The sequence below is a fragment of the Crotalus tigris genome, unplaced genomic scaffold (genome assembly GCF_016545835.1).
Source record: "Crotalus tigris isolate CLP2741 ecotype Arizona unplaced genomic scaffold, ASM1654583v1 scf7180000019917.140066, whole genome shotgun sequence".
Classification (NCBI taxonomy): Eukaryota; Metazoa; Chordata; class Lepidosauria; order Squamata; family Viperidae; genus Crotalus; species Crotalus tigris.
In genome coordinates this window covers 1-140,066 of record NW_024097770.1, presented here as the reverse complement: position 1 = coordinate 140,066, position 140,066 = coordinate 1, and the positions used below count along the sequence as shown (strand labels likewise).

Sequence of the window (140,066 nt, the reverse complement as noted above, 5' to 3'; positions counted from 1 at the left end):
GTCTCCTGGATGGGATGCCCAGATTCCCCACTAGTGTTGGGCTAATGAGGCAGCGGGTGCAGCCAGAGTCTATTAAGGCTTTCACCTTCACAGCTTCGGGCATGGGGGGGATTAATATAGTCACTGTTTTGAAGATGGGTGTGATGAGTCCACTTACCAGGGGTTCGCCTTCCGAGCTGTCATCTGAGGCATCCACCGTCCCTGTGGTGTAGGCTGGAGTTCTTTCCCCTTGGTGAGCAGAGGTGGGGGTTCTGCAATTTCCATCATTTTCATGGCTGTTTCTTTTGGCTTAGCTGAATACCCTCTGGGTTTGTTGATTGGGGATCTGTCTGGGTTGTGCTGGGGGGCCTTTGAGCAGCATTCTACAGCTCGATGCCCTTCTCTTCCGCACTTGAAACACCCCATCTGCTTCTGGGCTGTATCCGATGATTTCACCGGTTGGTGTGTCAGCTCAGGCGGGGGGCGGCTCCATTGTTTTCCTCGGCGATGCCTCTTCAATATGTCGATCTCTGCTTCCTCTGCCAAGACGTACCAGTCCTCAAGTCGATGTGGGTCTCCTCGGGGCAGGCAAGCATCATAGAGATCATAGTTTAGTCCGTCTTTGAAACGGCCAAGGAGGATGTCTTCTGGCCAATTCAGTTTGCTGGCAATGGCTCGGAATTCTTGTGTATACTCAGCCACTGGGCGTTTGCCATGCCTCATCGTTGTTATTCTTTCACGGGCTTTGCGATCAGCCAGGGGGTCTTCAAATCGTCTTCTCAAAGAGGACATGAAACGGTTGAAGTTACTGAGTTCTGGGGCATTGGAGTCATGCAAGTTCACTACCCAATCCGCAGCCTAGCAGTCCATCCAGGCAGATTGCACGATCCGGATGCGGCTTTGTCGTTCCTGGGGATGATCGCTGCCATATTCCTCATATTAGCTGATGGAATCTGGGTTAGGAAAACCCCAAGCGTGTTGGCTCCTCTTGAATTTCACCTCCATACGTGTGGATCGTCTTGAGAATGGATCGGAGGCCTCATTGTGGTGTGGTCAGTGTTTTACGTCCAGATTTCCACTCTGGGGGTTTTTTGGCGGTACGGTAGGGTGTCGAAGGAGGCGCCTGGATCAGTAATGATCCTGGGTGGTTGCAGGTTCCAGTCCCCCTCGGTGTCTTACCCTTTGGGACTCAGAATGGGGCGGGCGTAGGGCTCAGGAATCTCCTCTCCTAGGGAGCTGAGAGTTCTCTTCATCAGGTCAATAGCTCTCTCTAGGATCCAGTCTGAGTACGGCATACAGCTTCTTCCCTCTTCACTTGCGTGCAGGGATTTCTCCATCTCCTGCTTCCATTCTGGTTGCTTGGTCCCCCGTCTCAGGGTCACTTTACTTGATTCCTTTCCCCACTCGCTTTTCTTTCCAACGCCCATCGACCAGCGAGGCTTGTGGTCCTGTGTCTCCACCACTTCTTCTTCTGAGAAATCTGGCCTCTCGGATCCCAACATCTGGCAAGGTTCCAACTGGGTCAGCGGCTCTCTTTCCAGGGAGTTTTCTCCCTCTCTTGCTTCGTTGTCTGCCATGGTAAATTTTTGCAAAATCCCCCGGCAAGGGTCTACCTTCCAGGTGGATTAATTTTGCAAGTCCTGTCTAATGTAAGGACCCACCCCACTTGCATCTTAAGAAGACAGAACTCTTGGAATAGCTCTTCCAACAGGAATCCTTTATTAAGAGAAAATGGTTGCAGGCATGCTAGACAGGACTTGGGGTCCAAGCTCTCCCATTCAAGGTTTTAAGGGGTTCCCCAGTAGTCCCACCCAATCAACCCCCCTTCCAGTGAGAGTTTCAAGTATCACAATTCCACCTCCTTTCTTCTTTCTTCCGTCTGGATGGAGACTTCAGATACTACATGAAAGGCAATTACCCTTCTTTGATATGTTAACGCTTAGAGGTTACAATAAACACACATTCAGCTCTTTGAATTGTAAAGAAGGAAGTGAGGGCCATAAAGCCCCTTTGCTCTCCCCCTTCTCTCCCTCTTATGGCAGAATCCAGAGAAGGCAGAATTGGGAGTTTCTATATTTGATAATTTAAAGATGAAATATAATTGGATTCTGACAACTAGATTGTTGATGCAATCACAGCCTGCTTTTACAACCAATGTAGCAAAATCTGGCCAAGTTCATAGAAACCGAATAGTACTGATAATAATAACTGCACAAAGAACAAATCCGAATTGCCTGGATACTTTGTTAAAGAAGGAGTGATTAGATGGGCCCTTCTGTCCTCAGAAGATGCGGCACACATGGGCTATGGAGTCAGCAGATCCTACCCCACAAGGCCACAGTCTTAGAGATTTTTTCTACCTGCCCTCAAGAGCTGCTAGGACAGTGGTTCTCAACCTTTTTATATGGCGACCCTGGACATAAGCAGGTGGCGCGCATGCGTGGCGCCGCCCCCCTGCATGGCACGCATGCGTGGCGCTGCCCCTGCGCGGCACACATGCGCGGTGGTGCCCCCGCGTGGCACGCATGCGCGGCAGCGCCCCCATGCACCGCCCCCTGCGTAGCACGCATGTGCGGTGCCGCCCCATGCGCGGTGCACATGCGTGGCGCCGCCCCCATGCGCCGTCCCTGCACGTTGCGCATGTGCGGGGGCGGCCCCTGCGCCAGCTGATAAAAAATGGCGGACCACGTTGTTTGGCGACCCCCGTGAAATGGTCAATCGACCCCAAATGGGGTCACAACCCACAGGTTGAGAACCGCTGTGCTAGGAGGACACGAAAGCCCGCTGTGGCCGGTCCTCTCTGGAGTTTCTGATTGCTCAGAAAAATATTCCTGGATAGGAAAGATTGATCCATTTGGCCTTCCAAAAGATGGACATCTTGCTTAAGTGCAGTGAGTCCTTGGTCATAACACATCATGGAAAAGGCTTCCTGAGGAAAAGAAAATACCATATTGCAATTTAGGAGGTGGCGGCAAACAAAACAGCCATTGGAAGGAAGGCTGAGTCAACCTTGATCTGCTCAGGATAGAGTCAGCAAGAGAGACTCAAGAAAAGTAGATGCAGCTTTGCTTGGATCCAAGAAGGAAAATTTCACAGTCGTGGAAAGCCCAAAGCTCCACCTTCCTCTGCGCTGGGAAGCTGTGTGCCCTCAAAGTTCCCTGGGGGTCTGGGGGGGGAACCTTCCATCTTTTTGATGTGGAGTGAGTTCATTTGCACTTACCTGCTCTTTTGAAAATATGGGGGGGGGGAAATCATGGAAAGCAAATGCAAACAATTTAAAATAATAAATAAAAGAGCAAGTGAGTGGTTCTTTCTGTTTCGTGCTAAAGTAACTTTGGTCCCTGTGAGTGCTTGAATACTTTGTAAAGCTTGAGCAGCAGCAGATTGAAAATAACTTGGTCTGACTTAGAGGAACTGTTTGAATCAATCTCGTTTGACAGATCGCTCCAAATATTTAGTCCTTGCTTTCCTTTGGCGCTTTGCAAGAAAGCTCGCTGCTCAGCACAGATGTCTTGGCTGGCTCCAAGCTGATGAGAACATCAATTCCCACCGCAGAAAGCCAGAAAGCGTTTCCCTGAGACGGGGCGGCCTTCAAAGGGTCCGGCCATGTTAGCTTGTTACGGGAGAGACTCTGATTCACAGAGGCCAAGACCATTGCCTTTTCTTTTGTAATAGTTTTTATTAGAGTGTAAATGCAAAGATACAAACTAAGAAAAATAGAAAAATAGGAGTGCAAAGGGAGTAAAAAGAAAGAAAGGTGATTCCTCTATCCCGACATACAAGCATAAACAACTTCAGTAACTTAATGTCTTCTCTAATACTTGATTTAAAAAAATAACTTCCCATAACCATAATTAAATTTAAAAACACATTGCTCAGTTCTAATCAATAAACTACCAGAAACATTTTATATTCATTTTGTATTCCATTTCCACTTTCTCTAAGAAATACAGAAAAATAATTTTCTCCCCATTTGTAAGCAGATCCTAAAGCCCTTAGTCAAAATGGAATTCCATTAATAACTATCAGAAATCACAGGGTCCGTAAGATTATCTGGGACACTACACATCCTCTCCACGACCTGTTCTTGTTACATTCTGGGAGGAGGGGGCTTCGTGGTATCCGTAGCAGAACATCCAGATTCAGCCAGAGTTTCATCCCATACAGCATTAAGCTTGTGAACTCTCAAGCTTCCTCCTTCCGTTATATATTCAAGATGGACAGTATTTAATATTTATTGCTACGTATATGGGTCTATGCATATGTTGGGTCTACCATATGTTCATAGTATGTTTAGGTGTGCATCCTGTATGTGTTTCACTTTGAGAGCGGGCAACTAAATTTCATTTTTGATGTGTGCCATTGTGCCCACAGGTGATAGGAGTAACTGAATGGTCTTTAAAATTCAAAATTGTAAGAGGAAGTAGCTACAGGAGGAAATAGCTAATGTAAAGGTAAAACAAAATGAATTGTAAAGACAAAATGAATAACAGGAAAACTAAATGAACTGAATAACAGGAAAGAGCCTATTGTTCTAAGAATCCATAAAATAACCAGGAACTTGAAAACAAACTAAAAGAAGATGCTCAATATGCTTTTGAATATTATCTGACACACCTTGCATACATTGTCTCTCATTTAAATGCACATGCAATGTATGATTTAGTATGTTTGGGGAGGATAGCAGGAAATATGTAGAAGGAGGTCAGAGAGAATGTAACCTCAGCCAATGGAGACGAGGGATGAGCTGCCGGTGTAGTGAATGTATAAAGATGTTGATTTGAGTTGATGAACTTTGGAGAGAACCAAGCTTTGGTAGCTTCTCCCTGCTTATTGCAATAAATGAAACAAATGATCTTCACTGTGTCTTGGCTGGTTATTGGTCAGGCAGGTTTGCCACTGGCTGTGAAGGAAAGGCAAACTCTGCCCATAGCTAAGAGTTCGATACTAATGGGCTCAAGATTGACTCAGACTTCCATCCTTTCAAGGTTGATAAAAGGAGGACCCAGATTGTTGGGGGCAATTTGCTGACATTTATAAACTGCTCAAAGAGAGCAGTAAAGAAGGGGTACCCAACGCCTGGGCTGCAGCCCACTACTGGGCCTTGAGCCGTTCAGAACCGGGCCAGGTAAGTGGCGGGCGCATTCCAACTTGCGTGAACAATGGGCAAGCGTGGGTGCAGGCGCTCCATATGCATGAGCAGCGTGTGTGCATGCCCACCACTCACATAAATGGAGCTGTGCATGTGTGTACGCTTGCCCACCGCTCGCGCGTAACCATCTCCTCTCCCCCTCCCCCAAGCTGGTCCACAAAGCTGGAAAGGTTGGGGAACTCTAGTAAAGCACGGTCGAGTGGTATATAAGTCTGAGTGTTATTGCTATTGATCTCCCTACAATATATGAGAGGCCCCATCTCTGCTCACCTTTAGGAGAGCCATCTCTGTTGCTAAATTGTGAGGCTGCCCAGCTCAGACTCAACTGGCTTGCTAATCAGCACATCATGATTACTTTGTCTAATGCTGAAACCAAGATAGATTCCTGGCATTTCTGCAATCAATTAAGGAAGTTGCCCAATGAAAAAGTGAGATAAGATTACTCATGAGGGACTCGTTCCTGAGAAATTCATGTGGATATCTTGGAATTTACAATGTCTTCATAAAAGTACTTGCAGATGATCACTTTATGGGGGTTTTACCATTTTCTCAAGCGTTGATGCCACACTGACTGGACCACAACTCCCTGCATCCTTTGCCCTTCCGTTTGTCGGGTGCTTCTCCCATTTGCTTCTTTCTCTCTGCTGAACCAAATCCGAGCGTCAGCTTTTTCTCCAGGGTCTCTTATCTCCTGCTATTTCCAGTGCACAGCTGAGGGGTTCCTGCCTTTGGTCTTGAACCCCTCAGAGGCCTCATACTTTACTGTCCTTCCACAGGGTCTGCCCTTCTCCATCCCTGATACTTCTGCTCCAGAAGCCTCCCTCTAACCAGGCTCCTGCTGAACTGAAGGACTTGCATCATCTGCTGATTTGTTAGTGCCCCGACCTACTTGAGCCCGGGCATTCTCCAACCCTCAACTTTTAACGTACAATGAACCCTTTCCTCCTTTTGTAAGGAGCTTGGATTTCAGCAGGTGCTGGATCTGGCCTTGCTCGACTGACTCCTTGGCAGGGCAGGAAAGGCTGGGTCTCCAAGTCTGCAAGGCCAAGGAGGTGAAAAGCTTCAGGGTTTGAATATCGCTGCGCTTGACGGTGCTTCACGAGGAGAGCCCCATGCTTGTTTGCTTTGGAAACGTGGTCCACGCATAGGAAGAAAAAGAAGGGGGGGAGGGAGGGAGGGGGCATTTCTGTGCCAGCCTGAAGGAGAGGCCTCTTAGTCTAAAATCAAATCAGGAGGAAGCTGGTAGCACCGTTTCTGAGTACCGTATTTTATTAGAGGTGAGCTGCAGCTAACAAACACTTATGCCTTTTTTTGGGCAAAAAATCTTGGATATAATAATATACTGTTGGACCAATGGGAGAATATGTGGAGGAGAGGGTTAATATTCACACTGAATTACAACCTTAAAGATAATTTGTATAAAAGTGTCACTGGTATTTGACACTGGATAAACTGTCAGAAATGTATAACAGAAATTCAAATATTCCTTGGAAATCTAATCAGTCTGAAGTTTCTATTTTTCCATCTTTGGTGGCTGTGCAAGAAAGCTAGAAAATATTGGGATCAAATGTGTATTTTGATTCAGAACATTTTAAAGATAAATTTACAACTAAAATAAGGATTTTTCTTTTGGGATGAACAGACAAGCAGATTGAAAGATCTTATCAAACTTTGTTTTTATTTATGATAACAGTGGTGAGACTCCTATATGCACAAAAGTGGAAGGGCTTATAAATACTTACACGGGAAGAACAGCTGGCTAAACTGATTTTGACCAATTTTATTTTTATTTGGAAAATGTAGACTTTTGACACTAATGTGAGAAACTGAGAAATGACATTTTGATTTTGGGCTTTGATGATTAGAGATAGAAGTAAGACAGACTACATTTAATTTTAGAGTAAGAATTGGATGTATAGTATTTTTTTTTATCTATATCTGTACCAAAGAAAGTCAGAAGTCACTCTTTCTTTCTTTCTTTCTTTCTTTCTTTCTTTCTTTCTTTCTTTCTTTCTTTCTTTCTCTTTCTTTCTTTCTTTCTTTCTTTCTTTCTTTCTTTCTTTTTTCTTTCTTTTTTCTTTCTTTCTTTCTTCTTTTCTTCACATTTTTATCTCACTTTTTGTCTGATTCATTCTTTTCCACTTTCTTTTTTCTTCCTTGTTTATGTTTTATTCATGTTTTTGAAATTTAGTAAGATCATATTAAGAAAGCTTATGCCTTTTAATAGTCTCCCTTAGTCCTGATTTCCCCCCCCCCATAGAAGAAGGGGCTCCCCTCCCCAGAGACTGCTTGGCTCAGCCAGTGAAGGATGGGCGGTGAGCAGTTCAGAGCTGACACATGTAGAAACTACCACTGGTCACAATCACAATTAACAGGCAGGCCGAACAGGGGGCGAGACCTGGCTCTCAACACCTGTGTCTGTGAGAGGCATCTGGGAGTCCTAAGTGGACAATCACTGAAGTATGAGCCAGCCGGGTGTGGCAGCAGCCAAAAAGGCCAGCGCAGTCCTAGGCTGCATTAACAGAGAAACAGAATCAAGAGCATGTGACGTGCTAATACCACTTTATAATACCTCAATAAGACCACACTTGGACTTCAGTTTTGGTTGCTACAATATAAAAAAGATGTTGAGACTCTAGAAAGAGTGCAGAGAAGATTAGAGGGCTGGAGGCTAAAACATATAAAGAACGGTTGCTGGAATTGGGTATGTCTAGATCAGTGGTTCTCCACCTGTTGGTCGGGACCCTATCTGGGGTCAAACGACCATTTCACGGGGGTCGCCAAACAACGCAGTCCGCCATTTTTTCCCCCCTTTTCCTTAGCTGTGCTACTCCCTTTTATTCTATTGGCTTTTGAAAGCCAATAGAAGAGACTCTCTGGAATAGAGTCTAATTCTATTGGCTTTCAAAAGCCAATAGGAATTGTCCAGGCTGTCTCTGCCCTGCTGAGCCCGCCAAAAGTCCCATTCTGCAAACGGGGCTGCACCAGTTGAGTAATCCTCGACTTACGACCGGTTGGGGGTCGCGGCATTAAAAAGGTTGAGAACCACTGGTCTAGATTAATGAAGAGAAGGACTAGGGCTGACATGATAACAGTATTCCAATATCTCAGGGGCTGCCCCAGAGAAGAAGGGTTCAACCTATTCTCCAAAGCACCTGAAGGCAGGACAAGAAATAATGGATGGAAACTAAACAAGGAGAGAAGTAACCTAGAACTAAGAAGAACGACTTGTCTTAGAAATTGTGGATGTTCCAACACTAGTTTTAAGAGGAGACTGAACAGTCATTTGTCCAGGATGGTATAAGAAATCTGCCTTGGGCAGTGGGTTGGACTACTGAAGACCTCCAAGGTCCCTCTCCACCCATGATTCTGTTCTATTCTAACTTCAGCCCACACCTCACAAGGCCGTCTGGGAGAGGGGAAGAAGCGTCTCATGGGAATATGGCAGAATGAAGTGGCTGCCAGGGAAGGCCCTTCCTGGTGTTAAATGCAGGGGAAGGCCCTCCATCTGAAAACTGTGGGATGGCACCAAGCTAGAGAGCCACGTGACACAAGCAGCTAGCAAAAAAACTGCTGTATTCTACTTCTGCATAGCTTGCAGTTTGAGGTTTAGCAGGCACAGTGGCTGAGGCAGCAGAATTCTAAATACCCATCATTTGGTAAGTGCCTTCTCCATTACAAATAATTGGAATAACATGAAAATAAGAGATTGCGACATGCTGGAATAAGAAACAAACCTCTAAAATAAAAAAGGAGAGACTTCTGATAACCTTTTACACTCCTCGTATGAAACACAAACAGAGCCATCTGTGGTGGCTGCGTTTGGGCCAGAGGGGGGCACTTTTACAGCTGTTTTGTAGTGGTCAGTGGCTCCATGGGGGAATGGCTCTGCCCGGCAGATGGGCGAGCAAAGCCTGCCTTCCAGTCTCAACTCTGATGCCCTTCCAGATTCTGTCAGATGGTTTCACTCAGAGGTTTAGCTCAGCTGATGCAGCAGGAAGGCCAGCCATGCAACCCCCAAAGTGAGCAAGCAATCACAGCAGAGTGAATATGGATCCCCCCAGCCTTTGCAAAGAAGTCAGACCTTTGAAGTCAGACTTTTTCCTTCAAAGTCCCACAAAACAGTGTTCAGTAGACATTCCTTGTGGTCCAAAGCTTGTTGTCGTTCGTGTCCTTGTGCCGTTGGGCTGCACTGTCCAGAGCAGTGGTTCTCAACCTGTGGGTCGGGACCCCATTTGGGGTCAAATGACCATTTCACGGGGGTCGCCAAACAACGCAGTCCGCCATTTTTTTCCCCTTTTCCTTAGCTGTGCTACTCCCTTTTATTCTATTGGCTTTTGAAAGCCAATAGACTAGACTCTCTTGAATAGAGTCTAATTCTCTTGGCTTTCAAAAGCCAATAGGAATTGTCCAGGCTGTCTCTGCCCTGCTGAGCCCGCCAAAAGTCCCATTCTGCAAACAGTGCTGCACCAGTTGAGTAGTCCTCGACTTACGACCGGTTGGGGGTTGCGGCATTAAAAAGGTTGAGAACCACTGGTCCAGAGGGTTCAACTGTGAATCGATAAGGTAGGAAGGGAGATCCAAACTGGAACAAAGGAGACATTTCCTATCATTGAGAACAGTTAAAGAACAGAAGGGCTTGCCTCTCAGAGTGGTGCTCCATTGCTGGAGGTCTTCAAGAAAAGATTGGACAGAGGGTTGGACTAGAGGCCTACAAAGTCCCTTCCACCCCTATGACCCCACGATTCTAAGGGGCTTCAGATCTGTCTCACGTGTAATCTACATCTGCTTAACTGCCTCCCCCTTCTCTCCCTCCCTCCGCATCCCAATTTAATCAATCCACCTCAGCCAAGCCGCTCTGTGCAGCTGAGGAGAGGAGCTGCAGCCCACAAAAGTTTCTGTGCTCTGAACCACCTGGGATGCCAGGCCCACGACTGCCTTGGCACTGGTAGGAATGGAGAGTTCAGGTCATGGGAAATAAGTAAATAATTGTACTCTGCCAAGCCAGACCCAGTTTGGAGAATTATGCCCAGTTTTGAGCACCCCCTTAAAGTATAAAAAGGACAAAATCAGACTGAAGCAATCCAGAGAAGAGCTCCTGAAAACCAAGTTCTGTGAGTAATGTAAAGGATCTAGCCACGTTTAGAAAAGACAAGTGAGAAAAAGTACAATACTGATCTTCAAATACCTGATAAGTTGCCATAGAGAAGAAAAGGACTTATCTTCTGTTGCCCCAGGGGACAGCTCCAAGGAAGTTCAGGCTAAACTTGACAGCAGGAGCTATCACCAGGATCAGCCCCATGAAGCAACGGCCGGCCGTGTCACCAGAAGCTTCAAGCAAAGGCTGAAAGGCATCTGGATCACCAGCTCCATTCTCACAACACAAATGCAAGGAGGGAGCCTTTGAGATATTCTGGTCCTGGGGCAAGGAGGGCCATGGAGAGAGGAGAAATCCTCACCTTCAAGCAGATTCAGAAAGAAATTGGATGCTGCTGCTGGTGATATCTGGTTCCTGAAACAGAAGTCGGGAAAGTTTAGTCATCTCATTCAGCCCAATGCTCTTATTTCATTAAAAAGCAATGAAAAATTGATAAAAAAGAAGAAAGGGAAAATAAGGAAGAAACAAACAGTAGAAAAATGTGATAAAAGTATAACCAAAGATTGCATGCTATCAAGTTGTTTTCAACCCCTAACGTCTCATACTGTAAATTGGTTTTCTCCATCGTGATCTGTCACTAACCTGGTCCTCCTTGAGTCCACCCACCTTGCTGCTGGTCCTTCTTGTCTTCTCCTTCCTTGCACATTTCCCAGTATCAGAGCCTTCTCCACAGAGAATAATGTCTCTGAAGAAGGGCAATTTGATCCTGGTCATTTGTGCCTCATGTGAAATCTCTGGGTTGATGTGTTTGATGATCTATTGCTTTTTTTCCTTGGTGGTCCACAATATTTTCACAAATAGCTTTACACAAGAGTTTCTATAAACAATGACCATATTTTATTGTCTATATAAGATCTGTTTCTGTAATCAATGGATTGCAAGTAAACATTAGGTCTTCAATTTACTCAATAACTGAGCCCATAAATTTCTCTCACTAACATTTAAGGATTGGTTTCTTAAGAATAAGAGAGGATCCATTTTCTGAATCCATCTGATAATTTCTATCTAATATGCACATAGTTCAAACAAATATAAAGAGCCTTAAGGACAAATGCATACAAAGCTAGGACTGAGAAGACAGCAACAGACAGTAAGTGCTATCTCTGCAAAGAAGCTGAAGAAACAGTGGACCACCTGGTAAGCTGCTGCAAGAAAATTGCCCAGACTGACTACAAGCAGCGGTATGATAAAGTAGCAACAATGGTGCATTGGAAGATCTGCAAGAAATATCATTTGCCTAAGCGAGAATTGGTGGGATCATAAAATAGAGAAAATAATAGAAAATAAAGACATTAAAGTGTTTTGGTACTTCAGAATTCAAACAGGCAATGCTGACCACATGACATCTCAGACTTAACAATTGTCAATAATAAAGACAAAAAAGTCTGGATAGTGGACCTGGAGACAGCATAAGAGAAAGAACTGGAGAAGATAACAAAATACAAAGACCTGCAAATAGAAATAGAATGACTGCGCAAAAGAAAGCAAAGATAGTACCAATAGTCATAGGCACCGTGGGTGCAATCTGAAAACAACTGGAGCACCGCTTGAACGCCATCGGCATTGACAAATTTGCCATGAGTCAATTGCAAAAATTAGCTTTACTTGGAGCAGCTTCCATCCTGCGATGATATCTGTAACACTGTGAAACATCCCAGGTCCTTGGAAAGGACAAAAATGCCAAATCCAGTCTGAACATCTGGCTGACTGTGTGACGATCCAAAATATTCCGGCTACTTTCAGCTCTTCTGCCCAGAATTACAGCTCACCCAGAAATAGCAATGTTTATCTTTCCAAGGAGGGAAAGCAAGCATGGGGTGAACATATTATTTCATATCAATGACATAGTAACATATTAATCAATATTCAACTAGGGGAGATAATACTGTATATGTGTTGGGGCTTTTTTGAATGCAGCTTTTCTTTTTTAATGTCTTGATTGTTTTGTGTTTTTTCTTTTTTTTTGTCCTGTTTTGGACTTTTTTCTGAGTTTATCTTGAACAAGGCATTGAAAAGTTTATTTGATATTACAAGATATAAAAAAAGAGTGAGGGAAATTTTCATGGTGAAAAACTAATGTACTCTGTAAAGTTTCTAAATCTTTTATTATCTCTAATCTTTGTTTTTCTTAATGGGGGAAGGGGTATCCTTCCTGAACAAGTTGAGCCAATTTTGTGTTTGCTTATTTCTCCCATCTTGAGACTGAAATGCATGTAACTCTTGTGTTTATAGTCACAGAAAGAGGTTTCCATAAGGACATCTGCTTCTTTCATACATCCTGTCTCATCTATCATCTCTCTCTCTACCTCTCTCTTTCTCCCCCCTCCCCACATCCATGTTCCATCTATTCATTTATCAATCATTCTACCTATTCTATAGCAGCCCCCCCCCCAAATCTTTTGGGCACCAGGGACCAGTTCCGTGGACCGGAGGGGGGGGGGGCTGGTTTTGCATGCTGCCTGCATTGCACAGATGGGGCTTCACTTGTTTGCACTGCCCAGTTTCTGGCGGTTCACAGACTGGGGGTGGGCCCCCCTGTTCCATAGCCTTGAAGGCCAGACACACTTTCCAGAGGGGGCTTTCTGAAGAGGTTCTCATGGTGAGAAACTTAGCCAGTTCACGGGAGGGTTTTTTCTCCTGTGCGGCCCCCATACCAGGGATTCTCTCCCCAGGGACCCACTCTCTCGTGTAGGCAATCCTTGACTTATAGCAGTTCATTTAGTGACCGTTACAATGGCACTGAAGAGTGACTTATGATCATTTTTCACACATATGGCCTTTGCAGCATCCCCAAATTCAGACCACTGGCTCATATTTATGACCGCTGCAGCGTCCCAGTGTCACGTGATCCCCTTTTGTGACCTTCTGGCAAAGTCAATGGAAAAGTGTCATGGCCGACTGGCTGTACACTTGTGCTCGCAGCCAGACAACAGAAACCAGGGAGGGGGGAGGGGCATTGGTGTAAAATATGGGTGGCTAGGAGGGAATTGAGGAATTCACAGATGCCGTTGGGGGCCTGGGAGAATCTCAGCACCTCATGGTCGAAGGATGGGAGCCTCCTGAGCCGAGCAGACGGTTTCCCAAAACAAATGGACAGTGGGTGGCCGGGGGGGGGGGGGGAGGAGAAACGGGGGATTTCACCAGTGCAATTTTTCGTGTGAAAACTTCAGAACTGGCTTTGCTTCTATGGTGCCTATATGGATCTATCAGTAAAGTTATCCTCTTCATAAAATAATGTCCCAGGAGTTTTGCTGCATGTGCCAACGGGACAGTTGACTTAAGCCAGATTCACTTAACAACCGTGTTACTAACTTGACAACTGAAGTGATTCATTTATCAGCTGTAGCAAGAAAGGTCGTAAAATGGGGCAAAACTCACTTAACAAATGTCTTACTTAGCAACAGAAATTTGGGGCTCAGTTGTGGTCATAAGTCAAGGACTACCTGTACTCCATTTAGGAAAAAGCCAAAGTCCATCATGTTTCAATATGTGTTTACTAATTTGTCGAACTGAATTAGTCTTCCTTATGAATTTATGTTTTATAATTTGTACATTTAATTGTTGTGAGCCACAACGAAACCAGCAGAGCGATAGAAATTTAATGGATAAGCAGTAAATAAATTAGAGAAGCAGAGAAAGTATTGGCCTGGTTCACAAGAGGCAGCCGCCAAGGCCTGCGTCTGCTTCAATGAACTCCCCCCTCTTGTGGGATCGGAGGCCTCCAGCTGGCCTCTGTCTGGCCGGGCAGCCTTGGCCCCTGGGAGCCAGAGCTGTGGCTCCTGACTCATGGGTGCCCTTCTAGTGAGAGATTCTCAGTCTGCCTTTGCTGCTCCCCGTCTGGTTGAGCTCATATATTCCTTGGAAATGAAAGGCAGTTGCACTTCTGTGGTCGTCTACATTTTTCAAACATGTGCTGTCCAACTTCCCAAGAGATGAGAAAGAGGTTTCTTCTTTGAGGAAGTAAATGCTACTTTAGGTAGTCCTACATACTGTATAATCTTACTATTCTTAATTCATCCTGGAATGAATGAACTCAACTCCATGACTGTAATCAAACATTTCTCCTGTTTGCATCCCAGCATATTTTTGGGGTTTAGGTTTCCTCCCTGTGTGGAATACATAATCTGAAAATCAAATCATTACAATGGAGGACAGGATACAAGGGATATTTTTGGATGCATAATTGTGCTACTTTTATAAACTTTGAATTCCATTTTGATGGAAAAGGAATGTACTGTTTAACTGCTACTGTCTGCTATCTTGCAACCCCTTTCCTTTCCTTTCCTTTCCTTCCCTTTCCTTCCCTTCCCTTCCCTTTCCTCCCCAAATGTATATTTGACCACAAATGCCTTTAAGGCCACACTTGGAATACTGTGTTCAGTTTTGGTCCTTTCAATACAAACAACATGTTGAGACTCTAGAAAGAGTGCAGAGAAGAGCAACCGATGAGCAGAAGTCTGGAAGCTAAACCATACGATGAACAGTTGCAGGAACTGGGTCTACCTTGTCTAATGAAGGGAAGGACTAGGAGCCACATGATAACAGTCTTCCAATATTTGAGGGGCTGTCACAGAGAAGGGGTGCGTGACCTGTTCTTCAAAGCACCTGAGGGCAGGACAAGAAGCGACAGATGGAAGCTTAACAAAGAGACATCCAACCTCCAACTAAGGAGAAATTTCCTGAGAGTAAGCACAATCAATCAGCAGAAGGTCTTGCTGCTCCATCACTGGAAGTTTTGAAGAAGAGATTGGACAGCCACGTGTCTAGGATGGTATAGGGTCTCCCGTTGGAGCAGGGGATTGGACTAGAAGACCTCCAAGGTCCCTTCCGACTGTTATTCTGTATTCTGTAAATGCATGTGGGTGCATTCAAAAAGGACGACCTCTCTTTTACACTCTTACTCTCCTTTGGTTATTTAATGGTGCCTTTTTGATGCTAGAGACAGCAAATAGTCATTGAGGTTAGTTTCTTTTAAAAATGATCAATGTATTGACAATATCTATACAGTGCATCAAATGGCAACAAATTCCACAGTTCCTTTGCTTCAGGCAAACTTCATCACAAAAGTGTAGACCAAGATGCTGGGATCAGAATAACAGAATCTTAATAACAGAATCTCCCATAAACCAACTGTAGATATGGAGGAGCAACTTAAATTCCAGTTTTCGATAATTTGCACATTAAAAAAATGATTTCCATCAGTACCTCCAGGTGGTTGACTACACTCAAGAGGCAATCTAAGGGAAGGTGAGATGCCAGAAGCCTGGAAGGGGTGCGTCTCCTGAAGAGGCCACCACTTCATCCAGCTGGACTGGGCAATTTTTGCTCAGTCTCCCAATTTCACTTTTTGAGTGAAGGAAGAGTAACAGAGGATGTGAGAGGAAAGGGCTTGTCTAGATCTAGCCTAGAGCAAGCATTCAGACCTAGAGAACGTCCCACCAGCCAGATCAGAGAAGTTGGGGAAGCCAAAGGCTGTTAGAGATTGAATGGATAAAAACTAGCTTAGGTCAAATTCTAGCAAGTTTGTCTGCTGTTTAACCAAAAACATTTAGCCTCTGTGGAACGTGGGGCTGGTACATCATCATGGCCCTATCTGGTGATTTCTCTTATCAGAAGACAATCTCCAGACATCCTGACCTGGGGACCAGTTGTTTATCCTGAGGCTTAGGAATGTTAGAAGTTATCAATCAAACCATTAAAATCATTTAAAAAGAGAAAAAAAATAAGTCAAATTAAAACACAGAATAACTGTGCTAATTAGAAGTACAACAATACTACAAAGTCCATGCTGTTGGCATTACAAAGTCCATCTTGTGTTGCTCTCAGGACTTTGAAGGTCTTCTAGTTCAACCCCCTGCTTGAGGAGACCCCATACCACTCTGGACAAATGGCTGACCAATCTTTCTTTAAAAGCCTCCAGTGATGGAGCATCCACAACCTCTGAAGGCCAGCCGTTCCACTGCTTAATTGTTCTTACTGTCAGGAAATTTCTCCTTAATTCCAGGTTGCTTCTCCCTTTGATTAGGTTCCATCTGTACCTTCTTGTCTTGTCCTCTGGTGCTTTGGAGAATAGGTCACCCCCTCTTCTCTGCGACAGCTTTTCAAATACTGGAAAACTGCTATCATGTCACCCCTTGTCCTCCTTTTCTGTAGACTGGCCATAGCCAGTTCCTGCAACTGTTCATCTTCTGTTTTAACTTCCAAGACCCTTAAACATCTTTGTTGCTCTTTCTAGGGCCTCTGCATCTTTTTTGTATCATAGTGACCAGAACTGAATGCAGTAGTCCAAGCGTTTGTGTCTTCATGTGGCCTAAGCAGGTAAGATTTATCCTGGTTTGTTTTAACTGTTCCCATTGATTGAAACATCCAACAAAATGAGTTTCAATGTGGAGAAAAGCAAAGTTTTATATTTAGGCAGGAAAAACCAAAGGTTTAAGTACAGACTGGGCGAGACCTGGCTCAAAAACAGCAACTGTGAGAGGGACCTTGGAGTCCTAGTGGACGATCACTTAAATATGAGCCAGCAGTGTGTAGCCGCTGCCAAAAAAGCTAATACAATCCTGGGTTGTATAAACAGAGGCATAGAATCAAGATCACACAAAGCACTGGTACCACTTTTCAAAGTCCTAGTAAGACCACACTTGGAATACTGCAGCCAATTTTGGTCACTATATCACAAAAAAGATGTTGAGAGTTTGGAGAAAATTCAGAGAAGAGCAACTAAGATGATTAAAGGCCTGGAGACTAAAACATACAAAGAACAGCTACGGGACTTGGGTTTGGCTAGTCTAAAGAAAAGAAGAAATAGGGGAGACAGGATAGTAGTATTCCAGTATCTGAGGAGCTGCCACCAAGAAGAGGTGGACAAGAAACAATGGTTGGAAACTGATCAAAGAGAGAAGCAACCTGGAATTAAGGAGAAACTTCCTGACAGTGAAGACAATTAACCACTGGAACAGCTTGCCTCCAGAAACCACGGGCGCTCCATCACTGGAGGTTTTTAAGAAGAGACTGGACATTTACCCCTCTGAGATGATATAGGTTCTCCTGCTTGGACAGGGGGCTGGACTAGAAGACCTCCAAGGTCCCTTCCCATTCTATTCTATTCTATTCTATTCTATTCTATTCTATTCTATTCTATTCTATTCTATTCTATTCTATTCTATTCTATTCTTTTTTTCCATTCCATTCCATTCCATTCCATTCCATTCCATTCCATTCCATTCTATTCTATTCTATTCTATTCTATTCTATTCTATTCTATTCTATTCTATTCTATTCTATTCATGTCAGTTGGCTCTCTAAATGAAAGCCCAGCTGCTGCCAAGCAGGAAAAGCTGACTGGAGCCAGTCCTGTTGCAGTTAGAATCTAGATTAATTAGAATTCTAGATCACTAGAAGTTATGCCAAATCTGGAGGAAAAAACCAAACAAGAAAAGGAAATCTATTCTCACCCTCAGGACCGGGAATGGAATGCCCCCCCCTTTGAAATGCCACATGGCCCCCCTGGGACCGTCATAAGCCACAGCCGTCTGAGGTCAGACATCTGAACGGGGCAGTAAAATGCCACGTTGGAAAGAGACTTGCTCTTTGTGTGGGAGGGAAGCCGGCTGACCCAGGGAAGAGCCACCTGGAGGAATTCTCCTCCATGGACCCTGCATTTTTTCCCAATGAAGCTGCAAAGCCACTGGCAGCTCCTGAGGTCAGCTCCCTGCCCTTAAAAGGAAGAGCCCCATGGGGGAAGCTGAGTCATCTCCCAGGTGGCTGCTGCCGCCAGGCCTTGCTGCTGGCCTGGAGGGGCTCGGCCTGAGGCTGGCCAGCACTGGACTTTGGCTGGAGGCTGAGACATTTGACCGAGGATTTGTGTGTGTGAGAAAATTGTTCTGAAAAACATTGAACTTGACACCTTTCTGTGTTAAACAAAGAAAACAGTGTCATTTCCCAGTTACCCTGGCATCGTCAGAAGTCGAGGCGGTGCTCCTGAGCAGGAGGGGAGAGCTTGGCTCCGAAAAAAACTGGGGGACGTTGCGAGAAAAGAATGAAAGCCGACATTTTTTCCCTACCAGAACACCGGACTTCCCACCAGCTATTTCCTTCTATCACAACTCCGTGCCAAATTCTCCACAAGATCTTACGAACTGTATATATACTAACTATACTAATTACATTTATTTTCTTTCCCACCTGTCTCACTTCCAACATTAACCGGGTCTGGCTCTGTTTAGATTAAACTAACTCGTATTTTCCTCCTGGACCCCCTTGAGGGCTGAAAAGAGGGGGGGTCCTGGCCCTAGGGCAGTGGTGGTGAACCTATGGCACGGGTGCCAGAGGCGGCACTCGGAGCCCTCTCTGTGGGCACACATGCCGTTGCCCCAGCCTTGCCTCCGCCCACGACCCCCTCCTCACCAGCAGCCTCCCTGGAGGAGAGTCGCCCCCGAGTGTGGCCCACACGGAGCAGCGCAGCCAAGGACATGGCAGCCAGGCAGCGTAGACAAGACTCTGCCCTCACGCCCCAACGTGCACAGTTGATACTGCAGGGTGTGGCCGCCGTGGCGCTGCTGGGCTGCCTGGGCGATCTGCAGCGGGTCCTGGAGGCGGTGAGTGGCCCTGCAGGCAGGTAGGGTGGGGCAGTGTGGGTGGGGCAGGGGTGGGGCGGGGCCAGTTTTTGGGCACTCAGTCTCTAAAAGGTTCGCCATCACTGCCGTAGGGCTTCCTTCAGGTTGCCCACTCACTTGGCAGCAGAGAGACAAGGAACTGTGCAGGCCGTTGCCTTGCGTGCTCTGCTGCACTGGGCGCTGCCACCCCCCGCCTGCCAGCCCTTGGCCTCCTTCTGGTTCTGAGGAGAAAGTCCTCAGCAATGGCGGAGGGGTAAGGCTGCCCACACAGTGGCTCATGGAAGCCATTGGCTGGACCCAGGAAGCGACCTTTCTTCCACCCAGGACAGACCCACAGGCTTAGAGTCTTGGCTTAGAGTCCAGCAGGTCCTCCGAAGTGCTCCCGGCAACGGGGCAATTGGGCAGGTGCACCAAAGAGCAGGAGGACGGACTCCATCTCTTGTGGCGGTTGTCATTTATCCCAAACACTCCTCGAAAAGCAAACATTGGGAAACACAACTTGTGGTTGAGTAGCTCGAGGGAGCATTGAAGTACTCCGATAGCCATGCCAGTGTTTTCCCGAGAAACCGCAACATCAAACTATGCGGAGGCTGACAAACTAACTCCCCTCTTTGCTGGCTTCTAGCCATTTGAGAGTATGATCCAAGGCTGGTTCCACACATCCCTTCTAGATCTAGTGACAGCTGATTCCCTTGGGAGGAGGCAGCCCTGCAAATAGAATAGAATAGAATAGAATAGAGCTGGAAGGGACCTTGGAGGTCTTCTAGTCCAGCCCCCTGCTCAAGCAGGAGGAACGGCCCTGGGCTGTGCAGAGCTTCCTAGCTGATAACCTGCACCTTTAACTTCCCCCAGAAGTCTGTGGGGAGCCTGCAGCTCACAGGGCAGAGGTGTTACATGGGTACAACAAGGAATGCCCTCAATTTTTTCATATTCTGCTCAGAAAAACCTCATCAGAATTCTCTTCTTTGAAAGAAGTGTGGAAAGCCAAATCTCTCTCTCTCTCTCTCTCTCTCTCTCTCTCTCTCCTTGGAGTTTGTGTATATTTCAATTTTAGTTAATCTTCGTTTTATATTTTTATATTTTAAATGTTTGTTTTCATATGCATATACACACACACACATCATTTAGCTTAAAATAAACCTGAAAAGGAGCTGGACTGTATTTAATAAATTCACCAAAGAAAGAAAAAAATTATACCTGGAGAAGAACTAGACATAGTAGACCACTACGTATACCTTGGCAACGGATCCCAGTGGAAGGTGATGCAATAAAGGAAATTGAACGGCATGTTAAATATGGTTGGCAGGCATTTGGCAAGCTAGGCATAATCTTCAAGGACAACCTCCCCCTGTGCCCTAAAAGTTTTCGATCAGTTTATGCTACCTGCTCTAACATATGCTGGTGAAACATGGACATCAATTTACAATCTAGGACAGCGGTTCTCAACATTTGTGTGACGGCGACCCCCGTCACACAAACGTTATGCGCATGCGCGGCGCAGCGTGCATGGGGGCAGGGCCCCCCATGCACGGCGCACATGCGCAGCACCGCCCCCATGCACGGCACGCATGCATGGTGCCGCCCCCATGCGCGGCGCGCATGTGCGGCACCGCCCCCAGAGGGGAGAAAATGGCAGATCGCCGCCTTTGGCGACCCCCGAAAAGTGGTCGATCGACCCCAAATGGGGTCGTGACCCATAGGTTGAGAACCGCTGGTCTAGGAGCAAAGAGCCACGGAAAGATACAAGACAAGCCAGAAAGACCCGCATATGGATTGGAGAACAAACAAAAGTATACGGTAGCATCAAGAGAGTAAAAGAATAGAAATGGAAAATGGGAGGGGGGGCACCAGCAAGAAGAACCAAGGGCAGGTGGACCAAGGCAGTCCTAGAATGGATCCCACTTGATCAAAAGCATCCATGAAAGAGACCTAAAACAAGATGGATCAACGACATCAGCAAGTTGTGGACCCAACTGGCCAAAGAAAGCTCAGGATGCAAAGATTGGTTGGAAACCGGTGGAAGAGGCCTTCATCCTGCAGTGGATAGGCAAAGGCTAGAATGGTGATGATCACACACACACACACACACACACACACACACACACACACACACACACACACTTTTGTATTGATTTACTTCACCCAGAGTTGGCTTATATCCAGAGATGGCTGGATATAAAAATTTAATTAATAAATACATGAAATAAAATGAAATATTGGCTCTCCCACACTCGATAACTCATCCTTTCCTCCCTCTGAAGCAGTGTTTCTCAACCTTGACCATTGTAAGGCATGTGGACTTCAACTCCCAGAATTCCACAGCCAGCAATGCTGGCTGTGGAATTCTGGGAGTTGAAGTCCACATGCCTTACAATGGTCAAGGTTGAGAAACACTGCTGTGAAGGTTCTGCGTGTAGCACTCGCAACTTCTGCAACCCTTCCCGGCGTGCCTGGAGGCCCCCATCCGCTTCAATTGGGGCCGGCTGGATGGCCAGAAGGCCGGCAGCCTCCAAAGGGCGCCCTCTTCTCGCGGCCACTCGGGCAGCGTCCCTCGTCCCAAAGGCCAGGCGGGAGGGAGGGAGGGAGGGAGGGGGGAGGCCTCGGGAGAGGTTCCTGAGGCGACAGGTCACCTCCGTTCCCGGGGAGTCGTGGGCTGGGAGGACACGCGTCTCCCTTGCGCGTGTACTCGTGCGCACAGGCGCGCGTGAAGGGAATAAGTCACTGGGCTGTTTTCCCCTGACAAGCGGGGCCATTCGGGCGCCGGCCCGTCCCTTCCAGGAGGGCAGAGAGCTCCCCTCCCACCCGGCTCGGGGGACCGGCTCTTTTCCCAGAAGCGGGACGGTGCTGCCCGGGAGCTCCGCGGGCAACGGGCGGGCCTGGCCGGGGCGGGAGGCGAGCGAGCGAGCGGGGCCTCCGCGCTACCGTTGCTCACACGGCTGCTGACCCGGAGGGACGCCGTACGTTTTTTGGAAAGGAAGCCCTTCAGGACATTCCTCAGGAGCGAGTCAGGGATGGACGCCGGCCAGCCGAGCCCAGCCTCTCGCCCTCCCCTCCGGCGCTCAGCTCGCCCGCCCGGCTGCTCTCGGCAGGCGCGTCCCGGGCGACGGCGGAGGGCGATGCGTTGGCGAGCGCGGGGGGCACAGACACCGCCGCGGGCCTCTCCCCACGCCAGGCCCGGTCCTTGTGCCGCTCGCGCGATGCCCGAGGCGGGTTGCAGGAGTTCCCGAAATGGGCACCTTCCTCTCCGCCAGTTTTGCGACCCTTCCCCGGGGCCTGCACGAGGTGGTGGACCCGAGGCTTTGGTGCAGGAACAAGGGGGGGGGGGAATTGCCAGTCTAGAGAAAAGAAGGACCGGGCGGGGGGGGGGGACACACGATAGCAGCATTCCAGCATTTGAGGGGCTGCCACAAGAAGGAGGGGGTCACCTTATTCTCCAAAGCACCAGAAGGCAAGAGAAGAAACAACAGATGGAAACCTACCAAAGAGAGAAGCAATCTGGAATTAAGGAGAAACTTCCTGACAGTGAGGACAATTAACCTAGTTTAGTCTAGTTTAACGAAGAGAAGGACAAGGGGGGACATGATAGCCGTGTTCCAATATCTCAGGGGCTGCCATAAAGAAGAGGGAATCAAGCTATTCTCCAAAGCACCTGAAGGCAGGACAAGAAGCAACGGGTGGAAACTCATCAAGGAGAGAAGCAACCTAGAACTAAGGAGAAACTTCCTGACAGTGAGAACAATTAATCAGTGGAACAGCTTGCCTCCAGAAGCAGTAAATGCTCCAACACTGGAAGTTTTTAAGAAGAGACTGGACAGCCATTTGTCCGAAATGGTGTAGGGTTTCCTGCCCGAGCAGGGAGTTGGACTAGATGACCTCCAAGGTTCTTTCCAACTTTACTACTACTAACCGGTGGAACAGAAGTTGCCTTCAGAAATTGTGGGTGCTCCATCCCTGGAGGCTTTTAAAGGGACTAGACAGTCACTTGTCTGAAATGGTATAGGTTCTCCTGCTTGAACAGGGGGCTGGACTAGAAGACCTCCAAGGTCCCTTCCAGCTCTATTCTGGTTATGAAATCCCAGGCACAGCTGGAGCCAGGCTGGAGGGGGCAGGAGGAGGGAAGAGCGCACCTGGCCCACAGACTCTCCCTTTGGTGCCCAGCTGGTCCTGCAGCTCCTCTTCCCAGACCAGAATCAAGAAGCAACCACCCCTCCGCAACTCCCCCCAGTTCAGGGACAAAAGGGAATCCGCCAGGAGGATCCAGCTTTGTTCTGCCAGGAGATGTTCAGCTGTGGCTTTAGAAACCTTATCAGGTAGTTCTGATCAGAGCTTTCACTCCCTACAGCAGTGTTTCCCAAACTTGACAATTTTAAGGCATGAGGACTTCAACTCCCAGAATTCCACAGCCAGCAACGCTGGCTGTGGAATTCTGGGAGTTGAAGTCCACATGCCTTAAAATTGTCAAGTTTGGGAAACACTGCCCTACAGGACTGGTTGGGGAGGGTTGGGTTTGGGGAAGTGAAAGAACTGCTGTGCACTTTGTGCAGGACTTTCAGATCCTGCCTGATTTCTCCACACCCACTTTCTCTCAATAAAAGTCCTCTTGCTTAACCTCAATGGAGTCAAGAGTTTTGCTTTCCCAAGGGACCAGCTGGGGCAGGTCCTTACAGAATGACTGCAGGTGTTAGTAACACAGTTGTTAAGCGAACCCGGCCTCCCCTTTGACTTTACTTGTCAGAAGTTTACAAAAGGGGATCACATGAACCTGGGACACTGCAACCGTCATAAATATGAACCAATGGCCAAGCATCTGAATTTTTATCACATGACCATGGGGATGCTGTGATGGATATAAGTGAAAAAAGGTCATAAGTCAATTTTTTTCAATGCTGTTGTAACTTCAGTCAGTAAATGAACTAGCCCACTAGAAATTGTGATTCAGCTAAGTAAGTAAGTAAGTAAGTAAGTAAGTAAGTAAGTAAGTAAGAAAGGAAGGAAGGAAGGAAGGTGTCATGGTTCCAACAGATGAAACTCTTCAAAAGAACTTCGAGGCATTGTTTACCTTAAAGAATCTTTATTTTGAGTAGCATAACATCAATAGTGCATAATCGAAGCCAAAAACTGAATTCCCCTCCCCTGAGCACATAGTATCAAAGCACAATTCCCTCCTCCAATTAACAGTCATAAATCACATTCCCCAATTAGCTTGAAGCACGGGCCTCCCTCCAGCTCTCCAGCTGCCAATTGTTTATCAGCTCTGGTTACAATAACCTTGTTTCTCACATTAGGTTTGGTGTGTTATGTCTAGCTGGACTCTTGTTCACATCCCCCCTCCCAGCATCATCTAACTCTAAAAGCAAAAGGTAAAAGATGGCTACTTTTCCCTCTGTTGTCAATGCAAAAACATCCGACATGAGCAGCGTTGACGGAAGGAAGAAAAATGGCCATCACCTTCCTAGAATTAGAAGTGACAGGCATAGTGACTGTAGCCTTGAAATAAACATGTCTGCTGTGGGAAGAAAGATTAGTAAAAAAATTGTGACATTGATTCAAGGAAAATAAGACCTTGAACCATATGAAGAACTAAGAGTAGGGATAATCATTATTTCGCAACTACAGTTGGGACTGGCAACTCTGTCATTAAATGAAGCAGTCGCTAAATGAGATATCATTTGACTGCAAGAGTGCTTTCTTTTTACACAAATCCCAACCCCTTGGAATGGTCACCTTAATGCTGGGATAGTTAGCAAGAAGGGAATTAATGTATGTATTTACATTCACTGGAGAGGAAGGGATTTCAAGAGAGTAAGCAGCCATACAATGAGCAATACATATCAAATGCAATGTATTGTCCATGAGTGTGCATGAGCACACTAAACAAAGAGCCTGTGTATTCCACATTATGTGCCTTCTTCACTTGTAATCCTTTCCTCTCCAATTTCTCCACTCTGCAAAGTGGGGGGAGGGAGAGAGGAAAAAGCAAGCAATTTTTGTAGGCAATTTTTCCTATGCCCAACCCATTCATTTTTCTCCTGTCTCCCTCTTGCAGTGTGGAGAGATTGGAGAGGATGAGATACAACAGAATAAACAGGCATACAACAGGGAATATAGCAGGCTGTCTGTGTAGCATGTTTATGGCTCCCAGCTTTATCTTTTTGCTTGAGATAGTGAGTTGGGCGGTATATAAATTTAATAATGCAATAAATATTCCTCACTGTTCCCCTGGCTTAAGTCTCTTGTGATCCCTTTCTCGCCAATCTCTCTGCTCTGTGAGCAGAGGGAGAACACTCCACTCCCTCCCCTCCCCTCCTCCTCCCCTCCTTTCGTCTCCTCTTAAACATCTTAAACATAACTCTGGGCATCTCACAACTACAATAAAATCATAAAATCATAAAACAAAAACAAAAATCCCAATGCCTCAGCCATCCTATTGGAGTCTCCCCAAATCGCCCCCATGTCACCTCCAAAGAGGCTTTGACCAACCAGGAGGGGACTGGGTCCAGCAAAGAGGTGTCCTTGTTCACAGCCATGAGGATTCTGTCCACTTCCTTGAGATCAACCGGCTCAAATTCCTCCCAGGTAACAGGGTTCAGACGTGCCTCTGTCACCTACAAAGGATCTGCACAGCCAGAGACAAACTGAATGTATTTGAGCAACATTATCTGAGAGGAGTCAAGCATTTTCATCAGAGCAGCCCAGCCTTACCTGGGAGGGACCTGGTCACCTGAGGCAGGTGCCCTGGGTGTCTATGCATAAAGGTGGAGAAGGAGATGGGGTTCCCCACCCCTACTGTCACCAGTCAAGCCTTAATAGAGGCTTTTACTGGTGCTGGGTTGATAATCCTTTGCTTTGTCAATCACCGCACCTGTGCAACCCCAAGTCTTTCCAAATGGAGCCTTGGGTTGGCGAAGGGAACTCCCGTGCTGCCTACAAAAGAGTCTGTTGGTGGGTCTGCAGAGGTGGACAGATGTTCTTTGTGCTCAGGTAAAACTCGCAGGACGCTCTGCACCTTGAAACTTGCTTTGTTCTCTCACCCTCTTCTCACCTTTTGCAAACCTTCCAGAATCTGGGCAGCTTAAGAACCAAGGGAGGATGAAAGGAAAGGGGGCTCCAATGGGGCTCGTATGTTCCAGTTCCAAAACTAAATTCAAACTTTTGAAATCCTGAAATCCAGTGATGCCTAAAGGTTTACTCCAAACAAGAATTCGGTTAGCGAAGGGACTATGCTGATGGACAGAATATCATGTTAGCTGGGGGGACATTTGATTGGGGGACTTCCTGAGGAAGGGGCCATTTTCTCTTCTCTCCCCCACTGTGCGGGCTTCAGGACGGGTGTATAAATGCATTACCCCCTCCCCCACTCCAGCACACCTTGGTTGACCCTCTTCTCCACCACAGCTCCACCAGCAAGAGCCGAAGAAGCGCTGGGCTTCCCTGGAGGGACCAGGATGGGAAACATTACCCCCTCCCCATTTTTATGGGAACAAGATCTACCCCAAAAGAGGCCGTTGCAATGTATATGTCAATAAGAACCAAACCCAAGGAAATTAATTAACACGTCTAAAAGGCCATCTTAGGATAATGTTAGTTACAAATGATAGCTTTCAGCTTTCCAAAGGCTGCCAAACCGAACGGAGTGTGCTGGACCAGACTCTGCTCTGCTCAGGGTGCAGGCAGGGCTCCCCTCCCCCAATCAGCCCCGGGGAGGGCAGGTCCCCCTCCCCCTTTTGCTACTGGTAGGATTTTTTTTTTCTGGGGGAGCCAAAAGGAAAGAAATATTGGCTGCTGAGCAGGGGAGGGAGCTGCAAACGGGATCTCTGCCGCTGATCCTTTTGGGGAAGCAGCCTTGACCTCAATTGCTGGCTAACTTTCCCCACATAAATCAGACATGTTTGCGGCTTGATGAAGAAGCCCTGTTGCAGTTGACTCACTGTCCAAAAATGTGGTGGCTACAAAGATGTGGCCACATGGCGAATGTGCTCCAAAATGGGCAGAGTTGTGTCTGGCCGTGCAGGGGGGTGTCATCATGCACATACTCATGTTACAAACAGGCCCTGGCAGCAGCACTTTTCTGCAGTGTCCTCACAACCTATGGCCCAAATAAGACAAGGTAACACAGAGAAAGGATTTCCTTCTAATGGTGTCAGTGTCAAGTTATGGCCAAACAAGATACTGTATGTGAAATCAATTATATTTGCCCCACATTATCTCAGGAGATGAAGTCAGATGATCAGCAGTACGTAGGTCAATGAAAAGATTTACTACTGTAAGAATAAAATTGTATAGTAAGCTAAACTAGCCCCACACTGAAAGCATAAGATGTCCCCCCCCCCTTTCACCTCCCTCTCTTGCTAGTCCTGGAAATCTTGCCCCGGATATATCTATATTAATGGAGGCCTTTGTGGTTAAATCAATCCTTCCTTCCTTCCTTCCTTCCTTCCTTCCTCCTTCGTTCCTTCCTTATACAGAATAACAGAATTGGAAGGGACTTTACAGGTCTTCTAGTCCAAGCCCTGCTTAAGCAGGAGACCTATATTATTCCAGACAAAAGGCTCCCCCGTCTCTTCCTTCCTTCCTTCCTTCCTTCCTTCCTTCCTTCCTTCCTTCCTTCCTTCCTTCCTTCCTTCCTTCCTTCCTTCCTCCCAATTTCATTGCCTAGAATGAAGTCTTCTTCATTCTTATCCACTGGTTGGTGATCTCTCCTGGCTGACCCAGGAACTCTGCTCTAACCCTGAGCTGACCCAAAGGCTTTCACTGACCTCCCTTTGTAGCCTGAAGGGAGGGAAGGGCAGTTGACACCATGACACCATCCAGCAGAGGAATGGGCCTTGTGGTTTGGGGTGGCCATTCCTGGAAAAGAGAGAAGAACAGGAGCAGTGGTAAAATAAGTCAACCTTTAAAAATGGCACCGCTGATTTAAATGGCACACCACAAACCGGGCTGGCAGCAGGGGACTTTTAATCAATGGCAGCATTAATAGAAAGGAAGGAGCAACCCAGAAATAAAAGCAATGCTACAGCAAGGCCAACGGTTCTGTAACTGTCTCCAAATGTTGGCAGAGCAATGAAGATGGCTGCAGGGGAAAGGAAGGATTGCCTGGAGAAGCAGATCAAAGGTTGCCAAGAGTCCTGCTCAGTGTCCATCTGGCACCCAGACGGCCTCCGGGCAGCAGACTCTCTCCAAAAGCCCAGATGCTTTCAAAGTGGCCTGACGGGGCTGGGCATCCCAAACTGGGCTTAGACAGCCAGGATCTTTCTGCTTCCACTAGCAAAGCGATTAGATTTAGATGATTTAGATTTAGATTTAGATGATTTAGATTTAGATGATTTAGATTTAGATTTAAATGATTTAGATTTAGATTTAGATGATTTAGATTTAGATTTAGATGATTTAGATTTAGATGATTTAGATTTAGATGATTTAGATCAGTGGTTCTCAACCTTGCGCGCATGCGCGGCGGCGCCTCCTGAGGGGGAAAAATGGCGGGTCGCGTTGTTTGGCGACTCCCATAAAATGGTTGTTCGACCCCAAATGGGGTCGCGACCCATAGGTTGAGAACCGCTGATTTAGATTTAGATGATTTAGATTTAGATTTAGATTTATTGGCCAGCATTCCCCAACTTGACGGAGGCCTTTGCCGTGGGTTGGGGCTGGCGACTTCAGGTCAACTCCACCGTTGTCAGCCTTGTTGCCATCTGCTTTTCCGAGAGCCTTCAGCTCTCAGATGGTGGTCGATGCAGGACAGGACATCATGTTTTTAAGTTACAAAGAGGTCTCTCTTGCCTAGATATCAGGGGAGGGGGGGATTACCTTCCAAGAAGATGCTGGATGGAGATGTGTCGGTAGAATGGATTCCTGCCCTTAATAAGGGGTGGAGGAGGCCCCTTCCATTCGGAGGCTCCACAGGCACCCTGAACACTTTGGAAGCGTCATGTCTGCACTCCCCATCACAGCCTCCACCTTCCACAGCAGTGTTTTGCCCATAGTGAGGCATCCCCCAAAGTGCGCAGGGCCGGGTTATCTGTGGGGTGCCATTGCCTATCCTGCCAGGTCAGAAAGGGGGGGCACACTCCTCACCCTTTCCTTCAAACATGATAGGGCCACTGCTTGCTGCAGTGAAAGATTGAAAATATCTATAAGAACACAAGCCAACTCATCTGCACGTTCGCTAAGAACATGCCCAGGGATATTATCTGGGCCTGCTGCTTTCCGAATGTTATCTTTCCACAATGGTCTCTGGACAGAGGTAACATCAAGCATCAAACGTCAAGATGGGGCACAGCTTTCCTTGCAGGGGTACTATTTGATGCCTCGAATCTTTTACAAACCACACAGCATCACTGCAACACAGAGACTAACTAAATCCCTCCAAAACATCTTAAGTAAACCAAAAGTAATTCAAGAATTAAAATCAGGAGTCATCTACAACATACAGTGTCAGAACTGTAACAGCCACTGTGTAGGGCAGAGAGGCAGGGCACACCCATGAACAGAATACACAGTAAAAACTCCTTAATCTCGCAACACATAATTTCAGACCCATAGAAAGCAAGGATTTCAGGAAAAGCAAATCAAAAGCTCAGAGGGTGGAGCTCAGGGACACCCAAAAAGTGCATCTTCTTCACCCGCATCCAAAGAGAGGACCCCGGCCCACCATCTTGCCTCCTCCAGGGTTGGCTTGGACAACAGGAGGGCGAGGGTGAGCGTGATCTGAGCCTCTGTCAAAGCCATGAAGTGCTTTCTGTGGTCCCAGAACATGGATGCAGTATAAAATAATGGCTTCAAGTTACAGGAAGTCCACTTCCAATTCAGTTATTAAAAAAGCAACACTTGAATGAATTCGACAGTGGAGCTGATGCCCCAGAGAAGTTTCCCTTGAATTGGACGGGTTGAAGCCGAGATGGATGGCCATCTTCTGGAGGTTTCAGTTTGGACTCCTGCCCAGAAGGGGCACCCTTTGTGATCCAAGTGCTCCTCCCAATAATTCTATACATTTATAATTTTATAATCTCTCATTATGTTTGCTTGGTAGAATAGCTGCAGTTAAAATTACTATGCTTCCAACATTCCTGTTTTTATTTCTGGCATTCCCAATTCTCTTGCTGACTATTTGGGGTTTTTCCTTCATTTATAGAATAAAAAGTGTTCTAAAATGTAGAATTTTGCAAAATCTCACATTATAAACAAGACAGAGTGTTACCTCAAATTACAGGCACCTGGCTTTCAATGAATGCCAAATAATAGTCTGTGGGCAGGCAGTGAGTTGACCCAGAGCCGCACTTTCTCCCATATTAAGAAAATAAAACCCACGCTTTCCAAATCTTCTTTTTAAATTTCAACTTGTAAAGTGTTAACAGTTATTTTTTTAAAAGCTTAAGCAATATTTTCATTTGTATCCTTCCTTCTCTTCTCCAATTCCTTGATTGAGAAAATAAATATATTCTATTTAGAAACAGAAGCCTACAAAATGTTTATAATTAGTAAATACAAGCTTGTAATGTTACTCAATAAATTTTTCAAATGAAACAATTAGTGTCAGTTGGATTTTACATAAGTTCAATCATTCCTCCGTGAAATATCCACGTCTGGGAAACCAAAACTATTAACAACACAAGGAATCCTAATTTCATCGGCCATTTGGGATGAAGGGGTGGCTGTTAAAGCCAAACATCTGTTAAATCTTGAGTTGTGAAATTGGCATCATTTCTGTCCTTATTGATATTCTTACGTCATTTTTACCAAAGTGAAATAAATGGATGTGAATCTTATAAAATTGTCAATTATGGCATTACACAAATGAGGCCAATGGCATGATGGTGGAAATATATTTATTTCTTTGTTTCTACGATCCTTTTATACTGACTACTTCCGCGAATTCAGGGCAGTTTTCCTAAGCCTGTGGGGAAAAAATATTTCTATGTTAGTGACCGCATTCGTTCTGCCACCCACAGGAATCAAATGGCTCTTGGGAGTCTTCAGGACCACCCAACAAAGCCAAACAATCCTGGACAGAAATCGATGGGGGGGGGCATCTGCAGCCAGGGGGATCACTCAGAAAGTCCCAGCCCGTAAACTGGGGGCTCTCCGTGGTTGGTGTTGGAGTTGCCCCCCCCAGAAAGGGTCCACCACAAGGAAGCAGCCAGTGCAAGGATTCCGATGTCAAGGAAACTGGACAGTGGGGTTGCCTTGTTTTGAAGAAAAAGAAGGTCAGTAGGAAAGTAAAAGTAATCTTATTGTTAAATGATTCAAATTAAGTTTAAATGAATTATATTATACTCTGGGTCCCGCTGAAATCCATGTCCTTGTCTTGGTCCTCACACATTGGCCACTGCAGTCTGTAAAAAAGACTAGAAAGCTAAATGTGAGGCCTCTCCACTCCAAAAGATTGGTTGTCAATATACTGGATCAGTAAATGCCAACACGCAATTGCCAATAAGAATGCATTTTATTCAGAAAAAACATATCCCAATACTTTTGGAACACGCACACATACATACGAGAGGACTCTCAATGTTTGTTGGGCTATTGTCAACGTTGGTCTGTTTTGGGAAATCCAGGCTCTTACAAAAGGTCTGTGTCAACGCTGCAAATACTGTATATTTTTGCTTTGACAATATGCAGAACTGTCTGGTATTTTTAGAGTTAATGTAGAGCAGAAGAGGGAGGAGGGGAAAGCCTGGGAAAGAGAGAGGAAGGGAACCTTTGACCTTCACACTAATTGGATAACGTGATATATGACAGCTAATTTAGGGAGGAAACATGCTGATAATTTAATTGCTCAGGGGAAGAGAATTTAGATCTTAGCATACCTTTGTTATGCTGTACCGACATTTTGTAACATAGTAAATGACTTTTAGGAAAATCAATGCCTGGAAGTTCTTTGAAGTGTTTCCATTAGCCGGAACCATAACATCCTGCACAATGCAGAATCTGAGATGAGAAACCTCTGCTTGTGTCACATGTACTTGCCCTTTGCAGTGATGGATAGGTGTGTTCTGTTCAAGGCATTCATGAGAAGGATGGTCAGAAGATGACAGAATTCCCGTGACAAAGTTAGCCCCACCCCCATCAATGATTTGGTCATTTTCCTTGACCAAAGGATGGTCATCAGTGACCATGGTCATCAGTTGCCTTCAAACAATCTGTTTCTTTTATTAGATCAACCCATGCTTCAGCTTCACACAAGTACCTTAATTTCCTATGGACAAACTCCAATTGATCAATGTTATTCCTAAAATATGATGCCCAAAATCAGATAGAATATTCTGGTTATGGTCTGATCAAAGCCAAATAGGGAGGAAATAACAACAGCAACAGTAATGTCATAAACATTGGGCAAAATAGCCACATCTAAGCATTAAAACGCTGACATTTAGGGAGAATCAAGGCAATCTGATTACTCTCAGAAAGCGGTCCTAGTTGAAAATGCTTCATCCAGCCCAACATTTTGATCACTGAGAAGCCCGTGAAGTGACTTGGAGGTCATTCTCAGTGGTGCTGAAGAAGGGATGAGGGAGATGAAGTGGATAGAGAGAGGAAAGAACTCTCAATCTGCTCATTCTTTGCTCATCCCTTTCCCTTCAGTCAGGTTGCAGAGGAGCTGTTAGCTTTTATCAAAACACATGGGGTTTTTCCCCCCCTTTTTTTGTGGTTTTCCTATATATATTTCAACTGCCTATTTAATTGTCTGTGTTTGGCTTCCATTTTCTGGCAGGAATCTCTCCTGAAGCACAACCATTGATTCTGATCAGATGCCTAAAGTTTTCCATGCAAGTAGCCAAGCTGTAGAGGAAGAGTTTTCTTCTAGGGAAAAATGCAAAGATGCACGCATAGAATGAATTTGGGTCCCAGTTTTTTACTAGGCATTCTTTAGTTCAGATATTTTGTGGATAAATATAAACATTCGAACTGGAAGTTGACCGCAGGGAGCAAGTAGGAATCGGGGGAGGGTTTAACATGTTGGGGGAGGGGCAGAGTGTTTTCTTTCTTTTTATTTATTTTTAACCAATCCTTTTATAATTTTGTGCTTCCTTGAATGCAAGTTAAAGTGATGCCAACAGAAATTACAGTTCCCATCATACCCGACAGTTGTGGGATGGAATGGGAATAGTCATTTAAGATTTCTGGGAACAAACCTTGTCTCTGCTCTGCCTGCTAACAAGGATTCCCACAAACCAGGAACTCCAATGTTTCAGGTGAAAAGTCCATTTCCCAGGCTGGGAACCCTCTGGCCAAAGTGCCGAGTGCTGCTGCAAGCAACCCTTGTCAACAGCCCAGCTCAGGGTAGACTCGGTTTAAGGTGAGTTCCTGTCCACAGAGCACCAAGACCTCATGGGGGCTTTTCTATGGATGCAGGTCAGATGTTTTGGAGAGGTTGGGCCCGGCTGGCCTGGCTGAACGGGAAGCAGTCAGACCTGCCCAGTGTAGGACTATTCCTATGACGTTCTCCTGCACAAACTCATGCCAGTGAATGAAGGTTTGAACAATCTTCCTACAGAGCACCAAAAGAGGCAGCAGTCTTTTCTTCCCTGAAAGCTAGACAGGGGGTAGGGGGTGCTTTATTTGGATACCTGTACGAAGCAGGGATTGATGTGGAGGGTCTTCAGGGACCCTTCCAGCTTTAGGATTCTGCCATTCCATGAAATGGGAGCTGTGCCAGGACTTTGGCAAGAGAAATCTGGGAGCTGCTGCTTCTTTTATTTATGAGACTTATTTATGAGACTTATATACCGTTTTAAGTGCAAGCACTCTCTAAGCGGTGTATATATATATATTTACATTGCCCCCAACAATCTGGGTCCTCATTTTACCTACCCCGGAAGGATGGAAGACTGAGTCAACCTTGAGCCGGTGAGATTTGAACCACTGACCTGCTGAACACAGTCAGCTAAAGTAGCCTGCAGTACTTGGCGGCCAGTATCAAGCCCATCAAATGGGGTTAGTATTATAAGAATTTTGTACTGTAAATATTGTAGTTTGATTAGAACATAGACATAGAATTACAGGGCAGGAGGAGAGCACCTAGCCCAGTGATGGCGAACCTTTTAGAAACCAAGTTCCCAAACCGCAATCCAAAATCCACTTATTTATCGCAAAGTACCAGGGCCGCATCAGCATTGTGATGCCCTCGGGGGAGCATGGGGGCGTGGCCCACTGGGTGGGCGTGGTCAGCTCAATGTCACTCGCGTCGGGGGTGCCTGTGTGGGCCTGACGTGGATCTGAGGATCTCCGGCGGAGGGGGGGTGGGACAGGGGTGAGCACCTGGGCACAGTCCACTGGAGGAGCCTCACCATCCTTCTCAGGCCGTGCAGGGAGGCCCTGGATGGTGACATGGACTGCCTGGAGCCCTGGGCACTGGAGGTCAAGTGCCCAGCCCGGTCCTTGAGCCCCCACGTCACCTGGACCCCGCAGCCCTGCCTAGCCCAGCTGCACTTCCCCGAGGGGGCGCCCAGCTGTGCTTACCTCCTCCTTGAGGCTGCTGTGCTCGCTCTCCTTGGCCAGGTTGCTCATGGTGGGTGCAGGAGAGCAAAGTGCGTGGGTCAGAGGGAGGCCCACTCCCTCTCCGTGTGAGGAGACCTGGTTTTGTAACCAAAGCATCCTCAGCAATAGGATGGGAGACCACCAGGGGATGGCAAAAGGGCAGGACTTCCCTCAGGCCCTTCCTTCTTTCCTCCCTCCCTCCTTCCTTCCCTCCCTCCCTCTCTTTGTGCCCAGGTAGGGACGAGGGGAGGGGGAGAGGTTGGCAGCGCTTCTCTCAAAGAATAACCGAGTTGGAAGAGAACTTTGAGGTCTTCTAATCAAGCAGGAGAACCTATATCATCTCAGACAAGTGACTGTCCAGTCTCTTCTTAAAAACCTCCAGTGATGGAGCGCCCATGATTTCTGGTGGCAAGCTGTTCCACTGGTTAATTGTCCTCACTGTTAGGAAGTTTCTCCTTAATTCCAGGTTGCTTCTCTCTTTGATCAGTTTCCAATCATTGTTTCTTTTCCTGCCCTCTGGTGCTTTGGTGAATAACATGACCCCCTCTTCTTCTTTGAGGCAGCCCCTCAGATACGGGAACACTGCTATCATGTCTCCCCTATTTCTTCTTTTCTTTAGACTAGTCAAACCCAAGTCCTGCAGCCGTTCTTCATGTGTTTTAGTCTCCAGGCCTTTCATCATCTTAGTTGCTCTTCTCTGAATTTTCTCCAAACTCTTAACACCTTTTTTGTGATATGGTGACCAAAATTGGCCGCAGTATTCCAGGTGTGGCCTGACTAGGGCTTTATAAAGCGGTAATAGTACTTTTTGGGATCTTGATTCTGTGCCTCTATTTATGTAACCCAGGATTGTGTTAGCTTTTTTGGTTGCTGCTGCACACGGCTAGCTCATATTTAAGTGATCGTCCACTAGGACTCTAAGGTCCCTCTCACAGTTACTGTTTTTGAGCCAGGTCTCACCCAATCTGTACTTAAACCTTTGGTTTTTCCTGCCTAAATGTAAAACTTTGCTTTTCTCCACATTAAAACTCATTTTGTTGGATAGGGCCCATGCTCACTGTTAGGAGATTTCATCCAGTCATTTATGAAGGTGAAGAGCACCAGGCCTAAGACTATTGCTTCCCTCCATGTACCGTATATGCCGGCGTATTAGGCGACCCGGCGTATAAGATGACCCCTGTCTTTATCGCCGGGTCGCCTTCCTAGAATGTCGTCCTATACGCCGGAAACTACCAGTATTTCCAGCGTATAGGACGACTCGGCGTATAAGACGACCCCCGTTTTTGGTGCCGAGTTTAGCGCTTCCGGGAGTCGTCTTATACGCCGGCATATACGGTAGATGTATTTCCATTGAGGACTACACACTGGGTGCAGCTGGGACTGTAGTAGATTAATCCCATCCTTAATCAATGGTACTATGAATGTGTCACCTTTAAGCATAATCAATGTGTGTTATATCCCAAAAGGTTCCTCTTTTGGAAATGTGTACTTTTAGCTAAATATAATATATCCGTGTTCAGGCTCAAAGCAAAGGGGCAAGAAAGCCAAATGGGGGAATAAGTGGGGGGGGGAACATGAGATGTCCCATATGGCACTTCTGAGGGGAGGGCTTCTTGGCCGCAGGGAATCCGAGGTGCAGAATGAACTTGCTGGACAAACCTTTGGAGATTATCTCTGAGAAACGGTGGAGAACCGGTGAAGTCCAGATGGCCATTTTCCAAAGGAAGAGGAATGGAGGAAAAGTCAATCAGAATAGAGCCAGAAGGGACCTCGGAGGTCTTCTAGTCCACCCCCTCCGCCCTATACCATTTCAGATAGATAGCTATCCAGTCTTTTATGGGGGGGGGGACTCAGCAGTTAGGGCAATTCGAGGGAAAAAAATCAACCTGGAAGCAACGAATCTGTCAGAATCCAATTATATTTCATCCCTAGTTATCAACTATAGAAAACCCCATTTCTGCCCTCTCTGGATTCTGTCATACAATGAAGGGAAGGGGGTGAGCAAAGGGGCTTTATGGCCCTCACTTCCTTCGGTACACTTCAAAGCGACTGAATGTGGATATTGCCAAAAGAACTAACCATAACAATGGGGCTATTACCTTTCATGTACTCCTCTCTGAAGTCTCCCTCCAGCCGGCAGTAAGGAAAAGGGGGTGGGAGTGAAATGCCTGAGACTATCGCTGGAAGAGGGGGGTGATTGGGTGGGGCTACTGGGGAACCCCTTAAAACCTTGAATGGGAGAGCTTGGACCCCAAGTCCTGTCTAGAACGCCTGCAACCATTTTCTCTTAATAAAGGATGCCTGTTGGAAGAATTATTCCAAGAGTTCTGTCTTCTTAAGATGCAATGTGGGGTGGGTCCTTACAGAATCAAACCGAGGGAAGCAGCTTCAAGAGGCTTCACATGAGCCTTCATGGCGGTGAAGGGCTCTTTGCAGCTGCTTCCAGCCCCAGGGATGACTAGAAGTCAGCCTGAGTTTGCCAAGAATAAATGAGTTCATTATTTTGTTTGGACAGCATCCTTAGTAAATTATGGGGTTGATGTGGTGTGGATATAATATAACTTGACTTCAGCAATTAGAGAAAGTATCCCATGACATGCAAATTAGCAAGTTCCATACCGTAAGTGTTGAAGAGAACATGACAATTAAGGGGAAGCATAACTAGCTTGAAATTGGAGGGCCTGATTGGACGGGGGTTCTGAGTGGGGGCGGGGCATAACGTTCAGTCCTGGATCTGCTGCTCTTCAGTTCTTTTGTTAAAGAGTTACAGGAGGCAGAGAGACAAGCGCAAAAGTTCTTCATTTAGAAGACAGAAAATATTTGGCTTTCTACAAACTAGAAAACTATGAAAATGTAAACAATCCCAAAATATAAAGCAATATATGTAAAAATGTCAAAAATTAAACTGGAAAACTAACAAAAGAAACACACATACATGCACTGGAATAAAAGAAATGAGTGCAGAGAAGAGCAACAAAGATGATCAGGGGACTGGAGGCTAAAGCATATAAGGAACGGCTGCTGGAATTGGGTATGTCTAGTTTAACGAAGAGAAGGACGAGGGGGGACATGATAGCAGTGTTCCAATATCTCAAGGGCTGCCCCAAAGAAGAGGGAGTCAAGCTATTCTCCAAAGCACCTGAGGGCAGGACAAGAAGCCACGGATGGAAACTAATCAAGGAGAGAAGCAACCTAGAACTAAGGAGAAACTTTCTGACAGTGAGAACAATTAATCAGTGGAACTCCTTGCCTCCAGAAGCAGTGAATGCTCTAACACTAGAAGTTTTTAAGAAGAGACTGGACAGCCGTTTGTCCGAAATAGTGTAGGGTTTCCTGCCTGAGCAGGGGGTTGGACTCAATGACCTCCAAGGTCCCTTCCAATTTTATTATTATTATTAGCTACAGATATTTTAATAGAGATATAAGAGCAATCCAGTGTTTAAACAAATGTTCACATAGAATCATCGTGATCAGTTCTGCCACTTTATCAATAAATATTGTTAAAGAGAGATCCAAGCTAGAAATAAGGCACAGTTCCTGACTGTGAAAACAATTGGTGGAATAACTTGCTGCCAGAAGTTGCGGGTGCTCCATCACTGGTGAAATTTGTGCCAAGGACCTGTTGTGATTCCTTATATGGGGCATCCGTCTCTTTCAAGGTGGGAGCAGGAAGTCTGCTAGTTCCTTCTTATCTAATTGGTCCTGAAACAGCTCGACTTTGTCCGTGAATATTCATCAGGGGATTTAAACAGTGGTTTGGATGGTGTCAGGATAACCATGGCTCCAAGAATCTACCCATATAGGGCAAAATAGAACCCCATTTCCTTAATTTCCTCCCAGGGCTCCTGCAGCAAATGATATAGGCAGCTCTTTGATGTTTTGCTCCATCTGACTTGATGCTTTTATCAAAGGACGGCACCATCTTCAAAGAAAAAAACACTCACGGAATCAGCTAAGCAGGAAGTCCCAAAGGGTGAGATCAGATGCTCCAAACATATAGAATACAGAATACGGAATAATAGAGTTGGAAGGGACCTTGGAGGTCATCTAGTCCAACTCCCTGCTCAAGCAGGAGACCTTATTGCAGACATGTCAAACACAAGGCCTGGGGGGCCAGATGCAGCCCGGGAAGTGGTTTCATGTGGCCCGCAAAGCCATCCTGGAAACAGTGAGGGAACGGCTCCCACTGCCTTGGCCCAGGCCGGCTGGGAGCAAATGTACAGTTTTGTGGTGGCCATCTATGCTGAAATACATTCAATCTTAGCTCCACAAGGCCGTCTGGAAGCAGCAAGAAACCAGCCCCTGCTGCGTCGGCCCCGTCCCCTGGGTGCATGCTGGGGAGGTGTCACCCTTTGTGAGGAATGAAGAAATGCACCATCACCTGGAAGTGGCCAGCAAATGGCCCTCACTTACTTCACATATCTGGCTTGATAGGCTCCAGGGGAGGGGTTTCAGCAGGCAGCGGGGCACTCTCCTCACAGCGCTGAGAGGCTGAGCCAGGTGACACGAAACTGATGAGAAGTGCAATGCTGCCTAGCCTCCAGTCTGCCCAGTTTCAGCAGGCAGCAAGGTGCAAAGCTGGCAAGCTTCACACTTCCTGGCTCAACCTCTCCGCGCTGTGAGGAGAGCGCCTTACTGCCTGCCGAGACCAGGCAGGCTGGGAGCTGGACGGCACTGTGCAGGTAACATTGACTCTCATGCGGCTCATGGCATCCCCTCCCCCAGAGGCCACCAAGCCAGATATGTGGAGTAGGCGAGGGCCATGTGCTGGCCACTTCCAGGCGATGGTGCACTTCTTCATTCCTCACGAAGGGTGACCCCTCCCCAGCTGCCTTTCTTGCCTGTTTTTCTCCCTCCCTCATCTCAAATATTTTCCCACCACTCTGTACTTAGGAAGGAAAGAAGAAGGAGAGGGAGGGTCTGAGAGAAGTCCTGCCTTAGTCCTGACTGCTGCCCTTTCACCATTCCCTTGCCCCCTCCTCCTGGCCTATCCTGGGGGTCTCTCATCCTATTGCTAAGGAAGCTTTGGATACAAAGCCGGGTAATGTAATGTAATGGGCCTCTCTCTGACTCTGCCCTTGTACCCATCATGAGCAATCTGGGTAAGGAGAACAAGCACAGCAGCAGCAACCTTGAGGAGGGGAAGTGGGGCTGGGCTTGGTACTGCGGGTGCTCGAGGGCCAGGCTGGGCATTTGACCTCTGCTGCCCAGGGCTCCGAGCAGCCCGCACCACCATCCAGCCCCCCCGCGTGGCCTGAGAGGAACAGTGAGGCTCCTCCAGTGGACCATGTCTTGGCCCTTGCCCCGGTCCCACCCCCTTCTGCCAGAGACCCTCAGATCTGTCCCACTCCTGCCCAGGCCCCCACAGGCACCCTTGACGTGAATGATATAGAGCTGGCCACGCCCACCCAATAGGCCATACCCACTCTGTCCACACCCACCCAGTAGGCCACACCCACCTGGCTACACCCACTCGGCCTCCCGAGGGCAACCACAATGCTGATGCGGCCTTTAATGAAATTGAGTTAGACACCCCTGCTCTACAAGGTCCCTTCCAACTATGTTCTATTCTGTTCTAACCTAGAAATGAGGAGAAATTTTCTGACAGTGAGAACAATCAATCAATGAAACAGCTTGCCTTCAGAAGTTGTGAGTCTTTGTCACTGGAGGCTTCCAAGAAGAGACTGGACAGCCACTTGTCAGAAATGGTATAGAAAAGACATGAAACTACCTTTCCAGCTCGGATCCTATTTTCCCCAGGAGCACCCTGCCCTGACCATGGGCTATCCGTTTGTTTTCCCCTTCCTTTGAGAGCTTCTCCCCTTCTTGGCTCATCCATTCCTTTGAACCCACTACAGGGCAGCGCACAGAGAGCCTCGTCACGGGTGAGAGGAACAGGAAAGACAGTGCTTGCTCGGCTTCCAGTCCTCCACAAAGGAAATATAACCCTCCGAACAGCATGGCCTTTCTGTTCTCAGACAAAAATATTGCTGCATTTCTCCCCAACGTTCTTCTCCCCTGCGAATGTCTTCCCAATGATGGATGATTGACGGGATGGTTGCAGGTGGCGGGAAGAGCTGTGCCTCCAAGGTTCTGCTCCACCAAACATCCTTCCATCCTTCTGAAGCCTCCCTGGAAGAAGATGCTGCCCCCCAAGGGGTCTTTCCTGGGGTTTTGGCAGAAGCCAGGGAGAGCCAAGGGCCCAGAGAGAGGGTACCACGAATGACAAGACATCCCATAGTGAAATGGATGATGAGACCCCCCCCAGCTCCTGTGACGTTTTCTTTTACACGGCACCTGGCCGTAGGACACCTGAGAAGGGTCCTGGTGTCCAAATTGTGCACAGATCAAGCCCGAGGCAGCAGAGGCAGCAGCTGCACGCACGGATGCAGAGCGTCAGGATGGAGGGAAGTGAGAGTGCTGCACTGGTAGGGCCACTCTCACCACACAAGATGGCTGCTGGGAAGAGGGCAGAGAAGAGCAGCGAAGATGGCAGGGAGTTGGATCAGAGAACCTGCAAAGTCCCTTCCAGTTGTAGGATTCTTATTCTTATCCATCAAACTAAACAATTGTTTCTCCTTAAAAAACCAGAAAGAAGGAATGTTTTAGCACAGCACCGGCCGCACTCAGCGTGTGATCCTCAATGGAACTGCCTCTACATGGAGGGAAGTGTGTAGTGTGGTGCCCCAGGGCTCTGTTCTGGGCCCAGTGCTCTTCAATATCTTCATCAACAATTTGGACAAGGGGATAGATGGGGAACTCATCAAATTTGCAGACGACACCAAGCTGGCAGGAATAGCCAACAGTCCAGAAGACAGGCTTAAGATACAGGAGGACCTGGACAGACTTGAACACTGGGCGCTATCTAACAAAATGAAATTCAATGGTGAAAAAAGTAAGGTTCTACATTCAGGCAAGAAAAAATAAATGCACAGGTACAGTATAGGGGGTACCTTGCTCAATAGTAGTAACTGTGAGAGGGACCTCGGAGTCCTAGTGGACAATCACTTAAATATGAGCCAGCTGTGTGCTGCAGCTGCCAAAAAGCCCAACACAGTGCTAGGCTGCATTAACAGAGGGACAGAATCAAGATCACGTAAAGTGTTAGTACCACTTTACAGTGCCTTGGTAAGGTCACACTTGGAATACTGCATCCAGTTTTGGTCACCACAATGTAAAAAAGATGTTGAGATTCTAGAAAAAGTGCAGAGAAGAGCAACAAAGATGATTAGGGGACTGGAGGCTAAAACATATAAGGAATGGTTCCTGTAATTGGGTATGTCTAGTTCAGGGGTAGGCAACCTTGGCTCTTTTATGACTGGTGGACTTCAACTCCCAGAATCCTTGAGCCAGCACGGCTCAGCTTGGAAACTTCTCCCTTTCCCTTCAGCATGGCTGGCTCAGGAATGCTGGGAGTTGAAGTCCACGAGTCGTAAAAGAGCCAAGGTGGCCTACCTCTAGCCTAGGCCTAGGCCGTTTTATGACTGGTGGACTTCAACTCCCAGAATTCCTGAGCCAGCCTGGCTCAGCTTGGAAACCTCTCCCTTTCCCCTCAGCATGGCTGGCTCAGGAATTCTGGGAGTTGAAGTCCATCAGTCATAAAAGAGCCAAGGTTGTCTACCCCTGCCTTAGATGAAGGGAAGTGTATTCATATTCATTCCCATTAACTGAGAGAGATGTTTTGTGGATGCATAGACCACCAGATGGCAGACAAGAGACTTTTTTCCTATTTTCTCTGCTGCCATCTAGAGATTGCCCGGACCTTTGCAGCCAAGGTTACTCTTACGCCCTCTGTTATGAGCTTGGACAATAAAGACCCTTCATTTACATAACACATCATGCAAAGAATCCAGAACCATCCCCAAGAAGTGGTGAAGGTCAATCTGGTGTTATTGTTTTATTAAAATGTTAGAAATAAAATAAAAATTAGAAATGCTGTTATAAAAGTTGGTTTATTTAAAATAACAACAACAACAACAACAACAACATGGCAGTGCCTGGAGATAGCAGAATAGAAGAGAAAGAACTGGAGAAGATCACAAAACACAAAGACCTACAAATAGAAATAGAAAGACTGTGGCAAAAGCAAGCAAGGGTAGTACCAATAGTCATAGGCTCCTTGGGTGCAATCCCAAAACAACTGGAGCACCACTTGAACACCATTGGCATTGACAAATTCGCTATTAGTCAATTGCAAAAGGCGGCCTTACTAGGAACTGCTTCCATCCTGCGACGATATCTGTAATACCATCAAACATCCACATCTGCCTATCCCAGGTCCTGGGTAAGGACTCGATAGGTAGACAAAATGCCAAATCCAGTCTGAACATCTGGTTGACTGTGCGATGATCCATAATAATAAATAATTATTATTAATAATCAGGAATTCTGGGAGTTGAAGTCCACGAGTCATAAAAGAGCCAAGGTTGCCTACCCCTGGTCTAAGGTGAAGGGAGGGGTAGGATGGATAATTCCTCTATTCTTTTCGCGCTAGCACTGGGCATCCTTTTGCAAGCAATAGACTTTTGCAAAGTTGTATCACGTCGCCTTTTATCCTGCTCCCAAAGTTTAATCTCTTTTTATTGTTTTACAGTTGTGGGTTTCTTCACCTGATGTTAAAAGGACTTGAAATGCTCACCAGGGCCCTCTCCTGGAAGTCCATAGTTAAAGCAGAGAGAGTATTAATGGTCCTGAGTATTTCTGCTTTGTTTTCACCAAGAGTCCTGATCCTTAAGAAAGATCTGGTGGATGTTAGTTAGAACTGAGAACCGAGCAGATGGAAGCAAAACAGTCCGCCAAGCAAAGGCTTGGGGTGTTGAAGAAGACTTTGCCACCGTCCATCTCACTTTCCCTAGAGCAAAGTGTAAATTTAACTAATAGACTCCTGTTTCGTAGGAATCGCAAGATAAACTTAATCTATTTATTTTGGAAAGCGAAAGTTAAGTTCCTATTAAACTGTGTAGTAAGCAGATTTCTCTGCTGTTCAATTGGTATTTGGCCCCAAATCGTCTGTGAGCGCTGTGGTTGCAGAAGGATGTGGAGACGAATCTTTCCAGCCCTCTGACTGCATCATCCTGGCCTGGATTAACTCCGAGGTCTCCTCGCCACAAGATGCCTGATGGACAGGAGCTGACCTGGAGGAGACCAGACCTTTCCACAACTTTCCAGCAACACAGCAGAGCAGAACCTTTGCTACTGGGTGTAGCACCCACAAAACGCTCAGTGCAGGGAGGGAGAAGCAGAGCTTGTGGGGGACACTCAGATCTGAAAACGTCCCTTTGGCTGCTCCTTGATATGGACCAAGTAGACACTCAGCCTTACCCAGCAGCACATTCTTCACATTTCTTTGTGGGCTGTGTGTGTGGTTGTGGGTGTTAAAAACACAACACTTGGCAATGCAGCTGCAAGGAAAGAAAATACTGTATATATTTGGAGGTTGTTAGGAAAGAAAATCCCAAAGGATTCTTATTTCCAAGAGAAATTGATGCCTCGGGATAAATAATCCTAATTTGAAAACTGATGGTAAACTTTTTTTTTTTTTAAGTTTAGGGCCAAATAAACAGGGTGCTGTTGGCTCCATGTTAATCAGCCTTTCGAAACCTTTCCATCATTGCAGGATGATTTTGGGTCATCTGTTGGATAAAAGCATCTTTATGATTTGATCAGACATTCAAGCAGCATTATAAATATTATGAAGATGAACACTGGCAATCTATAAGACATTTGGAATAAGGAGTTGGAACATCCTTTTTCTTTCTTTTTTTTAGCAAATCAGTGAGTTACGATTGTAAAGAATATTAGCTGTATAGATCTCACCCTGCATTTAATTCTAACAAAACTTCAATTTCCTCAAAGGGGTTAGGCTTTGGCAGGCCTTTGGCCCTGGAGAACACCAGCTTCATCCAGATAAAACAATCTAAAAATCCAAATAAACCCCAAGCCCTCAAATGAGGAAGGGAGACGGGGGGGTCGCCCCAGGAGGCCTCTGGTGTGTGAAAGCCCTTGGTGTGTGAAAACTCCAGGCAGAGCCATTTCCAAGAGGTGGGATGGTGCTTCTTTGAACGGGCCCAACAAATAAGCCAATATTTGCAGGCATTTAATAAATCAGGAGTGCTGCTCTGAGCAGCTACAACTTAAAAATGGGATTTTAAAAATATATATTATTTAATTTACTGCCAAAGAGCTTTTTCTTTTTTGCCAGATCCAGTGGGGAAAGCCCTGTCCTTCCATACGGGTAGATTCTTATTGTTGGAATCTTCTGGAGAATGTATTAATATTTTAAGCAGTTCTGGGCAGTACATTTTAAGAAGAGTAATTCAGAGAACTGGGACCAATTCAGAAAAGGATAACAAGGATGAAAAATAATAGAATTAAGTAACCAGAAGGTAAATTCCAACTGAAAATTAGAAAAATCTTCCTAATGGTTGGAGCCCGTGGATGGTGGGAGCAATCACCCCAAGAGATGCTGGACTGCTTTGTACCGGAGATGCTCCAGGGGAGGCCAGAGTGCCCCTGAGGAGGGGCCCAAACCTGGACTTTTTCATCTCAAGTCAGGCTGGACTTCAGGGCCTCAATGTCTCTGCAGTCTGTGAGTGCTGTGGAAGAACAAACACCCCACGGACCCTTTCAAGTCCTACCCCTCCTTGCTGCCCACCTCCTGCTATAGTCCTCCCGCCCCAGAAGGTCCACGAGGCCTGCAGAGCCTCATCAGTGGTGGCATCGTTTCTCTTTGGGCCATGAAGGAATTGGAGGCTTCTTTGCGGTGCAGCATAGGAGGGAGACCCAAAGGTGCTTTTTCAAAAGGCAACTGGACTTTTCTGTTTTCCTTGAAAATGTTTGGCTTCTCATCCAAGCAGCTTCTTCAGTTCTAAATCTGGCTTCTAACGTTTTCAAGGGAAAAAACCCAAAAGAAGTCCAGTTCCCTTTTGAAAAAGCACCGTTGGGACAACCGGGACCTGGATGGTGGAGCATCTCCACGGACCCCGAGGGAGCTCTATTCAGAGAAACTGTCTCTCCCTCCCTTCCCCTCTGCAGAAAAATGGCCCTTACCCTTTCCAGTGTTGGATGCTGCTTTTCTTACAGTCCCTGCTATCCTTGTCTCAAATTATTCCATCCAATGAAGGACTCTGTTTACAGTAGCTGAGTTCACGCTGATCTCTTCTGGGATTAAGTAAGAGAATGCTGAAAACTGACTTGAGTTTGGCAGTGCCCAACTAATACTTACGATGAAATTTGCCCATATTTACTCCAGGGTTAAGCTTAAGAAAAAGCCAAGTAATTTTTTAAGTGGTCAGGGGAAGGGAGGGAGGGAGGGAGGGAGGAAGGAAGGAAGGGAGGGAGGGAGGGAGGGAGGGAGGGAAGAAGGAAGGAAGGGAGGGAGGGAGGGAGGAAGAAAGGAATGAAGGAGAGGGAGCGGAGGAAGGAAGGATGGAGGGAGGGGAGGGAGGAAGAAAGGGAAGGGAGGGAGGGAGGGAGGAAGGAAGGGAGGGAGGGAGTGAGGGATGAAGGAAGGAAGGGAGGGAGGAAGGAAGGAAGGAAGGGAGGGAGGGAGGGAGGGAGGGAGGGAGGAAGAAAGGAAAGAAGGAAGGGAGGGAGGGAGGAAGGGAGGGAGGAAGAAAGGAAGGAAGGAAGGAAGGAAGGAAGGAAGGAAGGAAGGAAGGAAGGAAGGAAGGAAGGAAGGGGTTTACATTCAAATTTAGTTCATGATCCACATTTATTAAAATTTGTCTGAAACTAAGTTCGATGCTTCTGAACAGCACATCTGCTATCCCACTAATTAGTTTGCACGGACAGGAATAAGCCCCACTTTCTGCTTTACAAAAGTCATCCAAAGTGGCACACACACATCCGCTCAGTAAGAAACAAGCCAGGCAACAAGACTACACCCTAAGCATCCATAGCAATAAAACACACGACACAACAGAAACAGATGTTCCAAAGTATGTTAAAGTAGCAAGAACACATCCTATTAAGAAGCCGTGGGAAGCCCTGGGACAGCAGCCGGGAAAGGCAGGTCAAGGTGCGGCTGGAGCCCCTCTGGGAATGGCCCCACGAGGTGGACACAAAATAAATCCAAAGGAACTTTCTCTCCTGCACCAGAAAGCTTTTGCAAACTCCACATGAAGATCTGTCAAGACCCATCTGGGTTGGGGAGATGCATGAGCAGAGGTTCTGAGGGCCGGCTATATTCCCTGGAAAAAAAGCAGGCGGCAGGCTCCACCCTTTCTGAAGTAGTTACTCCTCTGTGAAGCAGCTCTTCCTCTTCTCCCCTCTCATGTCCAGCCTAACTCCACGTCCTTTGTTGGGTCTGGGTTCTGGGCTCTCGGCTGCTTTGGCTGAATGGGAAGCTTGGCCCGTCTGCTTTTGATACTCTCAGCGGGACGAGACGTCTCTCTGAATGGGTTGCATGGCATTGGAGCCATTGCACTGCCTGCTGAAGGAATGCTGAGATTCGAATTTGGCCTTCTGAGTTGTTTCTAGGGGTGGTTTTATTTCCACTGAATCAGCCACATCATCCTGAGGTGGCGGGAGGGGGGCTGAAGTGCAAATAAGAGGTCTCCCCCTGGCCTGGGCTTTTTGCAGTTCCTCACTTTGGTCCAGACTCAAAAGCAACTGGCTGGCTTTGTAGCACGGTCTTGCCTGCTGGGCATTTTCTTTTTCTTTTTTATTAAAAAGTTTTTTATTTATAATACAATTAAAACAAAAATGGACAAGCGTGACATTCCAGAGTAAGTATTCCTAACAGTTTGTTTCTTGTGGTACAAAAACTTAATACATCATTCTTAACCTCTATATAAGCCTCATCCTTCTATGTAATACAATTAAATATACAATTATATGTACAGTTATATATATATATTTCAATCCTATCATTAACTTGAGATCCGAGCAGTTCTCCTTAATTCATACCAATGGTAAAATTTGTCCTAGATTTCGAAGTATTGGACTTCTGTCTTGTCCTTCATAATGATTGTAAGCCTGTCCATCTCAGCACGTGAAAGGATTTTATACAGAATTTCTTCTTCCGTTGGAATTCCTTTATTCCTCCAATTTTGAGCAAAAACCAGTCTGGAAGCCGTTAGAATGTGTAACATTAAATAAAGTACGCCTTTGTCGTACTTTTGCGTGGTTATACCTAATAGGAAAAGTTCTGGTTTTGGCTCTACCGCTCGCTCTAATATTTCTTCCAACCATTCTTTGATCCTATTCCAAAAATCACGAGCTCGCGTGCGCTCCCACCACATATGATAGTATGTTCCAATTGTCAGATTACATTTCCAACATTTAGAGGAGACATTGGGACACATTTTAGCTAATCTTATGGGTGGGAGATGCCATCTATAGAACATTTTGTAGAGGTTTTCTTTGTAAGAGATGGCCAAAGTAAGCTTCTTGTTTCTTGCCCATAGTTCTTGCCAGATGTGCAGATCAAAATTAAGAACAGAATCCTTGCTCCATTTTAACATAGTCACTTTTACTTGTTCCGCTCATCTCAAATGTATGCCACAGAAACAGAAATGCTTGTGCCACTGGATTTTAGTACAACTAGTTTAACCTAAAAGTATTGATCCCACCTGAAACATTCAAGTGCAAACTTGCACCCAGTAGGGTTGCCTTTTCCTTCCTTCCTTCCTTCCTTCCTTCCTTCCTTCCTTCCTTCCTTCCTTCCTTCCTTCCTTCCTTCCTTCCTTTCTTCCTTCCTTCCTTCCTTCCTCTCTCCCACTGCATCCCACTGGCTGAGACAGGTTGCCTTGACGGGCAGTCTGGGAGGTGGAAGGCCAGCAAACGAGGCCTTCGTGGCACCAAGAAGGACCCAGCTGGAACTTACGACAGGCAGATGTGTAAAAGGCCTTGAAAAATGGGCATTATCCATACCAGTAAATTGTTTTCACTGCTGTTAAAGGTTCTTGCAGACACCCGAACAGAAGATGTGAAAGACTCTTCGGCTTCTTTGGGATTTCCTACCGTCAAAAGTGGGAAGGGGTGGTGGTGTTTCCTAGCAGTGTCAGAGTTTCCATCTTGGAAGATATTTACTTACTTACTTACTTACTGTGTGGAGGACATTTACAGTTCCAGAAGAAGCTCCTTGCTGTCTTCTCCAGAAGTTTCCCAGGCGGCCAGAAACGTGGAAAGTAAATAGAGGGAAGTGAAATAAGTCTTGGTTCATCTGTTTTTTGAAGGTAGCTTGTTGGAAACACTGAACAGACAGAAATAGCAATTAGCCACATTGGGGAACCCTCGGAAATTGGACGGTTTGTGCAGCAGTGACTCAGTTGCCTTCGAGAAACCCTCATTTTGCTGGCCTTTGTGTCTCCTTGGCACGCCGCCTGTGCCCCACAAGGGCTGCCCTGAGGAGCTGAGTGCTTGGAGACCGAGCAGTGCTCTTCGCGCCTTCTCCGTGGCATTAGCATCACCAGGCCCAGAGGGGGCGAGGAGGAATTCTAAAAGCCACGTCAAAATGAGAGGGTTTGCAGCATCGCCCTGTTTAGGAGAAGCAAAAACTGTAATCTCAGAGGATCAAAGCTTCGGTATGTACTAATATCTTCATGTTCTGCGCTGCTTCGGCGGCAAAAAGAGAATGATGCAAAGTGGACAGCCCAGTTGTGGCCAGCTGGGGCCAAATCTTGTCACTCATCTCGGAGGAATAAATTAAAAGCAGCATTTCATAGAATCATTCTGAACATCCCTGGATGCTTGTTAGATGCTCATCTAAAGCAACATTTGAAATAAATTACTCACTTTTTCATAGTTTTTACCATCTACCTAAGAAAATATTATTCTGATTTAGATATAAATCATCCTCATTTAGTAACCACAGTTGTTAAGCAAAACGGTTGCTAAATCAAATCATAACTGCTTATGATCTTACTTTAGCTTTCCTTTGCTTTACAGACCAGCAAAGATAATTAGAATAGAATAGAATAGAATAGAATAGAATAGAATAGAATAGGAGCTGGAAGGGACCTTGGAGGTCTTCTAGTCCAGCCCCCTGCTCAAGCAGGAGAACCTATATCATTTCAGACAAACAACGGTCTAGTCTCTTCTCAGAAACCTCCAGTGATGGAGTGCCCACGATTTCTGAAGACAACTTCTCTTCCACTGGTTATGTGTAAATACACAAATTATTTTGGCCTTCCAACTGAATGATAACAAATATCCCTTTGAAACAAAGAAAACCTTGTGGTGAGGGCATTTATTTTATCTGGTGTTTTTGTCAACAAAGATAACCCACAGAGGAAGATGAACTCTTCCTAGCTTTAATAGCTCTATTTCTTGATTCTTATTTAAATATTGACAGTTGTAAAATAACTTTAGCTCTAATGTAGTCTGCCAATTACACTTAAGATCATGTTTGAATATTTGAAATCTAACTATTCTCTATTTTATTTTTATTGTTTTTAGCTATGTAAACAGTGTGATGCTGTTTGGTGAGTGGAAGACTTTAGAAGACTACTAAAACTAAATAATATATAAACATAAAATATCAAGCATGAGCAACAAGACCCAGATGTGAAGAGGTCTAGTTAACTACTTCATTGCTTATGCCTATTTCACAGGAAACCTTCCCAACTGACAGTTTGCATATGAGCCAGACTAGATTAGGCTCAACAGCTTTGCTTTCTTATGCCTGTGTAAGGATTCCAGACTAATTCCTTGCTTGACTCCTCCCCCCCCCAGCTCAGCCAGTCTCTCTCTGACACGTACATACTGTAATTGCCATTTAGCTCAAAAATGCCCTTAACTTTTTATATGTTTTCTGGGTGGAAATAAATTTTGATTATTTGAAGAGAGAAAGTAGGGAATTTGTTTAAAATGAAAGATTCAGATGGGTGTAACAGATACAATTTGTAATTTATATTGTTGTATCTGATAACCCTTACTTGATTTTTATTCTTTAATAGGGAGAGATGAGATTTTAGAAAAGGTTTATAGAAATTGGGGTGAGATATGAAATGAAGGGATTTTTCCTTTATTTTACGAGAGTGATAAATTTTTAATGTTGCTTATACTTGCTGGGGACGAAGGGGGTGGTTCCTTTTTCTATTTTTATCTTTTTCTTCTTTTTTCTGCACTTTTTTATTTTTTAAGTTCTTTTCTTGTATTTCTTTATTCTGTAGTTGTAGAAGTTTTACTTGTATAATATAATCTTTAATAAAAATTATTAGGAAAAAAAGAGAAATACCCTGAACTTTGCCAATTTAGGACTTCTCATGCAAAATATCTGCAGAATTCCAGGAAGACTTTTTTAAAAATGCAAGCAATGTATTTCTTAGCTGTGCTTTGCAGATTTGCTAGTGAAGAGGAGGGGATGGTTTGGTGGCTGGTTTGGGAGTTCCACCTGTGAGTAGATGCCAAAAGCAACTCCAATCATTAAGGAAGATATTTTTTTTAACCAGTTCTGGTCTACCATAATCCTTCACTGGAGGAAAATGTTTTCTCAGGATTATTGGGATAGAATTAAGAGTAACAACTTCCTAAATGTATGCTATTGTACTTGTCAAATACATTTTTGAATTGTGACTTAAAGCCAAAAATTAATTGCAGAGCGATCCAAGCCAGTCTCCGTGAATGCTGCTGAAGGTCACCAAAGAATGCAAGAACTCAGTGACCGAACTTCTTGATTGCAGAAATCAGCCGTGTCTTTTGCACGATGCAAATCAAGAATGGGCTCCATGTTTTATGGATACCTAGGAGAACTAAGTCCAGTGAATGGGGAGGAACTGCTACAGAGACCTGCAGGCCAAGGTATTGGAGTCAAATCCTGGATCGGGCGGGGGGAGCACTTTATTAATCCATACTAGCAGCAGCTGACATGTTCTGAACTCGCCTCTGAGAGAGCAGCTTGTGTCGGGCCCCTTTCCAGGATGGGAAGGAGGCCACTTGCTGCACAAAATTGTCCCAAGCTGCCCCTGTGCATCGTCAACCCTCCTTGTGCGTTGTCATTCCTACACGGGAAACAACCAAGCGGAGAAACAGTCCGGCCAGCCTCTTGACATCTGGAGTCCTTTTCATTCATCTTTGCGAGGCAACCCTCGGAAAGGGCTTTGCAAATGACTTTTCCAGCTTAATTTGGAGCCATTTTTAATCTTTGACAGATGTGGCTGGATTTCTCCTCTCCCCATCCTCTCTTCGGTTTCAGTGGAAAGGATGACGTCGTCGCTGTTCCACAAGGATCTCACTCTGCCAAGTCCCAGTTGCTCTTCGGGCCTTGAGGAGAAGCCAAGGGAGTTTGTTTGTCTATTTATTTAAAACATTTATGTAGCCGCCCATCTTGTATTGAACTCGGGGCAGCTTCCAATCAAGGCTTAGAACAACATTAATAATAAGACATCATAATAAATGGATCTAATAAAACCATAAGCATTGAAAACCTGGCACGCAAATAAAGCTTCTACATTAGGCAGAAGCTAATCTATCGGTCCCGCATAAGGTCCTCTTGTCCCCCTCACCCTAACTCAGGGCTTGGGGGGAAACCAGGCCTCCAGGGCTTTTGGGGGGGCAGGAGGAGGGTAGGGGCCCACCAAATGTCAAGAGGGAGGCTGTTCCACGCGTCGGGTATGCCACGGAAATGTTACATTTCCTAGATCTCAAAAGATGTGTGTGCCCACCCTTTCTGACCTGGCAGGATGGGCAATGGCACCCCGCAGATAACCCAGCCCCGCACACTTTGGGGGATGCCTCACCACGGGCGAAACACTGCTGTGGAGGGTGGAGGCTGTGATGGGGAGTGTGGACGCAACACTTCCAAAGTGTTCAGGGTGCCTGTGGAGCCTCCAAATGGAAGGAGCCTCCTCCACCCCTTGTTCAGGGCAGGAATCCATTCTATCTACCGCATCTCCATCCAGCCTCTACTTCAGCACCTTCTGGGAAGGCGATCCCCCCCTCCCTGATATCTAGGCAAGAGAGACTTCCTTGCAATTTAAAAACATGATGTCCTGTCCTGCATCTACCACCATCTGAACAATTCAGCACCTGCAAACAACTCACTCTTCCCCGACAGCCTTAATGCCCACTGCAGGACATCACTCAGAATTCAATTTAGGAAACCAATGAAATGAAATAAAGCAGGGTTTTGTGGGTTGTCCGAACACCCACCCACATTAGTACTCAGGACACCTGACTAGGCCTACTCTAACTTCCACACAGATATCCTTGCCCTTCCCATCCCATTTATACAGAATACCTTTCCATGGCAAAAAGCCATCCGTCGTTGGGCTTCCACCCTCTCAAATTGGCTAATAAGCACATATCTTGGCAAAGCACCAGTTCTTTCTATCACTCCTTAGGGCAGTGGTTCTCAACCTGTGGGCCGGGACCCCATTTGGGGTCGAAGGACCATTTCACGGGGGTCGCCAAACAATGCAGTCCGCCATTTTTTCCCCCCTTTTCCTTAGCTGTGCTACTCCCTTTTATTCTATTGCAGTGTTTCTCAACCTTGACAATTTTAAGGCATGTGGACTTCAACTCCCAGAATTCCACAGCCAGCAATGCTGGCTGTGGAATTCTGGGAGTTGAAGTCCACATGCCTTAAAATTGTCAAGGCTGAGAAACACTGTTCTATTGGCTTTTGAAAGCCAATAGAATAGACTCTCTTGAATAGCGTCTAATTCTATTGGCTTTCAAAAGCCAATAGGAATTGTCAAGGCTGTCTCTGCCCTGCTGAGCCCGCCAAAAGTCCCATTCTGCAAACGGTGCTGCACCAGTTGAGTAGTCCTCGACTTACGACCAGTTGAGTGGTCCTCGACTTACAACCAGTTGGGGGTCGCGGCATTAAAAAGGTTGAGAACCACTGCCTTAGTGGGTTTCATGAAGACACCCAATTCAGAACAAGAATTTCAAATTATAAATGAATTATAATTTAAAAACAAAATGAAAAAAAATCCTATCACAATGACATTTGCAAAAGGGCAAAAGTTGAGGATGGGCAAATATTTAATGGAACAATTTAAAAACTTCAGATGTATTGCATCCACATGTTTCTGCTCCTGGAGAAAACATTGGAAAAAGTTCTGCCTAGAAGTATGTTATTGGCCATTGCTAAATTCTTTTATATTCTGTTGCATATAATTTGACTTGAAAATCATTTCAGATGACACTTATGGCTCTATTATTTCATGTATTCCAATGATATAATGCATAAAATATTTAAGCCTTTAGAAAGGATGCTATCTGAATTGCTAAGAAACTTCTTAGCATCCCATAATCTGTCCTGGATGCAGATCTTGATGAAATGAGGATTGATGATGATGGTAATAATTTTAATTTAGTATGGTTGCTCACTCTAAACCATTCTGGGCAGCTTACACGTCAGAGCATACTGTACAATAAACAATTAAAAACGTAACAGCAAAACAATGCAGACCAAAAACAACCATACTAATAAAAGCACAACAGGGGCCACATGGCCCCAGGAAAGTGGGAGCTGCCTGGATCTCAGGGTGGGGGTGGAGGTGGGGGGAAATAATTCCACAGGACAGGCATCATGATGGAGAAGGCGCACCTCTGTGGTCCCACAAAATTACTACATTTCACTGAGGTGAATCGGAAGGCACCCAGATAGGACTGGAAATAGATGGTCCTGCAAATAACCAGGCTGGTGACAATCAGCACTTTGAATTGCACCGGGAAGCCATTGGAGTCAGCACAGCTGGTGTGGTAATAGGGGGAAGATGGCTGGGATGACGATGTGGGTGTTTTGCAATTGCAGATCAAACGATTCTTTCCCCGTGAGGTCTTCTGACACAGCAGGTGAAGCAAAATGGTGGAGAACCCCTTCAGGATCAAGCCCACCGGGACTGGATCCTGCAAAGGAAATTCTGGTCAGGCAAGAAGCCGACATGCAGATTAACAGAACTGGGGGTTAACTGAATCAAAGCCAAGAAAACTTTGGTTTCCTGGATCATGGACTGCATTTCCTAGGTCAGGGGTAGGCAACCTTGGCTCTTTTATGACTCGTGGACTTCAACTCCCAGAATTCCTGAGCCAGCATGGCTGGCTCAGGAATTCTGGGAGTTGAAGTCCACGAGTCATAAAAGAGCCAAGGTTGCCTACCCCTGTCCTAGGTGAAGGGATGGCAAGGGATGGGCTGCTCCTTACGAAAACAGGGAAAAATGTACTCGGAAAAAGACTGGCCCAACTCCTCAGGAGGACTTTAAACTAAAATCGAGGGGGAAGGGTGACCAATCTTTGGAACCAAAAACCAATCACAAATCCCAAGAAAACAAATCAAACAATGAGGTAGGCAGTGTTGACAAAAAAGAAAAACTCAAACAATCAGGAGATGTAGGAAACACTCCCATGGACAGGTGTAAAAGTCTTAAATGCTTATATACAAGTGCTCAATGCTTGGGGAACAAACAGGGCGAACTAGAAGCAATAGTACACAAGGGAGGGTATGACATAGTTGGCCTTTACAGAAACCTGGTGGGACGAAACCCACGAATGGAATGGACTGATGGATGGATACAAATTGTTCAAAAGAAACAGGTCTACAAAAAGAGGAGGGAGAGTTGCATAATATGTAAGAGAACACTACATATCTACGGAAATGCACATCAAAGATAAAATCTCTCCAGAATGTATATGGGTCAATATAAAAGAGAAAAAAGAGACATTGTCATAACTGTATATTACAGGCCACCCAACCAACCAGTAGAAATAGATGAACTCTTTGCCGACCATACATTAACAAATGTATGTAGGAAGCATATCACAGTAGTAATGGGAGACTTCAACTATTCATATATCAACTGGGAGACAAACTCTGCAGTGAGCGTGAGATCAAACAGATTCCTAACCAACCTAGCCAACAAATTTGTCACCCAAAAGGTGGAGGTGGGAACTAGATGTAAAGCTGTACTGGACTTAATCCTTACTAATAAAGAACTGACAGAGGGAATTGAAATTGCTGGAACTTTGGGTGAAAGTGACCATGTCATACTGGAATTAAATACAATGCAAACATTAGCAACAGAAAACAATCCAACCAATGTCTTAAACTTCAAAAGAGCTTTAACAAACTCAGAGAGAACCTAGGAAAGATCCCATGGATAAAAATCCTAAAGGGAAAACAACCCAAGAAGTGTGGGAAACTCTGAAAAATGCTATCATAAAAGCCCAGACCAACACAATACCACTGAAAAAGAAAAACAAGAAATTCAAGAAGAAACCAGCATGGCTGCACAAAGATCTCTCTGACAAACTGAAAGACAAAAACGACAAATACAAAAAATGGAAAGAAGAAAGAAGACAAACTCAGGATCAAAAAAGATCTTGATAAACTTGAACAATGGGCGGTATCCCAAAAATGAGTTTCAATGTGGAGAAAAGCAAAGTTTTATATTTAGGCAGGAAAAATCAAAGGTACAAGTACAGATTGGGGGAGATCTGGCTCCAAAACAGTAACTGTGAGAGTCCTAGTGGACAATCACTTGACTATGAGCCAGCAGTGTGCAGCAGCAATCAAAAAAGCTAATACAATCCTGGGATGTATAAACAGAGACATAGAATCAAGATCACATGATGTATTAGTACTGCTTTATAAAACCCTAGTAAGGCCACACCTGGAATACTGCAGCCAATTTTGGTCACCATATCACACACACACACACACACAAAACGTTGAGAGTTTGAAAAAAGTTCAGAGAAGAGCAACTAAGATGATCAAAGTCCTGGAGACTAAAACATATGAAGAATGGCTGCAGGACTTGGGTTTGGCTAGTCTAAAGAAAAGAAGAAATAGGGGAGACAGGATAGCAGTATTCCAGTATCTGAGGGGCTGCCTCAAAGAAGAGGGAGTCATGTTATTCACCAAAGCACCAGAAGAAACAATGGTTGGAGACTGATTGAAGAGAGAAGCAACCTGGACTTAAAGAGAAACTTCCTGACAGTGAGGACAATTAACCAGTGGAACAGCTTGCCTCCAGAAATCATGGGCGCTCCATCACTGGAGATTTTTAAAAAGAGACTAGACAGCCACTTGTTTGAGATGGTATAGGTCCTCCTGCTTAAGCAGGGGGATGGACTAGAAGACCTCCAAGGTCCCTTTATTTATGAGATTTATTTATTTATGAGACTTATATACCGCTTTAAGTGCAAGCACTCTCTAAGCGGTGTACACCAGTAAGCAATGTACATATATATATTTACATTGCCCCCAACAATCTGGGTCCTCATTTGACCTACCCCGGAAGGATGAAAGGCTGAGTCAACCTTGAGCCGGTGAGATTTGAACCGCTGACCTGCTGAACACAGTCAGCTAAAGTGGCCTGCAGTACTGCACTCTGACTGCTGCGCCACCTCGGTTCAATAATAATCTTCTAGCTCTACTCTACTCTAAATCAAAACGCATGAAGCCAGGCTGAAGGAACTGGGCTCCTGCTTTGGAGGGAGGAAAACTGAAGGGAGATAATAGTATTGGGGTTCGGGCAATAAGGCAGTGTCCTAGAAAAGATAGTCAGGAACTATTTTTCATTGGGTTAGGGGTAGGCATGAGTTGCAACAATACAGAATTTATTTCAACATCAGGAAAACCTTCTCTTCATCAGTGGAACTCCTGCAGAGGTCGTGTGTTCTCCATTTCTAGAGGAAATAATTTCACTATTTTCACTATTTTCCTTGCACTTTGCCGAGGATTCCAGTTTGGCTCCTGTGATTCTGTAACTCTAGGAAGAGTTTGACAGCCACCAGACAGTTTTGTAATTTTACATTTGGTAATCAAGGGACAACATTCACTTTGTTTTTTGGGGACAACCAGATCTGAGAATGCATCTTCCCATCCGCCCACAAGCTCCATTGAATCAAACCAATACCTTTTGGCTTGCCTGGGCCATACTGAGTGAACGGAAATTGTCTTGGGTTGCATATATATAATTTAGTATCAGTAAAAATATCACTAAAATCACACAATAATAACAGTTTATGATCTTATGGGGCTGCATAATTAGCTGTCCAGGATGACATGCAGCCCATAGGCTGGATATGCCTGCTTTATACATTACTTTATTTTAATTTTATAACTAACTCAAGGCAGCAAACACACCCAGTATTCCTTCTCCTCCTATTTTCCTTACAACAACAACCTTGTGAGGTGGGTAGGGCTGATGGAGAGTGATTGGCCCAAAGTCACCCAGCCTTCATTTATGCCTAAGGTGGGACTAGAAAGTGTCTCTTGCTATTATATGATTATTACCAATATTACAGAGACCTATGATTGGAAACTCTCAGATCTCTCTTAGTTAAGATAGCTGGAGGGATCCAGGATTATCTACACTTCTTTTTAGGAGATCAATACGCAGAACGAATAGAATACAATAAAGCTGGAAGGGACCTTGGAGGACATCTAGTCCAGCCCCCCCCCGCTTAAGCAGGAGAACCTATGCCATCTCAGACAAGTGCCTGTCTAGCCTCTTTTTAAAAACCCTTCAGTGATGGAGTGCGCACGATTTCTAGAGGCAAGCTGTTCCACTGGTTAATTGTCCTCACTGTCAGGAAGTTTCTCCTTAAGTCCAGGTTGCTTCTCTCCTTGGTCAGTTTCCCACCAGTGTTTCTCATCCTTCCCTCTGGTGTTTTGGTGAATAACCTGGCCCCCTCTGCCTTTGGCAGCCCCTCAGATACTGGATCACTGCTATCCTGCCTCCCCTATTTCCTCTTTTCTTTAGACTGGCCACACCCAAGTCCTGCAGCCGTTCTTCGTATGTTTTAGTCTCCAGGCCTTTGATCATCTTAGTTGCTTTTCTCTGAATTTCTTCCTAACTCTCAACATCTTTTTTTGTGATAGGGTGACCAAAATTGGCTGCGGTATTCCAGGTGTGGCCTTACTAGGGTTTTTATAAAGCCACTTAGCACATCAAGCAATTGTACACACTCAAACTCTGCAAACATTCACCATGTTTTCTGATCAACGATTACAATAAATTGGTACTCAGATATCAATAAGTTGGTACTCTGCCTTTACAGCTACCATTTTGCTTGAGACCAGTCCTGCTCAGAAATCTCCCACGATGGGTGACTTTGGGTTTCAATGTGAGGAAACGGCATGGAAACTGAATTGGCTTGTTTTAGGGGCATGCATATCCATGTTTTACCTAAAATGTATACATTCCCTTCTGGAACAAGATCCAGACCAAATATAGAAACATCCTGAATGTTTTTATCATTAGTTACGTTTTGGTTAGTTTCGAATTTCATCCTTCTCGATTGACATTCCATGCCTGAGGACCGCATTACTGCACCACTTGGACTTCTAAACCTAATTTCCGTCTGGCATATTTGTTAGTCCTTCCTGCAGAGATGAAAGCAAAAACAATGTTCACAAGAGCAACAACAGAAGGAAAGCATTCTAGGCTAGATTAAAAATTGTGCCCTGCCTCCGTCATTTCCGCCCAGGCTCCCTTCTGGTGCTCATCTGGCCTTGGAGATTTTGAACAGAATCGCCGTCCAGCCAACAGAAGCAGACTTGAGTGAACAACATCCAAGCAAATGTTGCGTTTCCACTGGAAGAGCAAGAAATGAGTGGGAATATTTTGGACAATCCTGTCAATCATCTCACGGATGCTCTCTCTTTCTCGCTTGCATTTGGGCCATGCAGGACCCTCTGCTGGGAGCCAGGTGGAGAGAGGGGTCTTCTCTGTGGCCCACCCGCCCTTTGGAAGAGCCTCTCCCAGGATTTGGGATTCAGCCGGCCTTCGCAAAGCACGGAGGGCTTGGCCCAGGGAAGGCTCCGATCCTTCTGGCTGAATCCCTCCCCCCCCCAATGTCTTTATTTCCCAAATTACTTGTTCATTATGTCATTTGATGTAGATGAATCTATTTCCTGGGCATTTTAAATGGCTGATTGGGAGGATCACATTTTATTTCTTCTATCGATTTTGGCCACTGAAGACCGAAGTATTTGCATCACTAGAGGGAAGAAGGCTTGCAGATTTGCTGTTTTTCACCATGGATATCTTTGTGTTTGGTTTTTTTTTTTTTAATTTAAATGGGTATCCGCTTTCTCTTCCTCCTTTGGGGGCAGAAGTTAGCAAGGAAACCATGTGGCCGTCTTTAGCCAGTGCGCTGCTCCCAGGGAGGCTTCCACACTCCTGTAGGAGATGATCAGCCTCCAAGAGTGCTCCCCCTCCGTCTCCAGCCCAGCCTCTGCTGCTCTCTCAATCTCTTCAGGGGGGGGGCAGTGCAGATGCTCCCTCTCCAAACAGACCCACTCAGCTGGTAGCTACTGCATGTCTGTCTCCCACAATTAGCCTTTTGGAAATCAGCTGAAACCCCCTTCAGGCACTCCTGCTTCAGGGGAGGAAGCTACCTCAGCCTCTGAGTGGTCTCAGCCGCTCTGCCCACTGACTGTCTTGCTTGGAGCAGTAAATGTAAGCCAGCGAAAGTTGTGGTTAACGTGAGTGGACCATTTTAGAAAAGATAGGCACCATTTAAAAAAAAACTAATTATTCCTCTCTTCTGAACAAAATTAAAACTGAAGTTAAATCATAGCAAAGTTCATTATCAATTCTATTTCTAAACCTTTCTAATTCTTGGTAGAATTATTATTTGAAATGAGTTGATACAAGTAGTCTGCTTTAGTTTCAAGCATTTTTAATTTCGTTGCATACTGCTTGGTCTAACAGCCAACATTGTCACATTGTTAAGTTGGGTGCCCATGGGATGTCAGCCTTGGCTCTTCCCTAACCCCAGATACTGGCCAAGATATGGGGAGATCCAGGTTCAAGTCCTCCCAGAGGTGTGGGAGACAGTGGTTTACCTTAGTCAACCCTCCACTTTGCCTTGTCAGCTGAAAACAAAATATTGTATCCTGTGCTAATAGCTTTGCTCTAGGAAGTGAGTTGAAGTAAGCACAGTGCAAAACAAGTGGACCTTGCAACCAAGCCAAACGAACGGCTATTTATTGCTCATTTCCTAAGGTGTATAAATCAACAAAACAGAAGCAATTGATTGCATTGGTCCGTGTGGATTTGTTATCACGGGATTCCAGCACATCAAAGATGCATTGGATCAGTGCTATTTAAAAAGGGGAGAAAATTCTCTGGTTGAAAAAGTAATATGAGAACAGGGAGCTCTGGAAGACCCACAAAAAGGTATAAATACATTAAGGCTGTGTGTGAAACATCAAAGCTTGAATTTGAGTTGTGAGTGAATCATGGCCTCAAGGGGAAGTGAACGGAAGACGCAACTCTGGAGCTCTTCAGAATCCTTGGCAGATTTCAGGGGTTGCCAGATACTTCTTGGGTGGTACAGATGGCATTGAATGTTACAACTTCTGTTCTCCATCTGGAGTTTAGTGAGTTGCACCTGATTATCTGGTCAATGAATTGGACCAAGTCTCTGCCAGGGCAGCCAAGCCTTGGAGCGTCCTGCTTGGGGTTCCTTTTGTGCAACGGACTCTGCTCCGTTGCAACTGGGAGTCAGATGGTCCCTTCAGGCTACAGAGCCCATCTCCATCCTCACTTTCTACCTGTGGTAAATGCCAATATTCTCCTCTTGGGTGAAGGTCTTCCATGTCCTTGCAAGGCACTCCAGGCTTTTAAAGGTTCTCTGCAACTCTGACATTTACCCCATGATAAAATTTCCATTGTCTCAAAGGCTCTTAACCTCTCCCCTGAATTGCTGCTGCTTTTTGCCTGGCCTTTCCCTGGATCACCCAATGCGATTCCATCCTTTGCTTCTTGCGGATCTGCCCACTGCCCCCTGGGGCAAAGGCTTGGCTGGTGAGGGGCTGGATCCCAGCGGCGCCTTCCAAGGCGTCTGTGGACTTTCCCTCTGCTGAGCTGAACCCCACCCAACCTCCCCAAAAGTTCATGATGCCCAACAATGACTTTAAGTGGCTCCTCTTCTGAAATCAAATGTGGTTGTGTCCTCAAATTCCCATTTGCACACATCCATCGTGGCTGGTTGCCCTGCGGTGACTACATGGAGAGTCTTATGGGCCACTAGGAGTTAAACTCTACTATCCCTTTTCTCCTGAGAGTTTGCATGGCTCCTTTGCCAGAGCAAACTCTGCAACAGTTTCTACTACGAATAGTTGTAAAAGTGGCTACTGGCAGCATTTCTTGAATGGTGCATTTCTCTTCAGGCTTGGGCAGTTCAAGGCACGTTTTGGCCAGGAAGGAGGGTCAGCGGTCAGTGAGAGTCTAGGGTCCCTTTAAGCCAGGGAGGGCATTCCCAGCCACCAAGCTTTTTAAGTCTCTGCCTGGCAAGGAGGCTCTGGGGGTCTCTCCAGGGGCCGGAGTGGCAGGTCGCCCATGCTGGGTGCACTAACTGCTCCCCTGGGGATTTGGGCACGGGGCTCCCGGCCTAGAGGAGGCCTGGCTGGCCAGTTGGGGGCCTGAGGCAGGAGGTCTGCCGCCTCTCTCCCCTCATCCTCTGCCCCACCGCCCCTCGTCAGCGGAGCCAGGTGGGGGCCGAGGACTCTTCCCAGTCAGCCAGCTCGTCTGTCTTCCACTCACTGGGCTGGAAGGGGAGGCTGGCCGGGGAACTCCCGTTGGGGGGGGGAGCAGAAATGAACCGAGGTGGTGCAGCAGTGAGAGTGCAGTACTGCAGGCCCCTTTAGCTGACTGTGTTCAGCAGGTCAGCAGTTCAAATCTCACCTGCTCAAGGTTGACTCAGCCGTCCATCCTTCGGGGGTAGGTCAAATGAGGACCCAGCTTGTTGGGGGCAATGTAAAAATATATATATATATATATATATATATATATATATATATATATATATACACACACACACACACACACACACACACACACACACACACACACACACACACACACACACACACACACGTACATTGCTTACTGGTGTACGCCGCTTAGAGAGTGCTTGCACTTAAAGCGGTAGATAAGTCTCATAAATAAATAAATAAATAAAGGGCGCCTTTCCGACTGGGGGGGGGCGGGAGGCGGGGGGGAGGGGACAGGCGGGCATCTCTCCCCAAATGCTGAGGGGGCAATTCATGCCCGGGGGGGGGGAGGAAGAGCCAGGGCGGCTCCCGAGGCAGCAAAGCCGAGATGCCCGGGAAGGAACTGCTGAAGGACCGGGCCGAGTTCAGACGATTCTAGGCCACCCGGAGCTTCTGGCTGCGGGAAGCTTCGGCGCCCGCAACTAAAGGGGGGGAAAGGGCCGCGGGGACCCCGCCTGCGAAGAGCCCCGGCGGGGCCCTGCTCGACCGTCCGGGCAGCAGGGCGCGCGGGACCGGCGCGGGTCCGGGGCGGCGCGCAGGCCTGCTCGGGGCTGGCGGCGGGGCGGGGACGGGAGGGGAGGGGAGCGCCGGCCGCCCCTGCCACACAGGCAAAGCTTCGTGGCGCCCGCCGCCCCCGCCTTCGGAGCGGAGGCGGGGCCGGGGGCTTCCCTCGCCGCCATTGGCCAGCCCCCCCCCCCCGGATTGGCAGCTCGGCCCCCTCGGCTGGTCGCGGGGGAGAGGGGGGCGGGCGAGGAGGGGACGCGAAAGTTTCGCGGGGCAGGGAAGCGGGGCGAGCGCACTTTGGCGAGCGGCGCCCCGGAAGAAGGTCGGGCGAGGGAGCCGGGCAGGAGGCGGGGAAAAAACGCCGAAGGGGGCAGCCGGACCTCCCCGCGCAAGCCGAGCCCCGAGCCTCTCCAGCCGCGCGCCGGGCCAGCAGGCTGCGCAGGGAGAGCCGCCGCCGCCGCCCCAGCCGCAGCCGATGGCCGCCTAGGAGACTCCTGCCGGGGGCGGAGGGGAAGGAGGCGTCCGCTTCTTAATCCGAAAGCCGCCCGCCGGGGTCGGGAGAAGCGCCGCCGTCCCGCTTTGCGCCTCGCCCGGACCAGCCGCGCGCCGCGGAGATGGACGCGCACACCCGGTGGAAACGGCGGGGCTGGCCGAGCCGGCCCGGGAGCCTGGCGCTGCTCCTGCTCGCCGCCCTCGCCCACAGCCGCGCAGGTAAGAGCGCCCAGCATCCCCGCCCGGGCTGGATGCCCGGGCACGTCGATGCAGGCGTCTTAGGCGACGGAGAAGGGGGGGGGGGCTGCAGAGGTTATTTAACCACGGAGACGCTTTGTTCCCCCCGCAACAGTCTCCGCACTTTGGAATGGCTTCTTGGCGGCGGGCAGCATCTGTGCAAACTTTTCCCCGAGGAGCAGCCTGAACTTTGCAAACGGGGTGCTGCCTCCGCGCCTCGGTGGGAACCGGCGCTGCCCTCCTCCTTGAGCGGAGGCGGCTCAGACGCCTGTCCCAAACGGGCTTTCATCGGGCCGCGCTGCCCTTCAAAGAAAACGGCTCCCAATATTCGTTTCGTATCTGCCCCCCCCCCCCCCCAGGAGGGGTGATCCCTGGCATTGCCTTCCCTTCTTGGGTTTGGGTCCAAGGTCTTTTTTTATTATTTATTTACATTTTCAAGCTCATGTAGTCATCTGAAAATGCTCACATTATATCACTGTTAACAGTGGTCCTTAAGATTCATGCCGTATTTTCTATATTAACATGGCAACATCGGGCCAAGCGTGACGTGTAGAATACCCAAGGGCTTAAAACAGAGAGAACCAACCTTAAAAAAAGGATGGACGTGGAAGTCAACTGGGGAAATACAGCACGTTTGCTCGTTTATTCTGAAGCTGGCGTTGAAACAAGTTTGGGGTTGAGATAACTGGGTGAAAAGTTGGGAATTAAACCAAGTTCTCCGCACTTTGTGGAAAATGAAGGACTGATACCAAGGGGAGGGGGGAGTTTCCCAAACCGGAACCTTCAAATTTTTTTCTGAGCAGCAAAGAGTTGAACCGCAGCCCCTGGGTCTTCTGGGCAGGAAGTTTGTATGTGCATCTCCGCTACCGTGGCACCAAAACTTTACCCAGCGTGCCAGGGAGAGATGCACGGGGCTCTGTGCCAGTGGAATCCCTGTTATGGCTCGCTCAAAGGTTGGCAATGACACTCAGCTTTGCAAGCAAAGGCAGCTGACCTCATACTGGCATCTCTGTCCCAAGAGCTGAGCAGTCGGGTTGTTTGCCATTGGTTGGCTCTCTCTTTGAAGATCCGACGCCAGAGAGTTTTTGCAAGGGTAAATGGCCAACTCTCCAGAGGGTCTCCAGAACTTTGCCATAAACTGTTGCAGTTAATACTTCTTTAATATAGACAGTTTCATCTGAATCAGAGTTTCCCTTCCAAGTGGGTTGTGTACAGATTCCATTAATTACTTAGAGTTGGAGATAAAAGAAATGCTTGCCGAGAAAAGGACCTCTTTCAAAGCAATTATGTGGTTTTATGCTGTTCTTTAAGCCAAGGACTGCCAGCTGCCAGCTTTCTGGAAGGCTAGGGACACAGTCACCATAACCATCTCCTCCCCCCCTCACCCCCCCATGGCTGCAAAGGCTTGGCTATTCTCTGCCTCCTCACAGTTAAGAGCCTCCAGGTGGCTTCAGGTGTGCCGCAGTTCAGGGAAATATGGAGATGCCAGCTAGTACCAAGGCCTCCGGTCTGAGCCTGCCCGGCGTGTCCCCCTGTGGTACCCTTTGGGGATCACAGGGTTATGGTGGGAGCATCGGCACCTCTTCTGCACCTGGTGGTATTGCGACTGCCCCCTTCAAAAGGAGGGAGGATTTGTGTGATTTTCCCCCATGACTTCTGAAGGGTTAATCACGCTCAAAGGTCTGAGCTCAGGTATCATCCTGCAAGAGCCTTTTTAAAAATTTGGGATCTCGTTCACGAACAGTCCTCGCCTTAAGATTGGGAAGCCCTCTTTTGTGGGGTTTTTGAGATCTTGGAATTCATTACCTTGCATGTCATGTGGATTTGGCTAATGGAATTTCACCCGGACGAGGGATGAATGTATTAATAGAATAGAATAGAGCTGGAAGGGACCCTGGAGGTCTTCTAGTCCAGCCTTGAGACCCTAGACCAGGAGTGTCAAATGCCGGCCCACGGGCCGGTTGCATCATGTGGGGGCCGCGCGCCCACCCCGGCTCCGGCAACGTGAAAAAAGTTGCGATACGTCACGTGACGCGGCGAGTTTGACACCCGTGCCCTAGAGGCCTGGACCATGTCAGATATCATCAGTCAGTCAGTGAAGCGACTACGATGAAGCGAGAAGGTGAGGCAACTGAGGCAGCAGCTCTTGATGCGCCTTTGCCCTGGCAGGAGGCAGACCAAGCTCTTGGGGATTGGGCTGGGCAGCAGGCCATCTTCCCTCTTGCCCTGGAGATGAACCACAGCTGCCTTCCAACGAGAGCCATGGGGAGTGTTTGATTTGCCAGGCCTTGTCCCGTCTTCCCTCCGAGAGGCGGAGTTCAGGAGGTTAGCGTTGGCTACGCCTGCGGCAGCCCAGGCAGCAAATGAGAGACAGTGATAGATTCCATCCTGGATCAGAGCTGGGCAAGGATCCCAGCTTCCAGGGCTGATGGCCTGGGAAGAGATCAGGCGATGATCTGGACGGGATGGGTGGGAAGAAGCTTTTCCTGCCCTGACATTCTTGCCCCTTGGCCTCCTTGGAGGCCTCGGGCTGGATCTGGAAAATCTTGGAGAAGGAATTTCATTCTGGAGTGGACGTCAGGATCATCCATTTTGCATTATACAACTCACACCAGAGATTTCAGAGCGCCAGAAGTTGTTTATTCTGGAGCGGGTGAGTGCTCTTTTGGAATGGATGAGCGGCCCCGCCCGGCCCCGGAGTGCCTGGCTCAAGGCCGTCCAGCAAGTCTCCCAGATGCGTTGGGGGTTGAGCCGGGGGGGGGGCTGCTTTGCTGCAAGAAGCCTGCCCCCCTCTCAGTGCAGCAGCTGGCTCCAGACCTTTCCCCGATCAAGCAAAATGTGTGATGTAATAGTTTTGCGATGACTTTCCATATTTCCATCAGTGAAGTCAGGTTGCATCATGGCTCTTTGTCTGCCAGATCCTGCAGGGGGGAAGAGAAGAAGCAGCTGCAGGAGAAGGCCCTTTGGCTTTGGGAAGGCAGTCAGGCAGCACTCTTTCTCCCCACACCACGGCTGCACGGTTCCAAATTCTGGAATTTTGCAGCGATTCTGGCCTGAGTCTCTATGGAGATTCTCAGTCATCCAGGTCATGGTTGTCCCAAAGGCGCTTTTTCACGAGGCAACTGGACTTCTTTTTTTTCTCTCTGAAGACGTTTCGCTTCTCATCCAAGAAGCTTCCTCAGTTCTGACTGGATTCCATTCTCCTCCATCCAGTCAGAGCTACAGAAGTTTCTTGGATGAGAAGCGAAACGTCTTCAGAGAGACAAAAAACAAAGCCCCTTTGGGACATTCCAGCCTGAGGTCCCAGGGGCTGCTGCAGTGATCCCCCCAGGGAGCCCCTCGGGCTGGTGGTTCTCCTGCAGGGGATGCGTTTGGAGGGCCCCACGCAAGCAGAGCTCCAGCATTCGCTGCCGTGAAGAGAGCGGTGCAGTAGTGCTTGATCCCAGGCAGACCACGGGCATCGGAAGTAGATTTAGTGGCATTCGCATAAACTGCCTTTGCAGCATTCAGGCCAGCTTGAGAAAGAAGTGGAACGAGGAGAAACAAGGCTGGTTTTCTTCTTTGTGCTCCTGCTGTGTGCCAGAAATCCAGATGTGGGAGATGAAAGGCTATGAGCAGGCGTGGACGTGACCTCATACTCAGGAGAGGCGATGTTGGCAGGATAGTTGCCATTATCCAAGGCCCCTTAGCTGCTTTGGCCTCAGGAGCATTGTACAGCAATAGTCAAGTGCGCGCAGCTTCCATGAAAAGCAGCTGGCCAAAATGTTTCCTAAGGTGGCTGCGGGAGAACGTGCAGTCCAAGATCTTGGTCAAGTTAAGCTTGCCTTTCTTAGATAAAAATGTTTGTGGGTGTGGGTGTCTGCGTGGGTGGGTGTCAGAAGAGCTTCTACAGTCACTGCCTTGAGGCTGTTGAAAGAGATACCTGGGAAACGGGGTCCTGTGAATGAAGTGCAGCAACGATTAGAGGCCGTGTTTGTCCACTTTCAGTCTAAGCTCTTCCAGGGAAGGCAGGTGGAGTCCCAAATTCAAAATGCTGAGCTGGAACATGAATTATAGCCGTACCTGGAAGTGATGCGATTAACTTTGAGAATACCACCGATGATGCTGTATTGGGGGTCAGCAGGCAGAATTCCCAGCAGCCTCTGCTTATTGTGCTTGTAGTTGCCAACCTCAGAGTGAGAAGAGGACTGGCTGGCACAAAGGGTGGAGCTGCTGGCACTCCTCAAGTGACTCTTCAGGAGATGCTTTATAAAGTCTGGGTGATTTTACAGGAGCACGAGCTGTGGGAGGGGGCTTCTGTCAGATGTGAAAGACCAGGTCCATGGGTGAAAGTTCAATTAACTGATTTATTACCACTCAGGCCTCTGCACAAGAATTCTACACTATTGGTCGGCACCTACTTAGAGTTAGATAAAGGTCTATGCACTCAAGGGAGGTTGGACCTGGTTCTCTTGTGGCTATGTAGGGATTTGAGGCTGATTCCTCTTTTGACTCCACCCTCCCAGGTTCTGCCACCCTTTCTTCTATAGCTTCCCAGGATGTGCATCCTGCCCTAACCCCAATGTAGACCTTATGTCAGAATCCAGTTATATTTCAATTTTAGCTACCGACTCTGAAAAAAGATCCATTTCTTACTCTTTGTGGATTCTGTCATCCTACGAAAGGGGAGGAGGGAGCAAGGGGGTTTATGACTCTCACTTCCTTCATTTAAACTACAAAGGACTGGAGGTGATTCTCATCAAGAGGACTGACCATAATAATATGGCTACAGCCTGGGATCGGACGGTGGGGTGGTGGCTGCTTGGGAACACTTAAAACATTGAATGGTAGGGGTTGGCCCCTCATATCCTGTCTAGAACGCCTGCAACCATCTTCTCTTAAGAAAGATGCCTGTTGGAAGAGATATTCCAAGAGTTCTGTCTTCTTAAGATGTAAAGTGGGGTGGCTCCTTATACCTTACCATGAATGGCATCTTAAATGCCGGGCAAAGCGGTTTTCTGTCCCGTGCTGTATTTGTAAACAGAAGTAGCTGAACTCTCTGTGACACTTGCTTTCAAGTAACAAGCCCGCTCACAGTTGCTTTCAGTGGGCATGCATGTACAGCTGTCAGTGCTGTTGGGCGGCCTCCACCAACTTGGCCTCTCCAGATGTGTTGGGAATCTGACTCACTGGCTTTGCAGTTGCTGTGCCATCTTACCTGGAGGACACCGGACAGTGGAAGGGGCTCTGGGCATTGCTTTTGCCGAGGAACTCTCAGAACGGAGTCTGGGCACCTGGGAAAGAAGCCTAGTGAACCTCCCAGGAAATTGATCACGTTCTGCAGAAAATTCGATCTGGCCCATAACAAGAGTGGACATTCTGAAAATAAGCCAAAACTTCTGAAACTGTTCATTCTTTTTTCTTGATATTCAACAGAATAGTTTTTTTCTGTCTTTAACGTTATGGAAAGGTTCATTTGCTTTTGACTGTTCCGCATCCAGACTGTGACATTTGGAACCAAACATTCCTGGCTAATTAGAATCGCAAAAGAGACTTTGCTGCTTTTCAGCTTTTGGCAAAGAGGGGCTGCGGCAATCTGTGAATTCCTCCACATTGGCATTTAGAAGCTATTTTAGCAAGCTTGGTGGGGCTGCCTGGCTGTCTTGTGAATCGGATCCTTAAGATAAAGAGGATGAGACCAGCTCCCTAATCTGACACCTGCAAAGGGACCGGAGGAGGAAGCGACGGCTGCATGCCAGAAGCCGTGTCTCCCGAACTCAGACCTTTTCAGCAAGGGCTCACCAATCTGAGTTCAGGTTCTTGACCAGGCTTTGCTCAGCCAGAGCCCCCGACCCGTCTGGAAAGATGCTTGGCAGAGGGTCACTGTCCTAAGTTGTGACCAAGTCTGAGAGTCCCTGGGCTTTTCATTACATACGCTCTCTGCCCCTTCTTAGCTTAAGTCAGTGGTTCTTAACCTTTTTAATGCCGCGACCCCCAACCGGTCGTAAGTCGAGGACTACTCAACCGGTCGTAAGTCGAGGACTACTCAACTGATGCAGCCCCGTTTGCAGAATGGGACTTTTGGCGGGCTCAGCAGGGCAGAGACAGCCTGGACAATTCCTATTGGCTTTTGAAAGCCAATAGAATTAGACTCTATTCAAGAGAGTCTGTTCTGTTGGCTTTCAAAAGCCAATAGAATAAAAGGGAGTAGCACAGCTAAGGAAAAGGGGAAAAAAATGGCGGACTGCGTTGTTTGGCGACCCCAGTGAAATGGTTGTTCGACCCCAAATGGGGTCCCGACCCACAGGTTGAGAACCACTGGCTTAAGTGAAAGCCCACGGTGAGTCTGAAGCTCAGCCTGAACCCAGGTCCCGACTGTTTAAATTTGTTAAATACATAAATAAGACAATACAGATTGCATATATTTATTTGTATGTTTTCTCCTTGGTGCTGCCCAACTCCAGCCTGACTCACAATATAAAAATACAAATAAATAAATAGAAATTCAGTGAGGGGAAAATAGCACTTACCAAGCCAAACAGAAGATATCAAGAATCTAGGAAAAGATTAAATAAATCTGTGGGCATAAGGTAGATAATCTAAATGGAGCATCCGAATAGAAGAGAGCCAGAATATCTCTGAATTCCAGATGCTGGGATTAAGGCATCGGGAATATATGTGGTGTTCCACGTGAGCTGCCTTGTGGCAAGCAGATGTTCTCAAGGTCACCCTTCCATAGCCTAAGCCCCTCCAGCTGCTTTGGATTCCCTCTCCCATCATCCTTTATCAAGGGTGGTTGCAGTTAATAGGTGCCGACATCCATAACCAAATGGAGAGAGCAAGGTTGGGAAACCTTTAGCATTCTGACCCAGCTGGGCCATTCTTACATGCAGGTTTTCTTGACCCTAATTTGGTTGAGCGGGAGACGGTGTTGATGGTGGTGGACAGAATAGGTATCTCTCGGTGTTACTCTGAAATCTTCAAGACTCTTCAGGCTGATAGATGCAAAGCCAGGAATAGAACTTCGTCATTTTTCAGTCTTTGAGGACACTTGAGAAGAGCAGCATCCATTTGAAATAAGTAGAGATAGTCCTTGATTTACAACCACAATTGAGCCCCAAATCTCTGTTATTAAGCGAGACAGTTGTTACGTGAATTTTGCGTCATTTGACTACTTTTCTTGCCACGTTCAGTGAACCACTGCAGTTGTTAGTAACATGGTTGATAAGTGAATTTGGCTTCCCCATTGACTTTGCTTATCAGAAGGGGATCTCACACATTCTCCCGGTCACTGCGACCGTCATAAATGGGAGTCAGTTGCCAACCGCCTGGATTTTGATCACGTGACCATGGGGATGCTGCAGGGGTTGTAAAGTATGAAAAACGGTCATAAGTCCTTTTTTCAGAACTGTTGTAACTTTGAACAGTCACTAAATGAACTGTTGTAAGTGGAGGACCACCTACACAGGGCAACCAGCAGCAAGGCAGGCCTCACTGCAGCTCTCACCACTTTTGGGGGGGACAGAACTTGCGTTCTGCGTTCACGGGCTAAACTCTGGAGCCCAACGGGATGTGAAGGTGAAGTGAGTTTGGGAAGACGCTACTTTTTTGCCTGAAGCACAGAAAAGCCTGCATGAAATCCTAAGGGACACGCAGGCATGTCTGGATGCTTTGGAGGCTGATTCGTTACCCTCCGACCACGTGGAAGCGAGGCCTTCCTTCTCCAGACCGAACGGGACAGAGGGGAGAGGCCTTCTGCATCTGTCATTCAGTGAATGGAAGTTTGTCTGCCTGAGCAACTTCCCCAGAGATCAGGAGAGGCATGGGCAGTGTGGTTGTGTGGGTGTTTTGGGGGGTGTGTGTGTTAATGTTAAGGGAGCAGCCCTGTAAGACGCTGCTCCGTGATTCGGCTGAGTGCCCCAACCCCAGTGACAAGGGCCAGGGGAAGAAAAGCATTGGGACAATAGGGCTTCTTCCCCCACCACTGCTGGCCTCAACAGCCCAGGGCGATGGCCGGGGGTGGGTGGGTGATGGGATTCGGGCAGGCCGTGAGGAATCAAAGGAGCTTCTTTTGGAGGCGGCGTCTGCTCTGATTGAATGAATCCTGTCCAGATGCTTTGTATTTGGCTTGTCCTGCCCTGGAGGGGTGGACGATGGGTGCTTCTGCTGCACCTCTGCAGTTGGCTGGCCAGGGCGCTTCTGCTCTTGAGGTTCCATGCAACTGCAGAAATGTAAGCTTTCTTCTAAAACAGTATTGGCGGACCTATGGCACGGGTGCCAGAGGCGGCACTCTTAGCCCTCTCTGTGGGCACACGTGCCGTTGCCCCACGTGCTGGTCATGGATGGAGGGCAAACTCCAACCCCATCTGGAATCAATGGAAACCCACTGATTCTGAAGGTGCCCAGGGGAGGGGGCTGCACCTGCACGGCCATGTCTTCCGATTCTAATGAAAAGCTGAGCTGAAAGGCAATTCCAAAGCAGCTGCTGACCTGATGGGATCCCCCATGAACCAGGCAATCAATATCCAGGTCCAAATCAAAGCTGAGCACCTGGTCCCAAGAGTGCCTGCCCCTGCACATCCCAAGACAGTGATGGCGAACCTATGGCACGGGTGCAAGAGGCGGCACTCTTAGCCCTCTCTGTGGGCACACGTGCCGTTGCCCCAGCCTCGCCTCCCCCCACAACCCCCTCCTCTCCAGCAGCCCCTCTGAAGAAGACTTGCCCTTGAGCGTGGTCCACACGGAGCAGCGCAGCCAAGGACACGGCAGCCAGGCAGCGTAGACAAGACTCTGCCCTCACGCCCCATCCCGCACAGTTGATGCTGTGGGGCGGGGGCAGAGGGCATGGCTGCCCTGGTGCTGCTGGACTGCCTGGGCGATCGGTGGGCCCTGGAGGCGGTGAGTGGCCCTGGGGCAGTGTTTCTCAATCTTGACAATTTTAAGGCATGTGGACTTCAACTCCCAGAATTCCACAGCCAGCATTGCTGGCTGTGGAATTCTGGGAGTTGAAGTCCACATGCCTTAAAATTGTCAAGGTTGAGAAACACTACCCTGCGGGCAGGCGGGGCAGGAGATGGGGGGCAGGGGCGGGGCAGGGGGTGGAGCGGGCTCGGGGCAAGTTTTTGGGCACTCGGTCTCTAAAAAGTTCGCCATCACTGTTCTAGAAACTCCACTCCCAAGGATGGGCCACCTCCAGATGCTGAAAAAGCCCCTTTTTTGGTATAACAGTGATCAGGAATGGAAATCCGCACGTAAACAAAGTTCCTCAAAATATCCTCCTCCCAAATCACTTTGGTTTTTTACTTTGGCCCAAGGAGAGCCACACCTGAGAATGCCCCCCCCGGGGAAGGTTCCCCCTGGCCTGGAGACTTCTGTTGGTGGTTACAACTGCACTGAACCGCTGGGCTGTGTCCTGACGTTGTGGTTGTAGTCAGATGCAATCTTTCAGATTTCTGGGTTTCTTTTGGGGATTTGTCTGGTTGGTTTGAGAAGCCCCACAGTTGCCCAGTTGGATGACTGCCTTAGAAACAGGAGTCACTTGGAGAACAAGAACCCTGGATGCCCGTGCTCCAGTCAGGGTGTGGGTTCCTACAATGCCATCTTTATTTATTGACGAGATTAGCTTCCCCCCCCCCGCCTTTAAAAATAACTCAAAGTAGCAAACATGCATAGTACTCCTTCCTCTTCCTATTTCCCTACAACAGCCCTGTGAGGTAGGCCGGGCTGAAAGAGAGTCACCCAGCTGGCTTTCATATGTAAGGCGAACTCACAACCTCCTGCTCCCCAGCCTGCTGCCTTTACCACTAAACCAAACTGGCGCTCTTTGTGTTTGGCTGCATTTTTCATTTCTTCCTTAACCAACGTGCTAGTGTCGCAATGTGCATTTATGGTGATCTCATAACTGAGGCATCCTTTAATAAGGATGGGGAAATCTGTACAACTTGGCAACTTTAATTTATTGCTTTGGTTACCGGCTGAAATTTGATTTGTTGGATTTGAGATTTTTAACAGTTTGCACTGAAAATTATATTCATTTTGGTGCACTTACCTTTAAATGCATTTTTCTTGACAATTTTGTCTACCATGTGTAACGTTTGCAAACATTTTCTCATAATGCGATTCATTTTGCGCCATTTGTTCAGAATATATGTACTTTTTGGATGGATAGTTCCTGAATATACATTACAAAGATGCATAACGAATTTTGGACAACACCAATTGAGAATTAAGTTTTGATTTGTGTGCTAGGGTTTTTTTTTAAATGTGAAATTAAATGCTTGCTTTTGGTCTCCTATCATTAATCTGCAGTGAGGGTGAATATATTTTGTGGTTGTGGTCCATCAAAAGCTTCCATCAGCATCCAGGACAAAGCCAGATTTTATAGTCGGACTGGGCTTCTAAATAAATGTGGGACTTGGCTTAAGTGCTGAGATAAAACTATCTGGACCTGTTTGCTGGGCCAGGGCCTGGCTGCTGGGAATCCAGCTTGGTGCAGATGTAAGATCATGAATGGCAAAAGAAAATGGGCCATCTTTGGATTTTGCTGGCTATCCCTCCCAGTAGTTGAGAGTGGCTCAGATCTGGCTAAGCCATCCTCTGGTCTCATCCAGGTAGAAATCAGGGCTTGAAGCCACCTCTCCCTGCCCATGGAATGTCAGAAGAGGTTGGTGGGGCCCTTGAGACCTCTTCCTCTTCTTTCCTGTGGAACACAGAAGTGCTTTCCTACCTATATAGAATGCTTCCGTGGGCCACAGCCCATGGGCTGTGGAAGCTTGGGCTTGGAAGCTGAGCAGTCAGACCTGCTGAGCAGATCAGTGGCAATCAGAGATCGACCCGATGTCTGTAGGCAGAATGGGAAGCTGAAAAAAAAAAATCATCTCAGAACAAGGCCTGGCAACCCTCTTCCACACTGTTTAAAGAAAACTGCCACCTGTCTGAAATGGTCTAGCGCAGAGGGAGGCAACCTTGGCTCTTTTATGACTTGTGGACTTCGACTCCCAGAATTCCTGAGTCAGCATGGCTGGTTCAGGAATTCTGGGTATTGGAGTCCACAAGTCATAAAAGAGCCAAGGTTGCCTACCCCTGGTCTAGGGTCTCCTGCTTGAGCAGGGGGTTGGACTAGAAGACCTCTGAGATCCCTTCCAGCTCTATTCTAATTGATTGATTGATGTTTCCATGGAGTCACCAGGAGATTTCATACATGGTGCAGTGGCTGAGATTATAATACAGTTTAAACCTAGCAAGAAACATCAACTAGGTTTAAACTGTACAGCAGTGTGTTTTATAAACCCAACTCCTGCGCCATATATGCATTAATTATTATGTTGATATAAGATACTCCGCCTAAACCCATTAACCACATTCTGATGTAAGTCATTGACCTGGCTTAGTAACACACCGAACCACAAATTTTTGAACTCCATTTTAATGTGCAGTTATGAACCCAGCATCCCTCTTTAGATTAGGTGTAAATGAGGTGCTGGTCCCTCTGCATTTGGGCAGCATTGAAACTGGGCTTAGTTTTCACTTGAATGAATAGTGTCCAAACTAAGCTTTGATATTTACCTCTCTCCAAGTATTATGATACAATTCTCCAATAAAAATTTGCAGACAAAAGTCTACCTACGAGAGACTCATTTAAAAACGTTAAATATATTCATTAAAATAATACAGAATTAAACATGAATTTTATCGCTTGCAGAAGTGGTTACACGATGAGGGAAGGCATGTATTCCTTAGGAAGAATCTTCATAAAGGGTATACATTTGGTTTAAAAACACGGCAAGCCAAAGAGGGCCAAAAATCTGTCTCAGGATAGAAAAAAAAGGTGAAACCTGAGAGAAATGTCAGTGGTGTCCCTTGCTTTTCCTGATCTGTCTCCTGTCTTTGTGAGAGATAGTGTTCAACGGCTTCTTTCAGAGAGGGCTGTGATGATGCACATCTTGCAATCCTATGCATGGGTTTATTGCTGAGAGGGGGCTGTGTTCTTAACCTGCTTTGACCTGGTCCTGCTGCTTCCTGCCCCCCAACTTCTTAGGACAGTGATGGCGAACCTTTTAGAGACCGAATGCCCAAAACCTGGCCCCGCCCTGCTTCACCCCCTGCCCCGCCCCCACTCCGCCTCCCCACTTACCCGCAGGGCCACTCACCACCTCCAGGGCCCACCGATCACCCAGGTAGTCCAGCAGTGCCAGGGCAGCCATGCCCTCTGCCCCCGCCCCACAGCATCAGCTGTGCGGGATGGGGCATGAAGGCAGAGTCTTGTCTACGCTGCCTGGCTGCCATGTCCTTGGCTGCGCTGCTCCGTATGGACCACGCTCAAGGGCAAGTCTTCTTCAGAGGGGCTGCTGGAGAGGAGGGGGTTGTGGGGGGAGGCGAGGCTGGGGCAACGGCACGTGTGCCCACAGAGAGGGCTAAGAGTGCCACCTCTTGCACCCATGCCATAGGTTCGCCATCACTGTCTTGGGATGTGCAGGGGCAGGCACTCTTGGGACCAGGTGCTCAGCTTTCATCTGGACCGGGATGTTGATTGCCTGGTTCATGGGGGATCCCATCAGGTCAGCAGCTGCTTTGGAATTGCCTTTCAGCTCAGCTTTTCATTAGAATCGGAAGACATGGCCGTGCAGGTGCAGCCCCCTCCCCTGGGCACCTTCAGAATCAGTGGGTTTCCATTGATTCCAGATGGGGTTGGAGTTTGCCCTCCCTCCATGCCCAGCATTCTGCCTCTGACTCGCTGGCTGAATTCAGAGTCAAAGTCTGGGAAGAAAAGAGGGCTGAGGACTCAGGCAGGGCAGCCCGAGAATGCGGCCACGGGTTGTAGTAGGGATGGAGTAGGGATGGAGAGAAGGAAGCAAGAAGTGAGGTTGAGGGTCCTGGGGAGTGAACTCTGACTCTGAAGGGACCGGGGCCCCAGAGGTTGTTCCTCCTTGAATTGGGTGTTGTGAGTAGCGCAAGATAAATAGAATTGTGTTACTGGGTTCAGTGAGATTTCTTTCCCAATAAACCTAATTAGATTGTACAAGAAAGATACACTTTCACATAAATTTTGTTGGCAGTAAATCCGTTGGAACTTACAGGACTTACAAAAATAAATTCCATGAGAGCATGTACAGAAGGTTCTTTTTAATGTTTCAACTGAAAATTGAAAAGAGATGTAAGTGAAATTTATTCCCATGGATTCTTTTCCAGAAAGAGCATGGCTACGTTTTATTTTATGAGGGAAATGCTGTACCTAAGATGTTTCAGTTAGACTTGAGGATAAAAGCAATGGTTTCGACATCACAGGAAAAAGTTTCAAGACAGAGTGTGTTATTCTCCAAAATAAATAAATAAATAAATAAATAACATGACATTTTTGTGGCAAGATATAGAGCAACAAAATATAGCTTAATAATTGGAAACAGCTCTTCCTTGAATATGTCAGGAGCCCGCCTTCTCCAAAACTATGCAGGAGCTGAGAGAGGAACCTGCGTGACCAGAGACCAGGAGAAGCACAGTTAATAAAACCTAAGGGTTCAAGTCTATCTGGTTTGGTTAAAAAGTGGCAATAACATCACCCTCTGGTTTTATTTACATCCTGTTTTTCTAATGTATCTTGTGCCAATCAACAACGGCACAAATATTATTTTGGATTTTGGCCTTGGTCTGAATTAGAGATCCCTGATTACATCCAGATTCAACTTCGATGTTTTCTTGAAGTGCCAAACCTAGTTGAACCAAATCCTGCAATGTGGAAACACAGTGCTAGGCTGCATTAACAGAGGGATAGAATCAAGATCACGTGAAGTATTAATACCACTCTACAATGCCTTGGTAAGGCCACACTTGGAATACGGCATCCAGTTTTGGTCACCACGATGTAAAAAAGATGTTGAGATTCTAGAAAGAGTGCAGAGAAGAGCAACAAAGATGATTAGGGGACTGGAGGCTAAAACATATAAGGAACGGTTGCTGGAATTGGGTATGTCTAGTTTAACGAAGAGAAGGACAAGGGGGGGGGGCATGATAGCAGTATTCCAATATCTCAGGGGCTGCCATAAAGAAGAGGGAATCAAGCTATTTTCCAAAGCACCTGAAGACAGGACAAGAAGCAACGGATGGAAACTAATCGAGGAGAGAAGCAACCTAGAACTAAGGAGAAACTTCCTGACAGTGAGAACAATTAATCAGTGGAACAGCCTGCCTCCAGAAGCAGTAAATGCTCCAACACTGGAAGTTTTTAAGAAGAGACTGGACAGCCATTGGTCCGAGATGGTGTAGGGTTTCCTGCCTGAGCAGGGGGTTGGACTAGATGACCTCCAAGGTCCCTTCCAACTTTACTACTATTACTATTACATTTTATTCGTCCTGATGGCCTCAAAGCAGGTCACAGAACATAGACTAACAGGGTTGGAAGGGATCTTGGAGGTCTTCTAGTCCTACCCCCTGCTCAAGCAGCAGACCCAGTTCCATTCCAGACAAGTGACTGTCCTGTCTCTTCTTGAAAACCTCCAGTGGTGGAGCACCCCAACCTCTGGAACAAGCTGTTCCACGGGTTAATTGCTCTCACTGTCAGGAAATTCCTCCTTAGTTCTAAGTTGGATCTCTCCTTGATAAGTTTCCCTCAATTAGTACTTCTTGTCCTGCTCTCAGGTGCTTTGGAGAATAGATTGACCTCCTCTTCTCTGTGAGAGCTCCTCAAGTAGCAGAAGACAGTTATCATGTCCACCTTAATTCTTCTTTTCAATAGGCTAGACAAACCTACGGTAACTCTCTCAACCATTCCTCATGTGGTTTAGCCTTCAGACCTTTTATCACAGTGGTTCTCAACCTGTGGGTTGGGACCCCATTTGGGGTCGAACGACCATTTCACAGGGGTCGCCAAACAACGCAGTCCGACATTTTCCCCCTCTTTTCCTTAGCTGTGCTCCTCCCTTTTATTCTGTTGGCTTTTGAAAGCCAATAGAATAGACTCTCTTGAATAGAGCCTAATTCTATTGGCTTTCAAAAGCCAATAGGAATTGTCCAGGCTGTCTCTGCCCTGCTGAGCCCGCCAAAAGTCCCATTCTGCAAACGGTGCTGCACCAGTTGAGTAATCCTCAACTTACGATCGATTGAGTAGTCCTTGACTTACGACTGGTTGGGGGTCGCAGCATTAAAAAGGTTGAGAACCACTGTTTTATCATCTTTGTTGCTCTTCTCGCACACTTTTAGGATCTCAGCATATATTTTTTTTGTACTGTGGTGACCTAAAATGTATGCAGTATTCCACGTGTGGCCTCACTAGGGTGGTATAAACTGGTATTATCACTTCTTGTGATCTTGATGCTATCCCTTTGTTGATGCAGCCCACGACTGCATTGCCTTTTCTGGCAGCTACAGCACACTGCTGGCTTATAGGTAAGTGGTTGTGCACTAGGATCCCTCTTACAGTTATTATTGTTGGTCCAGGTACTGCCTCTTGTGTACCTGTGCATTTGGTTTTTCCTCTTTAGGTGCAGGACTTGCACCTTGTTGGATAGGGCCTAATGCTCAAGTCTGTCAAGTTCCTTCTGAATCTTAAGTCTATCTTCCAAAGTGTCAACAATTACAGCTCTTCCCCCCATGTCATCTACAAATTTGACAAGTTCCCCATCTGTCTCCTCACCTAGATCATTAATAAATATATTGAAGAGTACTGGCCTTAAGACAAAACCTTGGAGTTCCCCACTGTCTGCTTCCCTCCATGTGGATGGAGTTTCTTTGAGGACTACACTTTTGAGTGTGGTTGTTCGGATAGTTACAAATCCATCTGGTGGTGATGCTGTCTATGCCACATTTTTCTATCTTATCAAGAAGAAGGTTGTGGTCTACTTTGTCAAATGCCTTACTGAAACCCAAGTATATTATGTCCACAGCATTTTGCTAGTCCACTAATTTAGTCATTTTGTCAAAGAAGCCAGTAAGTTTTGTCTGGCATGACCTGTTTTTAACAAACCCATGCTGTCTCCTCATAATCATCTTGTTCATTTCTAGGTGCTCACAAATGCACTGCTTGACGATCTTTTCCAGGATTTTCGCAGTTTTTGATATCAAGTTGATTGGCCAATAATTTCCTGGATCCATTTTGGGTTTTTTTTTATGTAGATTGGGATCACTCAACTTCTCTCCAGTCCTCTGGTCATTCCCCCGTGTTACAGGAGCTGTGAAAGCCCACATTCAGTGGCTCCTTGATTATGCCTGCCAGCTATAGGAAGGATTCTGCTCAGAGGTAGAGATGGAAAGTCTGGTGGGCAGGGTTGTCTGTTTTTCCAGCTTCTTCTGTTCAGGAGATGTGCTAAGAGAGGAAACTATTTATTGTTGTGGGTTGAACTACGCAGTCCTTGGTGCTCTCTGAGCTTAGTTGTTTTCTTGCAGACATTTTATTACCCAATTAGGTAACATCATCAGTGCACTTGTGTATGTTACCTAGTTGGGTACCAAAACATCTGCAAAAAAAACCAACCAAACTTAAGAGAGCATTAAGAACCTCACAGATATTGTCCTCCTGAGTTCAGAAGTCATCAGCAAGGCATGGCAGCCTACAGATAGACAGAGATGTGGAAAGAATTGTAGCTTCAACAACATTGCATCGTGTGGAATTCATCTCAGACTTCCTGGAGAAGTAGGAATTGAACGTGGACCTTTGGCAGGGAAAGCTGAGGGAGGGGAAGTCTTCATCAGTGGTCTCAAAACACTGAAGTAAGTGAACCCCAACCTCTTGGTGAACTTATGATTTGGATCCTCGCTTCCTAGGATAGTTTTCCAGATAGTCTTCAAGAACTGCACCCAAAGCAAGAGGGGGATGTAGCTTGGCTATGGCGAAGCAATCCTTGGGATCCGATGGCAATTTTTCTTCCGATAAAGAAGAGAGAAAGAGAGGGAAGGGCCCCCGGGGACTCTGGAGTAGGGAAAGGCAAAAGACTAGGCAGTGTGAGTTTGTCACAAAAAATCCACAAATGGGGAGCAACCTGGCAGAAAAGTCTACCGCTGAGGGTGGGACTGTTCATTTTTTTTTTTTTTTGGCTGCAGCATCCTCAGTTCAAATCTGAGGCCTCCCCCCCCCCAAGAGATAGTCCCCCAAAGGCAGCTTTGCTTGGTGAATGGCTCATTCCACCAAAAATGGGGAGGGGAACAAGTCGGTCCCAGCGAGGAGCCCAGTGGCACTTTCTGTGGACAAGCCATGCAAAACTGTCCAAGAAGTATCTTTTAAAAACTGGGCATCTGTTAGATTCCTCTGAGCTGCAGGATTCTCAAATGTGGCTGGAGCTGCGTTTGGGTTTTATGCAGAGCACATCTGGCAGTCATTTCAGAAACGCTGAGTCAGCAGAAGGCTTCGCGCTGGCACAGCTGCGCCCACCCTTCTGTTTGTTTTGAACGTTAGTGGAGGCGAGATGGTAAGTTTAGTTTTCAGATCTCCTCCCGAGGGGTCTCCAACGCAGGAAGCTGGAAATTAAAAGCGGACTTGGGATGGACTTTGCTGCCTCAGCTGTGGACAGAACCGGGCCTCTTCCAGGTGGCAGGAAGAGCTGTTGTGGACCCACGGTTGTGGTCACTGGTTCATTTTGTCCAGCGTGAAAAATAGCCATCCACATCTAGTTGGGCTTCTCAGAAAGTTATGCTTTTCAGCCTGAAAAAGGAAAAGGAGGGACACTGGTATCGTGTTGACTCTTGTTCCCTTCCATGACAAGGAAAAATATTTTGGGGTGACATCATGCTGCACCCCTGAGGCAGCCTCTTCTGTGCAGTCCTGGGCACACCAAACTGCTTTGAGATGGTGGAGGCTTTTCCAGGGACAGAAATACTTTGAGGCAACGTCTTGCCAATTTTCACTGAGGAAAAAGGCAAATACATTTATTAGGTCATCCAGGAGAGAGCAATGGCCGCAGCATTCAAGAGAGTCTTTCTGAGCCTGCTGGGCCCGTGGTCCCAGCCAGGACTCTTCTCTGCACCCTTCCTGAGCCATGGGAAGCCACCTTTGCCCCAGGAGGACGGAACCGGCTGGAGCAGGCCTTCCAAAAGGCTTTGCTAGGGGTTTCCCCCCCCATTCACCCACAGAGCAAGGAGGTGATGGGCAGCACGGAGAAAATACTTAATTCAGTCTCTGCATCTGTCTTTACACAAAAGGAAAAAATAGTCCAACTTATTAAAAGCAACACCATAGAAGACAGAATAGAAATGCAAATCAAAACAGGAAGAAAATAGAAAGAGAACACCTATCCACTGTGGACAAGTTCAACTTGCTAGGACCAGATTAGGTAGATGTACAGTAATTCCACTGAGGACAGGCTGGGTGCAGTTGGTTGGTCAATTGGGAATCCATCTGGTAGTGTCGCTCTCCACCACACATTTTTTTTTTTATCTTATCAAGAAGTAAGCTGTGCTCTACTTTGTCAAATGCCCAAAAAGCCGATGCAGTCCTAGGCTGCATCAACAGAAGCGATCAGCCAGCCTTTCCAGTATTTTAGGGGCTACCACAAAAATCAGAGGGTCAACTTATTTTCCAGAGGGCAGGACAAGATACAATGAATGGAAACTATTTTCAACTTATTTTTCAGAGGGTAGGACAAGATACATGAATGGAAACTAATCAAGAAGAGAAGCAACCTCAAATTAAGGAGAAACTTCCTGACAGTGAGGACAATCAACCAACGAAACAGAAGTTGCCTCCAGAAGTTGAGGATGCTTCACCACTGGAGCCTTTTAAGAAAAGACTGGACAGGCATTTATCTGGAATGGTCTAGGCAGGGGGTTGGACTAGAAGATCTCCAAGGCCCCTTCCAGCTCTGTTCTGAATTTGAATGTATGTTTTAGCCTGCAGTCCCCTTGGTTGCTCTTCTCGGCGTTCTTTCCAGAGTCTCAACACCTTTTTTTTTCTATCGTGGTGGTCAAAACTTTTTCAAAACTATTCTCCAAAGGGAGTGGAAGCTTCAGATAGAGACCCAATCTGGAAGGAAGAAGCAATTTCCTGATGGTGAGAATCCCCCCCCCCCACAGAGTTGTGGATCCTCTGTCACTGGAGGTTGTCAAGAAGAGGTTGGACAGCTATTTGTCTGGGATAGTATAAGAGCTCCTGTTTTGGGGAAGGAAGGCCTCTGATTTTATGAGAATCGGTGGGTTTTTTTTTTCCTGATATTAAATCCTCCTGGCTGGGGGTGTAGACTCTGTAGCCCATCTTGTGGTTGTGTTGTGAGTCTTTGGACGGGGCAGAATCAGTTTTTCCATTTTAGTGAAGAGCTGGTGACAGCAGTGAGATGGACACAGCCAGGTAGTTTGCATCTGCTTCATGTCAGTCAGCACATGATTAAATCAGGCCTGACTGGCTGCAAAACCACTGCAGAAATCCTGGGAAGGAGAAAGAAGGAGAGGAAAGGCAGAAAGTTCAGCCATTGATTTCCATCTCCTGCTCCGTCTCCCCCCAGGTTGAACTGCAAGCAGCCCACATGTCCTCTTCCCCTGAGCCCCTGAGCAGCCAGGCCTTTTGTCATGGACGAACAGCTTAGAGTGCTCTGACGTTGTTTTGGCTAACTAATCGGTCAAGTTGCACGAACAGCTCAAATGTTGGAATGCGGCTGGGTTGGACTGGACCGCTTGCAAAAAACCTTCTTGTGAATGGCGCCCTTTCAGCGTGCACTTAGAGGCGACACCAGCAGCCTCTATTGGGCTGCTCAGATTCACAATAGCCAGACCAGGAGGAGCATCCTTAACGGCCGTTGTGAGGAAGGATAGTCTGCCCACCTCAAGGGCACTTCCCTGAGCTTTCTCTTTGGAAGGAATGGGAAGCCCACAGAAGTGTGTCGGGCTGTCCCCTGTGGTGTCAAAAGAGGGACAACAGACCACGATTGTGGTGGTGCTGAGGAGGTGGCCGCCAAGGCCAGGGGTCCTAACCATCCAGGCAGGGGCCAGGGCCAGAGGCAGCTCCCTGAAAAAGACCAGATGTGCCTCTCTTTGCAGATTCAGGCAAGGATTAATTACATCCTAAGTTAAATCTCAAACTTTTGTTATTCTTGGATGCATAACAAGCTCTGACTTTGATACAGCACACTATTCAACCAAGATTGTTTATGAGTCAGTTTGTGTTTTTGGCACATTTGTGGTTGGCATTCACACTCAGTCCACAGAACCGTTTTCCATTAACTGTTTGATTACTCTTGTTCCGGGCCTGGAAGCGCATCGCGAGTCTTGTTGCAACAAGCAAGCAATTCTGGGTCTGTGGCTTGGGCTGAATGTGGACTCATATTCTTTGAGTCTCCGTGTAAGCAGCCGAGGGAAGGAGACGCTTGGTGGGATGGAGACGCCTCGAGGAACAGGTTAGAAGAGGACTAATCCTGCGTGGAAGGCCTTAACAATAGTTACTCGTGCCCTTTTCAACTGACCTGGGCTACACCGGCCACATGGTGCCCTTCCGGCCCACTTCAGGGTCCTGTCAAGCTCTTTGGGTCTCAGGGCCAGCATAACTGCAACTGCCTGTCCAGCCAGAATCTGCCCAGCTGTTGCCTGCAGATGGAGGGCATGCTGCAAAACCCTCCCCCTCCCCAGGAGAGGATAAAGGGTGTGAATCTGGAAGAAGGACCTGGGGCTGGCACTCGCATCCGGGGCTCGCAGCGTTCTTTCTGTTCCCCAAAATGGCGAACGAGACCTTTGGGATAAGCCTCGGAGCCAGTGAATTAATGGATGCGTCTGGTACTTATTGGTAAGTTAGTCACCTAAAGTTATTTATGAGCTTTTAAAAAATCCCACATTTATTATTTTTATAAATAACTCAAGGCGGTGAACATATCTAATATTCCTTCTTCATATTTTCCCACAACAACCTTGTGAGGTAGGTTGGGCTGAGAGAGAGGTACTAACGTAAAGTCACCTAGCCCAAGGCAGGACTAGAACTCACTGTCTTCTAGTTTCTAGTCTCGGACCAAACTGGCTCTCAAGATGTCATGCAAATGCACTTAAATAAACAAATACATGCCCAATGATACTTGGATGTTGCAGCTGGACAGAAAAATGGAGGAGGCCGCCAAATTCAAGTGGCACAAAGCAAGCAAATGAGGATTTATTCTACTCTGCCCGGGGCCGTGCCTTCTTGTGCCATCAAAGTTGTCGTGACACTAAAGTCAACGACTTGTTTGTTTTGAGCATCTTAACCACAGCTCTTTTTGCCAGTTTCATTTCCTTACCCAGTCCCTTCCAAGCGTCTTGGCCCGTTTTAAGGCTGGATTTGCCCCCGGAGAAGGTCTCTTCCAGCTCTATTCTGATTGGCTGGTTGACTCAGTCTGGATATGGAGACGAGAGAGGAGAGAAACTCTCAGGATATGTGCTGAACGGTGCGCTTCCAGTATTTCGCTGGATTGCTATCCTAGGAGTGCATCTAATTCTACTTTGATTGATGATTTCTGGTTTTTGTACTGTTCCACTGTTGTCACTATGCGTTGTTGGGAACTGCCCAGAGTTCTATGGGATAGAGATAAATTGCTCTTATTTTAAACAAACCAACAATTAAATTAATGACTTCTCCTTTTCTCTTCACTTTCTGGTTTCCCAGCTGCAAGGTACATTATTCAGAATCGTGATTTAAAATCTTTCATCAATAAAACCACCAAAATTTGTAACTTTTCTTTAATGAACATTCATAGGATCTGTTGGTTTATTTATTTATTTATGAGACTTATATACCGCTTTAAGTGCAAGCACTCTCTAACCGGTGTACACCAGTAAGCAATGTATATATATGTTTACATTGCCCCCAACAATCTGGGTCCTCATTTTACCTACCCCGGAAGGATGGAAGGCTGAGTCAACCTTGAGCCGGTGAGATTTGAACCGCTGACCTGCTGAACACAGTCAGCTAAAGTGGCCTGCAGTACTTGCACTCTCACTGCTGCAAGGCAGCAATGCAGCAGGTTCGTGCCCTGATTGTATCACATGCAAATTCTCTCAATAGCTGGTTGCCAATAACTTTCTCCACCTGCTGATCTGAGTCCAAAGCGTGCTGTTCAAATACTATGGCCCTCACCCAAACTCCCCCCCCCCCCGTCTCTCACCAGTTCCTACACTGGTGGAATAGACACTAAGAGTGCCAGCTTGTTAGTGTAGACCTGTGGCCCTTCCACGCCTAATTATTTGAAAAGCTTGCTTGAAAGACATGTGTTTGTGCACCCAGCTTCATGGTTTAATCTGCCCTGCCTTTGTGTGGACATGGCCACATCACGGTTGAGAGAAACGTTCCCCATCCAGCGCCAGTTCTCGGGAACAAATGCCCACCAGAATTACTCCTGCAGCTGATTGCTCAAACTTTGAAGAGGTGCTAAAGCGTTTCCCTTTCGTGGGCCTTTGAAATTGGCCTACGCAGGACCTCATAGTTGTTCAGATACAGGCGGGGGCTGACTGTAGGCGCTTCGGACCGTTTGGGCCTTTGAGTATTTATTTTTGAAGATGTGACCTCCAGGAGGAACGTGGGGAGTCGCTTCTAGGGCCCAATAGTGCCAACACTTTTAGGCTCACGTCACCTGAAAAAGCCCAGAGCCATGGTGAGTCTGTGGCATACAAAATAAATACATAAATGCTTACCGTAACTTCTCTCTTTCCCAGCCCTGGTTGTCCAGTTGGTTGCCCAAGCCAGTTGACAGCCATTCATTAAGCAACTGTTGGAAGTTACAGTGGCACTTAAAGACATGACTTACAACCAGTCCTCACAGTTACGACTGCCACAGCATCCCCAGGGTAAAAGCTCGGGCACTGGGTGACCGGCCTGGACGTACAGCTCTGACAGCGTCCTTGGTGACCGCCACAGGCGACCTTCCCACGGGCTTCCAACAAGCAAAGTCAGTGAGGGAAGCTGGATTCATTTAGCAGCTGCAAAAAAGAAGTCAAACCAGGCATGGCTCACTTAACAGCTCCCCAGCTTAGCAACAGAAATTCAGTAAGTCAGGCACTTCCTGTGTAATAAGCAAATGGCGGTTTGCACAGTTGCTCTGTTAAGATTTCATAGAAGGGACCTTGGAGGTCTTCTAGTCCAACCCCCAAGCCACAACTCTGGGAGGCCAGCCCTTCTGTTGGTTAATTGTTCTCCCTCTCAAGAGGTTTCTCCTTAATTCCAGGCAGGGCCTCCCTTGAACTCAAACGTCCAGCCGTTGCTTCTTTTCCTAGCCCCAGAAGCTTTAGAGAATTAGCCGGCCTCGTCCTCTCTCTGACAGCTGCTGCTCAAATACCGGAAGACACCCATTGTGCCGCCCCTACTCCTTCTCTGCACTAGACTAGGCATACCTGCTTCCCTTAACCATTCATCATTTCATTGCCTGCTGTTGGAAAAAGTGAAAAGAGCTGTTTGAGTCCCATGCACACAGGTTGATTCGGTGTTTTTGTTTATCGTGCTCTGTAAGTGTGTAATTGTACTTTCTGCCTGCTTGTTTCCAGTGCTGAAGAGCCTTTTTGCTCCCTGTGCTGATTTTTCTATGGATCTCCCACAGATTTAATTTTCCTTTTCCTCTCTGACCCCCTCCCCCCCATATCTGCATACTCTCCAACTCACTGAAGGAGGAGAAAGAGAGCAGAGTGGCCCTGATGTGCACATCGCTGTTAGTATCTGTTTCCTCTCGAGGCTTTCCCCTTGCTAGCATCTGTAACTGGTTATATGATTTAAAGGCAGAAGTGCTCATCTTCTTTGAGTTAAGATATGATTTACTCATCGCTTATCATGTCTAGCAGCTCAGAGTTATCAGTGTTTGCATAAAAGAGAATCCCATACCACTTTTGCACAGCTGTTTGTACATCGGAATCTGGGTGCTTTCCTTAATCCACTTGGCAATCCACTTTCATTCCTAAATGGGGAGTTGGATCTAGGGGCACAGCGGTGTTATTTTTATTTATTTATCAAATTCAGACTCCTCTTATCTCATTGTCTAAGTGGGAGAAGTGGATCTGGCATCTTCCCAAGGGCAGAATGGAAATAATTAAACAGGAATGATATGAATCGAACAGAATAGGAACAGAATGGAATAGGACAGGACAGACAAGACAGAACAGAATAGAATTCTTTCTTGGCCAAGTGTGATTGGACATACAAGGATTTGTCTCTTGCATAAGCTCTCGATGTAAAGACCTGCCCCAGCTGATTCTCTCAGGAAAGCACGACTCTTGACACTATGAGGTTAATCAAAGGAACTTTTACTGAGAGAAAGTGGTTGCAGTAAAGACAGGTGGACTCTAATGGTCCTACACAAAGCACCAAGCTCTTCTTCCCATTTCGAATTCCCCCCCACTAGACCACAGCACCAATACAGTGTCGCAAGGTTATTATGAGAGCGCTGAGGTGCAGGACAAATAACAGGTCATCCTCAGAGTGCAGTGACCTTGGAGTCAGGCTGGAACAGGCTGAGAAGGAGTCTATCTCATCTCCAAAGACAAACCCCCTCCCTAATTCCCATGCGGTTACAGCAAAAGTGAAAGCATGCAAAGAATGCTCCTTTTCAGAGCCTCCTCCTCCTCCCCCCACCAACAGAATGGCGGGGCACCCAAAAGAGGACCTGACATACTGCCATCCCAAAAGAAAGGGATTAAACCTGCAGAACAAAACACAACAAAAGGGGAGAGAAAAGAGACCATTAAAGAAATCATTTAGGCTTGTCAGGATATTGATTATGAAAATGTTTCATTAATTTAGGGTTTCTAACATGCCAATGATCAACCCACTCATTCTGGGCACTAGGGAAATCTAAATATTGAAGATTCCCCCAATGCGTGTGAGAGTCCAAAATCTCTCTGACCTCAAAATCTTGTTCCCCCCCTCTGTCATTAAGGGTCCAGGGATGGCGAGGGATTGGTCAAAGGGGTGAGAGATTTCAGGTTTCAATAAACTGCAGTGGAAAACTGGTGGACCCGGTGGAGGGATTTTGGCAAGTCTAATTCTACTTTGACTGGGTTAATAATATGTTTGATGAGGAAAGGCCCACAAACCTAGGTCCCACTTTCTTGGAAGGTTGAAGTGATTGTAAATAGAACAGAATAGGAATAGAATAGAATAGAATAGAATAGAATAGAATAGAATGGAATGGAGTGGAGTGGAGTGGAGTGGAGTGGAGTGGAGTGGAGTGGAGTGGAGTGGAGTGGAATGGAATGGAATGGAATTAGAATAGAATAGAATAGAATAGAATAGAATAGAATAGAGCTGGAAGGGATCTTGGAGGTCTTCTAGTCCAACCTCCTGCTCAAGCAGGAGAACCTATACCATCCCAGACAGGTGAATGTCCAGTCTCTTCTTGAAAAACTCCAGTGATGGAGCTCCCACGATTTCTGGGGATAAGCTGTTCCACTGGTTGATTGTCCTCACTATCAGGAAGTTTCTCATTAATTCCAGGTTGCTTTTCTCTTGATCAGTTTCCAACCATTGTTTCTCGTCCTTCCCTATGTTGCTCTGGCCTCCTCTGCCTTGTGGCAGCCCCTCAGATACTGGAACACTGCTATCCTGTCTCCCCTATTTCTTCTTTTCTTTAGACTAGCCAAACCCAAGTCCCATAGTCGTTCTTCATATGTTTTAGTCTCCAGGCCTTTGATCATCTTAGTTGCTGTTCTCTGAATTTTTTCCAAACTCTCAACATCTTTTTTCTGATATGGTGACCAAAATTGGCTGTAGTGTTCCAGGTGTAGTCTTACTAGGGTTTTATAAAGCGGTACTAATACTTTGCGTGATCTTGATTCTATGCCTCTATTAATACAACCCAGGATTGTATTAAGTTTTTTGGGTTGCTGCTGCACACTGCTGGCTCATAGTCAAGTGGTCATCCACTAGGACTCCAAGGTCCCTCTCACAGTTGCTGTTTTTGAGTCAAGTCTCGCCCAATCTGTACTTGTACCTTTGGTTTTTCCTGCCTAAATGTAAGACTTTGAAATTCATGTTGTATAGGGCTCATTGTTCAAGTTTGTCAAGATCTTTTTGGATCCTGATTTTGTCTTCTGGGGTGTTGTCTACTCCTGCCAGTTTGGTATCATCTGCAAATTTGATGAGTTCCCCTTTAATTCCCTCATCTAAGTCATTGATGAAGATATTGAAGAGTACTGGGCCTAAGATGGAACCTTGTGGTACCCCACTGCTTATTTCTCTCTGTAGTGCCATTGAGGACATAGTATGTGGAAACGTAAACTCGGTCTCCAACAATGAAAGGCTTAGGCTCAGTTCTTTTCTTGTCAGTTTGAGCTTTATATGCATCCCCAGCTTCTGCAAGAGCCTTCCGTATAATAGGCCAGGTACGTTGTAGTTGGTTGACCCACTCTTTCAATGATGGCATTGTAGGGTCGTTTGCAGGGAGTTCAGGCCTAGGGTTGAAGTCTTGACCAGTGGCCTCCTGGAAAGGGGTGTAACCTGTGCTGCTGTGCACAGAATTATTGTATGCCACTCCTGCAAATGGCAAAAGATCAGTTCAGTTATCTTGTTGATAATTAATATAGCATCTAAGGTATTGTTCCAACCCTGAGTTTGCGCGTTCATACCCCCCATTCGTTTGGGGGTGGTGATTGGAAGTGAGTCCCTGGTCAGTACCAAATAGGTCCAGAAAAGCCCTCCAAAACTTACAGGTAATTTGTATTGAGGAGTTCCATGTAATCGATAAATGTGATGCAGAAATAATTTCGCAAGCCCCCATGCAGATAGGATCTTCTAACATGCATCTGCTTGGAAAACAAATCAGTCACCACCCAGATTACAGTATTTCCCATGCTTTTGGGGAGTTCCACAATAAAGTCCATCTCTCTCCAAGGTCCTGATATCTTTGCTTGGCTGAAGCGGACACAGGGCAACTGGCCACATATTTTTCAATGTCTTTTTTGAGGGATGGCCACCAAAACTGCCTTTTCACTAAGTGTAGTGTTTTCACAAAACCAAAATGTCCCACTGTTTTGGAATCATGGCAGTTTCCTAGGATCATGAGTCTCTGATTGGCTGGTACATAAAGCTTCACCCCCACCCAAGCTAGTCCATTTCGGATTGAGCAAATGTTACTATGAGTTTGGAACCATTTATCATCTATTAGTGCAGCTTTAAGAGTGGAAGTCACATCACTGTCTGTTGAAGGTTTTCTTTTTGTCTGCACTTGGGTGGTTACTTGGGCCACCAGCTGATGGAATGGGAGCACTGGCTTGATTACCTCTGCTTTGAAGCAATTGTATTGCAGCATGCATGGCAGTGCATCAGCTAGGAAATTCTTCCCCCCTGGGAGATGGTGAAATCAAAATGGTTGAAGTACTGTGCCCATTGCGTTTATTTAAGAGAGAGCTTACGAGGGATTTTCAGGCCTCCAGATTCTTGAGATCAGTCCATACTTCAAAAGGTATCTTAATCTCCTCTAAGAAGTGTCTCCAGGATAGGAGTGCCCATCTCACTGCATAAGCCTCTTTCCCACACAGCCCATCTCACTGCATAAGCCTCTTTCCCACACAGCCCATTGAGTCTCAGAAAGCTTTGTGGAGGTGTAAGTGCAGAATTGCAGCTGCCCAATTTTGTTTTCCTACAGTAAAACAGTTCCCACAGCTACATTGCTCGCATCTGCTTGTATAACAAATGGTTTTGTTGGTCAGAGTGCTTTAGAATTGGTTCAGCTGCAAACAAGTGCTTGAGATTCTCAAATATGGCTTGAGATTCCACTGACCATTTTAAAGATTGACTAGGTTTAGGTTTGTTCCCTTCTGTAGTTTTTAACAAGTTCATAATGGGGAGGGCTATTTGGACAAACGAAGGAATGAATTGCCTGTAAAAATTCACGGACCCTAGGAAGCTTTGCAGTTCCTTCCTGGTGCAGGGTGGTGCCCATTCTAGCACTGCTCTGACCTTTTTGGGGTCCATTTCAATCCGCTCATGCGAGATGCAGTAACCTAGGTAGTCTATCTTGCTATAGTGCAATTCTCATTTAGAGAATTTGGCGTACAATTTGGCAGCACGTAGTTTCTGGAGAAGTGCCATCACTAGTTTCACATCTCTGTCAGCCCCTGGCTGTCATCTGGTGGGGCTGGCATTCCCTCAGCCTTTTTGGGTGATGGGGTGAACTCCACAACCTCCACTCCTTTTAGCACCATTTCTCTGGCTCATGGCTGTGCCTGGGAGGTTTTCCCTGCAGGGGTTGGACTTTTTTTGCAGTTCTAACTTACAGTAACTACCATGTCACTAACTGAAGAATTTTAGTGATTCACAACAACTGTGGTAAGGCAGGCTGTAAAATGGGGCAAAACTCACTTTATAAGTGTTTCACTTAGCAACAGAAATTTTGGGCTCAATTGTGGTTGTAAGTCGATGATTACCTGTATATTAACAATTTGTGTTTCAGTGTTGAACTGGTAGAAGTGTGTATTTTTTTTTTAAATGTTAAAATTCATGCAAGTGTTTCTGCTTTTTTTCCAATAAAATAATTGGCACAGGGGTTCAGAAACCAAAATGTAAATGAACTCAAACCTCTCTCATTCTCTGGACGGGAGATTGGCTGTTGCATCCGTCCAAAGTAGACGCATTTCATCCAGGCTGCCTCTTACCTTGGGGGGTGGGGAATAAGAATTAAAGAAACTGAAGTTGCCACAATCTGCAGAAAAGATAAGAGCAAGGAAAAAAAAGATAGTATAGAAAAACGCAGACTTCCCAGTAAATATCCACTTTCTTTGGCAGAGAGTTTAAATGCATCTTTCCAAAACAAGTCTCTACATTTTGGTTACGATATCCAGAATCCCTACCTCGAATTGTGTTATGTTGTGCAACACAAGAAGGATTCCAGGTGGGTGAAAAAAACATGCACAATTTACCGTGTAGTGTATGAAGCGTAGTGCACGTTTACATTCTTGGACGCTCTGCATTTGACAGAAAGCCAAGAATCCAGTCTGAAGATGGAAGCATAAACTCTAACATGATTATGACTTCTAAGGCTAGCAATGAGGCACAGAGGTCACGTGCCCTCTTGTCTTTTCTGCAAAAACAAAACAGCTGTTTTGTAGCTGTGTGGCCTCCCCTACAAATCCATCCCTCCAGCATAGTCCTGGTGTGCAGCAGAAGGAAACTGGGGGTCCAGCGAGGCTTGGGGGGTAGGGAGGGGGGAGGAGCCAGAGGTTCCTCTGTGCTGGGAGGCTTGCTGGAGCTGCGCTGGGAAGAATGCAGGGTGCCAGGGAGCCCCAGAGCCCCCAAAATAGACTGGGGACATTTAAATGTTTTTAATCTATATTTTATTTTTTAAAATGTTTTTTTAATTTTATTTTTATATACATACCTATTTAAGATTGCACAAGGTGACCTGCTGCCTGAAAGGGCTGCTAATTCCAGGAAATAACGGGGTCGCTTTTCTTGATAAACTGGAAGGCCGCTGCCGTTGCTTCTTTGCTTCAGCCCTGGCTTTATTGGTTAAACTCAAAGTATCCTTGAGTCCATCTAAGGATCTACTTCCACGTCCTCTCCTGTGGGAACGTTCTCTCTGGAGAGAAATGAAATGCTCCAGGACTGTCTTTTCATTTTCATTCCCTTCCATCCAAATCCATCTCTTGCTCGATCAGCCAGAAATGTTTATTTCACTCTTTCATGCTGTGCCAAATAGCACCATCCCCCACTTCCTCCTTTTCTTTTTGTTCTTGCCATGTGCGTTGCCTGTTGAGCACAGCGGCACCAGATGTGCCTGAATGTCTTCCGAGGGATCTCCAGATGTGGTAGATCGACCATTGGCCAATAAGCCCAGACAACGGTGGCGGCCATTTTTTTTCTGGCAGCTTCTTCATCCATCCATCCACCCACCCACCCATCCATCCATCCATCCATCTATCCATCCATACGTACGTATGTCCATCTATCCATCCATCCGTCCATCCATCCGTCCGTCCGTCTGTGCGTCCGTCTGTCCATCCATCCATAAGAATGAGAGACGGAACACTTTCTGTGAAAGCCAAACACAAATTGCACTATTACTAGGGAGTTTTCTGTACACAATTTGTTGGTTAAGCATAGAGTTCACTTGGTGGCTGCTGGACCAGCTCTAGAAAGAAGGAAAGGAAATATGTTGTGGTTGTTGGGGTCTAAAAAGATAGAGTGGCCCTACCGGACTCTTGACACGGAGGCTGGAGGGACAGGCTGACTTGACAGCTTATAACGAAGCATTGAGAGACTTGGTGAAGGCGAATGAGGCCTTCTGAATGCCAGGCTGACTGGCTTTGATAGCGTCAAGGGTTTTGAGAGAAAATAGGCACAAAAGAAAAAAAAAGACCATCTCCCATTGGAATGAATGGGACTTGTATGAAAAAGTATGTGGAACCTGTTGGGAAAATATTGGAAATAAAGATTAGGAAGTCACAGTCACGAGAAAGGTGAAAAAGGATGCTTGGTGGAGTCAAAGAGGCTGCGACTGAGAAAACAAAAAGCACTGGAGAATGATGGCTGCAAAAAAGATGATAACAGGAGGATGTTACGGAGGGTTGTAGTGCAGATGTAGAGGCTGGAACTGGGGCAGTGCTAAGAGATGAATGTGATTTGCTTGTGGGGGGAGGGGCGTGAGGCTTGCTTAGTAGCTGCGCCCAGGCGGCCTGTGTGTCTGGTGATGCGAATCCCGCTGTTGTTGCTTCTCTGGCAAAGAGCAAGAATGAATGCAGAAGCCACGGGGAGATTATTTGGGGAGTGAGCAAAATCTGGGAAGTTCCGGGAAGCTTCGTTTCCTGCAGAGAAAGTGCATACTTTCAAGATTTTTGCTCTTCAGGAAATCATTGAGAAGTTTGTGACTATGAAAGAGATAATTCGCTGCACTTTTGTTGATTTAGAGCAAGCGTAGAAAAAATGAGTAGGCCTGAAAATGCTTTGCATGAAGATGGATGGGGATGTTGTTGAATGCAGGAAACGGGAAGGAAACCATCTATGAAAATCAATGAAACTCTTAGCCAGCAAAAGAGAAAATAATGCATGTAATGGACGCCAGCACGAAACATGCGAGTGGCTACATCGGAAGTCTCTGGTCAGGGATGTGCCTGAGGTGCAACAACATAAATAGCTTATATGACAGAACATTGAAATTAACATATCAAGACAAATGCTTTACGTTTGATGGGGACAATTGAACAGTGTTACACATAGGTGGATGAAAAACTGAAGCGAACAGTGAACTGTAGAATAGAATAGAATAGAATAGAATAGAATAGAATAGAATAGAATAGAATAGAATAGAATAGAATAGAGCTGGAAGGGGCCTTGGAGGTCTTCTAGTCCAGCCCCTTGCTCGAGGAGAACCTTTACCATCTCAGACAAGTGACTGTCCAATCTCTTCTTAAAAACCTCCAGTGATGGAGCGCCCACAACATCTGAAGGCAACTTCTGTTCCACTGGTTAATTGTCCTCACTGTCAGGAAGTTTCTCCTTAATTCCAGGTTGCTTCTCTCTTTGATCAGTTTCCAACCATTGTTTCTCATCTTTCCCTCTGGTGCTTTGGAGAATAATGTGACCCCCCTCTTCCTTGTGGCAGCCCCTCAAATACTGGAATACTGCTATCATGTCTCCCCCATTTCTTCTTTTCTTTAGACTGGCCAAACCCAAGTCCTGCAGCCGTTCTCCGTATGTTTTAGTCTCCAGGCCTTGGATCAACTTAGCTGTTCTTCTCTGAACTTTTTCCAAAGTCTCAACATCTTTTTTGTAGTATGGTGACCAAAATTGGCTGCAGTATTCCAAGTGTGGTCTTACTAGGTTTTTATAAAGTAGTACTAATACTTTGCGTGATCTTGATTCTATGCCTCTGTTTATACAACCCAGGATTGTATTAGCTTTTATTTACTACAGATGGAAAAAAATGGATGGGGAAGTTTTAAACCCCTCAAATAATGGTAAAAAGGTATCGGGCAATATACGGTTTGTTATGGGGAATGACTGCTGGGAAAAGAAACGACTGCAATCAAGCACCAGAATGAGCTTTTCCTTACTTTGTTGCATGGAAATGAGAGTGGGTTTCTCAGTCTTTCCTCTTGTCTGCCTTCTGCATTATGTTGGTGAAACTTTTCCAGGAGTCTCAGAGCTACTTTCTGTTGGGGTGGCTGAGTGGCAGGGTGTGGGAAGAGGAGAAGAGACCCCAGGGGAACCATGGAAGATTTTGTACCTCTTTTACCCAGAGAAGATTTTCTTGCATTGTAATTGGCTGTGTCTGTGAGGCTGGTCTTCACATCTTTAACACTGACTAGTGGCACACGTAAGCATGGCAACAGCTGCGCCTCAGAGCCCATGGGGAAGCCAGGTTGCAAAAGGTCTTTGCAAGGTGAGCAGCTTTTGGAGTGTGCCCAGGAACCTTCTGGATTTTAGTGGAAGGGAAGATCGGGGATGGGTGGGGGCTCGGGGATGGGTGTGAATCGTCCATCTCTTGTTGAAAAAGGGAAGCCAAGTTCATTTGTTAACACATGTGTCAACAAGGACAGGAGTGCCTGATTAGATGTTCAGTGGTGCATCTGGGCACAATTTTGATGGTTACAGTAGCTTGTCCAGCTCCTGGTTGAGGGAGGGGCTTATTCCTCAAACTCAGGGGGAGGAGCCTTTCTCTCTATCATATGAGTGGGGCTCTCTGTGGTTGAACTCAAGACATTTTTGCTGTTGAATGTGTTTATGTCGAATTGAAAGTCACGTTTGTTGCATCCTCAGTGTATTTCCATGGTTTCATTGTTACCGTATTGTAGTATAATTTTATTTCAAGATTAGTGGCTTTCCTTGTTAGAAGCCACAGAAGAGTCCATAGGCATTGCACGAGTAAGAAAACAGCATTTCTTCTAGCGGTAGTTATCAATTAATTTGTGAAAGCAATGGATGGCAGTTGAGCTGATGGTTTCCATCTGAATTCTGAGCTGTCTGCTACCCTCTTTCCCACTAGTGTTTTCCGGTGTTGTGGGGAGGGTGTTAGAGAGTTGTTCCCTAGGCAGAGCTTGTACAATGGTTCTTCAGGCCAATGGGAGCTATCTCCACTTTCAGCAATTTCATCTGCTCCAGGTTCAGAGTGAAGTTGGAGGTACTTCTGTGAGTAAAATCCTGGAGAAATCTCAAAATATTTTTCTTTAAAAAATGACAGCAGTATCAACATATTGATCTAATGCAGGGGTTCTTTGCTGGCTGAGGATTCTGGGAGTTGAAGTCCACAAGTCTTAAAGTTGCCAAGGTTGAGAACCCCTGATCTAATGTAACAAGGTATGATTTTGATGGGGCAGAAGGTTTCCTGACCAAGGAAACAACTGATGAGACTGCACCCCACTTCTGGGTGCAGCTGTTCCCCTGAGTGGCATACAGTCCTTCATTTAGGTCCAGATCCAAAGCACCTGAGGGCGAAACAAGAAGGAAACTTATTAAGGAAAGATCCAACCTAGAACTAAGGAGAAATTTCCTGAGAACAATTAACCAGTGGAACGGCTTGCCTTTAGAAGTTTTGGGTGCTCCAACACTGGTTCTTTTTTTTAAAGAAGACACTGAACAGCCATTTGTTCAGAATGGTGTAAGGCAGGGGTCCCCAACCCCTGGTCTGTGGATCGGTACCGGTCCGCGGCATACCAGCAACCAGTCCGCACAAACAAGCAAAGCCCCATCTGTGGGATGCAGGCAGCACACAAAACCACACACTCTCCGGTCCGTGGAAAAACCTTTCTCCATGGAACTGGTCTCTGGTGCCCAAAAGGTTGGGGACCTCTGGTATAAGGTCTGCTGAGCAGGGGGTTGGACTAGAAGACCTTCCAAGGTCTCTTCCAACTCTATCATTCTCTTATTCATCCAAAGTCAGAGATCTGATTGAACTGGCCCCGTGATCAGTGATCTCAGAAATCAAGATAACAGAGTGCATGGTCATAGAACTGGTTACAGAGAAGTGTCTGATGGCTCCAAAAATTAGCTTACAAGATTAAGATGCTGCTAAACATGAGCATGGTTGCCTACCTGGAAACACACTGTAATTGCAGGCAGACTGATAAGATGTTGAGAGAAGGAAAGCTTGGGCAGAATTTATACGCCAATGTCATATGGATTCCCAGTGGTAAAGGATTTGAATTTCTGCGGCTACGTTTTTTAGAGCAGGGGCCCCCAAGCTATGGGCCGTGGCCCACTACCGGGCTGTGGCCTACTGGCCACCAGGCTGCGAGACACATGTGCACACTCACCCGCATTCACACTAGCGCCACTTCTACAAAAGGGTGCCGCGTGGCAAAATCAGGGCAGTGCTAGCGCCCGCGTGATACTCGCTAGCACCGCCCCGTTTGTGTTACGTGTGCTTGCAGCCCCATTTGTGTGTGTCCGTGCGTGCACATAAAGTGCTTCCCCCTCCCTTTCCCTCCGGTCCGCGGACTGAGAAAGGTTGGAGACCTCTGCTTTAGAGGGAGGCCAAAATTTCATGAGCTCTCTGAATTTTCTGAGGGATATTTCAACAATGATTCATCACCTCTCAAAGGCAACAATCTCTTCACAGAGACAAGAATCGCTCTGCTGCCAAATTTAGTCAAACCTTCCTGACTGCCCTGTTCCACTCAGCACAGCTGTCCACTTCTAGTTGATCGTCTTCTTTGTAATCTGCTCTGGACAGGGAGTTCTTCCCTTGCTTGCTGGGATCCAGCATTTCTTGTGGATCAGCAGGAAAAGAATGAACAAAAGGAGGAAAAGAAATCTTTAGGCTTGTTGGGGCTTTTGAAAATCATCTGGCTCTTCCCCTCTTCTCTGGCAACTGGACTTTGCCATCCACAATAGTGGACCTCTGAATTATTCTTTTTTGAAAAAAATAGCAAGCGTTTTGGCTCAGTCTGATGCTTGAAATCCACTCACTGGTGTGGGGTCTCTGAGCTTGCTTGTTTTCTTGCAGATGTTTCATTACCCTAACTAGTTAATATCCTCAGTACTAGTAAGCAATGTAGGTAATAAAAGGTCTGCAAGAAAACAAGCAAGCTCAGAGAGCACCAAGGACTCCTCATTTCAACCCTGAGCTACAAATATTCTCCTTCACCAGCTCTCTCCTGGACTCAGTCTTCTGTCTGCAGTTTGGAGATGTATGTATGTATGTATGCATGTATGTCCAAATTTCTTTTTCTGACAAAGAGTAAAGAATTAAATTGGGAGACTAAGATGGCCATTTCAAGCTCATTCTGCTCTCTTCAGTTAACCACACCCTATATGTTAATATATATATGTTATTATTAAGGATAATTAATCTGAGTGATGGAGAAATTCAGTTTGTGTGGATGTTAAAATGTGGGGTCATGGCTGCTTCACCAGAGACTGTCAGTTTCTTGGCAGTTATTATGGTGCAAGGTTTATTTGATAGAATTTAGCGGGAGCATTATTGATTATTTATGTGGAAGCTCAAGATGGCAAACTTGGAGGTCTCCTTCTGTTCTCTTTCTCCTCCTGTAACCCATCATATGAAACAAGTTGAGCTGAAAGTCATCCAGGAGGTTGCTTGTTTGATTTTTAGTTAATAACAAAAAAGAGAAAAAGAGCAAAACACAAAGATAATAGCGACGGAGATACATACAGAATAATAGAGTCGGAAGGGACCTTGGAGGTCATCTAGTCCAACCCCTTGCTCAGGCAGGAAACCCTATACCATTTCGGACAAATGGCTGTCCAGTTTCTTCTTAAAAACTTCCAGTGTTGGCGCATTCACCGCTTCTGGAGGCAGGTTGTTCCACCGATTAATTGTTCTCACTGCCAGGAAGTTTCTCCTTAGTTCTAGGTTGGTTCTCTCTTTAATAGTTGGGTCTCCCACCCGTTACTTCTTGCCCTACTCTCAGCTGTTTTGGAGAATAGATTGACTCCTTCTTTGTGACAGCCCTTAGATATTGGAAGATTGCTATCATGTTACTCCTTCTCTTCATTTATGTTCTGAGGAGAGTTGAAGCAGCAGCATCCATGGTGACTGCACACTGCACACTTTATTTGACCTGTATGGCTATATAATAACCCTCTGCTACCATTTCTACATAATGAAACAGAATTTCTAACACCACTGAAAGTAATCTTTTGAAGCTCCTGCAACACAGGGGATCTACTAGAGGATTGGAAAAAAGCTGATGTGGTATCACTGTACAAAATGGGAAGAAAAAATGGATCCAGGAAATTATAGGCCAATCAGTTTGACACCATTACCTGGAAAATCCTTTGAGTAACTCAGGGCAGTAGACAAGGGAAAGTAAAAACAAGCACTAACTAACAAAATGAAATTCAATGGTGAAAAAAGCAAGGTTCTACATTTAGGCAAGAAAAACCAAATGCACAAGTACAGCATAGGTGGCACCATGCTCAATAGTAGTAACTGTGAGAGGGACCTCGGAGTCCTAGTAGACAATCACCTAAATATGAGCCAGCAGTGTGCCTCAGCTGCCAAAAAGGCCAACACAGTGCTAGGCTGCATTAACAGAGGGATAGAATCAAGATCACGTGAAGTATTAGTACCACTCTTCAATGCCTTGGTAAGGCCACACTTGGAATACTGCATGCAGTTTTGGTCACCACGATGTAAAAAAGATGTTGAGACTCTAGAAAGAGGACAGAGAAGAGCAACAAAGATGATTAGGGGACTGGAGGCTAAAGCATATAAGGAAAGGCTGCTGGAATTGGGTCTGTCTAGTTTAATGAAGAGAAGAACAAGGGGGGACATGATAGCAGTGTTCCAATATCTCGGGGGCTGCCACAAAGAAGAGAGAGTGAAGCTATTTTCCAAAGCACCTGAAGGCAGGACAAGAAGCAACGGGTGGAAACTAATCAAGGAGAGAAGCAACCTAGAACTAAGGAGAATCTTCCTGACAGTGAGAACAATTAATCAGTGGAACAGCTTGCCTCCAGAAGCAGTAAATGCTCCAACACTGGAAGTTTTTAAGAAGAGACTGGACAGCCATTTGTCCGAAATGGTGTAGGGTTTCCTGCCTGAGCAGGGGGTTGGACTAGATGACCTCCAAGGTCCCTTCCAACTTTACTACTATTACTATGTCCTGGAAACAGGCCCTGGCTAACCACTTCCATATTGTCCCAGGGAATACTGAGGAGAATCCCCTGCAATCAGGACTCTGCTTGAGGGAGGCCTCTCTTTTAATCTCCATTATGGAGTTGCCTTCCAAGCAGGAACTTGGAAGCTGCCTTCCCCTTTGCTCCCGGCTGCTGGACCTTCACATTCAAAGGATGCTCACCCTGGATCCTGAATGAATGAATCCATTTCCTGTGTTTTGAATCAACCCCAGACTGGCCAAATAGGCAAACGGAGAGCCCTGCACAGCACTCCAAGCTGACAAAGAAAGTTTGTGGTATCCAAAGTTGTTGTTGTTGTTAATTGCGAAGTCGTGTCTGACCCATCGCGACCCCATGGACAACGTTCCTCCAGGTCTTCCTGTCCTCTTCCATCTTCTGGAGTCTATTCAAGCTCACGCCTCCTGCTTCAGTGACTCCATCCAGCCACCTCCTTCTCTGTCGTCCCCTTCTTCTCTTGCCCTCCATCTTTCCCAGCATCAGGCCCTTCTCCAGTGAGTCCTTCCTTCTCATTAGGTGGCCAAAGTATTTGAGTTTCAACTTCAGGATCTGGCCTTCTAAAGAGTAGTCGGGGTTGATCTCTTCTAGGACTGACCAAGGGACTCGCAGGAGTCTTCTCCAGCACTAGAGTTCAAACGCCTCAATTCTTTGTCGCTCAGCCTTTCTTATGGTCCAACTTTCACATACATTGCAACTGGGAAAACCATGGCCTTGACTATACGTACTTTTGTTGGCAGGGTTAGTTTGTCATATTTGCTAGGGACTTGATCAAGCCTCTTGCTTTTTTTCCAATTTCCTAGGAAGAATGCACAAGGCAGAAACTGCCTCTTCTACTGTCACCAGCTAATGTCATGCCACCTGTGTTAGCTCCCTGCTTCTGAAAAAGGCCTTGGAAACCAACAGTTTGGTTTTTTTGACAAACAGAAACTTCAGGGGTCTTGTGGAAATACTTAGTTGGTTTTCCAGAGAAAAAGACTCAATCAGGAGTGTTTGGGGAGAAAGCAGAAACTTGAAGTGGAACATTTCTGCTGGGGAAGAAATTCATTTTGGAGCTTCTGTGCTTTTGACCTTCCTCTTGGGTTAGATGAACTGACTTTGGCTGACTTTAACCATGTCAAAAAGGATTTAACTCCGGAGGAGGACTTGGCAGGACTTCTGGGTGGGAAGTGAGTGCCAGCACAAAATACAGATTCTTTTGTTAATGCGTCACCTTTAAACTGAAGGCCCCACTTCCGGTTGCGCTGGTCAATGGCAGTTTTAATTTGCAAGCTGCCTTCTCTTCTAGGTAGGAAACCAGGTGTTCCGATTGGCTATAGCCAGGTAATCTGGCAGTGAGTGTTCCGCCCATGTCCGTCTCATTCGATCCAAACCATCCAACTTCCACAAGAATCATCCATTAAAATTTTAAAAGGAATGAAAAGGTTTGCATTTGTGTCTATGGACTTAAATGCATTTGGGATGCATATTTACTAGAAACATCCATTTTTCAAAGCACTTTTCCCAAACATGTAAGGATTGTGTGTAACATTTATACACTTTGCTTCTCAAAGGGCATATTTTGTATGCAGTATTTTAGCTAAGAATCTTAAAAGTGACTAATCCATTTTAGCTGAGCCTGATGTGTTGAAGCAACTCTGTCTGGAACCTGTCCGTTTTTTAAAATTATTTTTTATTTATTAAATTTGTTTGCTGCCCATCTCCTTGCAAGGCAATATGTATATGTATATGTGTGGGAATATGCGTGTGTATATATATCGTCAGAGTTCTAGCCAGGACTGAGAATCACGTTCTTATAGTCTCTGTAACGCCAAGCGTTTGGCTAACGAGTCTTATTCCTTTTTACTGAATTTAAATATATATATATATATATATATATATATATATATATATATATATATATATATATATATATATATATATGTGTGTTTTCTGAGGTTTTCGCGGGTGTTTGTATGTGGGTCTTTGGTTGTTCGGGTTTTCTCCCGCGTAAAATTGGAAGTGTCTTGGCAACGTTTCGACGAAGTGTGTGTGTGTGTGTGTATGCATGTATATATATGTGTGTGTCATTTAACACATTGCAGAGTAACATAGCTAATGGGCCGATGAAGCGCTCGAGGAGCTGGGCGCAGAGACAGGCAGCTGGATATAGGCAAGCTCCCTAATCACCTAGCATTCTAACTCTGATGACGTCGGTAGTTTGGCTGATGAAAGCTCAGTAAGTAACTTTTTTACTCACAGGCTTGTTTATATTAAACGGTCCTGTTTATTTTTATCCTGGTGTTTGTTTTTCTTATATTTTTATATATATGTGTATATATGTATATGTATATGCATGTGAATATGCATGTGTGATGAGAGCTAAATAGCTTGATATAGCTATACTAGTCTCCCTTTAACTCTTTGCTGGCAAAATCTAAAAATTTACACACACACACACACACACACACACACACACACACACATATATATTGTCTCTAATTATACTAAAAATGCGAATCTCGGGTATATTCATGTTGAGAAAAGTAGTCGAACACCGGGATAAATATAAAAACAACTGTTTAATAAACTAACAACTGTTTGACAAACTTAGCTTTCATTGGCTAACTGCCGATGTCATCAGAGTGGAATGCTGGAGGTTCGAAAGCCTGCTTATAAGACTGGCAGTTTGTGCGCTCTGCTCATAGAACACATTACCGGTCTACCCGCCCCAGTTGACCGTATTGCTTCTAATAGTCTCGCATCCATCTGTATACTTGTAAGCTCACGGATCATCACCTCTCTTGTCACTCTCTTTGCCCGCTTTGGATGTATCTGCCCAGGATGTCACCAAGGGTGGCTGGTTACTGAAGGAGGCTTGGCTGTTGGATGAACACTCAATTAATCTCCACATAGTGCTTATCAGGGACCAAGGAAGTGGAAACAACAGCATAACAACGAGTGCAACGGGCGCAGCCTACGCAAGACCAGAACCGTTGTCTCATGCAACAACAGTAAAGAAATACGACTGGCAAAGGGGAGAAATCACCAGCATGATTTGTACAGGAGCCAATGATGGGAGGTGGGGTGCCACACTCACAAGGGGGTTGGCCACAGGACAGGAGGCACTGGGGGACCATCCTATAACAACATGTACCCAGATACATCCAAAGCGGGCAAAGAGAGCGACAACAAGAGAGGTGATGATCCCTGAGCTTACAGGTATACAGATGGATGTGAGACTATTAGAAGCAATATGGTCAACTGGGACGGGTAGACCAGTAATGCATTCTATGAGCAGAGTGCACAAACTGCTGGTCTCATAAGCAGGCTTTTGAACCTCCGGCATTCCACTGATGATGTTGGCAGTTAGCCGACAAAAGCTAAGTTTATCGAACAGTTGTTAGTTTATTAAACAGTTGTTTTTATATTTATCCCGGTGTTCAACTACTTTTCTCAATATATATATATATGTGTGTGTATGTGTGTGTGTGTGTGTGCGCGCGCGTGCGTGCGTGTGCACACTAAATTTTTTTGTATTTCTAACAAAGAGTTAAAGGGGGACTGGGATAGCTATTTTGAGCTAATTAGCTCTCATCAGCCAGACATACCCTTTTGAGATTCAAACCTGGGCTGCTTGCACATTACGCAGCTGTGTTGACCCCTAGGCCACAGGCTCTTTCTCACTTTGTCAGCTGTATCAGGGAGGGAAGAGACAGGGGAGGAGATATGTCTTGAGTGTTTTTTTGATGCACCCTGTCAGCCCAAATATGGGAGGAAGAAATCTTTTGCCTGTATCAGCCCAATCTAGGGCTAGCCACAGGCAGCAGTCGCTACTGCGACATCATTTGTGTGCTGACAGCCCAGGTTTGAGACACGTTGCGCAATGGGGTGAGCTCCTGTTCCTGCCCCAGCTTTGAAAGCATGCAAATGTGGGCAGTTTAATAGGTACCACTGTGGTGGGAAGACGACAGTGTTCCCTGCGCCTTTGGCATATAGACATGCTGGCTACATGACCATGGAAAATGTCTTCGGTCAATGCTGTCTCCCTCGGCCAAGAATTGGAGATGAGCGACTGATCTTCAGCTTCCGTGCATTTCCGGTTTTGTGAATTATTTGTTTGTCAGTAATGCAAAAAAGTTGGCAATTCTTGCTCCAGCCTGGAATGCGAATGCAGCATATGAAGAGGGGGTGATTCTACCTCTATTTTTAGTTAAGAAATGTATAATTATTTACATTCCTGGAAAGTGAACGGTGGGCTGGATAAGAAGATTGCCATTAAAATTGTCAGCTGACTTCCACTCCAATTAATACTCCGTGTTCATCAGTTGTCACCATCAGGCAATTCTGGCACCCGCACCAAGCTGAGAATATTTTGTAGAAGTTAGGAAAGGTGCAAAAAATGCCATTGGGCTGGTCAGGGGAGAAAGTGCCGGGGGACAGGCGGAGTCGGCCGAACTGAGAGTGGAGGTGACGGAGAAGATGCTGAGGATGGAGTCCTCTTTCGTTCCAGAGGGACGCAGAATTGTTACCGTGGATTTGAGTTGCAAGCAGGGAGCTTCTGGCTGGATGAGGGCTGCTCTGGTCTGGGTGCAGCTAAGATGCCCCTGGCAGTCCGTGTGGAGGAACGCAGCTGCCAGGCCGCTCATTGGACAGAGGCCTCGGGTGCCTGAAGGGAAGGTTTGCCTGTGGCTGGTTGGGTAGGAGGCCTTCCCTGACTTGCTGGGAATTTGATTCCCTGAAAAATGGTACGTGAATTGCCTGATATCCCCCGGGAATAAAAATTAGTGTTTTTATTGGGTTTGAAGTGTAATAATTAAGTGATACTTATTTCATTTTATTTATTTATCAAGTTGATGTAGCTGCCCGTCTCACAGAAAGTGACTCTGGGCAGTTCTGATGTGTTGTGTAACCCACTGAGGCTTGTACAGGCAAAGCTGTGAGCAAAGGTTCAGGTTCCAGCTCTCCTCCTCTCCTTGTGTGAAGTCAGCCAGCTTTCTTTTTCTAATTGTGACCCTCCCCTTGAATTGCTGACAACCCTGGGAGGTCCGGATGCCCCATCTGGGAAGTGCCGTAGAATTCCAGGCTTTGCAGCTAGGCGTATCTGGGGCTGCGGGGCTGTCCAGGGGGCCTCTTCTGCTGAGGCAGGACGCGAATGGTGGCTCCCGCTCAGCGCGGTGGGTGAGTCGAGCACCCTTGCAAGAGAGACAGGTTTGTTTCAGCTTTCGGGTTACGCCCTCCCCCTTTGAGGTGACCCAGGGTGGAAGAGGGCGATGCTCACACCTGACGAAAGAAGATTTGCTTTTGATCACACGTGGGAAAGGCACATGCGCGAGCAACTTCAAACAGAATGCCTCCCAGTGCACTTGGACTTCCTCCAAGTTTATTGCAGCTGTTAATTATCCCAATGATATTTTTGTCATTACCCCTCTGGCTGTGAAAATCCATGCCTACTTTGGCTTTATGGCAGGGGTGTCAAACTGCCAACCCGCAGGCCGGATGCATCATAGCGAAACCGTGCCCACCCCATTGCCGGCAATGGCAAAAAAGTCATGATACATCACGACATGTCACGTGACGTTGCAAGTTTGACATCCCTGCTTTATGGCCTAGTCAGGATTTGCATACCTGGAAGACAAAAGCAGCCCAGCATGAATATTGGTGCAAGTTGTACTGGGACCTGGAAGTTTGGGTGTCCTTGCCTCTGGAACACACACACACACACACACACACACACACACACACACACACACCATTGTGAGTAATTGTGCTCCTGCATATTAAGGAGGATTCTGGTTCATAGAAATGTGCTGGGTATCGAATCTTGCAGCATAAAAGCAAAGGCATTTGTGGGGCCACAGGTGCTGAGCATCACAGGGGAAAGTGGAAGCAAAGATGGGGGGGACAGAAGTTGGGCAGGGGAGGTGGAAGGGTGGAGTAGGGGGGGGGGATGGAAGGCGCGTGGGTGCGAGCGGTTGGCCGAGGAGGATGTGAGAGAGGGTTGAGGGTCCCAGCAGTCGCCCTGCGGGTTTCCCTTGTCAAGTCCAATGGCTTTACTTCTGCGAAGGCTGAGGCTGAGCAATAGTTTCCTTCCTAACAATCCTGTTTTACGCTTTTCTTCTGGGTGGTTTATTTGGGCCTGTGCTCAGATTTGCCTGATCAGGCTGACCTGAGCCTTGACCCACCAGTGCAAGACAGCTGGCCCTCAGCAGGCAGGAGAGGCCTCTGCCAGGGCTTGACCTGGACCTGCTCAGGGGTTGTCCTTGGTCTCCACTTATCCCGCGAGTTGGCGGTGGCAGAGCGCAGAGAATGGCAGTGCACAAGGTTCAGCCAGGCATCCTGCTGACTGCCGCACAAAAATCCCCATTTAAAGGATTAAATTTCCCTTCCGTGGGTTTAAAGGCGTGTTTTTTCTTTTCTCCCGATACAAGTCTTGCTTTATAAAAAACAACGGCGACTCACCCTTAGTGCTGGTAAAGGCATGGCCAGCGGGGATTCGAGATCCACCCAACTTCCACAGGCCACTTTCCTCTGCGGGGGGCATGGCCCTTTCCGTTGGTCCCTGGGCACTGCCCCCCAGGCCGCTTGGCTTGAACTGCGGAATCAACCGGCTCTTGGCTCACGGGTGTCTGGTGCTTTCTAGGGCAGCTAGTTAGGCTCCCTTTGAAAGTGCTCACTCAAAGTGTTGGTGCGAAAGGAAAGCAAGTTCTTACCCCTGCTGCTTTGGCTGTCTGTCAGAACTCACCTCCTTCCCAGTCTCTCTGCCCCGTCCTCTCCGACGACTAGTGGTGGCTGTTTTTCCCACTGTCTGGTGATGCTTGGTGGGACGGTGACCTAGACGGCGGACTGCCCTGTGTTAAGGACAGTCTTGCTTGGCCACGTCTCCCAGAAGAGGGCTTGGCTTTGGGGCAGGGCAGGGCAGGCCTTCTGCCACTGCAGCATCAGAGGAAAATATTTTGAGGGTCTCCAGGAAGACCCTTGTGCTTCTCAGCACTGCTTGCTCGGAAGACCTCAGCGCCCTCTTGGCTGTGACCCAGCTGCCTTTCTCCGTCGGCTGCTGCTCTTCAGGCCTCCTGCAGGAGGGAACATCCCAGGGCAGGGAAGGCGCGCTGGATTCAGGCCTCTTTCCTGCCATGAACTCGCCTGATGTTATCTTGCACATTTTTGAAATGGCTCCATGAGTGTCCTTTTCAGTCACGGGAAGGCGCTTTAATGTACCCTTTGTACTTTATTCTTAATTATCCTTTTTGAAATCTCTGTCTTGAGTGCCTTCCAAATCTTATGGGAGGTATAATGTCATTGGGAGTAGGCTCCTATTCCTCTTTGCCAGTTGCTTAAAAAAAATTGCTGCATGCCTACAGGACATCTTAGTTTCTGGCCTGTTAGAAGCTGGATTTCGTCGTGATGCGGTCGTACCTTTTAGGACACACCCCTTGCAAAATAACAGCTTTTTTCCTGATGTAGCAGAAGTTGAGATGCCTTTTGTTAATGAAAGTTAAAATAAAATTGCCTGCCTTTTCAGCTCTCCCTTCCTGGCTGGACTGAGCATGATCAGCTTCTGCTCTTGGTTCCCAGCATTTTCCTTGCAATTTAGAATAATGTGGAATAACAGGGTTGGAAGGGACCTTGCAGGTCCCCTAGAGACACTATGCCAGTGATGGCGAACCTTTTAGAGCAGTGGTTCTCAACCTTTTTAATGTTGCGACCCCCAACAGGTCGTAAGTCGAGGACTACTCAACCGGTCGTAAATCGAGGACTACTCAACTGGTGCAGCACCGTTTGCAGAATGGGACTTTTGGCGGTCTCAGCAGAGCAGAGACAGCCTGGACAATTCCAATTGGCTTTTGAAAGCCAATCGAATTAGACTCTATTCAAGACAGTCTATTCTATTGGCTTTCAAAAGCCAATGGAATGAAAGGGAGTAGCACAGCTAAGGAAAAGGGGGAAAAAATGGCGGACTGCGTTGTTTGGCGACCCCCGTGAAATGGTCGTTCGACCCCAAATGGGGTCCCGACCCACAGGTTGAGAACCACTGGTTTAGAGACCGAGTGCCCCCAAACTGGCCCCGCCCCGCTCCACCCCCTGCCCCGCCCCTGCCCCACCCTGCCTGCATGGCCACTCCCCGCCTTCAGGGCCCACCGCAAATCGCCCAGGCAGCCCAGCAGCACTTACCCAGAGACAAGCAGCCCCTATAGTGCAGCCGGGAGAAATAAGGCCGAGACCGAGCTTCATTTGAGCTCTTCTTTCTTTATTTCTGCAGCGAGGCTCCTGCTTAATCCTGAAAGAGCATTGGGGAAGCAGGCTGTCCTTCCTGCTGCGTAACTGGTCAGAATGGATTGACCCATTACGCCTGCCAGCCACAAGGAAGTGTGGACAGCATCCAGGTTGGGAGTTGAAGGAAAACAAAACTGGGAGCAGAAAGACGGATCCAGTGACAACAACTTTGAGAGGGCAGAATAGGTCCAGCCTGAGGAAGGGAACAGAAAGTGCAGAAAAATCAAATACTGGCTGTAAGAGGGGAGTGACCTTGTCTGGTGGAAGCAGCAGCACTTAGCCCATCTCATGTATTGTATTAACCCAGTTAATTCAGGTTTATTGAGGCATTTATCTGATTTCTGTTCTGGTGCTGCATCAGGAATTCAAGCTGGATGGCTTGGGATCTCTTCCATTGTATCCCCTTCACTTGAGGGTGACAGACTGACCTAAGTTGTCCACCAGGCTTCCATGCTGGAGGTTTCCCCAGCCTGTGAACCCTTGCATCACCACCTTTGAAGACTTGCTTTGGGGGAAAGTAAGAAAATGTGATCCACTGGAGAAGGAAATGGCAACCTACTCCAGTATCTTTGCCATGAAAACCCCATGGACAGTACCAAGAGGCAAAAAGATATGAGGCTGGAAGATGAGCCCCTCTGGTCGGAAGGTGTCCAATATGCTACTGGGGAAGAGCAGAGGGCTAGTACTAGTAGCGCCAGAAAGAGTGAAACAACTGGGCCAAAGTCAAAAGGACACTCAGCTGTGGATGCATCTGGTGGTGAAAGGAAAGTCCGATGCTGTAAAGATCTTTTCTCCATAGGAACCTGGAATGTAAGATCCATGAATCAAGACAAACTGGACGTGGTCAAACAAGAGATGACAAGACTGAACATCAACATCTTAGGAATCAGCGAACTAAAATGGACAGGAATGGGTGAATTTAATTCAGAGGACCATCAGGTATACTACTGGGGGCAAGAATCCCTCAGAAGAAATGGAGTAGCCTTCATAGCCAATAAAAGAGTAGGAAAAGCAATACTAGGATACAATCCCCCAAATGATAGAATGATCTCAGTGCGAATCCAAGGCAAACCGTTCAATATCAGAGTAGTCCAAGTCTATGCCCCAACCACTGGTGCTGAAGAGAATGAAATTGACCGGTTCTATGAAGCCCTACAACACCTTATAGAACCAACACCAAAAAATGATGTCCTTATCATCATGGGGGATTGGAATGCTAAAGTAGGAAGCCAAAAGATAACCAGAATAACAGGCAAGTTTGGTCTTAGAATACAAAATGAAGCAGGGCACAAGCTGATAGAATTTTGTCAAGAGAATACAATGGTCATAGCAAACACTCTTTTCCAACAACCCAAGAGCCAGCTCTACACATGGAAATCACCAGATGGTCAACACAGAAATCAGATTGACTATGTGTTCTGCAGCCAAAGATAGAGAAGCTCTATACAGTCAGTAAAAACAAGACCAGGAGCTGACTGTGGCTTAGATCATGAGCTTCTCGTTGCAAAATTTAGGCTAAAATTGAAGAAATTAGGGGAAAACACTAGGCCACTCAGGTATGAACTAAATCAAATCCCTGATGAATGTACTGTAGAGATGACAAATAGATTTAAGGAATTAGATATGATAGAGTGCCTGAAGAACTATGGATGGAGGTTCACAACATTGTACAAGAGGTAGTAACTAAAACCATCCCAAAGAAAAAGAAATGCAAGAAAGCAAAATGGCTGTCTGAGGAAGCTTTGCAAATAGCTGAGGAAAGAAGAGAAGCGAAAGGCAAAGGTGAAAGAGAAAGATACACCCAATTGAATGCAGAATTCCAGAGAACAGCTAGAAGAGATAAGAATGCCCTCTTAAATGAACAGTGCAAAGAAATAGAAGAAAACAACAGAATAGGGAGGACCAGAGATCTCTTCAAGAAAATTGGAGATATGAAGGGAATGTTTCATGCAAAGATGGGCATGATAAAGGACCAAAATGGCAGGGACCTAACAGAGGCAGAAGAGATTAAGAAGAGGTGGCAAAATTACACAGAAGAACTATACAAGAATGAGCTTAGCATCCCTGATAACCACAATGGGGTGGTCACTGACCTTGAGCCAGACATTCTAGAATATCAAAGTGAAATGGGCCTTAGGAAAGCTGAGCAACAACAAAGCTAGTGGAGATGACAGTATTCCAGATGAGCTATTCAAAATCTTAAAAGACGATGCAGTAAAAGTGCTACACTCAATTTGCCAGCAAATTTGGAAAAGTCAACAGTGGCCACAGGATTGGAAAAGGTCAGTTTACATTCCAATTCCAAAGAAAGGCAATGCCAAAGAATGTTCAAACTATCGCACCATTGCACTCAATTCACATGCTAGTAAAGTTATGCTTAAAATCCTACAAGCTAGACTCCAGCAGTATGTGGATCGAGAACTTCCAGAAGTACAGGCAGGATTTCGAAGAGGCAGAGGAACTAGAGATCAAATTGCCAACATACGCTGGATCATGGAAAAAGCTAGGGAGTTCCAGAAAAACATCTACTTCTGCTTCATTGACTATGCTAAAGCCTTTGATTGTGGGGATCACAACAAATTGTGGCAAGTTCTTAAAGAGATGGGAGTACCAGACCATCTTATTTGTCTCTTGAGAAACCTATATGTGGGTCAAGAAGCAACAGTGAGAACTGGACACGGAACCACTGATTGGTTCAAAATTGGGAAAGGAGTCCGGCAAGGCTGTATTCTGTTGCCCTGCCTATTTAACTTATATGCAGAGCACATCATGAGAAAGGCAGGGCTAGATGACTCAAAAGTTGGAATTAAGATTGCCGGGAGAAATATCAACAACCTAAGATATGCAGATGATACCACTCTAATGGCAGAAAGTGAAGAGGAACTAAAGAGCCTCGTGATGCGGGTGAAGAAGGAGAGTGCAAAAGTAGGCTTGAAACTCAACATTAAGAAAACCAAAATCATGGCATCCGGCCCTCTCAATTCCTGGCAAATAGATGGGGAAGAAATGGAGGTAGTGACAGGTTTTATTTTTCTGGGCTCCAAGATCACCTCAGATGGGGACGGCAGCCAAGAAATTAAAAGACGCTTGCTCCTGGGGAGGAAAGCTATGGCAAATCTAGACAGCATACTAAAAAGCAGAGACATCACCCTTCCAACAAAAGTGCGTATAGTCCAGGCCATGGTTTTCCCAGTTGCAATGTATGGCTGTGAAAGTTGGACCATAAGAAAGGCTGAGCGTCAAAGAATTGAGGCCTTTGAACTATGGTGCTGGAGAAGACTCCTGCGAGTCCCCTGGACTGCAAGGCGATCCAACCGGTCAGTCCTGGAGGAGATCAACCCCGACTGCTCTTTAGAAGGCCAGATCCTGAAGTTGAAACTCAAGTACTTTGGCCACCTAATGAGAAGGAAGGATTCACTGGAGAAGAGCCTAATGCTGGGAAAGATTGAGGGCAATAGAAGAAGGGGACGACAGAGAATGAGTTGGCTGGATGGAATCACTGAAGCAGTAGGTGTGAGCTTAAATGCACTCCAGAAAATGGTAGAGGACAGGAAGGCCTGGAGGAACATTGGGGTTGTGATGGATCGGACAACTAACAACAGCAACAACAAGCTCCAGATAACTCTGTTCTTGCTGGAGCCCACCTGGAGAACTGGCTTTCATTCTAGAACCTTTGCAATTAACAAGAATATAGACAATGTGGGTTAGATCCAGAAGAAGGCAGCAGAGATGGATGGGGGTGGGGAAAACAGGCTTCCTGACAGAACTGGGTCAGAGGAGATGGGAAGGCCGGCAAAAATTTGCTTGAAACACTTGGTGGTCTCTGTGGGAAATGAAAACAAGAAGAGTTGGCTTGGATTTATCCACAGGGGCCCAAGAGAACACAGCTAGATCTAGCAGGCTGAATTGGTCAAGGTAGAGGTCAGTTGACTGCTAGGAGCCCGTGACTTGCAGTTTGAATTTATTGTTGAATTAGGTTTTACTTCAGCTGCTTTCTTACATTTTCTAATATTTTGATGTCATTTCAACTGCGTCTTTATATGTTTGGTAGCCATCTGGAGTTGCTACGACAAGATGGGCAGCCCTATAAATTAAATAAATATTGTAAATACAGACACACTGGTTCGGCATCTGGGGGCATTCACAACTCGACTATGGGGAGCATGATGGGACTGACACCTTTTGGGCAGCCTTTTCCATACGGACTTGACCAGGCCACGTGAGGACCCAGCTTGATTAGTTTTAACCCTGGTTGGCTTGGGGGAGCTGTGTAGACCCAGGCCCATATTGCTGTGCTTGGTATTGGGCCAGCCCTGGCCTCTTCCCTGAAGCTCCAGTGCAGAATATTCTGGCTGGGATGTCTCTTGGTGCAGGATCACCCGATCTCTCCCAGACTGGAAGAGCCCCAAATGGGCCACTCCAGAGCCTCCTGCATGGATTGTTTCCACCTAGAAAACAGCCTTGTCACTAGGCCTGTTGCCTTGTCTGCAGTTATGTGGGGGGGGGAGCTCCTTTGTGACAATTCTCTATCTGCCGGCAGGGGCTGCACGAAGACCACAGGCCCTGTCTAATCAGCGAGAATTGGGTGGTGCCTTTCTGCAGGCCCTGAGGCCACCCCAGGCAGCTGGCCTTGCACATGCATTTATTAAACAGATTTAAACTGCCGCCGAACTCACAGATTCCAGGCAGCGCTTCACATTAAAAATCCAGTTTCAAACTCCAGCCCCACCCCCGCAGCAGTGGCAAGAGAAGCCCCTTGATTGGCTCCAAGGGGCTCCGCCCCCTTTCCCAAAAGTCGGTTCCCACCTCGGCCGCGGCGGCTCTCCGAGTATCTCGTGTGAAGCCGTTCTCCCAATGTGGAGCGGGACAACTCACCGTGGGACAGTTTAACAATTCAGTTTATTTTAATTTTTGCCCTTCCTATTTCATTCTGCCCCCTCCTTTTGCATCCTTTCTTTAACGATCCCACCATGTCCTTGATATTAGTGTAACTCTTGTTGGCTTTGGCGAGTTGGCCGAGACGGATCGTCATAGACCCCGAGTGCGGTTCCTGTTGTTCGGTTGGCTCACCTGGAATAGACCGTTACTGACCTCGTGCTGAAGGCACCAGACCAAAAACCGGGAGGTTGTGAATTCTAGTCCCGCCAGCTGAGGGGCTCTGAGCCAGCCACTCTCCCTCAGCCCTGGGAAGCAGGCAAGGGCAGCCCCTTCTGACAACGCTGCCAAGAGGGCTGAGGGACCAGTCCAGGCAGCCCCGGGAGTCGAGACTCGGAGAGACCCGAACCCTGGCAAAGAGCCCGGCTGGATAGGAGGCTGAATGCGGGTGGGCCGAGGTTCCTACCTACCCTCAGAATTTTACTTGTTTCTACGCATTGATTTGATTTCTGCCCATCTCAGTCAACGGCTCTGGCCGATGTCCACACGAAGGTGCTCCTCTGACATCTCTTGCTGCTTATTACTAGGCTCTGCCTTTTCATAATGGCTTCCTGAGGTTACGGTTAGGGTTGGTTTCATTAAAATAGGAAAAGACATTTTGTCAAAACCATCGACAGCTGTTTTTCTCTCCCCGGATTCCCACAGGGCTATTTTTTATTTGTTGTGCAGTGGCCCCATAAGAGCAGGGGGCAAAAGGCAGCCAGGCAGAGGGGACTCACCCTGAGCTGCCATTCCAGGTGGAGACGGACACCCCCTCCCCGCCCAGCTCCCTCGAGCAGCCAAGATGGCCGAAAGGAAAGATGCAGAACATCTTCTTGGCTTCTGAGGATCCTTGGCCATCTTTGAGACCCTGGGACAGGCAGTTGACTAGTCAACGAGGATCCATGTGGCTGGGCAAGTGTCCTTCTTGCCATGCAGTCCAGCCCCGGCTCTTGTGTGGCTCACCAAGGAAGGTTGGGAAGTGGCCGTCCAGCCTCTGTGGGAAGTCTCCAGTGGAGAAGAGCAGCAGGCATCTGAATGTGTTTCTTCCAGGGCTTCCTGACTTAGACCAGGGGTGTCAAACTCAATTTCATTGAGGGCCGCATCAGCATTGCAGTTGCCCTCAGGGGGCCAGGATGGATGTGGCCAGGGTGGTCTACTGGGTGGGCATGGATGGAGTGGGTGTGGCCTACTGGGTGGGCATGGCCAGCTCTACATCGTTCGCTTCAAGGTTGCCTGTGGGGGCCTGGGCAGGAGTGGGACAGATCTGAGGGTCTCTGGCAGAAGGGGGTGGGACTGGGGCAAGTGCCAAGGCATGGTCCATTGGAGGAGCCTCACTGTTCCTCTCAGACCATTGGAGGGGGATGGTGGTGCGGGCTGCCGAGAGCCCTGGGCAGCAGAGGTCAAATGCCCAGCCTGGCCCTTGAGCACCCGCGGTACCAAGCCCAGCCCCACTTCCCCAAGGGGGCGCCCAGCTGCACTTGCTTCCTCCTCAAGGCTGCTGCTGCTGTGCTTGTTCTCCTTATCCAGATTGCTCATGATGGGTACAAGGGCAGAGTCAGAGAGAGGCCCATTCCCTCTCCACGGGAGGAGACCCGGCTTTGTATCCAAAGCTTCCTTAGCAATAGGATGGGAGACCCCCAGGACAGGACAGGAGGAGGGGGCAAGGGGATGGTGAAAGGGCAGCAGTCAGGACTAAGGCAGGACTTCTCTCAGACCCTCCCTCTCCTTCTTCTTTCCTTCCTTTGTACAGAGTGGTGGGAAAATATTTGAGATGAGGGAGGGAGAAAAACAGGCAAGAAAGGCAGCTGGGGAGGTGTCACCCTTCGTGAGGAATGAAGAAGTGCACCATCGCCTGGAAGTGGCCAGCACATGGCCCTCACCTTCTTCACATATCTGACTTGGTGGGCTCTGGGGGAGGGGATGCCATGAGCCGCGTGAGAGTCAATGTTACCTGCACAGTACCGCCCAGCTCCCAGCCTGCCTGGTCTCGGCAGGCAGAGGGGCGCTCTCCTCACAGCGCGGAGAGGTTGAGCCGGGAAGTGTGAAGCTCGCCAGCTTTGCACCTTGCTGCCTGCTGAAACTGGGCAGACTGGGGGCTGGGCAGCATTGCATTTCTCATCAGTTTCGTGCCACCCAGCTCAGCCTCTCGGCGCTGTGAGGAGAGTGCCCACTGCCTGCCGAAACCCCTACCCGGAGCCCATCAAGCCGGATATGTGAAGTAGGTGAGGGCCATTTACTGGCCACTTCCAAGCAATGGTGCATTTCTTCATTCTTCACAAAGGGTGACGGCTCCCCAGCATGCTCCCAGGGGACGGGGCCAACGCGGCAGGGGCTGGTTCCTCGCTGTTTCCAGACGGCCTTGTGGAGCTAAGACTGAATGCGTTTCAGCATAGATGGCCATCGCAAAATTGTATATTGGCTCCCGGCCGGCCTGGGCCAAGGCAATGGGGGCCGTTCCCTTACTGTTTCCAGGATGGCTTTGCGGGCCACATGAAACCACTTAGCGGGCTGCATCCGGCCCCCAGGCCTTGTGTTTGACATGTCTGACTTAGAGGTTTCATTTTTATCAGTAGACATTGCCACCATCTTGCTTTTAGCTGCTTAGTAAAGTTGTCAGAGGTACCAAATGAGGAATAAAGAGAATGGAAAAATCTGTCAGAACATTTTATGTACGTTAAATGGATAAACTCAGGAAAAACTTTGTTTCCTTAAATGGAAATTTTTTTCCATAAAAGCAGCTGCAAACTGAAGGGCCTCTTCATTATATTGGCTGACCTGCACAGAGTGCTCCTCTCTGAAACTGATCCATTCTCCTTCCTTCCTTCCTTCCTTCCTTCCTTCCTTCCTTCCTTCCTTCCTTCCTTCCTTCCTTCCTTCCTTCCTTCCTTCCTTCCTTCCTTTGAAATAAAGCCGCTTTGGTGCTTCTGGTTATTGTTGGGCTGTGTGGTGGATTGAACCTAAAGGCTGGTTGCCAAGAGGTACAGCCAGGGGAACAGGCTGCCACATGAAGTGGTGCGCTCTCCTTCAAGGAGAGGCTGAAGGGTCATCTATTGACGGTGCTAAGCGGGGGGTTTAACTAAACCAGTGGTTCTCAACCTGGGGGTCGGGACCCCATTTGGGGTCGAGCGACCATTTCACGGGGGTCGCCAAACAAGGCTGTCCGCCATTTTTTCCCCTTTTCTTTGGCCACGCCCCTGGCACCCGGTGATGTATAAATGGTTGGGGGTCACCACAACATGGGGAACTGTTTTGTTTTTTTTTATTAAAAATTTTAAAATTTTATAATAAAATTCCCTTCCCCAAACCCTCCCAACCCACCCCAATACCTTCCCCCAATCTTCCCAGAGCTGAATACAGGCTTAATTAGAACTTTAAAAAATTTTTTTAAACACAAATAAACCATAAACAAATTTGATTACAATCATTAAACAAATTATAAAATACTTTAACACCAATATGTATAGAAAACAGAAAGAGGAAAAGAAAAGAAACAAGAAAAAAGAAAAAGATAAAAAAGATAAAAAAATTAAAATAAAATAAAAAAATAATAATAATTATACTTCTAATTATACTTAAACTTTAAATCAACTTTATATTTTAAACTTTAAATAAAAATTATTCAAAAACTAAATAGTATTTTTTATATCGTACTTATATTGTATAAAATTTATCCATCTTTTCCACATCAAGAGGTACTTCTTTTGCGATTGCTCTTTCAAGAAAGCCGAAATCTTTGCCATTTCCGCTAAGTAGGAAACTTTAAAAAACCATTCTTGCAAGGTAGGCAAAGATTCCTTCTTCCAACACTGCCCTATTAACAACCTGGCCGCTGTAATTAAATTTAACATTAATATAGTCTCTTTGTTATCACAATCCGAAACAATACCCAACAAAAACAGTTGTGGGGTAAATTTTATCCTTCTTTTAAACATGGGGAACTGTATTATGGGGTCGCGGCATTAGAAAGGTTGAGAACCACTGAACTAAATGATCTCAAGGATTCCTTTCACCTCTGAGATTCTGGGAGTCTGTAGTCCTAATGTTGGCTTATTTCTCTCTTTCAGCTGAGCCTGAAGATCTATTGAAGGTATTAGATTTCCATAATTTACCCGACGGCATCTCAAAAACGACAGGGTTCTGCACCAGCAGGCGGTCTTCCAAGGGAGCAGATGTGGCCTATCACGTGACCAAGGATGCCCAGCTGAGTGCCCCAACCAAGCAGCTTTTCCCAGGTAAGAGAATATTTGTGGCTCAGGGTGCAACTGTGGGGCCCTCGGTGCTCTCTGGGCTGGGTCCTTGGCTTGCAGATGTTCATTACCCAACTAGGGAACATCTCCAGCGCCAGCGACACCACTCCTGTTTCCCAGAAAGGATGGCACCCTTTCCCCTTCCTCGGATGCCCGTGTCCTGCTGACAGCCAGCCTGGGGCGCTTGACGGAGCCTGGCGCTTCCGCTCTTTCCTCTCCTGATTGGCCCAGGTGGATTCAGGTCCTGCTTGGCTGCGACGCAGAGGCCCTCCCAGCTGGACCTGTGGCAGGCGAGGCAGATGCTCGCTTTCTGAGCAAAGCCGCAGCAGGGCTATCTTCAGCCAGGGCAGCGCCTTCTTGGGGTGGATTTATTTATTTATTTATTTATTTATTTATTTATTTATGAGACTTATATACCGCTTTAAGTGCAAGCACTCTCTAAGCGGTGTACACCAGTAAGCAATGTATATATATATATTTACATTGCCCCCAACAATCTGGGTCCTCATTTGACCTACCCCGGAAGGATGGAAGGCTGAGTCAACCTTGAGCCGGTGAGATTTGAACCGCTGACCTGCTGAACACAGTCAGCTAAAGTGGCCTGCAGTACTGCACCCTAACCGCTGCGCCACCTCGGCTCGGAAGACCTCTTGCCAAAAGCCGGAGGAATGTGGAGAGAAGCAGCGGGTTGCTTTGATCTGACGGCCAAGATGCCAGGCCTTTTCTCAACATCATCTGGGGCTTGGCCCTGGCCAAGAAAAGGGGCCTGGGAATTGTGGGCAGGCGCAGAAGGGATTGGTGTGCAAAACTGAGGCAGCCTGGCCTTTGCTGCGCTTCCCACTCCTTTTGTTAATAACACCCCTCCTCTGAGTAACTAGATGTTAGTTCGGCTCCAAACAAGCAAATGAGGGGATGGCGAGAGAAAGACAACAGAGGTAATTGCAGAGCATGTCCAAAAGGAAATGCAGATTGGGGATTTGACATTAAAAGGGTCTTGAGGGAAGATGCAGTGACACGTAGCTACACAAAAGACTCTCCAGCCCAGGGCAGGCTGTAGTTGGGGCTAATTGGTAGTTTGCTTTCCTCAGCTGGTAGTTTGAGGATCTTGGTGTGTCGCTGCTCTCGCCGCTGCCAGCTGTGCAAAGCATCCAGTTGTTTGACCTGGAATGCTACCCTTCCTGGCGGGGGAGATTCCTTGGAGATCCTAAAGGATCCTAAGTCCAAATGGAGTTGTGCTGTGTGTGTGTGTCTGTGTGGACATGGAAGCATTTCCCAGTTTGGGATATCATTAATCACACTAACACTAGCAATAGCACTTAGACTTACATACCGCTTCCCAGTGCTTTACCGCAGGGGTCCCCAATCCCTGGGCTGTGGCCTATTCGGAACCAGGCCATGTGAGCAGCTGGCTGGTGTGCATGCACACAGTTTTGCAGCTTGACTTTTGCAAGTCGAGCTGCGTAGGCATGCATGTGCACGCTGGCCCGCTGCTTATGCTGCCCGGTTCCCCTCTCCCCCCCCCGCCAGGCTGCCAAACTGCAAAGGTCAGGGACCGCTACTTTATGGCCCTCTCTGAGCAGTTTAAAGAGTTGGCCTATTGCCCCTCCCAACAATCCAGGTCCTCATTTTACCGACCTCGGGAGGATGGAAGGCTGAATCAGCCTGGAGCCGATCAAGATTGAACTGCTGGCAGTCGGCAGAGTCAGCCTGCAAAACTGCACTCTAACCACTATGCCACCATAGCTACTAATACAGGTAGTCCTTAGTTTATGACCACAATGAGGACTGGAACTTCCACCAGGAAGTGATGCAGTTAAGTGGGTCACACCCAATTTTATGACCTTATGCCATGGTCATTAAGTGAATCTGGCTCCCCATTTGGCTTTGCTGGTCAGAAACTGGCCAGGCAGGTGGTGGAGGGTGGTCACAGCCCCCCCTGGACATGGTGACCTCCACCAAAACAGGCCAGCTGCCTGACTCCGTGACCGCAAGCTGCAGGGGCTGCCAGTGGCAGGACTGGTCGCAAGTCACTATTTCCAGCACTGTCGTTAAACAAATGGTCATAAGCCGAGGCCTAAAGTCTCAAAGCAGACCTTCCTCGTTCAGCTGGCTTTTCCAACCCAACCCTGCCATGGGGCTACAGAGCCAATGCTGGTGGTTCCTGGGGAGAGAAATTGATCCCGCCCTCCGCTCTGCTCCCTTTTCTGCTTCCAGTGTCTCCGTTTCCGGAGGATTTCTCGATCCTGACCACGGTGAAGGCCAAGAAGGGTGGCCAGTCTTTCCTGATCTCCATTTACAACGAGCAAGGCATCCAGCAGGTCGGGGTGGAGCTGGGGCGGTCCCCCGTTTTCCTGTATGAGGACCACATGGAGAAGCCGGGCCCCGAGAACTACCCTCTGTTCCGGGGCATCAACCTCTCGGATGGCAAGTGAGTGAGGGAAGGAAAGGGGGCTGGGTGGAGGGTCAGGTGGAGGAACTCCAGGTTCCCTTCCTTTGGGTGGTGGGCGGGACTCCTTGGGGAGATGATGGGGGCAGGAATGTTCAGGCTGTTCTGAAGCTCCAGAAACCGCTCTCCAAAAGTGGCCCCATGGGAGCCCCAAATAAACAAGCAAGAGGGTGGCTCATATGGCCGCCTACTTTGTCCAGTGGGGTAAGACAGTGGTTGAGTTCCCACCAGATGTTGAATCCAAGGTCAAGTTGGAGTTTGCAAACCCAAATCAACACACACACCGATGACTCTGGCTCCTTGTTGAATGTGTGACCCCTCCCTTCAAGAGCCGAACTTGCTACTTCTCTGCATCCAGCTGCAGCGACTGGCAGTGGATCCGAAGAGTGAAAGCGGCTTGGAGGGACAAGCAGGGGTTGGACTGCCCTCTCTCTGGGGTGATTCAGTTTGGCTTCTCCAGGGGCCTCTTGTAGCTCCAGAAGGCTCTGATCAGGAGACCTGCCTGAGAAAAGGCTAGCTCTCCATCTTCCTCCCTCCAAGCCATGGCAGACACGAGCCGAGAGGAAAAGGAATCCTGGGTCCATCCAGGGCAGGTTTTCTTTAAGTCAGAAGATTTTTGTTTCTGCCAAATGGGGCTGAAAGTGCTGTGGGGACGATCATCACCACTCCTTTGGCTGCTCATAAACTTTCAGATCCATCGACAGTCTTGGGCTCTAGAAACTTGCTAAAATAATCCAATCCAGCCAAGCAGAGATGCCCAGGCGCACGTTCTTTGCCTAGCTGACATGATTTGACTTTGGTTTTTTGCTTTCCCCTTTTTAGAAAACTTACTACTTGCTATATAGCTGTTTATTCGTTTTGTATTTTTCCTGGAAAATACTCTGTGTCTGATTTGACAAGGTATTTATGGCCTCTAATTCGTGAAACGAAGAGCAAAGACAGTTACATATAAAAATGCAAGTGGAATAATTTAATGAGACACAAATCCAATTACAGTGATAAGAAAGAAGCAGCAGCCGTGGAATTATAGGAAGAAGCCATCCAACAAATAACATTAATTAGACTTAAAGATATGTTGAAGATTAGCGTGTCTTTTTCCAGCGGAAAATAGGAATTTGTCTTGTTGCTGTCTTCAGTATCTAATTCACAGAGCATTTCACGCTCCACAGCTAATGCCTGGAGATCCTTTTTGCTAAGATATTACTTACAGGTTACTTACAAGACCGCATACTGCCGCATAGTTCCCAGAGACTGGTGAGGTCCCACAGATTGGGCCTCCTTCAGGTCCCGTCGGCCAGACAATGTCGGCTGGCGGGCCCTCGGGGAAGGGCCTTTTCTGTGGTGGCTCCGACCTGGTGGAATCAACTTCCCCCCGAGATTCGAAGTACTCCCACCTTGCTGGCCTTCAAGAAAGCTATTAAAACTCTCCTGTTCCGGCAGGCCTGGGGTTGATGTCCCCGGGGGGGGGGGGGCAGGATACGATTGGGACATGTTGTACGAATGCACTCATTTTATTGTTTTATTGTTATATTTATTGTTTTAATTTTGTACGCCGCCCTGAGTCCCTCGGGATTGGGCAGCATATAAATTTTATTAATAAATAAATATTTCCAGCTTTAAAAAAGATCCCACTCAGGGGTGTCCTCAGAAACGTTCAGGCCTCAGCTGGTGGCTTGAAGGCTGCTGTCTCTCGGGAGGAAGCAGGAATGCTGGGAAGGCAAATCAAGAAGGCTGGAGAGCACCCCCCATGAAGACGGACGGGGCTGCTGCAGGAGCGCCCTGAAAGTGGACATGGGATAAGCTATGAAGCCTTCTTTCCCCTTGCTCGGAAACTGCTGTCTCTTTGCTGTGGCCGCCACTTCCTGGAATACTATAAAGAAACAACTGCTGCCCCCATGTTCCTTCTTGTCTCTGTGGCCCCTGGGAGGAAGGAGACTCAACTGTCCAAAAACACTTTGAACATGGATTTTGCTTTCATGAGTCAATGTGGAATGAGAGCAAGCTTCTCTTAAGCTCCTCTCCCGTGTACCGAAAGAACGAGTGCTCTTGAGACCCAAAACTGGGGATGCCTCATTGCTTGGGCATTTGGCAGGCTTTTTTAATAACCACTTTTTCATTCTCAGTAAATTCCCTTATATTTACAGATAAGCAAAATAACCTGTTTATGGCTGGAACAGCTTATGAGAACGCAGGAGCCCACAATGGGTTTCAAATGAATTTAATTTCCTAAGTCCGTCTTATCAACTCTGCCTTCCAGAAGTTTTGGAACTGTCACACCCAGAATTCCCATGGTTGGCCAGCACATCTGGAGCTGCCTAAGCATGGAAAGTTGCCGTAAATCCGGAGTGGGCTGCATGCAGTGTGCCAACCCTCTTTTTATGACCTCACCTTCATCACAGTTCATTTTTGGCATGATAAGTTTCTGTTGCAATGATGTGTTAAATTATTGTTTGATTCCCTAAACCCTGCACAATAGGCAGAAAATCATGGAGGTGAGATAGGCTGTTTATTATAAGCTAAAAAAGGGACGTCCACGTATGAAAATTCCTGTTTCTTTTGCAGCTCTTCACTAAGGAAAGTCCAGGGGGAAAGTGAAAGTTTAGGCCAGTGGTTCTCAACCTGTGGGTCGGGACCCCATTTGGGGTCGAACGACAATTTCATGGGGGTCGCCAAGCAAGGCTGTCCGCCATTTTTTTCCCCTTTTCTTTGGCCACACCCCTGGCACCCGGTGATGTATAAGTGGATGGGGGTCACCACAACACAGGGAACTGTATTATGGGGTCGCGGCATTAGAAAGGTTGAGAACCACTGGTTTAGGCTAAAATGAGTGGCATGCCAGTCTGGTTTATATCAGACTGGCCAATGTGATTGATTAAACTAGGCTTAGCGTTTCATACTTCTTGAGAGCTGAGATAATGCCGGTGGTTTTTCCGTCCTGCAGCGAAAGAGGAAGCATCAGTGTAAATGTAATGACCAGTCAAGGGAAGACGCTTTCATGCTTGGCGGTTCTAGAAGCTTCCCTTTGGGCTGAGGTGGGCATGGGAAGCCCTGACCCTTGGACCTTCTTTTGACCTTCTGCTGGGCCTGCTCTTCCCCAGGTGGCATCGAGTTGCTTTCAGCGTCCATAAGAAGAATGTCACTCTGATTTTGGACTGTAAAAAAAAGGTCACCAAGTTCCTGGACCGAAGCGATCATCCCATCATTGACGTTAATGGCATCATTGTCTTTGGAACAAGGATCTTGGACGAGGAAGTGTTTGAGGTAAGCGTGCAAGAGAGACAGAACGGCCACGATGTCTGGAAGGCATCTCAATGCTGAGCATCGGAGGGTTTTGTTTCTTGGGATAAGAAGAACGTGTTCAGGATGAGAGAGAGAGAGAAAAGAAAAAGGGGGGAAGTTTGTCACGTCCTATTTGAGAAAGGACGCCTATCTATCAAAAACCACTACAGAACAGTCTCCATTGCAGAGCTTTGAAAGCGTAGCCGTGGCTCATAACGGAGCTCTCTTGGGTGACCCCAACACGAGAGAAAGACAGGTAGAAACCGGAAATTAATAAGCCATGGTCAAAGGCTCTCTGGTTACCCTTTGCTGCTCCCAAGTCAGCTTTAAGCCATCACCCTTGTTATGTCTGCTGCCAAGAAGCGAACTGGCTCCTGTCCAGTTTGGGGTTTCCATTATGCCGTTGACTTCTTGAGTGGTCAGCCTTGCGGGTCTGAAGAGCCCATCAGCTCCAGGCTCTGGGCTCTCTACAGGCTCACCCATTCTCCTGGCCCATCTTCATCCCTCTTCGCTGTCCTTTAATTACCTTCTCCATTTCTACCCAAAAGCTCTGGCTTTTTAAAATTACCGCGCTAAAGCCACGCTTCCATTTCCGTCAGGCTTCCTCCCCCCCCCCGATCTGGGGCTTCTGAATGCCATTTTGTGGGTGGCGTTCTTCACTGGGTTTGCAGCCTAGTGTTGACGTGTGTTGCCCTCTCTGCCTTCTCTTTGCCACAAGAGGGGATTCGCCTGATGTCGTTTCCAGGGGATTCTCGTGGATGGAGGAGAAGCTGGGGAGCTGCAGAGTTTGGGCAGAGTTAAAATGGGGACGCTTAATACGCACACCTGCTCGGTGGTTGTCTGAGGCCTAGAGTAAGATGAGACAAAGACCCTGGCACTTTGCCCAGAGAAGTTTATTGCATTTTTCTTATTTGAAAAAAAAAAAAAAAATCAAAAGGACATTTTATCATCAAATTGAATGGGAATTATTGAAAGAGGTTTCTGGGAAAAGGTTCTTGATGCAATCTGGAGTTAAAATCAAGAGCAGAGATGCTGGACAAGAGTCTGGCCAAGTGTTATTAGTGGGTGAGGAGGCTTTACAGGAACAGGTAGTCCACAACTTACAACCATTCATTTAGTGACCATTTGACGTTGCAAAAGCACTGGAAAAAAACAACGTACAATCGGCGCTCACACTCATACAACCCTCGCCGCTCCCCAAGGCCGCAGGACCGAAATCCCGGGACTTTCGGCAACTGGCCTGGATTCACAATGGTTGCAGCACCCCAGGATTACGTGACCGCCGTTTGGGGCCTTCCCAGCCAGCTTCCAACAATGGGGGAAGCGGATTGGCTTCATGACCATGTGATTCGTTTAACAACCACTTTGCTTAACAATGGAAATTCTGATCTTAATTGTGATCGTAAGTCAAGGACTACCTGTAGTTCTCGATGCATGGCCACAGTTTGGGCCAGAATTTCCACCACTAAGTGATTCGTGCCTGATTGGATGACTTTTTTTGCCGTGGTCGCTAAGCAAATCACTGCGCTTATTAGGCTGCTCATGGCGACCCCCTGACCCCGGGATGCTGCAACCGTCGTGGATCCATGTCAGTTTCCAAGCACCCGAATTGTGACCCCACGATCACAGGGACCCTGCGAAGGCCATAAATACAAGGATGGGTTACAAGTAATTTTTTTCAGCATGCTCTCAATTCTGAATGATCATTAAATGCATGGTCTCCAATGGCGGGCTGCCTGTATCCCCTTCTAAGATGAACGAGTGGGATTTTTGTTTGCTTCAATTTGTCATTCCATCTGTTATTCTGTTATTGTTATTATTACTCATTTTAAAATAAAAACTTTGCAAAGAACTTGAGAAAAAGAAACCAAAGGATTCATTGTACTTGGATAAAAACAGAGTGTTCAGCTAAGTCTCAAAAGAGGCAATCCATATTTTCTGCTTGGGTTTTATAAGAAGCCGTTTGGCTGAAGCAGAGAATGGAAAGCCTCACAGAGTTTCCTCACCTTAAAAAAAATCCTTTGTGAATATACTTTGACTTACTAATGATCCAACAAAGAGTTTCTCCCTGGCTTCTCCTACTGCAGTCTCCACATCTCCTAGTTTTAGGGGAGGCCCCAGGGGTCTGTGGAGCTGAAAGATGGGGGTTGATTTTGGCCACTAAATAGCACTCTAGTCAAACATTTTATCACCGTCCCAAAACTTTGACTTGTTTCTTCCAAACTGAGTGCGGTAAAGTCTCAGCCAGGCGCCTTTTTAACGCAGGCTTCTGCTTCAGACATTACTCGAAGCCAGAAAACTTTAGGTGGTGATGTAAAATCCCTTTTCTCCCAAGGAGGAAGATGCTGAATGAGCAAGAAAGAATGAAGTACAGTTTTCCATGTGCCTGTGGAGAGCAACTGGATCCTAACTAAAATGGCTTTAGGAATGGCTCTTTTGCTAGTATGTGGACATCACTGTAATCAGACTGCTTCTGCTCAGAAAGCTCTGTGAGGCTTCTGGCATTGGCTAGGCTGAAAGTCTGCGTTTCCTCTCCTCCCTTTCTAACAGCATCTCAGAAGCTGGATGCACTTAATCCAGTCAATTTGCATAATTAACATTCTGCTCAGGAGTGACAAGGGCAAATTCTGCTCTGATGCTCCTAATTTTGTAAAGGAATCCCATTAATTCCAACACTCTTGGAACGGGAGCCCCGAGAGACACTTCACCCGGTGCTTAGTGCAGGAATCCCAATGAAAGGATCCCTACTTGGCCAGTGTGAGCCTTCCCCCCCCTCTAGCTGCAGACCACACACTCTGATGGCATTCTAGAAGTCAGCAATAATTAAGGAGTGATGCCGAGACACATTTTTGTATTATTCGCTCTGATCTGATATTATTTTTGTTTAAATTCTGTTTTTCTGCCCTTATTGTTCCCAAACTCTACGAGTTCTTGTAGAACACAGTCCTCCATTTAATCCATTAGGTAGCCCAGAAATCCTTTAGTGCTTCCATCCTTGATCACATTTTCTTTGCCTGCTATGGGTAATCCCTCTTAAGAGCAGTTCCATCTGTTTGTTTCTGTGTTGACCTGTGCTTGAAAAAGGTAGGTAAGAAATTCGCATCACTGGGCCGTCGACTGTTCCTGTGGTGCTGGGCCAGGATGTGGACTGACTGTGACTCCAGGAGTATAATAGTATCTTGATTAGAGTCCTTGGTTGTCAGTTCATTTTGATGCTGCATCTGCTTTAACTACAGGTTTCAGTTCATCTCTATGCTACCCCAGGTAGTTCTGAGTTGAGCAGTAGGTCGAACCAATGGATGAGTGCACGAATGAAAATATTTTTAATAAAGATCCTAGAGAAAGAAGAAGTTGTTGACCAGAAAGTCAGATCACTTCCTGATGCGTGGACTTCTAAACCCAGTTTAATCCTGAGTTTTGGAGGTGAGGGTAGGGCTGTGACCTTTTAGAGACCGAATGCCCCAAAACTGCCGCTGCCCCCACTCCACCTGCCCACAAGACCACTCACAGCCTCCAGGGCCTGCCACAGATCGCCCAGGCAGCCCACCAGTGCTATGGCGGCCACACCCTCTACCCTCACCCTGCAGCATCAATTGCATGATGGGGTGTGAGGACAGAGTCTTGTCTACGCTGCCTGGCTGCCATGTCCTTGGCTGCGCTCTCCATGTGGGCCACGCTCGGGGGCGACTCTCCTTCAGGGGGGCTGCTGGTGAGGAGGGGGTCGCAGGGGGAGGCAAGGCTGGGGCAATGGCACGTGTGCCCACAGAGAGGGCTCCGAGTGCCGCCTCTGGCACCCGTGCCATAGGTTCACCACCACTGGAGTAGGGCATCCAGTGTGTCGACCACCCAGAGGAAGGGTGAGGCCTATCTCAGCATTTGAAGGAACTGGAGAGATCAGCTGTTGGGTCTCTCAGGGACTGAATTCCTTGAGCATCTCTTCATCCCCAAGGGACAGACCACCAGAGAAGAGACAGAGGTCTTCCTTTTTGTTTGCTTAGGCAGATCCAGCCCAGTAGCCCCTCTTTCTCCCACTGTGGTGAGTTCCCTGGCATGGGGCAATGTAGGGAGAGTCACCCACTGAACCGCCCATGGCAGATGCCAGAATGTGTCCCCACTGGTTTTAATTTCTGGCTGTGATGAGGATGGTAGAAGTTGGCCCGCTGCAGAGCGCAGAGCCAGCCTCTCTATCATATCACCCCCTACTCCTCATAGTTAGTCTAGACAAACCTAATTCTCTCAATAGTTCACTGTATGTTTTAGCCTCCAGCCCAACAAAATCATCTTTCTTGCTCTCCTCTGTACTCTTTCTAGGGCCTCGGCATCGTTTTGTATTGTGGTGACCAGAATTAGACACAGTATTATTCCAAGTGTGGTCTCACCAGTGCAGAATAAAGTGATGCTATCCACTTCACATGAGAATAGAATAGAGCTGGAAGGGACCTTGGAGGTCTTCTAGTCCAGCCCCCTGCTCAAGCAGGAGAACCTACACCATCTCAGACAAGTGGCTGTCTAGTCTTTCTTAAAAACTCCAGTGACGGGACACCCACAATTTCTGGAAGCAAGCTGTCTCACAGGTTAATTGTCCTCACTGTTAGGAAGTTTCTCCTTAATTGCAGGTTGCTTCTCTCTTTGGTCAGTTTCCCACCAGTGTTTCTTGTCTTGTCCTCTGGTGCTTTGGTGAATAACATGACCCCCTCTTCTTTGAGGCAACATCACAAATACTGGAAGACTGCTATCCTGTCTCCCCTATTTCTTCTTTTCTTTAGACTAGCCAAACCCAAGTCCCATAGCCGTTCTTTGTATGTTTTAGTCACCGGGCCTTGGATCATCTTAGTTGCTCTTCTCTGAATTTTTTCCAACATCTCAACATCTTTTTTTGTGATATGGTGACCAAAATTGGCTGCAGTATTCCAGGTGTGGCCTCACTAGGGTTTTATAAAAGCGGTATTAAGACTTCGCGTGTTCTTGATTCTATGCTTCTGTTTATACAACCTAGGATTGTATTAGCTTTTTGGGCAAGCTAAGCAAGCAAATCAATCAATAAATTTACAAAGTTATAGCCTTTCCCCTAAGAGCTCTGACTATATTCAAGCAAAATTTGGCTTCGCTATTTGCAGATATGTTCCATCCTTCCTATGAAGACAGCTGGAAAGAGCTGGGAATAGCTGGCCCGGAGATCTACACTGGATTTAGGGGACAGGAAGGCAGATCCCAGAAATGGGGGGGAAAGGGCCCTTCAAGGAGGAGCCTCCCCAGGGCGGAGGAGGGCTCCCGCTCATGGGGGGGGGGAAAGGAAACCCCTTGGGTGGGTCTTGCCCTTCCTCCCCTGATGCTTCTGGGATTCCCCAGGGAGCCTGGAGAGAGAGAAGCCCAAATTGGCCGCCATCAGGGGTGAATTTGTGTCCAGCAGCCGCCAGTCGGCGCAGAGTCAAAGAAGCCGCCTGAAGAGATGGCTCAGCGCAGCCAGGGCTTCCCAGGGGACCTTCCCCTCTTGGGCTTTAAAAAGGTGGGATGGGACGTGCCAAAGTCTAGCCCAGGGGTAGCTCATGACTTGTGGACTTTGGCTCTTTTATGACTCGTGGACTTCAACTCCCAGAATTCCTGAGCCAGCCTGGCTCAGCTTGGAAACCTCTCCCTTTCCCCTCAGCGTGGCTGGCTCAGGAATTCTGGGAGTTGAAGTCCACCAGTCTTAAAAGAGTCAAGGTTGCCTACCTCTGGCCTAGGCCTAGGTCGCTTTATGACTTGTGGACTTCAACTCCCAGAATTCCTGAGCCAGCTTGGCTCAGCTTGGAAACCTCTCCCTTTCCCCTCAGCATGGCTGGCTCAGGAATTCTGGGAGCTGAAGTCCACGAGTCATAAAAGAGCCAAGGCTGACTACCCCTGGCTGTCCGCTTTCCAAAGAGAGGCCCCTCGGGTGCTTCTCCACCAATGAAAAGAGGCTGTGATGATGATGTCACCCAGTCGTCCGTGTCCGACTCCTGGCCATTCTGTCGGGGGGCTCTCGCCCCCTCTTCCCCCTTTGCACGACTTCTGTGAGTTCTTCTCTTCTACATCTCAATTTTTTTAAAAAAAGGATAATGATATGCTCCACAGAAGAACGAACACATTGCAGAAGATTAAAAAAGGCAGATACTGTTTGGGTGGCTTTTAGCTGGCTTGACATCTGTCATTTGCTTTAGCTGCCGAACAAGAGGCCCTTAAATGGCTGAGGGTGCCCTCTATTGCAGTTAAATAGAACCAGTTAAAAAGGCATTAGTGATACAAAGGGGAACGTTCTAATTAATTTCGTCCCATATTCCCTGCGGATTATATTGAACCATTTATTTGCTTCCCCTCGTTTTCATGGAGTGCTAGAAAATGTAAACTTTCCAGGGCTGCTAGAGACTGAATTGGTCCTGGACATTGTGTGCTGAGCTCAGAAACAATCCAGCAAACTCCTGTCCCCTCTCCTCCTCCTCTCCTCTCTTCCTCCCCTCCCTCCCCTCCTCTCCTCCCTCTCCTCCTCTCTCCCTCCCCTCCCCTCCTCTTCTCCCTCTCCTCTCTCCCTCCCCTCCTCTCCTCCCTCTCCTCCTCTCTCCCTCTCCTCCTCTCCTCCCTCTCCTCCTCTCTCCCTCTCCTCCCTCTCCTCCCTCTCTCTCCTCCTCTCTCCCTCTCCTCCTCTCCTCCCTCTCCTCCTCTCTCCCTCTCCTCCTCTCCTCCCCTCCCTCCCCATTCTCTCTCCTCTCCTCTATCCCTCTCCTCTCTTCCCTCCTCCTCCTCCTCCTCCCGCCTCTCTCCTCCCCCTCCCCTCTCTCTTCCCTCCTCTCTTCCTTCTATCCTCCTTCCTCCAGTGATCCTCCCCCTTCTTCGCCCTCCCTCTTCTTCTCTTCCCCCTCCCTCCCCTGCTCTCCTTCTCTCCTCTCTCTCCTTAAAGGCATAGCCTTCTTCCTCCTCCCCCTCTATCTCTCCTCTCCTCCTTCTCCTCTTCTCCTCCTCCTCTCTGCCTCTCCGCCCCTCTCTCTACTCTCTCTCTTCTCTTCTCTCCTATCCTCCCCTAAAAACAAGACGGACCAAGTTGGTAGCTTAATTGCGGGTCTTCCTAGGTTCTTTCTTCTTGCCCCTCAGTTGTGGCTACTCTATAGCTGGAGTTTATTTAAAATATAGACTCAAGAACCATTTCTCCAGGATTGTATAAGGTTCCTGTCTTGAGCAGAGGGTTGAACTAGAAAAACTCTGAGGTCCTTTCCAGCTCTGTGGATCTATGTTGTAATGACTCAGGGAACTAAATGTGTTTTGGCTAACCAACAAGCTTAGGGAAAACACAATAGCCATCTTCCAACACGTGAAGGAAGAAGGGGGTGGGGGTCAATTTATTCTCCAAAGCACTTGAGAGCAGGACAAGAAGCTATGGATGGAAACTTGTCAGAAGTTGATCCAACCTGGAACTAAGGAGAAATTTCTGGACAGTCAGAATGATTGATCAGTCAAACATCTTGCTTTCTGCAGTTGCAGTTGCAGGTGCTCCATTCCTGGAGGTTTTTAAGGAAAGATTGAACAACCATTTGTCCAGGATAAGGACTCCTGCCTTGGAAAAGGGGTTGGGTTAGAAGACCCCCAAGGGCCCTTCCAACTCTATGATTCAATGTTTAAGCATAACCAGGGCTGTTGTTTTAGGATTAACTCTTGGGTAGGGTTGCTTGTTGACCAAGTGAACCATATGATATAACAGACCGAAGCATCCCAGGTCTTCTTGATTAAGCAGTGTGAACCTTTGCAACCCAGAATGCACACCTTCTGTCACCTGCCCTTTGGGATGAGGTGACATGCTAGGAATGTTCCAGAAGGCCTTAAAAGCCAGGCGGTGAAGAAGAGAGGGTAGGATGTGGTGTTTCCTATTTGCTTTGTTGCTTGGATTATCATCTTGTCATTATTTCCCTTATTGTTTTGGCTAGTATTTTTGTAGTTTGTTGTTTTTATGTGACTCTATTGTTGTGAGTTGCCTGGAGTTTCTAAGAGCTGGGTGGAATGAATGGGTGAATGAATGGGTGAATGAATGAATGAATGAGTGAATGAATGAATGAATGAATGAATGAATGAATGAATTCTGGATAGTCTCACAATCCTCTGGGTTCCTTACCTATTGGTGCAGGTAAACAAGTCGTGATACCAAGGCCGATGTCTATTTAAAAAGAGATTTTGGCAGTGGAAACATTAGAGAAAAAGAACTGCAGCCAGTTATTATACTATGGTAGTTGCGTTGCTGCTGAGATAATACACTAAACTGTGACTTCGTTAAGACTTGAAAGTGGGTTGAGAGTAGTTCTGCTTTCAAACATATTTAATTTGTTCTATTCTCTTCCAAGTCTTTCAGATTTTGCAAGCTTTGGAATAACTCAATATCCCCCCCCCCTCCACGCACTCCAAAAATCTAGTTTACCAGAGGCAGAATACAATGTTTCTTTGCCACAAGCATCAAAGCCTCTTCAAATTACTTTGAATAATGTAAAGAAGGAGAAAAAAAATAATCAGTTCACTACCACCTGTTTCACAGCTAGCAGCTTAACTCATGAATGTGGGTTAAATAAATTATAATACTTTGATAATATACCTGCAGCCGTGACGCTGGTAATTATAGCTGTGGGATATACAAGGAAAGCAGAGACTTCTCTTTAGGGCGAACGGCTTTCTCCGTATAATATCTGAGCTTGCACAAGTCTGTCACAGCCTTCTTAAATGCTTAGAACTCACAATTAAGATGATGGCTTTGAACAGAGCCAGATGCCACTGTAGCCCTAGCAAGGAAAATGGTTACTATCAGAGTTGTAACCCTGCCAAGATCAACCCTGGCCCAATGTTTAAAGAAAAGACCCATGCACAGACGTTCTCCATAAGGAAAATGAATGAATGAATGAATGAATGAATAAGGAGCTGTAGGTGATGTCCAACTTGGCAGAAAGAAATTGAATGCCTTGTGTTTGGTGGAAGAGTAGCTTCTGAGCTATTGCAGAATAATATGTGGATTACATTTTATCTGAATTTTAAATGTATGTTTTCTGTGATAATTTAATTGTAAAAGATAAAGAATTCCCCACAGGTTTTATTCCAGAAGCCATAACCAACTATAGGGGGAGGTGGTTATCTCTGTTTCCTTAAGCCAGTGATGGCGAACCTTTTAGAGACCGAGTGCCCAAAAACCAGCCCGCTCCCCCAGCCTGCCCCCGCTCTGCTCCTGGCTCCACCCCCTGCTCCACCCACCCGCAGGGCCTCTCACCACAGATCACCAAGGCAGCCTTGCAGCACCATGGCGGCCACACCCTCCACCACACCCCGTAGCATCATCTGCACGTGATGGGGCATGAGGGCGGAGTCTTGCCCCTGCTGCCTGGCTGCCATGTGCTTGGCTGCGCTGCTCCATGTGGGCTGTGCCTGGGGGGCCTCTCTTCCAGGCAGGCTGCTGATGAGGAGGGGGCTATGGGGGGAGGCGGGGCTGGGGCAATGGCGTGCATACCCACAGAGAGGGCTCTGAGTGCCATTTCTGGCACGCGTGCCATAGCTTCGCCACCACTGCCTTAAGCCATTGAGCCAGTGCTGTCTAAAGATGTTTCTGTGCTCATGTGATCAACATGATGTCACGTGGCACTGCTACCCTCCCACCAAAGTGGTACCGATTTATCTATTTGCATTTGCATGCTTTCAAACTGCTAGGTGAGCAGGAGAGGGAAGGAGCTCACTCCATCATGCATGCTAGGACTCAAACCCCTGGAATGTAGAACTTCTCTGGCATCTTTTAAACCCCTGAGCCACCGTGCCTCTTATTTTAATTATAGTTACAATTAAATTTTAATTTTTATTGCAGTTGCTTAATTGTAAGCTGCCTAGCATTGCCTGGGTGAGATGGGAGGCATAGAACTTTAATAATAAATAAATATAAATCTATGAAATAAATCAGGCTGAAGCCAGCAGAACCAAGGAATATTGAATATATTCTTCTAAAAAAAAAAAAACAATTTAATTTGTTGTCTTAGGATAAGGTTTATGGAATGGTTTGTGAACTCCTTTACTAAAATCCAGCAACAACTTTTTACAGATTCAAACCTTTGTAAAGATGGCAGGTTCAGTTCCATTCTGAGAGTTGTTAGAAGGGGTTGACAGCTAGGAATATCAAGTAAAATTGTGGCAAATCCTGAAATTTTGATTTTGTCGGCAGCCTGTTCTCTATCTAGATGGATTGAGGTTACTTCACATATTTTAACTGATTACTTCTTCACCGGTGACCCAGAACTTCTCATTCAGGTTTCAAAGCTTGGATTCACAAATTATCCCAATCCAATTTATAATTGGTTTGGCTTCAGTTTACTAAGATATGTCAATAACATTTGTAGCTTCTAGGTTATTTCTTTTGGATAGATGTGACTAATGTTATGTTTTCAGAAGCAACACCCAGAATATTAAAATAGAGTGATACTGAAGCTTCTTGTGTCCATTTGATTTTGTTGGTATATTGCTAGTTCTTGCCTTGATGTTTATTACTAGTTGAATGGTCAACGTGAATCTCCCTTCACATTGAAAGAAAGCACAAGGGAGGATACAAAACCAAATAAATAAAGGATTCTTTAACCAATTCTTCCTTCCTCTCCCCCTAGCTCATTTGAAAAGCAAACAAACCTATAGAAAAAGGACAGACAGAGCTTGGGGGTGGAGTCAAGAGAAGGATGAGCCTAGAATTGTTACGTTCCCACAAGCAGTCTAATTCCTTTTGAATTACATTAACTCTTATCTAGTTCTAATTTAATGTCGACCATTAGTAGATTTTAATTTTTATTATTTTTTTCCATACAATTCAATAGTACTTATTCAACAACATGTTGTCTGAGTTTATCATTCACTAATACAAATCTAATTCCTAATCCTTTATTCTTTTCTCCAGCCATTGATAAAACAAGTCCCAGGTCTGATAGTATTCTGTTTCTTCTTTTTCTTTCATCCTCATAGTAAGTCTGTCCATTTCCTCACATTCTAGTATTTTTTAAATTATTTCTTCCTCTGATGGTATTTCTTCCTTTTTCCAATATTGTGGAAATATGGTTCTTGCCACTGTTATCACATGTAAAGTCAAATATATACTTTGTTTATCAATCTTTTCTGGCATAAGACCTAATTAAAAAAAGTTCAGGTTTAAAATCTACATCTTTTTTAGCCAAGTATGTATTTTTTCCAGTAGCTCTTTGCTTTAACACCTGTCCATCATACATGATACTAAGTACCTGACATATGTTTACATTTCCAACATGTTGGAAAAGTAAATAGATTCTTGTGTATAGGCATGATTAATGAATCATCAGTTTAATGGAACTTAACATGTAGTTCTGATTCTTCACGCCCAGTGTGTGTATATGCAGAGATTTTCTTGGCTGTGAGAATTTTAGATAGCTCTTTCTTATGAGCTGGGTTCATACAATAGCACTAGACTAAAGGAATTGATTGTGTGGGTTTTGGCTCATTGTAAAATGGACAATGTGGACATTTTATGGTTCTGGTGTATTTTGACAACTTATCAAGACTAATCAAAGATTAAGTAAAATATGGGATAATATATTGTGCAAACACAAGCCTCATTCTTAAAACTAGAGACATAGTTTCTTTAGAAAGTTATCCTTATTAGAAAGTGAAAATGAATTACCATGTTGGTTATCTTAAAAAACACAGGCTAGAGAACTTGCAGTGTTCATATCTAGCCTTACACTACTATAAGGCAGATGGTTATTTATCTGTGTTGGTAGGTTAGCCCAACTCAAACTTTAAGGGAGATCAATATTTTGGGATTCAAGCCACAAACTCCAAATAAAGAAGTTATTAGGATGGTATTAAGGGCAGTAAGAAATATGTATAAAATCCCAGGTGCTATGGTTTAGCCAGAAAATAGTAGAAAACATTTTATTTAGCATGCAATATTGTGAGTAGATAAATGGTACCACTTCAGTGGGAAAAAAATATGGCATACAATGTCGGGGAAATCTACAAAAGCTAGACACAATGCAGTCTAGATTGCTACTTCATTGTGTTCAGCACTTCAGTGCCTATCCTCGGTGCACCACAGGGGGTGGACCAGCTTACACCAGCTAACTAGTATCACTCAGGTTGCTGGCTCTTCCGGGCTCCTCTGTCAGTCTCGCCTCGCTTTGTGTCGCGGTGTCTTGTGTCCGGCCATGTCCAGCGACAGCTTCGGCTCTCTGCCCACATGAATGCAGCTAGATTTTTTTCCCACTGGAGTGGTGCCATTTATCTACTCACAATATTGCATGCTTTCAAACAGCTGGATGGGCAGGAGCCAGGGAACAAGTGATGGGAGCTCACTCCTTCTTGCAGAACTGGACTTGAACTATTGGAATACAAATTCTTTCTGGCCAGCAGTTCCAGTGTCATTGTCTCCTATAGAAAACAAGATTGGCAGCTTTAGACTGTGCTGTGGTTCTGATCTACTGTTGTTTAGTGGAAGCTTGGTCCTTGTATCTCAGTGACTTTGGTCTCAGATGTTGACTTACACCTTAACTCCAGCTTGAACTGAACTTTTTAGTCTGACTTTGGATTTCCCAGTATGCTATTAAGCACCCTTGTTCCTCTTCATTGTTTTTGTACTTTCTCAATAGACCTGGTTCTATCGAGTTTCTCTTTTTCCCACCAACTTTGAAGTTCATTATTTCTACTCTGCACATCTGTTACTGATCAGTTTAAGTGGCTGCATAACAACGACACGATTACATTTTCATGTGTTTGCAGGTTAGTTTGAAGTTTTCTTTGTGTTTTGGCTGGACAAAACTGCTGGTTTGGTTGATTTTTTTCCTCTCTTATTCTACTAAACCATGCCTCTGAAATCAGTCACTCAGTCTCAGTATTTGCAGGATATTATTATGTTGCCGAGGATCCAAGAATATATGCTTATGAATGTACTGATTTTTTTTTTTAAAATGGGCACTTTAATTGTCTTAAGGGTCACACTTCCTCTGTAGTAAGCAGAACTGCAAAAAATAAGCAGAGATATCTGTTTTCTTATTTTTTTTTCTAAAAACATATTTTCAGTGCTTCATCTCATTCTCTTTCCTATTCAATAGTCTTCCCATAGTCATTGAATTGCGGGAAAAAGCCTGGTCAATTCTCTGGCACAGAGGTTGTGAAATTAGGTTAATGGTTTCAAATCCTGCTGTAGTTGGTTAGCGTGTAACCTAAAAAAAAAATCGTAAAAGCTAACCTTTTATTTCTTTTAGTTCAGCAGTAGACAAGGTTAGACATTAATGGGAAATGAAACAGGAAAGAATATTCTCCACAATAGGACAGAGTCTATAGTTAAATGATCATTCACAAGTTTTAATTGTGTTGGTTCGGACTGCAATCAACCTTTGCCCTAAAACCTAAAAAAAGCCAACACAGTTCTAGCCTGCATTTACAGAGGGATAGAATCAAGATCACGTGAAGTATTAATACCACTTTATACTGCCTTTTGGTAAGGTCACACTTGGAATACTGCATCCAGTTTTGATTACCACGATATAAAAAGGATGTTGAGACTTAGATAGGGGAAAGAACGTAACGAAGATGAACAGGGGACTGGAGGCTAATACATACAAAGAACGGTTGCTGGAATTGGATATGCCTAGTCTAATGAAAAGAAGGACTAGTGTTCCAATATCTCAGGGGTTGCCACAAAGAAGTGAGAGTCAAGCTATTCTCCAAAGTACCTGAAGCAACGGATAGAAACTAATCAAGGAGAGAAGCAACCTAGAACTAAGGAGAAAATTCCTGACAGTGAAAACAATTGATCAGGGGAATGGCTTGCCTTCAGAAGTTGTGGGTGCTCCATCCCTGGAGGTTTTTAAGAAGAGACTGGACAGCCATTTGTCTGAACTGGTATATGGTTTCCTGTCTGAGCAGGGGGTTGGACTAGATGACCTCCAAGTTCCCTTTCAGTTCTGTTATTCTATTCCATTCTAAACCAGTGGTGTGATCCTGTAGCCTCTTTTATTATCTCCAACAAAAACGAAGGTCGTCACATAGTTGGTGCAAAATGTTTTCCATGGCTGGGTTTACTTTTATGTTTTCTTTGCTTAGAACAGCGGTTCTCAACCTATGGGTTGCAACCCCATTTGGGGTCGATCGACCATTTTTCGAGGGTCGCCAAAGAAGGTGATCCGCCATTTTCTCCCCTCAGGGGGCGGCGCCGCGCATGCACGCCACGCATGGGGGCACTGCCGCGCACGGGTGCCGTGCAGGGGGGGGTGCCGTGCATGCGCGCCGCGCATGGGGGCGGTGCTGTGCATGCGCGCCGTGCGGGGGGCGCCACGCATGCGCGCCACGCATGGGGCAGTCCCGCGCATGCGTGCCACGCGTGGGGTGCTGCCCCCATGCGCACGGCACCGTGCATGCGCATAACGTTTGTGTGACGGGGGTCACCGTCACACAAACATTGAGAACCGCTGGCTTAGAAGTTCATGCATTGGCACCAGTTCACAAGTTCCCATAGACCTGAAATCATGAAACTTAGTTTGGTGCAACCGCAAACACTTGCAAACTTACACTGCTACCCATAACCTCCACACACAGAACATAGAATATAAAACATAGAATAATAGAGTTGGAAGGGACCTTGAGGGTCAACTAGTCCAACCCCCTGCTCGAGAAGGAGAGTCTACACTATTTCAAATAAATGGCTATCCAAAATCTTTTTAAAAGCCTCCATTGATGGAGCATCCACAACTTCTGAAGGCATGCTATTCCATTGGTTAATTGCTCTCACCATTAGGAAATTTCAGCTTTGTTCTAGGTGGCTTCTCTCCTTGGTTAGTTTCCAACCATTGTTTCTTGTCTTGCCTTTTGGTGCTTTCGGAAATAGTTTGACCTCATCATCTTTGTAGGAGCCCCTCAAATATTGGAATACTGCTATCATGTTACCCCAGACCTCTTTTTTCTTCACTAGACTAGACATACCCAGTTCCTGCAGCTGTTCTTATATGTTTTAGCTTCCAGACCCCTATTCATTCTTATTGCTCTTCTCTACACATTTTCCAGCATTTCAACATTATATCTTGTACTAGTAAGCATGTAATTAAGCAAAGAGTCTGAAAATATGGTCATTATATCCCTGTTATTGTTGTACTGAGGAATTATCCATCCTTTTAAACCATTCCCCTTTTATCTAACAGAGAAAACTGTTTGACAGATATTCTGCCAAGCAGAAGACATTACTCAGATTCCCATAGTAAAGAATATATACAATTCAGAGTTGAATTATGGAATTTTTGATGTTCTCTGAGCTTCCTTCCTGTGTTACGAGGATCGGTAACACCCTAGCAGCAAGAAAAAAAAATAAAACAAAAGCAAGTTCAGAAAACAGCAAGGATCTGAATAATTGAGATTAACACAAGACCGACATTTAGATTAATGATAAAGTGCTTGGAAAGTTTGGCGAGTATCCTATATTTCAGAGTTCATTCCTCTCTTCAGAAACCCCAGCCTCCCTGCTTCTCTCAGTTCCAGTTAATGCAAGGTAAAAGAAGATTAAAACAAAACACAACAAAACAAAGCATCAGGCTAAAAACTGTGAAACTGTGTCCCACTTTAAGCACACAACCAGCTGGGTGACCTTGGGCCAGTCACTTTCCCTTATCCCTTTGAGGAGGCAATGGCAAATCATTTCTGAGAAACCTTGCTAAGAAAGCTGCAGGAACTTATACAGGCAGTTGCCAGGAAGGAAGGAAGGAAGGAAGGAAGGAAGGAAGGAAGGAAGGAAGGAAGGAAGGAAGGAAGGAAGGAAGGAAGGAAGGAAGGAAATGCAGGGAAGGAAATGGAGGGAAGAGAAACAGAGAGAAGGAAGGAAGGAAATGAAGGGAAGAGAAATAGAGAGGAAAGAAAGAAAGAAGGAAGGAAGGAAATAGAGGGGAGGAAATGGAGGGAAGAGAAATAGAGAGAAGGAAGGAAGGAAGGAAGGAAGGAAGGAAATGGAGGGAAGAGAAATAGAGAGGAAGGAAGGAAGGAAGGAAGGAAGGAAGGAAGGAAGGAAGGAAGGAAGGAAGGAAGGAAGGAAGGAAGGAAGGAAGGACCAGCCATACTATTTTGGCACCTTCCAGATATGTTGGGATAGGCAACTTGGTGTCATGGTTAAATCATCAGTCTAGAAACCAGGAGACCGGGAGTTCTAGTCCCACCTTAGGTACAAAGCCAGCTGGGAGACCTTGGGCCAGTCCCTCTCTTGCAGCCCTAGGAAGGAAGCAATGGCAAACCAATTCTGAAAAACCTTGCCAGGAAAACTGCAGGGACTGGTCCAGATTATCTCCAAGAATGAGAGGAAGAAAAAAAGAGAAAGATATTTATACAAATACAACTTTTGCATATCAACAAGCAGATGCATGAAGGAACATTGGAGCAGGAACAGCCTGGCGTTTATAGACAAATGGCGTGACGTGCAACCAGAAAGTTTCAAACTTGCAACTTTGGCACCTTGAAACAACAAGCTCAGAAATATCACCAAAATAGATGCTATGTTAAGATGCCCGAGAAGGAAAGAGAAAAGTTGTGGCCGCTGCCGTAACAGAAGCTAACTTTTGGAAACTTAGAAGACAGATTTCAGCATTGTTAAGAACTCTAGCCAATAGGGTGAGAATCTGTATACTCTTCCCCCCACCTCCTAGTTTTTATTTACTGAGTAGAAACTCTTTGGCTTATTAGAAGTAATTACT

At 46.6% G+C, this 140,066-nt stretch overlaps 1 protein-coding gene across 1 annotated transcript; it reads left to right on the top strand.

Annotated features, from left to right (window-relative positions):
- Window positions 1-62,822: 62,822 nt before the first annotated feature.
- On the top strand, window positions 62,823-124,711 carry LOC120317889 (collagen alpha-1(V) chain-like). The gene is made up of 4 exons (XM_039364879.1): window positions 62,823-63,278; window positions 117,453-117,620; window positions 119,850-120,063; window positions 123,180-124,711. The coding sequence occupies exons 1-4, from the start codon at window positions 63,182-63,184 to the stop codon at window positions 123,397-123,399; spliced, it is 699 nt and encodes a 232-aa protein (XP_039220813.1). The 5' UTR covers window positions 62,823-63,181; the 3' UTR covers window positions 123,400-124,711.
- Window positions 124,712-140,066: the final 15,355 nt, after the last annotated feature.

Coding starts and splice junctions, on each gene's coding strand:
- LOC120317889 (XM_039364879.1), top strand. CDS start 63,182: ATGGACGCGCACACCCGGTGGAAACGGCGGGGCTGGCCGAGCCGGCCC. Junction 63,279..117,452: donor CCTCGCCCACAGCCGCGCAG/GTAAGAGCGCCC, acceptor TCTCTCTTTCAG/CTGAGCCTGAAGATCTATTG. Junction 120,064..123,179: donor ATCAACCTCTCGGATGGCAA/GTGAGTGAGGGA, acceptor GCTCTTCCCCAG/GTGGCATCGAGTTGCTTTCA.